A 121,896-nucleotide genomic window follows, 5' to 3' on the forward strand; every position below is an offset into this window, starting at 1 on the left:
GGCGATTATGGGCAGGCTTTTTATTATATTTAAAGAGACAGGGACGATGTTTTTAATAAGTGAGCGAAAAGTCAAGACGGTTTGTGTTTTTGCATTATAACGTAGGTTATGCAGTATAACTGTATATTAATTGCGCCAGCGGTTCTCACGGGTGTCTTGGGTTTCGAATAAAACGCTATAGATATGAACATATATAAGCGATGGGTTTGAACAGAGACTCCGTGCAAACATGGCGCCTACAGTAATAGAGAGGATGAGATACAGTCATCTGTGGCTGAAGAAAGAAATAGACCATGACCAAGATATAAAACCACATTACGAGAAAAACGGTGACACGCACATCGAGTATGTGTTTAAATGTAGATATTTTCTAAACCCATTCAAAGCGAATCACTCGCTGAAGTCGTGTTGCAGTGCAGATACATCAGGGCGATATTTAGCGATGTTACTATATATATCGCCAATTTGTATTCGCCTGTTCGCAGAGAGAGCACTGCAGATGTTTATCCCGTTTAGCGTATAAGTTCATTTTGAAGCAAATGAATGTAATGCATCAAATCAAACAAGACTTTATACATCGTTTTCTCACTTATGTGTAAAGTACAAAGTTTTGATTCACGGCAGCGCATGCAGAGGAAAATACAATAAAAACTGATTTGCATTTTTAAACGACACAGGTGTTTATAGACCAAGGTGACTCATTACATGTTTGATGCTGATGTTTATATATATATATATATGAAATGACATTTTTACAAACTATTTACTATAATAATTTAATAAAAACTGAAAACAAAATGTTAATTATTCAGTTGGGTAAGGCTGATATTAAAACTAAGTGTGCATGGTTATATGATGGTTATAACGTCCAAATATAAAAATCAATTTTGACAAGTTGTTTTAAATGTTGATTAATTGGCCTGACCTACATTTGCATGTCAGTAAAGCACTATATGGCCCTTATACCATGAATATAAAGAATCAGAATCACCTGTATTGCCAAGAACTGTGGGTATACATGTACAAGAAATTTGTCTTGGTGTACTGTACAAATGTAATAAATAATAATAATAACAATAAGTTAAATATTTTAAGGTAAGAGTAAATAGAGTAAAGTAAAGAGAGTTATTTATGAAGTTATGAAATGAGCAGAAATGTGTGTGTGTATACATATATACAGGTGCATCTCAAAACATTTGAATATCATGGTAAAGGTCTTTATTTTATACACACACACACACACACACATATATGCATGCATAGAGATACACACACATATATTAGTGCTGTCAAACAATTAATCGTGATTAATCACATCCAGAATGAAAGTTTCTGTTTACATAATATATGTATGTGTACTGTTTGTTTATTATGTATATATGTGACCCTAGACCACAAAACCAGTCTTAAGTGTCAATTTTTCAAATTTGAAAGCTGGATAAATACGTTTTCCATTGATGTATGGATTGTTAGGATCGGACTAAATTTGGCCGAGATACAACTATTTGAAAATCTGGAATCTGAGGGTGTATAAAATCAAAATACTGAGAAAATCACCTTTAAACTGGATGCAAATTAAGTTCTTACCAATGCATATTACTAATCAAAAATGTTTTGATGCATTTATGGTAAGAAATTTACAAAATATCTTCATGGAACATGATCTTTACTTAATATCCAAATGATTTTTGGCATAAAAGAAAAATTGATAATTTTGACCCATACAATGTATTTTTGGCTATTGCTACAAATATACCCAGCGACTTAAGACTGGTTTTGTGGTCCAGGGTCACATATTAATACACACACCTTCAGTATATGTATTTGAAATGTTTAAGATGTATATACATTTATATATTTGTATTAATATATTTTCTATTATATATAAATATATTTAATATATAAACATAGCATATTTTCCTTAAATATATACATGTATGTGTTTGTATTTATATATACATAATAAATGTACACAGTACACACTGTATATTATGTGAACAAAAACTTTTATTTTGGATGCGATTAATCGTTTGACAAACAATAATATATATATATATATATATATATACATATACACACACACACACACACACACACACACACACATATATATATATATATATAATTTATGAAAAAGAGATATATATATATATATATATATATATATAAGTGTGTGTGTGTATATATATATATATATATATATATATAAAAGTTTTGTAAGATTAATATTATAAGATTTTATATATGCATTCAGAAAGTATTCAGACCCCTTCACTTTTTAAATTTTCTAATGTTGCAGCCTGATACTACACTTGTTTAAATTCTTTTTTTTTTTCTCATTAATCTACACTCCGTACCTCAAGACAAAGTGAAAACATATATATTATATATATATATAGGCTATGTATTTATATATTCATTTTTCTGGTAAAGAGTTGCAGCTGTTTTGCAGTTTTTCACATAAACCTTTGTCTTTTTTGCGACTGTCAGTTTAGTGGAGCTGAAGATCAGCTTTATAGAATGCCCAAGCGTTGTCCACAGCAACAGTAACTATGATGACATCCCCATCGGTGTCCATGGAGGATTACCAAGAGGCTGAGCAGGTTTGTGTTGCCAACGATCTCTTCGTACAGCCAATAGAGTACTGTTTTTGTTTTGCGTGAGTGTGTTTAATTGCCCTTTTAAATAAAGCGATAATCATCTTAATATTGCAATAAAAATTGAATAAACGCTTTATAAACATGCAAGTATGACATCTCACAATCTGAGATTGATGTCTTGTGAATTCTGGGAAGTTTGATCTCTGCGGCATCGGATGGAGAGATAGAGAGACTCGAGACTAACCCGAGATTTTCCAGCAGTCGTGAAATATTTTTAACATTTCCCCCTTTTCAATCAACACTATTGTTGCGCTCCATCACATGCACTCAATCATGTGGGCCTGTCCCAGCTATAAAGTACAAAGAAAAAAACTGCATGATTGAGAAAAGAAGCCAAAAGAACTGTGGGTACTTAGCTTACTGTATATATTCTGATGTCCAAATAGATTATTATTACACAAGATATCTGCATATCTTGCATGTTGCGTCACTCAATGTGCTGGTATTTCTGTATTTACACTGTTTTTCTGCTAAATAGTCTGAAACTAATGTGAAAAACCACTGTTAAATGTGTGAAAGCTTTCTAAATCTGACAGAAAAAGATAGAGTAGTCTGAGGACTGAGAGAGAAGCCCCTTTGTAAGAAATGAGGTTTTGTTACATGCTTTGAAACCCCATGTCAGCCCTTAGGGTCTGTGACAGAGAGGCTGTGTTTCTCAGAGCGGCCCACACACGGACGTTACCGCCCGCAGACATGCCGGCTGACACTGCTAACTTCTACATACCTCATACATCTTCATTCTCTGCCCCTCTGTCCTGTGCAGATGCAAGTGGGAGAGCAGACGGCGGGACAAGTGGAGGAGAGGTTGGAGGAAGAGGAGGAGAGAGAGGAAGAGGAGAGCAGCTCAGCACCGTCTGAGCCACAAACTCCTATGGAGGTCTACAAGACGGCCATTTACAGGTAACTTCTTGTGGCGTGTTTTTGAAGAAGCGTAGTTGACTGTGCGTTTGTGGTTTGATGTGTAATTGATGTGTTTGTTGACTGTCAGACACCCCTTGTTCCCCCTGCTGGCGCTGCTCTTTGAGAAATGTGAGCAATCCACTCAGAGCTCGGAGTGCGTGACCTCGGCCAGCTTCGATGTGGATATCGAGAACTTTGTGCGAAACCAGGAGAAAGAAGGCAAGGCTTTCTTCAGTGAGGACCCTGATTTGGACAATCTGGTAAGAATCGCCCATTAACCTGAAGTTTTTGGTGTTTGCACTACTGTTAAAAAAAAAAAAGAATCTTTATGAAAGAATGCTGACCAAGGCTGAATTTTTGATCGAATAACACATTTCCAGCATCAATACTCCAGTCTTCAGTGTCACAGGATCCTTCAGAAATCATTCTGATATGCTGATTTGCTGCTTAAGAAACATTTATTATTATCATCAATGTTCAAAACTGTTGCTGCTTAATATTTTTGTATGCACGAGACATTTTTTCAGAATTCTTTGATGAATAGAATTACAGGATCTATTTAAAAACAGAAATACTTTTAACAAAAAAAGTCTGGTCAGTTTAATGTATTCTTTCTGAAATGATTCATTTATTTCAGAAATAAAATAATTTTACTGACCCCAAACTTTTGTATAGTAGTGTATATTAAACACAAAGAAGATTTGTTAAATATAAAAACTTCAAAATAATGCATCCTTGCTGAATATAACTGTTAATTAAAAAAATAAAAAATAATTAAAAATACTGACCCCAAACTTCTGATCAGTAGTGTACATTCAGTAATTCGTGATATATAACAGTCATGATATATATGTAAGGGATAATCAATGGCTAGCTGTGCATTAAATGGTTTGAATGCACGACGTGGAGGCGAAGAACCACCCGATGCGCAGCGGATGACGGTTATTTTCGTCTGTATTACTATTCAACTCTAACTGTATGTTACTATGGTTACCAATGTTTATAGGAAGCGCATTAATATAGAACGTGATTAAACTGACCTGGAACTACCTGTGCGGTTCAACGAATTTAATCAACACCTGCCAGCCAATCAGAATCGAGTATTCAGACAGACCATGGCATAACAGTCAATATTAAAGATTTAATCAGCATTAGTTGATATGGATATTTAATTGTGCATGCTAATTTAAAAAAATTTAATTTAATTTGCAATAGGTGATTGTCTTCAGAAACATTTTTGTTATGCGGTCCAAGCGTTTTAATTGGCTTTCCTACCTGCCTGTCAACGTATGTATTTGCATACCTCTGTGCACCCTGTTCCAGTCGTTGCGCCCCCCGCTCTGCATATTTTGCATGTCTCGCTTAGTTAACACACTCGGTTCAGATAACCAGCTCGCTAGAAGTTGAACACCAATAATTTAATAACACTGGTAACACTTTACAATAAGGTGTCATTTGTTAACATTAGTTAATGTATTAACTAACATGAACAAACAATGAACAATGCATTCATTGCACTATTTATTATTCTTTGTTAATGTTAGTTAATGAAAATACAGTTGTTCATTGTTTATTCATGTTAGTTCACAGTGCATTAGCTAATGTTAACAAACACAACTTATGATTTTAATAATGCATTAGTTAATACTGAAATTAACATTAACTAAGATTATTAAATGTTGTGGAAGTATTGTTCATTCTTAGTTCATGTTTACTAATGTTGTTAACTAATGAATCTTATTGTAGTATTACCATTACACTTTAATGTAATCTTTCTATTTTTATGCTTTACATTATAGCAGTGTGATGTTTAAATTCACTTTATAGCATCTAAAACAACTGGTTTTAGTTTTTAGTGTTTATTACCCTTATTGTATTGGCCATAACTTCAGTATTTGAATGGCGAAGCAGTGTTAGGTTGCTGCCTAATTAGCTACCCAACATGAGGCTCTAAAGCATTATAATATTAAATATTTGTATTTTAACACATGCATTTGAGCGTCCATCTCAGTCTGCATGATTGATGAGGAAGTGAAAACAGAGTGAGCAATGTCAGGTTTGGTTTTAGGGTCTCATACAGTGGGCTGGATTCAGGGTTCATTTTAATGCCCATGCAGACCTCTTCCAGTTCATTAAGTTCGGTTTATTTTCTGATGACTGTACTGTGCTTTCTCATCGAGCTCAGATGGTGAAGGCCATCCAGGTGTTACGGATTCACCTGCTGGAGCTGGAGAAGGTAAATGACCTGTGTAAAGATTTCTGTAGCCGCTACATCGCCTGCCTCAAGACCAAGATGAACAGCGAGACGCTGCTCAGTGGAGAGCCAGGAAGCCCCTACTCCCCAACACAGACACAGGTACACTCAAAAACACTAGAAATCTGTCTCCATCTCCGCTCAGGAAATAACCGCTCTGCACATGTTCTCCTCACAGCCGCTGAGCTCGTTCTCTGGAGCCATGAGTCCCCAAGGTATTGTAGTGCCAGCGTCGGCTTTACAACAAGGCAATGTTACTGTCACAGCTGTAAACCCCACACAGGTGGTAACAGGTGTGTTGATTGTTTTACTTCTGCTTTCTGATTCGGTTTTCTTCCTCGTTCTCTCATTTCGCCGTATATTGACCGTGTGAGTGTGTTTGTTTTAACCCAGGTGGTACACTGTATCAGCCTGTTACAGTTGTTACTCCACAGGGGCAGGTGGTCACACAGACTCTGTCACCTGGAACAATACGCATCCAGAACTCACAGGTGAGACGCCGTCAACAAACACGCTCATTTCATGCAGCATTCAGAGTTTCTTTGATGTGCTGATTCAACTATTCATCATAATCTATTACAATACGAATGGCATTAGCACTCGCGCACACACTCCTGACAGCCGCGTCTGTATTTCCCACAGCTTCAGCTGCAGTTGAACCAGGATCTAAACTTTTTCAGTCAGGAGGACAGTTCGTCTAAGGCCAAGAGAGGCATCTTGCCCAAACACGCCACCAATGTCATGCGTTCTTGGCTCTTCCAGCATATCGGTGTAAGTTTTTTTTACAGTGTCAGTTTTATAGTGTTCAGTGATCGATCACAAGCGATTTTTCACTATTCACACCAAGTCTCAGAGCGCTCTGTTTCTTAAATCTTTTTAAAAAATGGGTTACAAACAGCATTTCATGTTCACTTCAGTGAAAAATACAGTACAGCCAATATCTCAAATGTAGTGGATAAGTTGACAATCGCCTGGATTGGGGTAGTAAAAGTAATGTATAATAGGAATATTTTGTGGTAAATTCATAATATGATTGGTCTGCTCTTATCAGTAATAATAAAAAAAAATATTATATTTTATTATTAAGAATTATAATAGAAATTATAATAAAAATGTTCCTAAGCAGGTATAATGGATGTAGATTTTTTAATGTTTTTGAAAGAAGACTCTTATGCGCACTAAAGTGGTATTTATTTAATAGAAAATACAATAAAAACCGTAAAATTGTGAAATGTTATTACAAATGAAAACTGTTTTCTATTTGAATATATTTTAAAAGTTAATTTATTCATGTGATGCAAAGCTGAATTTTCACCATCAATACTTCAGTCTTCAGTGTCACATGATCTTTTAGAAATCATTCTAATATGCTGAAGAAACATTTCAATATTGTCGAAAACCGTTGTGGAAACATTTTTTCAGGATTCTTTGAAGAATAAAGTAAAAAAAAATCACATCAAAGCATTTATTTAAAAAAGGCTTAATTGTCACTTTTGGTCATTAAGTATTAATATTTTTCAGAAGAAAAAAAATGACTGACCCCAAACTTTTAACCGGCAGTCCATATTAAACAAAACTTTCCTACGATGCAAAAAAGAGCAAGATTTTTTTCAATGTAAAAACTTTTGTTCTTTGTAAATAATTTAATTATTTAAATTTAATAATCATTATTTAATATCTTAATTTAATTGAAAAACTATTTTAGTTGTAGCGCTGTTAATTGAATCTGCTGAAATATAATGAAAACTTCTTATCAGACCACAGAGCTACTCTGAGAAAAACGTTCTGACAGCTTGAATTGATGTATAGATGAATTAAGAAATGAAAATAGAAAAGTATAGATGAATTAAGTGAGCTGGTAGGTGTTGATGACTGGCTCGCGGAGCAGACACACATGTACATTTACACTCTCACAAATACCAGCTGCTCATGTGACTAAGCATCTGGAGACAGCGCTGATCGCTGAAGAGCCCGGCAGGGAGGTTTTCTGTCAGGCGTCTGTTTAGACGGGCGGCCCACAGAGACGCATTGTTCTAATGAAGCAGAGAAAGACAAAGTTGACGTAGAGAGAGTTCAAAGATAGAGAGACACTAACCAATAGAGAGAATTCTTTCTGTCCCCCCCAGCACCCTTACCCTACAGAAGATGAGAAGAAACAGATCGCCCTGCAGACCAACCTCACCCTGCTGCAGGTTAACAACTGGTGAGTTATCAGACGTTGATACATACAGTATGCAGGTCAGTGTAGTCGTCTGGATCGCCTCTGACTGACTCAATGTCGTCAGGTTTATTAACGCACGCCGACGGATCCTTCAGCCCATGCTGGACGCCAGCTCCTCGGACACACCCAAGAGCAAAAAGAAGACGCCCCAAACGCGCCCCCTACAACGCTTCTGGCCCAACTCCCTCGCCTCCTCTGTGTCCCAGCAACAGGTCACCATGGAAGACGGTACGGCCCATGAGACATCATAGATTAAGCAACACAGAATATGAGTTTAGTTTGAGGGCAGTGGTACATTTTAAGATGTAAAAGGGGCGTGCAAAACTCCTACTGTTGATAGGATGGTTGCCAAGGCATTGCTGTGTGGTTTCTGTGGTGTTCTGAGTGGTTTATAGCACATTGTTGTATGGTTGCTCTGAAAATCTACCGCTTACCAAAGCAAACTTGACTGGTTTACATGGGTCACTTTTCTATTCAATTATTCAAAAACACATTAAAAAGCAATTCAGACATAGAATGACTTGAATACACCTCTTTTATGATTAGTATATTTTTAATTTAAGTCAAATTAATTTTGATCTTGTTGGAGGGTATTGAATAAAACATGTCATGTCAGTTGTTCTAACATCATAATTAAGAAAAAAGACTTGTTAAACAACTGAAATTCTTGAATATTTCTGTATTTGGTTATTATTAATTATAACCAAAATAACATTAGTAGTAGTTAAATAATATTTTAACAAAACTGCTTCACTTAAACAATTTGTCTGCCAAAAGTCACGTGGTGTGACCACCATGTAGAAATATGCAGGAAAAATAAAAATATTAAAAGAAATGTAATGGTATTTATGGAAGAATAATTCATGATATTTATAATCTTTGAATTTAATAATAATTAAATTTTTATTTATTTAATTTCTTAACTCAACTGAAAAATAATTGGATTTGTAATGCTGCTTTAGTTAAAAACGTTTTAATTGAATATAATATACATACATAAATATTTAATGATACAGTTTGTGTGGATTAATAATTCATAAATTTAGTCATTATCTTCAGTTAATAATCTTTTTTTGTTGTTTAATTTAATTTGAAAAAAATATATATTTTTTAATTGTAATGCTGCTAACAAGTTAATTTAATTGACAACATCCAAATCTGTAGAGACTGAATCTAGCGAAATATAAGAAAAATGTCACATTATCAAGCTAAGAAAAAAAGGTTCTGACAGGCTGAATTAATGTTGTTTTTGTTTGTTAAAACTGATTAATAATAAATGATTAATCGCGATTAATCGAGTCCAAAATAAAAGTTTTTGTTTACATAATATGTGACCCTGGACCACAAAACCAGTCTTAAGTCGCTGGGGTATATTTGTAGCAATAGCCAAAAATACATTGTATGAGTCAAAATTATCAATTTTTCTTTTATGCCAAAAATCATTAGGATATTAAGTAAAGATCATGTTCTATGAAGATATTTTGTAAATTTACTACTGTAAATATATCAAAACTTCATTTTTGATTAGTAATATGAATTGCTAAGAACTTCATTTGGACAACTTTAATGGCGATTTTCTCAGTATTTAGATTTTTTTTGCACCCTCGGATTCCAGATTTTCAAATAGTTGTATCTCGGCCAAATATTGTATACAAACCATACATCAATGGAAAGCTTATTTATTCAGCTTTCAGGTGATGTATAAATCTCAATTTCGAAAAATTTACACTTAAGACTGGTTTTATATATATATATATATATATATATATAAACATTCATACAGTATATATTTTGAAAATGTACGCATATTTACATGTATATATTTATATTAATTTAAAAGATATTTTATATGAATGTATTTAAACATAACATATTTCTCTTAAATATATATACATGGTTGTGTGTTTTTATATATAACAAATATACACAGTACACACACATATATTACGTAAACAGAAACTTATTTTGGATGCGATTAATCGCGATTAATCGTTTGACAGCACTATTAATAACTCATAGGGCTGGGCGATATATCGAACGTGATATTCATTTAATACACAGAGCCGTAGATCACTGACAAGCTACGCAATATCGCGTTCATTATCGAAGGCGATTCATCTGCGATAATGAACGCGATATTGCGTAGCTTGTCAGTGATCTACGGCTCTGTGCATTAAATGCCGCACTATTTGAAAACAGGTGATGGGGATTTAGCGCTAATCACGGAACCGGCTTTACTGACGAGATGCGCATGAATATCATCACGTTCGATATATCGCCCAGCCCTAATAACTCATGAGACTTTAATCGTTTTTGTAAAATAATTTTTAAAATAATGATTAAGTGCTACAATTTAATTGCCAGTATTTAGCAGTTTTGTGGAGATTAGAAGCGTTTTGTTTGTCATTCTCAGGTACTACGGTAACAGTCGGTGTGGGTGAGGACGGCCTCCAGACGCTCTCATCAGACGGAGCTACGCTGGCCATGCAGCAGGTCATGATGGGAGGTCACAGCGAGGAGGATGATGATGATGATGAAGAGGACGATGAGGACGAGGACAATGATCCTTCCCACTCCGACATGACCAGGCTGGGCCTGGAGACCAGCGACTCACTGTAGTAGGACTGAACTACTCACAGGCACACACACACACACACACACACACACACAGTTAGTATAGAGAGAGACATTTAAGGCTCATCAGAGCACTAAGAAGAAAGAGACGTTCACACAAACACCTCGGCTGATGTGTTGAAGGTCACAGAACATCCTCGAGCTGTCAAACAGCGCGTTTGAAGTACAGAGAAAGGGCTTAAAGCCACACACACACCGAAACAACCCACACACACAGGTCAAAATGAAGACACAAGCACAAGTCTCTCTCACGGCGGAGCGCACGCACCATTTCCGACGCAGTTTGCCGAGTGCACTTTTTGTATGATACTGTAAACTTAAAGAAAGTGTTCAAAGCACATTTCGAAAGAGCTAAAAGGAAGGAAATTAAAAAAGATATTGATGCTGGATGATTTGGTTGTACTTATCCTCTTGGTCTGGGATGCTACGACAATGAGATTTCGTCTCTTGCATGCCTGTGTTTGCTTTAATCAGGCACCAGGAAAAAGAAGGAACTATTTTTATAGCACACTGTCACAAGTGATCGGTGCCAATTTGTTTGTTTTCTCAATTTGTTTGTTTTGCTCTGGTTTGCTATGTTTTGTAAGGAGTATTTATGTATGAAAAAGACAAAAAAACACTTTTAACTTGCTCACCCTGTTTTGGAGGGATTGTGGTAACTACTTAGTACAAAGTACAAAGAATGACTATCCGCTGAAGGCATAGACTCTGAAGCCTTATGTTTTTACATTTCTAATGCCACAATGTGAGATGCTCTCATATTTATGGAAGCTTATTTAAGCCACAAAATTGGAAAAGGTCATTAATTTGCGATTTTTTTTTTATCTTACAATTTCTACAATTCTGATTCTGATTATTTTTCTCAGAATTGTGAGTTTATATCCTGTAATTCAGATTTTCTTTCTCACAATTCTCAGTTTATATTTCACAATTCTGTGTTTATATCTTGCAATTCAGTTTTTTCTCACAATTCTGTGTTTATATCTCGCAATTCAGATTTTTTTTCTTGCGATTCTGAGTTAACATCTTGAAATTACGATTTTTTTCCTCAGAATTGACAATTTATATCTTGCATTTCTGAGTTTATATCTTGCAAATCTTTTTTTTTTCTGGCAATTCAGATTTTTTCCTCAGAATTGACAATTTATATCTTGCATTTCTGAGTTTATATCTTGCAAATCTTTTTTTTTTCTGGCAATTCAGATTTTTTTTCTGGCAATTCTGTATTTTTTTTCTTGCAATTCTGAGTTTATACCTAGCGATTCTGAGTTATTGTCTCTCAGATCTGAGTTTATATCTCAATTCTGATTTTTTTTGTCAGAATTGTGAGCTTGTCACAATTATATCTCACATTTTTTCTCACAATTCTGAGTTTGTGTGACTCAATTCTGATTTGTTCTTGCAATTCTGAGTTTATATCTCGCAATTCAGATTTTTTCTAGAACTCTGACTTTATATCTTTTAATTCATCAATTAGTATATATATCACAATTCAGAACTGTGAGGGAAAAAAAGTCTTAATTAAAGTCTGAATTGTGAGAGAAAAGTTGTAAAGCATTATAAGGCTAAAAAGGTCACAATTTCCTTTTTTAATTCCATGGTGGAATAAAAAAATAAAAAATAAGCTTCCATACATATCTGATGTCACTTCCTGTGCAATCGGCATGGATACCGTGTCCACTAATAATATGTTTGCAAGGTTGTGATAATGTTTATGAAATTCAATGCCTGTAATTGTTGTATGACAAGAAAATGTGCTTTTTAATGAGTATATTGCAAAAACTCTTAAGTGAAACAGAGAAGGACGTCAACAAGACTTTGTATTTATGTATATTTTTTTGGCAAAGGGACTCATCGTCGATGTTAAACCCCTTCAGCTCAAACATTTATGACAGATTTTTTTTTATCTTGCATTATTATGGACAGTTCATAGAGTTTTTGCAGGAAAACGTTATTTTTTGTTTTTTTAAAGTGGACAAAACAAATGTTTTCAATATTTAACAATTGATTGCATGTGTTTTCATTCATTATTGTAAAGAAACATTCAATATTATTTTTTGAAACATAACGTATGCTCACAATAGAAATACAAACCTATCAGTGTAAACCCAATGAGACTGGTACAGTCGAGCTGTTAGTAAACTCTTGATGGTATATTTCAATAACAAATAAGCCAATATAATATATATTTTGATGAGATGTTTTGTCCCGTTTTACGAGCTGAAATTCTTCCATTTACAGCTTGAGCTCATATATCCTGTTTTCTGGTTGTTTAATGTGTTCAGTATGTGCTGTAGGCTGTCTGTACTGAGCGGCTTTTCATTTGCAGCAGTAGTCTTGTGATGCCATCGGTCAGATGACGAACCCGAAAGGAGAAACTCCGTTAGCTTAGCATGGAGAGGTTTAAATGCTGCACTTTGGGCTTTGAGCATTTTTCTCTTTGCTTCTATAATCGCTTCTCTCTCACACACACACACACACACACAAACACAGATTTGCCTTTCAGACTCTTGGTTTTGTAATAAAGAGCACTGTACCTGAAGGACACTTTGTTGCGTGTGACTGTATTTGTGCATCCTGTAGCAAGACATCAGAGGTCAGGGCCAAGAGAGTATTTTTAGTGTGACCTTCACTCAGTCTGGTGTGTAAACAAATAAATAATTTGACTCGGGGTAAAATTGCAATGTAGAAAAAAATCGGCTATTATGTTTGGTTTGTTTTCTCTGGATTTGTTTGGTTTAGCATTTATTCATTTCTGGAACACTTTTTGTATATTAAATACCAAACACAAAGGAAGTGAGGCAAGAATACAGACATTCGGAGGAGCAAAACACTTAAGAAGGTCATTTTAATATGTTAAATATCTTATTAACATTAATTTAATGAAGATAATAAATGCATCACGTTGAGTGTGTATTCATTTGGCCTTACATACAAAAATATATGCACTAAAATGTTTTGACATGCTTGGATGAATGATAAATAAATCAGCACAAATAAACAAGTGAATAATGTACAATAAATAGATACAATTTACAAATAAACTGTAAATAGTATTTTTACTGAATTGCATTCTGGTCAATTTAAATATATGGGTCATTCTATAATTTAGTGTACATTTCATTTCCATTGATGATAATTCTACTTTTTTTCTAACAATTTTCTTAAGAAACATCATATGCATAGTATAATCTCAAACATATATTTTGTATACCCTGTTTTTCAATTTGCTCTTGCCACATTACATAAAGCTTAATTTTGCATTCATGTCCCTTAAATTGCAATTTTTTAATAAAAAAATGTTAAAAGACTGTTTATATTAAATATCTATAAAAACAAAACATTTCTACAATCCAATACCTAAGAAAAATAAACATTTTTAAAACATTATGGTAAATGTCCTCTTAATTTTTTTTCTATTTTTCATCTATATTGGATTCGGAATTTGTATCCAAAATTATAGAGTGAAAATTATAGAATGAATCATATATTATATATATTCTCCTTCATAAGTCATGTTGGATGTTATGTATTGAAATAGAAGCTCATTCACTGTGAGATCCTCAGCGCCGCTGATCCTCTTCTTTCTGATTAAAAACAAACAAAAAAAAACTATTTGTATTTTCAGAAGGAAACATTTTCACAAACATTATTAGCAGCTGATGGACACAGGCAGGTATCCAAAATCCATTATCAGTCGATTTATCAGTTTGAATGCTGAATGTTATATTAATGTGAATAAATACAGGATTGTGAATGTCTTAATGAAATTTAAACCAAATATAAAGCTTGTGCTAGTATCAAATTCTGTGTTGGGTCTGCAGTTCAATTAACTGCAGAACAGTTTTACAACACAATCGCCGCTAGATGACTCCAGTGTCCCAAAAACCTTTTCAAAGGTCACAGAGACTCTGAGGAGCAGGAAGTGTGTCAGTTATTCATCAGCACAAACACAGTTAATGAAATATAAATCAGAGTGTTAACTAGCCAATGAGAATCAAGTTCGCTTGTCATCCTGTAACTGAATATCACCCCGCCAAAGCTCCTTTACTTAATCAGAGGCCTAGTTAACTTTAAATTAACATTTTATTTTTTTTATATACTTAGTTTTGTTTGCAGTTTTAAACATTTGTGTAGGATCTAACATGCATGAAAAAAAAGGAAATTAATAATAATATTAAGAATCTTAATAACTGGATTTTGTTAATACTTGCATTTTTAAAATATAAAAAAGTTGGAAGTACATCCGAGGTCAAAGTTCAAAGGAAGTTCAAATGTTCACATGGTGAGTGTCCCACCAGATTGAAAACGTTACTACCTTTAATTTACCTTTAAGTAATTCAGCTGATTTAGACACTTCATTTGTGTTACATTGAAATAAATGAATGGTAGGCCTATAATGTATTGAATATATTATCTAATCGATGTTTGTTTTGAGATGCTGTTGACACCATTGTGGAAATTCATCTTTAATGAGAATGTGTTAAAACCCTTGCATTACAAAACAAAACAAAATTATATAAAAGTAAACAAAATTAGATTTAAGAAAGAACAAAAGTTAAGTCATTCTGACTTTTTCATTATTAATAATGTCAAAATGTTAATAAATACTTTGAGATTTTGAGAATGACAGCTTAACAGAACTGATTTTCCCACCAAGTGTATTTTTATTCATTCATATATATATATATATATATATATATATATATACACACTGTATATATATACCTCCATTTGTTGCTGAATCCATGTGAGAGCTTCACTAATGCTGGTGTAAATTCCTGGTTTGTTTTCTTGTCCACAGCTCTCAGCCCAGCTGGCTGCCCCCACCAATGTCCACCCGGACCCCTGACAGGCCAGCGGTCCTCCGCTGTCCCCCTACAGACAGAAGACTAGGGGTTCAACTAAGGTGCAGATACATTTAAGAGTGCTTGCTTTAATAACAGCTATTGTAGTTTATTGTGATGTTACTCAGATGCAGTACCTGACATGTTCCAGCACCACCCTCTGAGAATCCCACACAGATGTTCCAGGAGGTCAGACCCAGTCTGTGGCAGGCTCTGCTGGACAGTAATGGGACCTGAGCGGTATGTAGGGACACACTGGCCTCTCCTGCACGACACACACATGTGCATTGACTTAAAAAAATACACTCAGTTGAATGCAATATACTTCAACATGTCTTCAAAAGCTGTGAAACTTGTTTACTACAAGCATTTACACAATAAATACCAGCCATTCAACTTTTTCTCTATTAAGTGCCCTTAAAAGTGTGCTAACACTCACCACCATCCACTGTGGCTCCCCAGCCTGAGATCAAACACATCTGTCCATCCTCAAAGCTCTCGCCATAACTGGGCAAACAGATGGGTACTATTTGGTCTGGGAAGGGAGAAAAAGGAGATGTATTGTAGTAAAACCATTATTATATTCCCATTTAAAAGTCTGTTTATAAAAATATTTCAGCCCATTGCAAGAAGCAAATTCTTACTATTGAAAGACAGAGGTAGTTTAAGCTTCATCAGAGCTATGTTGTAGCTGAGTCCTCCTGGCCTGTAGTTGGCGTGGTATATGATTTTCTCCACAGAGAGGGCTCCAGTTCCACTCAATGGCTGGTCTATTATCCCAGCATACACGCCCCATAACACTGGCTGAGCAAAGCTTTGAACAAAAAGAATCATAAATTTGTATGTACTGGACCATCATAAACTAATCTGGACGAGCCCAGAGCTGGTATAAACTCAGCTGGATCAATATCAGGTCAACTTAAACTAGTCTGGACCAGCACAGAACCAGTATAATTTCTTACTGCTAAATTCAGAAAATTATTGGACCAAAAACTTTTGCATGTAATAACCTAGATAACTGTCTAATACTTGATGGCTGCTCTGTAAATTCTTCATCATCAGTTAGGAACCTAGGCGTACTTTTTGATAGCAATCTTTCCTTCGAAAGACATGTTTCTAGCATTTGTAAAACTGCATTTTTCCATCTTAAAATATATATCTAAATTGCGACTTATGCTCTCAATGTCAAATGCAGAAACATTAATTAATGCGTTCATGACCTCGAGGCTAGATTATTGTAATGCTTTATTGGGTGGTTGCTCTGCACGTTTAATAAACAAACTCCAGCTGGTTCAAAATGCAGCAGCTAGAGTTTTAGGATCTTGCTAATTACCTATAAGGCCCTGAATGGTTTGGCACCTCAGTATTTGAGTGAGCTCTTGACGCATTATAGTCCTTCACGTCTGCTGCAATCTCAAAACTCTGGCCATTTGATAATGCCTAGAATATCAAAATCAACTGCGGGCGGCAGAACCTTTTAGTGCCAAAACTCTGGAACAACCTACCTAACACTGTTCGGGAGGCAGACACACTCTGTCAGTTTAAATCTAGATTAAAGACCCATCTCTTTAACCTCGCTTAAACATAATACACTACCGCATTTCAATAATTCAGATCCGTTAAAGGATTGTTAGGCTGCATTAATTAGGTCAACCGGAACCGGGAACACTTCCCAAAACACCCGATGTACTTGTTACATCATAAGAAGAATGGCTTCTATGCTAATATTAGTCTGTTTCTTTCTTATTCCGAGGTCAGATGGTGGATCAGCACCTAGAGATGACCTCTACAGCCCTGAACGTCAGCGGAGATCAGGACACCTAGATGAGCCCCAGAGACTGATCCCCAGTGAGGACCTCGTCACCTAGACAGCCATCGGGACAAGACCACAGGAACCAGATGAGTCCCCTGCACAATCTGACTCTGCTTTAGCCTAGATTTAAACTGCTGATTTTGTCTGGCCAGAGGAGAATGACACTATTTCGACAAACTATTTCCCCGTCTAAATACTGTAAAGCTGATATAAAGCCACCCAGCTTATATCAAGCTGATGTAAAGCTGCTTTGACACAATTTGCATTGTTAAAAGCACTATACAAATAATAATGACTTGACTTATAAACCAGTTTGGACTGGTACCAGATCAGGATAAATGAGTCTGGACCACTAAAGAACCAGCATGAGTCTAAACCAGTATAGAATACGTGTAAACCAGTCTGGACCAGCATAAACCTGACTGAGCGGACACAAAATCAGTATAAACCAGCCCTGATCACCCTCAGTCCTAGTGCAGAACCAGTATAAACCAGTCTGGACCAGCACCAAATCAACATAAAACAGTCTGGGCCAGCACAGAACCAATATAAACCAGCCTGGACCAGCATCTAAATAGCATAAAACAATCTGGACCAGTGTCAGAACATTATAAACCAGGCTGAACCAGCACAAAACCAGTATAAACCAGTCTGGGCCAGGACCAGACCATCACAAACCAGTCTGGACCAGCACAGAACCTGTATAAACCAGTCTGAAGTAGCATCCAATTAGCATAAAACAATCTGGACCAATACCAGGCCATTATAAACCAGTCTGGTCTAGCATCCAACTAGCATAACACAGTCTGGACCAGTACCAGACCATTATATACCAGTCTGGACCAGCTCAGAACAAGTATAAACCAGTCTGAAGTAGCATCCAACTAGCATAAAACAATCTGGACCACCACAGAAATACCATAAACCAGTCTGGACTATCATCTGACTAGCATAACACAGTCTGGACCAGCACTAGACCATTATAAACCAGTCTGGACTAGCATCTAGCTAGCATAAAACAGTCTAGACCAGCACCAGACCATTATAAACCCATCTGGACCAGCACAGAACCACCATAAACCAGTCTGGATGAGCATCCATCTAGCATAAAACAGTCTGGACCAGTACCAGACCATTATGAACCAGTCTGAACCAGCACCAGACCAATATAAACCCATCTGGACCAGCACAAAACCAGCTCGGACCTGTTTTTTGCACTAAGGATGACATGATACTCACCCGTACACACAGTGCGCAGCAGTGAGAATCCAGCGCTCACTGATGACTGATCCTCCACACAGAAGCTGGTTCTGGTAATGCAGGCTGACCTGCCACGGGACCAGCCCAGACCTCGACACGTTCCCTCCCACAATACGACTGCTGACGGCTGGCCTGGAGCCACACTCTACACCGCAACACACAAACTGGATCTGAGTGGAAAACTCACAGACACCATGCAAAATCACCAAACTTTAGTTTTGCATCACAGGAAAATAGTTATTATAAAATTGCAATAGTATTCATTTGTTTTCACTGCATTTTTGATCAAATAAATGCAGCCTTGGAGAAGAGAGAGAGAAAAAAGAAAGAAAAAACAATATCATCAACCACTCACCTATACACTTGACAGCAGTCACTACACCAGAAGTGCATTGAGCTTTTCTGGAATAATAGAAAATACACTTGTAATGCCATCAGTATCTTTCTGTTTGAACTACACTGTAAAAAAAAAAAAAGTTGAGCCAACTTAAAATTTTAAGGCAACCAGCTTCAGCAGATTTTTGAGTTTTCTCAACTTCTCAAAGTTTATACAACAAAAATTTGAGAATCTCCCACAAAAATAAGTTGAGCAAACTCAAAAATCTGCTGAAGCTGGTAAAAATAATTTTAAGTTCGCTCAACTTTTTTTTTTTTTTTTACAGTGTACACAGGTTTTCAGGTTTCATTTCTATGCTTCCATTTACCTTTGTATTAAAAAGCAAATCAACTCTCTCATTTCATTTCAGTGTGGAGTCAAGATGGCTTTATTTAAGACAGAATCTGCTTAAAATCTCCTCTCAGCTGCCAAAAAAAGGCCATTCAGGTGTTCATACATGAGATCTCACAGCTTTGAGACTCAGAGACAGTCCTGACTGCTTTATCAGGAACTGAACACACTTCTAAACATCAATATATCTCCAGAAGCACTTCAGATTGTTTGGAGTCAGTATTGAACAATCTGCCATGCAATGCGTCAGTCACTGGACTGATCTTATTTGACAGTCTTTGGCCTGAATAACACTTCCTCAGGCATGAATCAATTAGATTTAGATCTGAGAAAAAGAGTGATTGTAATGCTCATTTTTAAGCTAAGGCACAAGTGCTGTCAATATTAGTTGATTACTTTTTTTTAAATGACATTCATGTTAATTAAAACATGTTAATTTTGAATTGGACATGAAAAGAAGCTGACTCAGTTCAATAAGGGAGTCATTTGTGACCTTAGTAATGATTCTGACACTGGCTGGATGATTCTGATTCAAATCACTTAAAGGAATAGTTCATCAAAAATAATAAATTTGGTGAAAATTTGCTCACCCTCAGGCTATTCAAGATGTAGAAGAGTTTGTTTCTTCATCGGAACAGGTTTAGAGAAATTTACATCATTATTATTACAAGTTTTACATCACCTGCTAATCAATGAATCCTCTGCAGTGAATGGGTGCCGTCAGAATTAGAGTCCAAACAGCTACTAAAAACATCACAATAATCCACAAATAATGACTCCAGTCTATTAATTCATGGCTGGTCAAGCAAAAACCTGTTTGTAAGAAACAAGTGCATTTTAAGGCATTTTAACTTTATGACCAAAATACCTTCATAATCCATAATAACACTTCCAGTGTATAGGTCCATCCCCTGTTGTCCTCTCACATTACAATCCACAGACATATTTGTTTAGAACTATTTTGGACTGTTTTCACTTGTGTGCATATTTCTCTTCTGATTCAGACAAGATGACTTTTTTCACTGGAGAAAGCAATATTATGGGTAAAGGTCAATATGTGACCCTGGACCACAAAACCAGTCTTAAGTCACAGGGGTATATTTGTAGCAATAGCCAAAGTACCCATTGTATGGGTCAAAATTATAAATTTTTCTTTTATGCCAAAAATCATTAGGATATTAAGTAAAGATCATGTTCCATGAAGATATTTCGTAAATTTCTTACCGTAAATATATCAAAACATAATTTTTGATTAGTAATATGCATTGCTAAGAACTTAATTTGGACAACTTTAAAGGAGATTTTCTCAATATTTAGATTTTTATGCACCCTCAGATTTCAGATTTTCAAACAGTTGTATCTCAGCCAAATATTGTCTGATCCTAACAAACCATACGCCAATGGAAAGCTTATTTATTCAGCTTTCAGATGATGTATATATCTCAATTTCGAAAAATTGACACTTAAGACAGGTTTTGTGGTCCAGGGTCACATATTTTGGTTGGAAGGATTTAAGTTTAAAAAAACTTCATGGATTTGTTTATTACAAACACATAGCTTTTCACTTCACAAGACTTTGATGGACTGGAGTCATGTAGATCACTTGTGGATTATTGTGATGTTATCAGCTGTTTGGACTCTCATTCTGACGGCACCCATTCACTATAGAGGATCCATTGGTGAGCAAGTGATGTGATGATAAATTTCTCCAAATCTATTCTGATGAAGAAACAAACTCATCCACATCTTGAATAGCCTGAAGGTGAGCAAATTTTCAGCATTTTTTTTTTTTTTTTTTTGTGAACTGTTCCTTTAAGTGATTTGAACCAGAATCATCCAGTCAGTGAATCATTCAGAGTCATTACTATTGTCAGAAATGACTCCCTTACTGAATTGTGAATCATTATTTATTTTATGTCTAATTCAAAAGTAACATTTGTATTTTATTCTCATATTCTCGTAAACTAATTATTTTGGCACTTTGTGACCATTTAGTTCAGTCTGGAGCCCTGAAAACTACACCAGTATAAAAGAAGGTTTACCTGAGGTGTGAAGAGTTTTGGATCTTGAAGTTGTCTTGAAGGCCTGTTTGGTTGATATTAAGAGCCACTAGATTATTCTGAAAGACTGCTTCAATGGAGGAGATGGGAACATCAGTAGAGCTCACATAGCTACAATCAGACAGGGGACAACAAAAGAGCAATCATTAGTCAAATGATACAATCGGAAAAAGGTTTGAATCAAAACAATTACATTAAAGCAAGAGCACTGAGTTCTTTCACATTGATATCATTTTATAGTTATTAAATGTTAAAATACACAAAACTATATGCCCAACATAAGTGCTTTTTCTCTGTCCCTCTCAATTTCACCCTTATTTATTTTCAATCAGAAGTTGTTACTCGTGAAAAGATGAAAGCAATGGACTTTAGACGTGCTGATTGGTTCTCTTATTAAGGAGACGTAGCATGAGGGACTGTAATCAGTCATTATTTTTGATCAAAACAACTACTAAATTCAAGTGCCAAGATGCCAAACATTAAGAACAGACCTCTGAAATGAATAGACAGACAGAAGAATGCAGATGTTAAATGTAACATCTTGACCTAGTTGAAGTGAAACAGCGTTTGCTGTGATAATTTTTCTTTCTTTCATTTAATGGCAGACTGATTTTAATTGGATTAACTATGCAGGTAATGAGGCCACCGGGAACAGAGGCTCGGTATAATTCGCAGACACCCACACAGTGCAAGAAAACACACTCATACAAGCACACACACACAAGAAAAGTATCACCATATTTCTGCATTTAAAAAGGAGAAATCCCTGCTTTGCTCTGGGAAATGAATTTTCCTTAAATAGCAGGCATGGGAGGTGATAATATCGTCAGTGGAGATCTGAAGTTACTGAGATTATAGTCTGGATCTTTCACACCTGTCCCGCTGAGCAGGACACTGACGGCTGATACTGTAAATAGCAGAACCCTATGAAAATTACACCAAATTTGTGCTAATTTGTACACCAAAAATGCCATGCAAATTTTTAAAAATATTTCTAGTTATTATTTTCCAAGCTCTGAAATATTTTATTGGGTAGAAATTTTGAGTAAAAATATTTTTAAAATATTTTTCATTTTCCTTCATCTTTATCCAGTAATTCACAAATTCGGCTCTTGAAACCAGAATTTAAAAAATGTACAAAACTGTATTATTTTTAAATTAAATAATTTTTACAGTTGATTTAGTTTATTTTAATCTATTGGAGTTTGAAAACAAGCAGCTTTATCAGTACATCAGATGTACACAGAGCCGATCCTCTCTATACGCAAAATACGCAAGCTGCGTAGGGCCCCCGAAACACCAGGGGGCCCCCTTGCTCTCAAAGATTATTTAATTTTAGTTTCGTATTTGAATTTGGCCAGCGGTTATCAAAACGTGAATGATAATTTCTTTTAATGCGATGTACTGTCGCCCTTTCTACTTAAAAATCATTCAAATCATGTAACGTGAATGTCGTACAGTCTTGCTTGAGACTAAAAAAACGAGTTGAAAGCGTAATCGGGACGGAGCGAAACACGGAAAAATGTGTTTCATTCATTCGTTCATAACCACTCATACCCCACCAACCCCAACAACCCCCCAGCGTAGGGCCCTCAGAAGTCTAGGATCGGCACTGGATGTACCAGACGAAAAAAGACAAAAATTGCAAACATCCAGCAGGCAAAAAGCTCAATGAGGGTGCTCAATCACGAAAGTCTGAAAAAGTCAGCAAACCAGAGCTCCAAAAGTAGAAAAATAATTGAATGCATGTGATATTTCAAGCCATATGGTCTGATGAAGAGCTGTTCACTGTCAGTGTTGCTGTACATGTATTCAATCCTTTTTTTTTTTTCTAATTTTGAATTTCTGGGGTGCCAAAATTTTCTTATGACCACATATTCCAGAGGAATATAATTGTCTGATAGTACATTGTAATTCTTTGTACCTGTTATATCCCAGTTGTCTGCAGGCTACAGAGCCCAGGTGAGAGTCCCAGCCTTCAGAGCACACAGTCCTCCATGAGCCCCTACTGAACACCTGCAGCACAGAGCTCCTGCCGCTCACACGCACTGAGAGAGAGACAGAGAGGTTAGGGTCAGGTTTGAGGATTGTGAAAGATTTGCTCATGGGGACAAAATTGGTGTCAAAGTTGATTGTATATCATTTTTTCTTTGGAATCATTTAGAGTATGGATAAACAGAAACATGCACTGAAACAATAAATAGAGTCGATTCTGATTATATGTTGACTTTAAGGTCAAGAAGAGACGGATAGGATCAACCCACCACAGTTGAGCTCGTCTTCTCCATTTCCACAGTCCTCAACTCCATCACACACAGCATTTCTGCTGATACACTGAACCGACGACAAACAGCGAAACTTTCCTGAGCAACTCTTCAGACCCACTGGAGAAAAAGAGATCCAGTGCATGATGGTGACAAACACACACACACACTCCTGTCTAAAGGAAGTTTACACAATTATCTGTTAGCAGTGAGCTGTCGTCATAGAGCAGGGTGGAGCTCATTAAACATTTACAGTTCCCACTGCTCAGGATGAGTTTCATTTAATAAGGAGGATACTTACTTACCTTCACACACACATATATTTTCTTGCCATGGTGGGAATTGCTTTTGACTTCTCTTGTCTGTTACTAAGCTAATAATATATTTTTTCCCCGTAAGCCTATACCCTAACACATTTTTTTATTATTTCCATTTAGACATTATTTAGTTTGTCAGGTTTAAGTTTGTAAGGTTTAGGCAAATCTGCCCAAACACAGGTTAATATATTTGTATGGATTTGGAATCAAGTTTTTTTTTTTTTAAGTAAAAAATGTAATATTGTGAAATATTATTAAATAACTGTTTTTTTATTTTAATATGTTTTAAAATGTAATTTATTTCTGTGATGGCAAAGCTGAATTTTCATCATTACTCCGGTCTTCAATGTCAAAAATTATTATAATATGATGATATGCTGCTCAAGAAACAATATAGTATTGTTTTATATTATTATTGGAAAATGTAATGCAATTTTTCTACAGGATTCTTTGATAAATAGAAAGTTCAAAACAGCATTTATTTGAAATAGAAATCTACTGTAACATTATAAATGTCTTTATTGTCCCTTTTAATTTAATTTAACGCATCCTTGCTGAATAAAAGTATTAATTTAGTACTTACCCAAAACGTTCAAATTTTACCACAGTTTCCACAAAACTATTAAGCAGCACAACTGTTGTCAGTATTGATAATAAAAAGAAATGTTTCTTGAGCAGCAAATCAGCATATTACAACCCCAATTCCAGAGAAGTTGGGACATTTTATAAAATGCAATAAAATCAAGAATCTGTGATTTGTTAATTCTCTTTCATTTTTATTTAATTGACAAAAGTACAAAGAAAAGATTTCCAAAGTTTTCACTGACCAACGTAAATGGATTTTGTAAATATGAACAAATTTGGTTTTTGACGGCTGCAACACATTCCAAAAAAGTTGGGACAGAGGCAAAATAAAAGTGAAAAGGTTATAGAATATCCATGTTAAAATGTTTTGAAACCGTTCACAGTAAGCAGGTGAATTGGTAATAGGTGAAGGTATCATGTTTGGGTATAAAAGGAGCATTTCAGTCTTTGCAAGCAAAGCTGTATCATGGCTCATCACTTTGTGCCAAATTTCACGAGAGAAGTGTCAAGCAAATCAAAAATCACAAATCAAAGAATTTAGGTCTTTCACCAACTACCATATGTAATATTGTGAAAAGATTCAGGGAATCCAGAGAAATCACATTACATATAGGGCAAGGCAGGAAACCTCAGCTGAATGTGCTTGACCTTTGAGCCCTCAGATGGCATTGCATAAGAAACCGTCATGCTGCGGTGTTAAATATAGCCACATGGGCTCAGGAGTACTTCAGAAAACCACTGTCATTTATCACAGTCTGCTGCTGCATCAAGAAATGCAACTTGAAAATCTGTGACTCTAGGAGAAAACTATACACCAATTCTCTGCAGCGATGCTGCCAGGTTCTCTGGGCCAGAGCTCATCTCAGATAGTCAAAAAGACAGTGAAAATGTGTGCTGTACTCAGATGAGTCCACATTTCAACTTGTGTCTTGGAAAAATGGATTTTGAGTTCTCGTCCCAAAGATCAAAGTGACCATCCAGACTTTCATTAGGACAGAAGCAAAAGCAAACGTCTGTCATGGTATGGGGGTTCAGCAGAGCAAACAGCATGAGTGACTGGCATATGTGCGAAGGTACTATTGACATGGAGGCATATATTGGGATTGTACAGAGATACTGCCATCAAGATGATGTCTTTCATGGGAAGTCCATGGTTATTAGATCAAGACAATGCCAGCTCTCAGTCTGCATGTGCTACAACAGCGTGGTTTCGTAGTGAATGTGCTAGACTGGCCAACAGATCTGTCTCCTATTGAAAATGTATGACCAGTCATGAAAAGGAGAATCAGACAACAATGATCACAGACTGCTGAGCATCTGAAGTCTTGTATCAAGCCATATTGGACAACAATTTTACTTGCAGAACTTTAACAATTAGTATCCTCAATTCCTAAACAATTAAACATTGTAATTAAAAGGACCGTTCATGTGACACAGTGTTAAACGTGCCTCTGTCCCAACATTTTGGAGTGTGTTGCAGCCGTCAAAATCAAAATTTGTTCATATTTACAAAATACATTTACATTGGTCAGTGAAAACTTTGGAAATCTTTTCTTTGTACTTTTGTCAAATAAAAATTAAAGAGAATGAACAAATCACAGATTCTTGATTTTATTGCATTTTACACAATTTTGCTCCCAAATTACAAAAAAGAAAGAAAAAAAAACACAGACTCACCTCCCAAACCTATTCCTAGAACCAGAATCAAGACAATTAGCAATCCCAAGATGATGAGAAGAGCCAGAAATCTGCGAGACACATATGGCCAACACAAAGACTTCAAGTCTGACAGTCTTTCTCCTGAGAGAGAGAGAGAGAGAGACAGCTGAATAAAATCAGTCTGCTAAAGGCCAGTGCTGCCAGCGGAGTAAGACTGATTAGATCACTGTTAGCACCTCAAGTGTCTGTCCTCTAACCCCTGTGTAACTGGCCGTGTCAAGCACACGCTGAAGCCATATTAGATTGTACTTACACAACGTGAGACACACCAAGAAAGCAAGAAGCCTGCTTACCGTCCAAGAAGGGCTGGACCTTTATGACGGGCACACCTGGGCTGGTGGGATCAGAATGTTATGGTCTTTATACACAGGCAGTGGAGCCGACGTCACAGCGGGCAGCCCAACGGGGACGTGAGGGTCCTGCGCGTCTGGGTCGTAGAAGTGACTGGAATGGCTGTTTTGACTGCTGAAGGAACTCACATTGAACGTGGTGGGCGTCTCGACAACAGGAAGGTCCTCTTCTGTGACAGAGACTAACTCAAGAGCACCAGATTCAGTGCTGTCCTCTACCGCATCCTGAGAACAATGACAAATAAGAGACACTCTTAAATTATAGCAAGGAATGCACTAACAGTAAACCTTTGGAAGTAATTACGTTTTTTTAATGATTTTGAAAGAAGTCATCAAGGGTGCATTTATTTGATTAAAAATACAGTGAAACAGTAATATTATTAGAATTTAAAATAAGTTTTTCATTTGAATATGTTTTAAATTTTAATTTATTCATGTGATGTCAAAGCTGAATTTTCAGCATCATCACTCCAGTCTTCAGTGTCACGTGATCCTTCAGAAATCATTCTTATATGCTGATTTACTGCTCAGCAAACATTTCTTATTCATTGTATTATCATCATATGAAAATGGCTCTATTTATTATTTGATTAATACAGAATTCAAAAGAACAGTGTTTATTTGAAATAGAAATCTTTTGTAACATTATAAATTTCTTCACTGCAATGCATCCTTTCTGAATAAAAGTAGCCTATTTTTTTATACCCCAAATTTTTGAATAGTAGTGTATCAGTGATTTCTATAAAAATATTAAGCAGCACAACAGTTTCCAATCATGTGATCATGTGACACTGAAGACTGAAGTAATGGCTGCTTAAAATTAATCTTTGCCATCACATGAATAAATTGCATTTAAAAAAATATTTATTTAACAATAGAAAACAGCTTTTTTAAATTGTAACAACATTTCACAATATTACAGTTTTTTTTTTCCTCTGTATTTTCGATCAAATAAATGCAATAAGAGACTCCTTTCAAAACATTACAAAATCTAAATTATTCCAAACTTTCGACCAGTAGTGTATATATATGGGGGAAAATAATGATGTCTTAAAGTAAAAAATAAATAAATAAAAAATTCAATTAAAAGAAAATGTTTTGTTAAAAGACTTAATTTCTTGAAAAACAAAATGCTGCCATTAGTTGTTTGGCATAATCTATTATTGTTTAGCATATAAAAAAATAAGCAGTGAGGCTATTTGGTTTTGAAATATAAGTAATAAATGTCCACCAAATCAAAACCATTTTGTAGTGTAAGTCACATGCAGGAAGCCATTTTGCTGTGACAAGGAATCCAGACAGGCAGAAACACCTTTAGACCCTTAATTAGTTAAACAAACAAACAAACAAACAAACAAACAAACAAATACTTTGAACTTTGATATTTACATGAAAAGGCATGCTTCATTAAAAAATAAAAAGTGGAAAATATATGTTTGAAAGCTTAATGACCAAGTTGTTCATGCAAGTGTATTCATTGTTTAATGATGGAAAGCGTGACAGCAGAGGATACGTGGAAGCTGCTGTGATAGACCCACCTTGTCAGCCTTGATATAATTTAAAAGTGTCTGAGACACAAGGACACCCGCAAACACTGTGACATGAAATACTGCTGGTCATGCTCCCTTACCCTCTCCTGTCGGCTTCCTCCCTGTGAAACGGGCCGCTCCGTCTCTCCTGCTGTCTGGGAAGAAGCCATGACTCTGCTCTCGTCCTCTCATCTTCACTCCATCTTGGATGACAGTGACACCGATCCACTTAGGAAGTGAAAAAGTGATACTGGGAATCCAAGGCCCTCAGTCAGTTTAATCCTTGTCAGAAAGAATGAAGAATGAATTATTTTCCAGCGAGTCCAAATCCAAGTAACCGCCTGTGAAATTAGCTTTTGAGAAATTGAGAAATGAAGGGGATCATTTGAAGGTGACTAACTAGAGCGCTACAGATCTGTCCTTCTGAGTGACTTCATATCTTATTCTTGTTCCTCTCTCTCTCTCTGCCACACCTGCTCTTGAGCTCAAAGTGACACCTGAGCAGGTGTGCAGTAGTGTTTTGTCTTATCACTACAGCTGTGGATCAGGTAATGCTGGACAGTCTCAGCTTCTGAGGTCCGGTTACACTGAAAGGTCAGGCAGGAGCGCCAAGCACGAAAAGGTCATCAGTCCTTAGGCTGTTCCCTAACTGAACCTCCAGGACCCGTAATTATATCCATCAAGGACCTTGTGGTTAGATATGTGTGTTTTTTTTTTTTAATAGATTCAAATACAATTTAAAAAACAACTTTTATTATGAACATAAAGTATTTTTTTAGTTTCTGAAAATTAGTTTTGATATTTTTATAGGCTGTAAAGTAAAAAAAAAAAAAACATGGGTGTTCAGAGACTGTAATAAAGAAAAAAGTAAAAGACTGAAATTCTTAAAAAAAATAAATAAATAAAAAAGATGTCGAAAAATACCCAAATTTATATTCATTAAGGACACTGGAGTTGATAGATATATATAAAAAAAAAATCATTAAAAACATTAAAAATATGATAAACATATTTTTGAAAATTTGTTTTTATTTATTTATTTATATATTTAGTGTGTGCTTAAGGTAAAATATATCTAAGTGATCAGAGAATGGTGAAAACCCCACAATTTAATTCATATCGAAGAGTTTCTCAATGTAATTTCTATTCTATTAAAACAAACAAAAAAAAAACATTAAAACACAATTCAAAAGCAAAGTAAAAACATCTATATGTTCAGATATACAGAAGTATTTTTTTGAAATATCTTAAAAGCAATACTATTGGACATTTTCTATACAGATACAAAAACAAAAATAAATAAATAAATGGAGTAAGTAAAAGTAAAAAAAAAAATGTCTACATGCTTGTAGATTGTAACAAAAGAAAAAAAAATCTTGTTAGATTTTTTTGACAGTCTATTACTCTTTAGCATAATAAAAATAAGCAGTAAGGCTCTATTAGTAATAAATATCCACCTAATCAAAACCAATGTTTTGTAGTGTAAAGCAGGAAGCCATTTTATTGTGACAAGAAACCTACAGGCAGGCAGAAAACTCTTTATCTTTTTGTACTTTTAACTTCGTGGTCATTAAATCAACAAATGATTGGATTTGTTCAGGTTGTTTATTAAGTCAAGTCAAGTCACCTATATTTATACAGCGCTTTTAACAATACAGATTGTGTCAAAGCACTTAACAGTATCAAATTGAAAGATAGAGTGTCAGTAATGTATACTGGTAAGATTAAACACTCAATTTTAAGTTAAAGGCATTTCATTATTGAATTCAGAGATGTCATTGTCTAGCTCAGTTTAGTTTACATAGTATCTGTGCAATCAAATCGACGATAATCGCTAGAAATTAAGTGTCCCCAACTGAGCAAACCAGAGGCGACATTAAGACACACGCAACGTGTCAGAGAGAGTGTCATTACATCAGTCTAATACTGAGAACCCTTGTTAGTTTTCCATCATGCTCTGAGAGCTGTATCTGGTGTCCTGAGGCGCATTACATCTTCCGTGTGATTCTGAGACGGATCCAGGCACCGTCGCGGTCTCACCAGCAGATGTCCCTAAAGCATCTGGCGCTGCTTGACGCATCGTTGCTCGGGCTGTTTAGGCAGCTGTTCATGAGTCAGCGGTCTTCTCGATTGTTACGGGTGAAGTGGGCTCTGTTGCAGTGATGATTCACATGTTTGTGTGATAAAGGAACCGATTTTTGCGCGGTTATAATCCGGTCCTCCCTCTCTCGCGCGCAGTCACGACTACTGGATAATCTGAGATGCGTTTGACTCAGCAGCCATAGACAGAAACACCGTGACCAATGAAACACTGCAGAGACCAAATATATAGTGGCATTTATAGTTTCAAAACTTTACTAACTGTTGCCTCCAGTGGAAGCACAACTAAATCCAGATCATTCATTTTCAGCCATGAACAACACATTGTGACCAGTGGTCTGTTAATTGTGTCGTATTAATAAAATATCGGCTAAATTACCCATCACTCATGAAAAAGGTAACATGACATGATGCCTATATTATGATTCGTTATATATAAAGAATAAATGTAACCCTGACAAATTCAGAAACAGTTCATTCAGCCTTGAAATGTTTCTGATCACTTATTAAAATATTATTTTAAAAATACATATTATGTGGGAGTGTAGCTACACTTGTGCAAAATGTGCACAAAAATATCCCCAGACAAAATAAGGACAATTACTCAAAAGGAAAAGTGGCTGGTAAATAAAGGAAAATAGTGTTGAAAATATTACTTTTAGGGGTGAGATTACAGCTAGTTTGCTTTATTTTATAAATATGTTCCCATTTAGATAGCTCTTAAAATGATTCATATTCCATCATTCTTTGTAGCACATTAGAAAAGGGGCAGAGAAGCGTTCTCTCAGTATCTCACCTTTCACTGAGGCCAGACGAACTGCTCTGACCTCGTACGTGTAGATTCATAGTCAGGTAGGCAGCATGCCAAAGATAAAAAAGATGAACTAAAGCCTGAAGCTGCCAGCCCACCTGTCCAAAAATAGTCCAGCCCTGACCTGAGGCTTTGCATATGAGTCAGAATATTTTAGCTTCAGTGGACAATAAAGTACGGGCATTTATGATAGTGGTTTTATACCATAAATATTAAATAGAATACGTATTAACCCTGTAAGCCTGATATATGAAATAATAGTCAGAAAGATCTAATTGATTTGAAATGGAAGAGTTTATTGAACCTTTAGACAAAAAATAAAAATGTATTTTTGTTGTCTTTTATGGCTCAAGTATAGTATGATATGATAATATGCATCTCATATTTAAGGAGGAAAAACACCAGTTTTATTCAGAGGCCCAAACTGAGCAAAAATATGCAATTTATTGCAGATGTTGTTATTTATATGGCCAAATGAAATTCTGATAGCTTGTAATGTAAACGGAGATCTTTATGCATATGAGTTGTCACTATATATCTCCCATATGCTTAGTATTATGATCAAAGCGCTGTAGTTTTTATTGTCAGGGGAAAAACATAACACAACACATAACTGAGAAATACAAATGAACGTTACACAAAAATCTGATTTTGACACATTTTAACGTTTTTTTTTTTTCTAAAATAAATAAATAAATAAATAATCAAGTAGCCTAAACCTAAGTTGTCATCTTGAAATATTAATAACAATATAAAAGTTATTATTTACTTTATAAAAATCATTGAAAAATTTCACAGCAAGACACGTACACCACGACCTGAAGGTGGACATTTTTACAATTATAGGCAACTAAAAGGCTTTTTACTTTCAAAAAAGTATAAATTGTCTTTCAGATAACACTTAGCCTATCAAATATGATACAGCAGGCTTTAGGGTTAAGTATGTAAATCAGCACAATTAGAATATAGTTGGTCATTTAGGGGACGCATTAAGTCAATTACTGAGACATTTATTTATTTATTGTTTTTGTTTGTTCAAGGGACACTTAAAATTTTATTTAAAACAATTTATTAGAGAAAAAAAGAATAAAGCAACAGAATAAATTTTTCCATGGACAGACAATTAAAATTCAGAAAGAGGCGGATAGACATTACAGGTTGCCGACAGCGGTGACCCATTCACGGCTTGACGTCACCGCCGACAGCGCTGGTGATTGGCTGATTCTGGAGCGCGTCTTTGTGCAGAAGGACCCCACTTCCGCGATACTACATCCATCCATCGCTGTATAACATGCCATTTCTTAAGGAGTGCACGTACTGCGTCGTTTCTCAAAAATAAGCGAAAGACAATAAATGCATACATTTATCTTCAATATAAATCCAGCATCTCCTAATACTCAATCCCCAATGCAGTCTGGATTTATTGAGGGTTCTCCTTGGTTTATGTGACGGATTCACGTTGATTTCCTCAGCCCATTCTTCTCTATCTGAATGCATGATAAATATAGCCCACGGCTCTACTAATAGCGGACACGAGCGTCGTCGTGATGTCAGTGGATTTTAGGTGCCCCCTCAGGATGCCTGAGTAGTTGCGCTCGCCGCCAATGAGCGTCTCCAGTGTGAATGTCCTTCATTTCTCTGTCTGCCTAGAGAACTTGCCATCACGGATCCTAATCTGGATTTAAATAGGAAAGAAAAGCACCTCTCCGGTTCGCCGCTGCCCCTCAATCGCCTGACATTCTGGAGCGTCTAAAACAACTTTAACTGAGCGCGACATGGAGTGCCGAGTGCTGTCGATTCAGAGTCATGTCGTGAGAGGATATGTGGGAAATAAATCCGCATCCTTCCCGTTACAGGTGAGCATCGTTCATCCGAGGCGCGCGACGGCTGGAGCGGCACGATACACTCGTGATTATTGTTGTGTTGTGGTGCATGACAGCGTGCTGGTGCTGGAGAAAGGAAAGGTCACATGGTCAATATTGCCTTGCATGCTGCTCTTGTGCAATTTGAGATATTTATGTAGTAAACTTCCCTTTTACAAAATCTAGATTATTGCATTCCCAGAACTTGGCCTCTTGATGCTGATTGCAGTGATATACGAGGTTGAATTTAAAATATGCTCCTATTAATAGTAACTTGGTTAATTGATTGTCACAAGAACTTAAAGCTCTGGTTAAGAGGCTCGTGCTGTCAAAACACCGGCACGGTAAATTGCAACACGGCGGCAGTCGCCAATGCCAGGAGTGAGTGACACTGCCGTTAATCATCACCAGAAATGATTGGGATATCATTGAATCTCGGTTTCTGAAAGATCATTTGGCATGAGGGATCGCGCCGCGTCCAAACCATTAAATCGGGCTCATTAGGTTTTGAATGTCTCCAGCTGTCATCATGCCTTCAGAAAGCGGCTGTCGTCTTGTGGCTCGAGCACTTCTTCTGCTCGCTCGCGCTGCTGGCGTACGTTTCCCGGACTGACGTCACAGCCGGGACACTCAATTCTAGCGAAATCGTGACTTTATTTTTTTCCAAGGATCTTCCAGCCTTCGTCTGCGTTTTAATGTTTCTTCTTTAAACTTTTGAGTCATGGTGTTTCAGTGACAGAGAGTGATACATTAACCCTCATGTTTTGGAAATGTCTTTATATGTTTGGCTTCCCAAAAACACAAATCTGTACATGATGTGAGATATTAATAGTGCCACTACTAACAGTAAGTGAAGTTAACCTTTCATTTTCCTTCAGAAATGTTTCAATATGTTCCTGTTAAAGCTTTAACTTTTCTGACTAATATATATACATTGCTGAGATACAACTATTTGAAAATCTGCAATCTGAGGGTGCAAAAAAAAAAAAAAAAAAAAAATCTAAATATTGAGAAAATTGTCTTTAAAGTTGTCCAAATGAAGTTCTTAGCAATGCATATTACTAAGCAAAAATTAAGTTTTGATATATTTACAGTAGGAAATTTACAAAAGGTCTTCATGGAACATGATCTTTACATGATATTCTAATGATTTTTGGCATAAAAGAAAAATCGATAATTCTGTCCCATACAATGTATTGTTGGTTATTGCTATAAATATACCCATGCTACTTATGACTGGTTTTGTGGTCCGGGGTCATATATACAGATGCATCCCAAAAAATTAGAATATTGTGAAAAATATTTTTTTTATTTATTGTAACTTATTTCAAAAAGTGAAACTTTCATATATTCTAGATTCATTACATGTAAATTAAAGCATTTCAAAAGTTTTTTTTGTTTTAAATTTGATGATCATGAAAGTAAAAAATCCAGTATCTCAAAATATTAGAATATTTACATTTGAGTTTGAATAAATGACCGTCCCTACAGTATAAATTCTGTGTATCTCTTGTTCTTTGAAACCACAATAAAGGAGAAGACTGCTGACTTGGCAATGATCCAGAAGACGATCATTGACACCCTCCACAAAGAGGGTAAGTCACAGAGGGTCATTACTGAAAGGTGTGGCTGTTTACAGAGTGCTGTATCAAAGCATATTAAATGCAAAGTTGACTGGAAGGAATAATTTGGGTAGGAAAAGGTGCACAAGCAACATGGATGACTGCAAGCTTGAGAATACTGTCAAGCAAAGCTGATTCAAACACTTGGGAGATCTTCACAAGGAGTGAACTGAAGCTGGAGTCAGTGCATCAAGAGTCACCACGCTCAGACGTCTTCAGGAAAAGGGCTACCAAGCCACTTCTGAACCAGAGACAACGTCAGAAGCGTCTTACCTGGGCTGTGGAGAAAAAGAACTGACTGTTGCTCAGTGGTCCAAAGTCCTCTTTTCAGATGAAAGTAAATTTGGAGTCTGGAGGAAGACTGGAGAGGCACAGAATCCAAGCTGCTTAAAGTCCAGTGTGAAGTTTACGAAGTCAGTGATGATTTGGGGTGCTGTGACATCTGCTGGTGTTGATCCATTGTGTTTTATCAAGTCCAAAGTCAATGCAGCCGTCTACCTTTTGGAGATTTTGGAGAACTTTATGCTTCCATCTGCAGACAAGGTTTATGGAGATGCTGACTTCCTTTTCCAGCAGGACTTTAGCACCTGATCACAGTGACGAAGCCACTTCCAAGTGGTTTGCTGTCCTTGATATTACTGTGCTTGATTGGCCAGCCAACATGCCTGACCTGAACCCCATAGAGAATCTATGGGATATTTTCAAGAGAAATATGAGAAACAGTCGATCCAACAATACAGACGAGCTGAAGGCTCAATAGTGCCTCAGCAGTGCCTCAGGCTGATCTCTTCCATGCCACACCTCACCGATGCTGGAGTTTGTGCTAAAGGAGCCCCGACCAAGTATTGAGTGCATAAACGAACATACTTTAAAGAACTTGAACTTTTCTGTTTTGCAAATCTTTTTTTTTTTTTTTTTTATTGATGATGTTAAGAAATATTATATTATTTTGAGATACTAGATTTTTGACTTTCATGAGCTGTAAGCTCTAATCATCAAAATTAAAACAAAAAAATCATCTTTTGAGCTCTGGAACTTGAAACCAACTATACTTGTGTTATTAGTGTGAGCATTTAGAAAGCTATTTATTTAAAAGCATACATTAGATACTCAAACTTTATTCATTGTATTGCATTTATACTATGGATTGAACCTAGCAGATAGAAAAGCTGTTAGTTACCCATAATAAACAGATGAATGTTGATCATAACTGAGTTCTATGTCCCACAGACCATAAATGCTACTAATAGTGCTGCTGCAAATCGTATATGAAATTACCCTTTATTTTCCCATCAAATATGTTTCCCTTGACATAATCGAACCCCAGTAGGCCAATATTATGACTATGACTATAAAATACTATGACTAATTTTTGATATGTAGCACCTTTTGAGCTCTCTGCCTTAAAAACAACAAATGCGCATGTGTTATCATTTAGGATGTTAAAAGCATACGCTAGAATTTCAGAAACATGCAGTGGCCAAGCTGAGACACTTACACGTTATATAGCTTGACTGTTTACACAATGGATGGAGCCTAGCAGAATAGAAACTGTTCAAGTTCAATGATGCAAATACAATGGTTAACCATCTGAATGTGTGGCTCTCCAGGACCGATGTTCGCCACCCCTAGTATATGGTTCTGTGTAAGTATATTATGTGTTCTTATTCTGACTATCACAGGCCCGTGTGATAATTGCTTTGAGTTTTTTAATGTAATTGTGTTACTTTCTGAATGAGCTTATTTTCATGTTTGAAATGTGTGTGTTTCAGGTCTTGGGGTTTGAGGTGGACTCGATCAACTCTGTTCAGTTCTCCAACCACACAGGTAAGCTGACACATACATTCTGTTGATTTTTAGATAACAGCTTGTCAATTTGAAACAATGTCATTTGAAAGCATTTTAGATAAAAGTAGCTACGTGGTTCACTTTAGATAAAGTGTCTCGAAGTCTGCTTCTATTGTCCTCATTTGTAAAATCTGCTGAATTAAGTGTAAAGGTAAGTATTTCAAATGTTGTGGAAGCATAGTTGTTATTTTGATGTCACACATGCGCTGAGTAGAATTTGTTTCTGTATGTCATAATTTTTTGAAAAATTGTTAAAAAGAAGTGTAGGAGTTTATTTCTTATTATTAGATTTTTTGTTAGATTAGGAAGTTATATGTCATAATGGCAATAAAACGTATGCATAAACAGGCACTGACATGTAAGATAATGTGTTCTTCGAGTTATTATATTCATTTAACTTGACAGGCAGCCCCAAGAAACAGCTGTCCGGACTGATCAGGTTGCAGACACGTGATTAAAAATATACTTGATATAATGACTTTGATTAATGATGCTTACCAGATGAACAAATTGTGAACATTGGATGAAATGTTCAACGGTTTCTGAACATTTCAGCCAGTCGCAGTATTTGCATATAAGGGTTTGAGGCATTTTTATTCAGATGCTTTCTGATTTAAGATCACAAGTTTTGATCAGTTATCGGATATCACTTGTGCCGACCACCCAAATGCATTTTTATATTCATGCTGTGTATCTCATTTGCAAATGCACTGTAGTGCCCCTTGACCTCTTTCGTCAAGTATGTTGACCTGTCTTACTGTCAAGAGGACAGAAACGGGTGCTTCATTGAAGTGCTTAATGCATATTGCATTCACGTGGTGTGGCAGTTCATTTTGAGCTGTGTGCGAGTAGAAAAGTGCAGTTAGTGAGCTGTCCAAACAGACCAAGCACTGATCCTTGTACTTCAAGAGAGTAGGAGTATTGTGATATGTTTTCTCATCTTTGGATAGTGCACTTCAAATCTGATCCTTTAAAACATATCTATTATGTTCTGATTGAGACCTTTTTGCTCGAGCAGAATGCTGCTGATTTCTTTTCTTTTTTTACTGCCTCTCATGCTCTCCAACATGACGCAAAAGGTTTTTTATTGTTAGTGGGGGGAAAAAACACAAAAAATATGTCTACGTGACTTGTTTTATATTTCAAGTCTTTTGAAGCAGTACATTCATAAGAATATTTTCTGGTTCATGAATTGCACTTTTAAGTTGAACCTTTTAAATTAATCAGTTTGTTGAATTCACAAAATTGGTCTGAATGACCTGAATAAATCGGACTAATCAGGTTCTTAAGTAGGGTTGCAAAAGAGGTGGACAATTTCTGGTAAATTTCCAGAATTGTTTGGAAACTTTCTGGAATTTTTCACTTTAAAGGTGCCATAGAATGCATTGATATAATATTTTAAATTGTTCTCTTATATCTACATAGAAGGTATGTGGCTTAGGTAAGGGCAAAAAGTCTCCAGAAACGGTTTTACATGTGCATTTAGAATCCTAGGATTTCTCCCAAGTGAAATAATAACAGAAGGTAATAACAGAAATGGTCTGTTATTACCTTATTTGTAAGGGTCATGAATAATAATGTTGAGCTATGCTCTGATTGGCTGTTTCACTGTGCGGCTCATTTCAGTTGCTCACACAGCATGAAGGAAACACAGGGAGGAAAATATATATTTCAATACTTTCTCTCGCAGTTATATCGTTGGGTAATTATACTGTAAATAAAATGCGGGCATCGGGGAGTCGCTATTAATATGCAGGGAATTGAAACTGCTTTCGAATACACGATCGCTTTTTTAGTTTCACTTTCACGTTCGAGATTCGCGATCGCACGTACTCCATTTATACTATGGAGCGGCAGTACTTACCACACATTTTACAAGATCAGATGCTTGTCAGTGGTGCTCAGGATTTGTAAATCATTCGCCATCATCCTCAGTCATCTCTCCTTACTCTGTTTATGTGGTAAGTGAAATCTTATGTACTGTAATGTAACAGGCTACCACTAGCAAGCTGTTAACCATGTCCCTTTAGTGGCTCGCGTTATTTTATTAGAACGTGTTATTTGCTTTCCGTGCCTTTCTGAATACAGACACCAACCCATCCCTGCACTTCACATCCCCTGCACAGCCTGGAACATAACATTTATTTCCATGATCTGCCATTTTCTCTGTTGCCCTCGCTTGTTTCTTCACAATACCTGCAGAACTTCTGATGATTCGACTGGCGGCTGGCATAGAACATGGGCGGGTTTATGCAAATGTGGGGGGCGTAACTATTAGTGATCCCGACTGTGTTGTCACAGTCGGTGTTATGTTCTGATTTGCCTATTTTTCAGTGGTCTTTTTTTATTGACGAGATTTGCGTAAGAAGGAGGAAACAATGGTGTTTGAGGCTCACGGTATGTCATTTCCATATATAGAACTGTTATTATTCAACTATGCCAAAGTAAATACAGTTTTCCATTCTATGGCACCTTTAACTTTCATAATTTTTTGGAAAGTTTCTGGAAATTTACTGGACATTTTCCACCCCTTTGCAACCCTGTTTTTAAATGCAACTCACTGGAAGATCAGTAATGACTTACATTTTCTTAAAGGTGCCATAGAATGGAAAACTGTATTTACCTTATCATAGTTGAATAATAAGAGTTCTGTACATGGAAATGACATACCGTGAGCCTCAAACACCATTGTTTCCTCCTCCTTATGTAAATCTTGTGAATGCAAAAGACCACTAAAAAACAGGAGAATCGGAACATAACACCGACTGTGACCTTACAGTCGGGATCACTAATATGTACGCCCCCAACATTTGCATATACACGCCCACGTTCTAGGCCAGCTGGCCCTGCACAGCCAAATCATCAGAAGTTCTGCAGGTGAAGAAACAAGCGAGGACAACAGCGAAAATGGCAGATCATGGAAATAAATGTTATGTTCCAGGCTGTGCAGGGGATGTGAAGTGCAGGGATGGGTTGGTGTCTGTATTCAGAAAGGCACGGAAAGCAAATAACGCGTTCTAATAAAATAACGCGAGCCACTAAAGGGACATGTTTAGCTCCTTGCTAGCCTGTAACATTACAATACATAAGATTTCACTTACCACATAAACAGAGTAAGGAGAGATGACTGAGGATGATGGCGAATGATTTACAGATCCTGAGCACCACTGACAAACATCTGATCTTGTAAAATGTGTGGTAAGTTCTGCTGCTCCATAGTATAAATAGAGTACGTGCGATCGCGAATCTCGAAAGTGAAAGTGAAACTAAAAAGCGACCGTGCATTCGAAAGCAGTTTCAATGCCCAGCATATTAATAGCGGCTCTCTGATGCCCGCATTTTATTTACAGTATAATTACCCAACGATATAACTGCGAGAGAAAGTATTGAAATATATATTTTCCTCCCTGTGTTTCCTTCCTGCTGTGTGAGCTACTGAAATGAGCCGCACAGTGAAACAGCCAATCAGAGCAGAGCTCAGCATTATTATTCATGACCCTTCCAAATAAGGTAATAACAGACCATATCATTCTATCTAGGGAGAAATCCTAGGGTTGTAAATGGACATTTACCGTTTCTGGATAATTTTTGCCCTTACCTAAGCCACATACCTTCTATGTAGTTATCAGAGAACAATTTAAAATATTGTATCAATGCATTCTATGGCACCTTTAAATCATATGTCACACAAAGCTATTTGCATGGGTAAATCCAGTCATTTCAATAGGAATCCACACAATTGGGAATTTTGCATAAGGGTTAATGATTTTTCCATGCAGATTTTGCAACAAATTCAAGTTGGTCACATGAATTTGCCACTATGACCAACAGAAAGCTGCTTGGCTTGAAAGTGACTTCTGTGTGAGCTGTGCTTCATACATCACTGCACTATTGACAATTGACCCTTTTTTGCCCACAAAATTTAAATGTGACCATACCTTGACTTCAGAAGACTTGGAACATAGTGCATGATTCATACAGGCTACTTGTTTTATAATGGTGATTTGCATCTGCTCTTCCTGTTCATTTTTTGTTAACAATTTGTTATGAATGAAAATTGCATCCTTTTCATTTTTTCTGAACTGTCCCTTAAAGAAGTCTGTGTGAGAGAGAAAAATGATATAGTACTAGAAAAGTTATCTCTGGTGACCCAGAACTGTTATACACAGGTGTCACATGTTTATCCATCACTGCTAAACTTCCCAAATACAATTTCTGGACCAGCTTCTTATAATGCATTCCGTTTCAAAGCACGTAAGTAGAATAACCCTAACTGGCCTCGGATCAGTGATCTAAACAACACGTGGCACAACCTGCTGTAGGCTGTTGCCCTGTGACTGGCCTCCCTCTTTGCTTGGATGCTTTCTTCTCCTCAGGGCTGCAATGTTGCCTTTAGCCACTTGAGTTGTTGTTTTTTTTTTTTTTTAAAAGCATTTAAGCCTATAGATGGAGGGACACAGACTCGTGCTGGCGTACTTACAGTAGTTTTCCCAAACCAGCACCTAACTGAGTATCAGGAGTCTGAGTGCTACACTGTGGAGAGATTCTCATCGGAATTTTGTTGTAGTCGTGTAGGTGTGGTTTAGGCCTGTGGCCACATTAGGCCTGAATTTGTATGTATAATGAGTCTTTAGCAGTCCCAGCAGCACTGTGGTTTCAGCACATAGCTAATTGAAATCATGGGTAACTGGTTTAGAGTGTCATGACCTTGATTAACTTATTTCTTGGGTAATACTAGTTACTTCTGGACTTTAGAAGGTACACTAGACTTATCTGTCTTGCTGCTTTTCCAGATGATTCAGTCTTGTCTCAGTGTCCATGATGTTAATTTTAAACTGAAGAGAAAAATGGTCTTATTGTAATTCAGCATTTGAGTCGTCTTAGGCCAGAAGCAGTATTGTGATTCCATTTATAAATCAAAAATGTTTAATTTACCTTTTATAAAATTTTGGTAGGAATGCAATATATTGGCACAGTATTGGTTATTTAATGTTGGCAGTTTGATCATTATTTGCTGATATTGGATATTTCCCTGCTCTATTATTATGAGCCCTTTTTCTCATTTAAACACTTTTTTTTTTTTTTCTGTATGGAATATTTGTCCTTTTTCTGCTGCTCATTATAATGTTGTGATAGCAGAATTCGCTTGTAGTATACAAACTATTTACATTTTTTAGTGGTGCAATTTATTTATTTATTTTTTAATAAAAAAGGTTTATAGATTTATTACATCAGTAATTTATTGGTTATTGGCCATAAAATACAGTTCAAAAGTTTGCAGTCTGTAAGATTTTTGCTGTGTCTCTTATGCTTACCAAGTCTGCATTTATGCAATTAAAAATACAAAAGTGAAATATTATTATAATACAAAATAACTGCTTTTTATTTGAATATATTTTAAGATGTAATTTATTCCAAATATTTTTTTGGAAACCATAGTTAAAAAAATAAGTCAGGATTTGAAATTTAAAAAGATTTATTTGAAATAAATTTTTATATCTTTTGCAACGACGTAAAACTCTTGATCAATTTAATGCTCCCTTTGTTGGAAAAGTAACATTTTCTTAAAAACAAAATAAAATAAATGGATAAAAATAAAAACTTATTGACCCTAACTTTTGACTGCGAGTAATTATTGGTGTATCATTGATGCTTCCTTACTTTTTGTTTTTCAAATTAGTTTACTCGTTGGTTTATCGAGGTGACGGTGTCCTTTGACCTGTCAATGTACAAACATTTTTCTGAAACATCAGACTGAGCACTTATTTTTCTTCCAGCCACGTTTAGAATAAATTTCTTACTCAAGACACAGCACGTGTTAGTCATCACAAGTAATAGTCATTATTCTGTTGACATTTTTTGGTAATCAGCATCTAAAAGTACTTTCTGCCTGTTGATGTGACCGTAAGGTGATCTCCAGTCTCTAGGACTTCATAGTTTGACCTTGGGAACATATTTACAGATTGTGACGTTCAGACCTTCATCTCTGTTCACAACATCAGTGGGCGCTGCAAAGCCTTATGGGTAGAAACAGCATGTACCTGATCACACGGCAGATTCTGATGGTGATTTGCTGTGAAATAGAGTAATCTGTATTATACGTGTGGGTGAAGTGCCTGGGATTAGAGGTTTGTGGTTGCAGAGTTGCGGCAGCAGAAAATGATGACGACAGACACCCGTCTTATCACCGATTCCCCTTTGCAGTCATCTTCTCCCCAAAACACACACACACACACACACACACACACATGCACATCAAGGCTACAATGATGCGTCTTTTTCATTCGGCCCCTCAGGCTTTCCTCTGTCCTGTTTCTTAGCAACAAGAAACATACCATGTGACCCGCTCGGTGACTCACCTGAATTGTGACATCACAGATCCCGCAGCAACAGCAGTGGTGTCTGACGAAACTGTGGCGCTTCTGTCCGTAGCCCATAGACATGTGAGAACAGGTGCAGGAAGTGTCATGTGACCAAATGAGATCTTCGTGCTTGTAGCGTCTCGAACGTCAGCGGACGCTCTGCATCAACACTGGATTCTGAATCTGATTTCTGTGTATTTGATGTGTGATCTGTCTTTATTCAGGGTACTCTCACTGGAAGGGACAGGTCTTGACTGCAGATGAGCTTCATGTCCTGTATGAAGGGATCAAACTCAACAACGTCAACCACTACGACTATGTACTTACAGGTCAGTTCATGCCAGTGCAACTCTGCACAGTGCTGTGGACATTGTTTGTATGCTTAGTAATTTTTGGAGCTGAGGGATGAAAAAAATGGAATGATGCCATAGAGCAATGTACATGGGCCCTGTGTGGGACCCTAGAGGCCCCCGGGACAACCCTCGGGAATTTGGTCTCTTGAGATTTCTAGAAAATAAGCTAGTGAGAGTTTGAACGGTTTACATTTCAGTTTATTTAATTTCATTGCTGTTATTTTACATACATCAAACGTACACATTTTGCATAATATTTGCACAATATTTTCACGTTTTTCTAAAAATGTATTTTTACATTTTCATTAAAAAAAAAAAATTGTTCAGTATGTGTACAGTATTTCACATGTTTTGCATAATTTGACAAAATTGCAACTTGATTTTAAAAGGTTTGCAATAATAAAGTTTTATTCACTTTTATTATTATTTTTTTGCACATATAATGTCTCAAATTTCATCTCAAGCATTGTAACCAGGTACACCGGATTTTGATATATCTTTATTAGTGGCAAAATTGTTGGCTGTGGATGACACCGCAGCTTTTTTTGTAAAATATTTATATACACTATCATTCAAAAGTTTGGGGTTTTTGAAAGAAGTTACTTATATGCACCAAGGCTACATTTATTTGATCAAAAATACTGTTAAACTATAATGATATTGTGAAATATCATTACAATTTTAAATAACTCTGTTTTATTTTAAGATATTATGAAATGCAATTAAATCCTGTGATGGCAAATCTGAATTTTCAGCATCGTTACTCCAGTCTTCAGTGTCACATGATTCTTCTAATATGTTGATTTGCTGCTCAAGAAATATTTCTTATTATTATCATTGTTGAAACAGCTGTGCTGCTTAATATGTTTGTGGAAACTTAATGTGTTTTATGATAGATTTTACATAGCTTAGATTCAAAGTCTGAACCAAAAGAGTAAAACAATAAAATCTATAAATAAAGGTATAAAATAAATACAGACATTGCAAAACATTTGCAGTTTTAAAATGTTCAAATTAGTTTTATTTCAAATCTACCTGGTGTATAAAAAGTGCCAGTCACCGAAGGACCTTCCACAGGAGTCAAATTGCATTGGCAAGTGCCCCTTTTCTTCAGAAAATGTAATAATCTAGTTGATTTGTTTGTCTTGTGCATCCAGTAGGTTTGTGTTGTGGAAGTGAACACATCTCTCTCCCTCTCTAACACCGCTGCTAATCAGCACTGGGGGACCGCAGAGGACACATGGTCATAGAGCTGCAGGTCTCACATGAGCACCGCAGACTGAGATGTTGTGCTCTATTGAGTGTGTTAGCGAGCGAGAAGTCTCTGGTGCATGGGCTCTCCTTTACCATCACCTTGAGAGGAGAAGCCAGGGAGGAAAGCACAGAACGTGTAAAGAGGAAAAGGAGAAAGGAGAACATAGGAATAGAGAGCCATGTGAAGTATTTCTACATGGAGTCCAGCAGAGATATAGTTTACATTGTGTCTGTACGCACCCTATCACACACTTTCAAACAGTACAAAAAAATGTGCTTAGCTCCATCTAAACATAAATAGGATATAACAATGGGTCTGATAAATGCGTATGTGTGGGATCATTTTATTTTGCTTAAATGTAAATAGCTTTATTTTTAAATAGCTGTAGTTTTGTGGCTTATTGAATGTACGCTACCATTCAAAATACTTGGGTCAGTAAGATTTTATTTTTTTAAGAAATTAATGCTTTTATTCAGGAAGAATGCATTAAATTGATCAAAAGTGACAGTTTATAATGTTACAAAAGATTTCTATTCTAAATGGAAATCTTGAAAACATTTGAATGATGATAAGAAATGAGCAGTAAATCCGCATATTAGAGTGATTTCTGAAGGATCATGTGACATTGAAGACTGGAGAAAAATTCAGCTTTGCATCACAGGAATAAATAACATTAAAATGGAAAACAATTATTTCAAATGGTAATAATATTTCACGATATTATTGTTTTTACTGTATTTTTGATCAAATATATGCAGCCTTGGTGAGCATAAGAGACCCCAAACGTTTGAGCAGTAGTCTATTTACTTATAACATCAAAACCAGACTATTTCAAAATCTTATGAAAAGTGTTTTTTCTTGTATTGATGGCTTTACATAAGTTGAATTTGGTGGTTATCAGTGCTTTTGTTTTCTGAGCACTCATTCTGTATCCCAACTGTATATTGACCATGTCCTAGTGTCTAGGCTCTATTTCTAGCGCACTATTGTAAAGTCAGTCTTTGAACTGCTGCTGGACCCTCCTGCATGCCTCTCTTACGAGTGGCTTGTGTTGTCGCAGTGCGATTCAGTGTGTGACACACCATGACATCATGAAAGCAGTGAAGGTCAGATGAGTCACATATACAGTAGGAGTTATTTACCTGACAGGAGAGACAGAGCCGCCACATGACCAGTAGCTGGAGAGTGGCCCTGGAAGTTTCAGAGCTGTCCCAGCCCAAATAAATTTGGATATTTATGTCACTTCCTTTGATACAGTGCATGCTTTGTGTTTGAGTTCCAAGCCTATCTGTTTAATACACACACAACAAGGTGTATTTTGTGGTGTTCTGATTCATTTCAGACTGAAATAAAATAATTTCTGCAGGTATTTCTGTGAAAGACCCTTTCACTTGCAGACTCACTGTATTGTGGTGATAACCTGTATTGGTAAAAAATTGCATCCACCTTAACAGTTTAAAAATTCTTAGGCATAAAGCATGAGATTGACCTGTGACTCTTTGTGCCTCGTGCTTGTGCTGAGTGGTCAGTATGTTTCAGTATATAGTAGTTGGTAAGAAAAAGTATTGATCAAAGCTCTGCTCTTTCCATTTCTGCAGGTTACACTAGAGATACATCGTTTCTGGAGATGGTGGTTGACATTGTTCAAGAGCTGAAGAGGGCCAATCCTAACCTTGTATATGGTGAGTGTTTTTCAGTCTCTTTCATCCTATCTTAACATAAAAGCTGTATAGATTTTCTACATTATAAATTGTTTTTACAAGCATGTTTATACAATACCGTTAAAAGGTTTTTTTTTTTTTTTTTTTAATGAATACTTTTATTCAACCAGGATTCGTTATGTTGATCAAAAGTGACAGCGGAGACATAATGTTACAATTTCTATTTCAAATTAATGCTGTTATTTTGAACTTTACCGTTGATCAAAGAATCCAAATGCATCACGGTTTCCACAAAATAAAGCAGCGCAATTGTTTTCAACATTGATAATAGGAAGTGTTTCTTGAGCATCAAATCAGTATATAAGAGTGATTTCTGAAGGATCATGTGACACTGGAGTAATGATGCTGAAAATTCAGCTTTGACTTTACAAAAATAAATTACATTTTAAAAATATATTTGAATAGATATTTAAAATTGTCAAATTTTCTTGATATTGCTGTTTTTTGGATCAAATAAATGCAGCCTTGGTGAGCATAAGAGACTTTGTCTTCGTAAGCCCAAACTTTTGAACGCTAGTGTACATTAATCTTGTACATTAAAGTATAACTTGTTTTACTCTGTTTTTCTCAGTTTGTGACCCTGTCTTAGGTGACCATGGTTCAATGGTAAGTTGACTTGTGTTCTTGTTCCTCTCATTCCGATTTTCTTTATTTTTTATTTTTGTCTTCTGTCCCATTCTGTTCATTATACAGGAAACAGAATTTGGAAAATGTGACATTTATTTTTCATAGCACTCTTTGTTTTTGCAGTATGTTCCTCAGAATCTCCATCCCGTGTACAAGAATAAAGTGGTCCCTGTGGCCGATATCATCACGCCCAACCAGTTTGAGGCTGAGTGAGTCGAATACCTCCTCTTAACAGCTTTGTGTGTGTTATTTTGTGATTGGATGTTTCAGTGCTGCAAATGTCAAACCTCTAGGCCCTCACCTGCTTTAGTAGGATTACTGAGAGTAGAGTGATATTGTGGTTCCCTCTAGTGGTCCGCTGTGGATTTACCCATGAATCTTCAGTGCCTAACAGCTGTTCACTTCACTCTGGTGTGCCATCAACTCTTCTAATAAGTCCATGTTCTTTATTCCAGGTTACTGACAGGGAAGAATATCAGCACGGAGAAAGATGCTGTTGAGGTGAGTTTAAATACATACATGAGAAATAGCCCTCATAATAGCCTTTCAAAATGGGAAGCAGAAATAAATGTCTAAATATAAATTATATGCACTAGCTGCAAATTATAACCCCCATTTTTTTTATTTCAAATTATATTATTATTATTATTATTATTATTATTATTTAAAAAGTAATATTTGTATTAGTATTACCTTGTGTATTTTATTATATTATATATTTTATTTTAATATATATTATTTCTTACTAAATTATTATTAATAATGTTATTATTATCTAATATTAAATTAGTCATAAAATATTGCTAATAATAATTATCATTGATAGTGAATATTATTATCAATGAGAGTAATAAAATAAGCATTTATTATATGTATAATTATTATTATTATTATTAAGTAATGTTTTATTAGTATTGTCTTAAATTATTATTATTATTATTGTCTTAGGTTATATTATTTTATTATATATTATTTATTATGGTATTAATATCATTCTTCTTATTATCTAATATTTAATTAGAAATAATACAAACAATAATAAAAAGATAATAATAATAATAATAATAAATGTTATTACCAATGAGAGCAATAAGAATAAACATTATTATTATTATTATTATTGTTGTAATATAATAATAATAATAATAATAATATTGTGATAATTAGTCAATAATTTTTATCTTATTGTGTGTGTGTGTGTGTGTGTGTGTGTATATATATATATTCGCTTGACACTAGTGCTGTCAAGCGATTAATCGCGATTTTGTTTACATAACGTATGTGTGTACTGTGTATATTTATTATGTATATGTAAAGACACACACATACAGTATATATTTTGAAAATATTTACATGTGTGTATATACATTTATATATTTATATTCTTGTATTTTATATTATATATTATATATAAATATATTTAATATATAAACAACATATTTTTCTGAAACATACATGCATGTGTTTGTATTTATATATACATAATAAATATACACAGTTTTAACATGTAAACAACTCTTATTTTGGATGCGATTAATCGTTTGACAGCACAAATATATACACACCTTATATTATCTAATATATTATTATTATGATGTTTTATATATTTTATTATTATTGTAATGTAAGTAATAATGATTATAATTGTTATTGATGATAATAAGAAATATAAGAACAATAATAAAAATAATATTTTAAAGTTGTTCTTACCTTAATATTATCTAATAATATACTAAAAGATAAGTAATAAAGTATTGCTAATAATAATTATCATTGATAGTGAATATTATTATCAATGAGAGTAATAAAATAAGCATTTATTATATGTATAATTATTATTATTATTATTAAGTAATGTTTTATTAGTATTGTCTTAAATTATTATTATTATTATTGTCTTAGGTTATATTATTTTATTATATATTATTATTATGGTATTAATATCATTCTTCTTATTATCTAATATTTAATTAGAAATAATACAAACAATAATAAAAAGATAATAATAATAATAATAAATGTTATTACCAATGAGAGCAATAAGAATAAACATTATTATTATTATTATTATTATTGTTGTAATATAATAATAATAATAATAATATTGTGATAATTAGTCAATAATTTTTATCTTATTGTGTATGTGTGTGTGTGTGTGTGTGTGTGTATATATATATATTCGTTTGACACTAGTGCTGTCAAGCGATTAATCGCGATTTTGTTTACATAACGTATGTGTACTGTGTATATTTATTATGTATATGTAAAGACACACACATACAGTATATATTTTGAAAATATTTACATGTGTATATACATTTATATATTTATATTCTTGTATTTTATATTATATATTATATATAAATATATTTAATATATAAACAACATATTTTTCTGAAACATACATGCATGTGTTTGTATTTATATATACATAATAAATATACACAGTTTTAACATGTAAACAACTCTTATTTTGGATGCGATTAATCGTTTGACAGCACAAATATATACACACCTTATATTATCTAATATATTATTATTATGATGTTTTATATATTTTATTATTATTGTAATGTAAGTAATAATGATTATAATTGTTATTGATGATAATAAGAAATATAAGAACAATAATAAAAATAATATTTTAAAGTTGTTCTTACCTTAATATTATCTAATAATATACTAAAAGATAAGTAATAAAGTAGTTTAAAATTATTCTTATTATTTTATCTACTAATATTATTACTATAATATGAATTATTATTATTACACCGTTTTTTTGTGAACCCTTTGAAGAGAGATGTCTGTATTTTTGGAAACTGTTGAAAATTTAAACAAATCACATTGCTGTTTACATGTTACTGGCACCCAGTCGACATCTCTGACTGTGTGTGTGTTTGTGTGTGTGTTCAGGTGATGGACCTGCTGCATAAGATGGGTCCAGACACCGTGGTCATCACCAGCTCTGATCTGCCCCCTCGTCTCGGAGACAGATTCCTGGTGTCTTTTGGCAGTCGGCGCATTTGTAAGTGTGTGCGCTTCCTGTGCAACTCAAAACAGCTTTCTCATGAATTTAAAAACATGTCAAACTGCTGAACAGTGGAAGATAATATCACTGTGTGCAGATTTGACCAATGACAAAATTTGCAATTGTGAGAGCTTACTGGAATGCATATGAATTCAGATATTTTTATGTTAATTTTTTTGTATTTGTTTGAACCGCCTACATGGGATTGTGTAGCCTAGTGGTTAAAGATCAGGGCTGGTTCATGTATGACAAGTTCTTGTGAAGAGAATGAAGAATAAAATGAGCATGTTTGTGCAGTGATGCCTGACGGTACAAGGACGACCCAGCGGATCCGAATAGAGGTGCCGAAGGTGGATGCGGTGTTTGTGGGGACCGGTGATCTGTTTGCTGCTATGCTGCTGGCCTGGACTCACCATTACCCAACAGACCTGAAGGTACAGCATATATTAAATCAGTGTGTCAGAAACGCATCACAGTGATCATGCAGCGTGGTAAGAAAATGCTGATCAAGTCTCTTTCTCTCTGTTCTTCGCAGACGGCATGTGAAAAGACCTTCTCGGTTATGCACCATGTCATTCAGAGGACTATATCTTATGCGCATGGTAAAACAACAGCCAAAAGCTGTTTATTTTATATGCATGTTGTAGGGTTGTCAATACACTTTCAGCATCAGGCAATATCAACAGCAAAAACTAGTATAATACTAAACATTCTTTTATTTAAAAGATGAAACAATATAAACATTAACAAACTAAAAATGTGGCATGAGGCCTACAGTGAAATTCTGTCATTTACCTCAAGTTGATCTTTTTGAATTTCTTACTTCCGTTGAACATAAAAGATGATATTTTAAAGAATGTGGGTAACCAAACTGCTGGTCCCCATTGACTTCCATAGTATGAAAAAAATACTATGGAAGTCATTAGGGTCCATCAACTGTTTGGTTACCCACATTCTATCTTCTTTTATGAAGAAAGAAGGTGAGTAAATGCTGACAGAACATTCATTTTTGGGTGAACTATCCTTTTACGTAAACATTTTTTTCCAAATAGTATTTTGAGTAAAAAATAAAACGAAGAACAAAAATACAAATGAGTGCTTGAAGTTTTTCAGGTATCTTGCATCAGTATAAAGTAACGAAATCCATTAAACATTCAAAAATTGTGGAGAAATTACTACAATACACTTGTATATACTTATATGCAATTACAACCCCAAATCAGAAAAAGTTGGGATAGTATGGAAAATGCAAATAAAAAAAGAAAGTAGTGATTTCTAAATTTACTTTGACTTGTATTTCATTGCACACAATATGAACACAAAATATTTCATGTTTTGTCCGGTCAACTTAATGTCATTTGTAAATATACATCCTTTCCTGTCATTCAGACCTGCAACACATTCCAAAAAAAGTTGGGACAGTAAAGCATTTACCACTTTGTAATGTTGCCATTCCTTTTCACAACACTTAAAAGACGTTTAGGGACTGAAGACACCAAGTGATGAAGTGTTTCAGGTGTAATTTTGTCCCATTCTTCCTGCAAACAAGTCTTAAGGTGGGCAACAGTACGGGGTCTTCGTTGTCGCATTTTGCACTTCAAAATGCGCCACACATTCTCTATTGGAGACAGGTCGGGACTGCAGGCAGGCCAGTCAAGTACCCGTACCCTCTTCCTCCGCAGCCAGGACTTTGTAATGTGTGCAGAATGTGGTTTTGCATTGTCTTGTAGAAACATGCATGGACGTCCCTGGAAAAAATGTCTTCTTGAAGGCAACATATTGTGCTCCAAAATCTCTATGTACTTTTCAGCATTAATGGTGCCATCACAGAAATGCAAGTTACCTTTGCCAAGGGCACTGACACAACCCCATACCATGACAGACCCTGGCTTTTGGACTTGTTGCTGGTAACAGTCTGGATGATCCTATTCTTCTTTGGTCCGGAGCACACGGCGTCCATTCCTCCCAAAAAATACCTGAAATACTGATTTATCTGACCACAGTACACGTTTCCACTGTGTGATGGTCCATCCCAGATGCCTCCGAGCCCAGAGAAGTCGACGGCGCTTCTGGACACTGTTAACATAAGGCTTCCTTTTGAAACAGTACAGTTTTAACTGGCATTTGTGGATGTAACTACGTATTGTGGTACTTGACAAAGGTTTGCCAAAGTAGTCCTGAACCCATGTGGTGATATCGCTTCTAGATGAATGACGATTCTTGATGCAGTGCCGCCTGAGGGATCGGAGATCACGGTTGTTCAGCTTAGGCTTGCGCCCTTGTCCTTTACGCACTGAAATTCTTCCAGATTCCTTGAATCTTTTAATTATGTTATGCACTGTTGAAGGTGAAATATCCAAATCTCTTCCTAGAAATGTCTTTCTTTGAGGAACATTGTTTTTAAACATTTAAATCATTTCTCACGTATTTGTTGGCAAACTGGCGATCCTCGGCCCATCTTTGCTCCTAAAGGACTAGACCTTTCTTGGATGCTGCTTTTGTACCAAATCATAATAACAATCACCTGTTGACATCACCTGTTTCAAATCGCATCATTATTTAACCATAACTACTAGCCATAAATTGCTCCTGTCCCAACTTTTTTTGGAATGTGTTGCAGGTCTGAATGACAGGAAAGGATGTATATTTACAAATGACATGAAGTTGACCAGACAAAACATGAAATATTTTGTGTTCATATTGTCTGCAATGAAATACAAGTCAAAGTAAATTTTTTCTTTTTTTTATTTGCGTTTTCCATACTGTCCCAACTTTTTCTGATTTGGGGTTGTATATTCAATATTTTTAACTAATTAAAATGTTCAAATCCCGATCATAGGGTATTTACTTATTCACTTACATCGGTGTACAGTTATGGCCATTGAAAAGACTAAGCATGTAATTCATATATCACTATCACTGTTTATGTATAAACACTACCATTCAAAAATTTGGGGTCAGTAAGATGTTTTAGTTAATCTTTTGTAAAGAAATTAATACTTTTATTAAGCAAGGATGCATTAAATTGATCAAAAGTGAGAGTAAAGACATTTATAATATTACAAAAAATTTCTAGTTCAAATAAATGCTGTTATTTTAAACTTTGTATTCATTAAAGGTCTTGGGGGGTATATATATATATATATATATATGTATATGTTATATATGTTTTTTTTTTTAAAATATATATATATTAGTTTCCACAAAAATATTAAGCACTATTTTCAACATTGCGCACACACAAGTTTCTTAAGCAGTAAATAATCATATTAGAATGATTTCTGAAGGATCGTGTGAAAATTCAGCTTTGCCATAACAGGAATAAATTACATTTTTAAAAATAAAGTAGAAGTCAGTTATTTTAAATTAGTCAGTTATTTTAAATATTTCACAATGTTACTGTATTTTTGATCAAATAAATGCCGATTTTGGTGAGAATAATAGACTTCTTTCAAAAACATTAAAAGATCTTACTGACCCTAAACTGTAAGCAGTAGTGTAAATGAATGATCTCTCGTGTATTTTCAGAGATGGCAGGTCCTGGTAGAAGACCCAGCCCGGCCCAGCTGGAGTTACGGATGGTCCAGAGTAAAGCTGACATAGAGGATCCAGCCATAGTCATGGAGGCCACTGTTCTATAGAGCCGCCACACGCCACATCTCATCCACACATCTCACCCTCCGCTCACAACTGCACAATGTATAGATGTTGTACATTTTGATATGTAATGTGACATTGCCTTAGAATCTCAGCCAGAGCACAACAGTTCCATTTCCAGAGATTCAGCAGGGTACAGCCAAACAAGCGAGAGGAGAGAGAGCCATCGTGCTCCGAGAGAGTGTAACGCAGAGAAGAGGAGAGGAGAGTGGGAGAGATGATCAGCCTCTCTCATTCACACTATTTTGTGCATCTTCACCATCTCTGTCTCTCTCTCTTTCTCTCGAAGCTCCTCAAGAACTCCGGTTCGTCCTGCACATAAAGCCCAGTCACTGACATTTCCAGACCAGGTCAGTTATGTAACTAAACTGCCATTGATCTAGTGAGGACCAAAATTTTAAAAAATGACATTATTATAGGTGTGGCGCTTTCTACGCTCTATGATTTGGAGTCAGAGCAGTTCAGCAACAAACACAGAAAACAAAACCTAGATGGCTGAGTCTCACAAAAACTGTCAAGAAATGCTTGATTTCGGCCCAGATTCAAAAGATCAAAATAAGATTTTTATTGCATAAAGGAAAAAGGATATTATTAGGACCATTAAGGTTTTGGCGTTATGCTTTTTTTTATTGTATTATTTTCCCCAGTTCTCTGTTGCTCACTGCAATGTTAAAAATTATCATCCTTGTATCTTATTTTTTTAATTAGATATACTTTAGTATATCTTAGTAATTTAAATTGTATATTAGGGCTGTCAAATCGATTATTTCGCAATTTAATTGCATCCAAAATAAACGTTTGTGTGTACATAATATATATGTGTGTGTGTGTGTAATGTGTATATATAAGTACACAAAAATACACATACATACACACACACACACATGTTCGTTTTTGTGAAAAGTGGGGACATTCCATAGGCGTAATGGTTTTTATAGTGTACTTACTGTATGTGCTATTGCCCTACACCAATCCTACACCTAAACCTACCCTTTACAGGAGACTGTGCATGTCAACTTTCCCCAAAAAAAACTCATTCTGAGTGATTTATAAGAATTTTGAAAAGTGGGGACATGGGTCAATGTCCTGAGATGTCACCTTCACCTTGTAATACCTATGTCATACCTTTGTCATTATACAAATCTATGTCCTGACTTTTCACAAAAACGCGCACACACACACACACACACACACATATATATATATATATATATATATATATATATATAGTGAGGAAAATAAGTATTTGAACACCCTGCTGTTTTGCAAGTTCTCCAACTTAGAAATCATGGAGGGGTCTGAAATTGTCATCGTAGGTGCATGTCCACTGTGAGAGACATCACAATGTATGATTTTTTTAACTATTTATTTGTATGATACAGCTGCAAATAAGTATTTGAACACCTGTCTATCAGCTAGAATTCTGACCCTCAAAGACCTGTTAGTCTGCCTTTAAAATGTCCACCTCCACTCCATTTATTATCCTAAATTAGATGCACCTGTTTGAGGTCGTTAGCTGCATAAAGACACCTGTCCACCCCATACAATCAGTAAGTGGGAGAACTTGCAAAATAGCAGGGTGTTCAAATACTTATTTTCCTCACTGTATATACACACACGCACGCACGTAAATATTTCTTAAATATATTTATATTTCATTTATATATGATTTACATTATAAATATGAATATATATATATTGCATATATTTCTTATATATACACATTACACACACACACATTATGTAAACACAAACTTTTATTTTGGATGTGATTCATTGTGATTAATCGATTTGACTGGCCTGTTATATACGTATATTGTTTTCTATTTATTATTATTATTATTATTATTATTTTCTATATAGATTTTTTTTTTTAATCATTCTCACCAGACAGGATTAGTTTAATTACTGTATTATATTTAATAAGATTTTTTTTTTCATTGATTAAAATGTGATTATTTGTCACAATGCAAACAAGGTTGATCCTAAACATAATTTTCTTTATTCTAAATATTTTCCTTTATGAAAAATATATTCATTTGATTTGGGAGTTTAGTACGGCTTTGACTTTTGTGAGATTTACCCAGAAAGCTTTGCTCTCTGCGGTTCTTGATAAGATACCTGTATCTGAAAAAGATATGTTATAGCCAACCTCAAAAATGAACAAGTAAGTTGTTAAATGTGTATTACAGACCCAAAGCACTACTTTGTGTGAGAGTCCAACTTGTGTCTAAAATGTGTATTTTATTGTTTATTTTTTGTGACTATATTCTTCCAAAAAGGGAGATTTTACTGAAGAGATGCGCTGCTGTATTTTGTGACTTGTTGATGTTTTTGGTGAGATGTACTGTAATAATTTTTGGCCTTGCTCACGTGTATATGATTTAATTCTCGTTCCATTGATTTCATTTTACATCGAGCATTTATAAATGTGGAAGTTCAAGCATTTCACTTCATGTTTGTTTGTCAATGTAACTAACATTATCATCTCATTTGCTTTGAACTGATTGTATTTGCATTGATAATCTACTTGTTTGTACAAGCAGAAGAAACTTTAAAAGTAGTTTTAACTTTTTATTTGATAGTATTTTCATATCTTAAAAGGAAAAGACTTGTATGAAGTCTGAAGTACTGGGGGAACTTCTTAAAATGCCTTGATTAACAGTAGTTGTGTATGTGTGCTAGTCTGGGGACCTGCGCCTGCTTCTCTCTCACTGTGTCAGAGAACACGGTGCCTTCTGGTTACAATGCTGTGAAAGATAATAAAAGGCAGATGAGTTATATATTTCACCAGACTTGTTCTCCTTTGTTCAGTTCATAAGGAGATTGATTCAGGCAACATCTTCCTTTGTGTCGTATGTCTGTTTATATCTCTGTTTGATCCATTCTCCATGACACTCTGCAGTTATTATGTGGATTTCTCAAGTATTATTTTTGACTTCTGTTTTACACCTAACTAATGCTCTTCCAAAACTAGTCACATTTTTTTTTTAGCCATCGTTTCATCCTCTGATCATTTCTGAGTTGCATTTGTATATTAAACACTCAAAATTCCCTCTAAGAGTGAATCTCACGAAAACATATCCATGTCACATTTAACTCCAAAATTAAAAGAAAAAAGGAGAGGGAACATGAAAGACAGAAATACAGAAAAATTGGTCGAAGAAACAAAGCCTATTTTAGGACCAGTATCTTTTTTTTTTTTTTTTTCAGATTTGTTACATTTGTTTTTTATGCAATGTTATTTTTATCCAATTGTTTAATTATTTTTGTCCAACTCCACACGTTTTGTTGTAATACAATAATTGTTTACATTTAAATTAGCCTTTATTGGTTCAGCAAAAAAGCACAATAAAAGCAAGCATGATGTGTAAGTATTTTAGAAGTGTAATGATTATAATTATTAATAATAATTTAAATACTTTTTGCATTGCTGTAATGATATATTTAACTGTCGTATTTTTCATTATTTAAAAAAATAATAATCGTTAAACAAATAGCTAACTTTAGACAGCATTTCAGGCCAACAAGTGATCAAAAATAAACAAATAAATAAAATTCCAGTTATTCTTCACGTTAGCTGTGACTTTCATAGCTCTTTTTTAAATTAAAGTTGTAATTGTAAAAATCTGCCTTTTTTTATTTTTTATTAAAATTTCATATTTCTTTTTATTTTGGGGTAAAATATGATTGAGGCATGTTCTTTCATAAGGTTCATCCCTCATCTCAACCACTAGCTTTTCATCTTATTTTCCTTAAAAAAAAATTTAAAAAAGATGGCCATGTGCAGGACCAATCAGGGGTCAGCATTGCTCTGAGGGGCATGTGCTTCAGCTTTTCATTAGTTACCGAGCTGTTATCTAACTTCTTATGTGTACTTGTACATTGTGTATGTGTGAATGACTAATGGATGGTCTACTGTGAGTGTGCGAGTATTTGTGTTCTCTGAAGGAATATGAGGGTGTGAAGTAAAATAAGAAAAGCCAAGTCTAGCCTTTATGAATAAAGACAGTGAGCTGGTATACAGATGATCATGACATTACTGTCTACGAATGAACTGTACTGGTACCATTTGCTAATGGCGCTTGCTGAAGTGCCCCTAAACAGGTTTAGTTTAGTGCAAAATGGCCATTTCTTCTTGGAGATGCCTTGGCGAACAGTTAATCTTATGGCCTGCAGCAAAATGTGCATGTTAACTGTATTTAAAGCAACAGTATGTAAGTATATGTTTCAAAATAGGCCAATTTGGATTGTAAATTGACTTTTACTAAGGCGAATGACTTTTGTTTCTTTTGCATGCTCCCTCTCAAACGTCCGTTCTGGGAGTATGTAAATTTGATGAGCGGGTACGAATTCCCGCGAAAAGGGCGGCAGCAAATGCACGTGTACAGTGATATATTTACTTCCACTAACTTAACTGTAGGGGGCTCCAAAGTTGCAAAATACACAAAACTTCATACAGTTGCTTTAAATATATCAACAACATGCTAACAATGAAAACACACTTATGTTTACTGTTAATTAAACAACAAGTGTGTCCTGATATAAGGAACCCTGTCAGAAAAAAAAGGAAAGGAAGATGCATCTCACTGTGTTAGGGGGCAGCCAAATATTCTTTATCGCAGTGATGTCTAGTGCATTCCCTGAGGGAAGTGTGGTCAAGAACTATTGGGATGAACTACATTTTTGTTTGTTCTGTATACATGATGTTTGTAAATTGTATATCGGTCTGTGGAAATTATGTGCTGTCTATTGTAAGATTGTGGATCAAAGATGACCAAATGACGCCGAGCTCCTTCTAGTGGACGGAGCTTCTATCGTCTGAGAAAAACTATTCCACTACCATTGTTTAGGCCATAAACAAAGCGATCTTTAGTATACTAGGTCCCTTAATGCTGTTCTTTTTTGACTCCATATGATATGGTTTAATCACTTGGACCTATTTGTCATCAATGTATGTCGTCATCTGTAGTTTACAGAGTTTTGTATAATTAGCTGCCTTCCATTACAAGGCATTGAACGCCTTACAACATGTACAAAAGCATTTCAGGCCTACTAGTGCTCAAAAAATCTAGCTATTCTTCACGTTAGTTGCGTAACTTCCATAACTCTGACTCTTGAAGTAAGTGTAGGTTTTATTATTTCATTTTTGTTACATTTCATTTTCACATAGTAGACAGAGGTGCAAGACAGGATAGTTTCCGAGGGTGAAACATCTTTAGAAAATGATGGAATCTGACAGAAATGAGTCATTGTGTCTTGGTCTCTCAGTGTGAATTGTTATTTCATCTGTAAAATGTGTTTAAAACCACTGTGCTTGCTGTAATGTACTCTTGTCCACAACAGTACTGTTTAATAGAAGATTCTACGGCAAGAGTACATGAGAATACACTTAAAAATGTGTCCTTCTCACAGAACGCCAAATATGAATTTCAATGACATCATAATGGGCAGGATGACGCGTTGCCAGGGCAACAATCGGAGGCATCATTCTACTTCTCTGTAAATATGTCTCTCTCTTAACAGTTCTAATAGTGACATGTCAGTGCTTCACGATTCATTTTGATTCCCTCATGGTTGGTATCAGAAATAATTTTTGTTTGTTTTTTGTTCTTTCTTTGGTTTTCCGTTCTGAATGGGGTCAGAAAAGACAATAAAAAATAAATGTTTGGTAAAGTTTTTAGTGCTTTGTTTTCATATTCTGAATATTTTATAATATGTAACAATAAAGATTGTAGTGTACAAATCCACATTTATAATGTATGTATGTTATAATGCAATAAAGAAAAACAAAGGATTATATTAAATGTTGTATGTATGTTTTTTAGGGTGTTAAGAAAAACAAATGCTTTTTACCATTTCTGTGTCAGTTTGAGGCTGCTTGCTGAAAATTCTGCGTAACGACAATGCAGCAAAAAAGCCATACTAAAATATTGCAGCTCTGACCCTACTTTGGTAGAGCAGCTTCAAACTTTAAAGGTGTCTTTGCATAGTCAAGTTAAGGCTGCTCTGTGCCAGCTCAGAATTCGTTATAAACACATAATACAGCTTAAAAGCCAGAAATTATGCCTGCTCTGAGCCACCTCAGCCCCTAGTATAGATGTAATTGCTGTGTAAATGCATTTATGCCACCTCTGAGCAGCATTACACAGTCTACGTAAATGCCACTTCAGAAGCGCTTCAGTGCCACCACTGCAGTGTAAATTTGGCATAAATGAAATGAAGCAGCATCAAGGCAGCCTCAGACTTTGTTATTATCATAGCAGCGTATATATTTCATACATTTTAAAGTGCATATATTCACAATATAAGAATTAAAAATGAATAATTTTACAGCTATGATGCTGCTTTTGGTTCTGTCAAAATGAAATGCAGCATCAATGCAGCCTTAAAGGAGCAGTAAGTGATTTCTGAGAAATGCTGTTGAAAGTGGATTCAACTGAGCACCAAAACACACTTTTAGCCAATCACCAGTAAGGGGCGTGTCCACACGTGATGGAGGAGTTACCAGTGTTGCATAGCCTATTAGTTCATTTGGGGACGGAGCTATCAAGATAGGAGTCATTTTAGATAGGGAGTGTTTGTTGTGGGGTAGTCCTGGCCTAATGGTTAGGGAGTCGGGTTTGTAACCTGAAAGTTGCTGGTTTGATTCTCGCGCCGAATTGAAGGTGGGTGAATGAACAGCACTCTCTCCACCTTTGATACCATGACTAAGGTGCCCTTGAGCAAGGCACCGAGCCCCTAATTGCTCCCCGGGCGCTGGAGCAATAGCTGCCCACTGCTCCGGGTGTGTGTTCACTGTGTGTGTGTGTGTGTGTGTGCATTTGTTCACTACTCACTGCTGTGTGTGTGCACTTGGATGGGTTAAATGTGGTCACTAATTTTGAGTATGGGTCACCATACTTGACAATACATCACTAACTTAACTTGTGGTGATTTCAGGTATCAATATGGTTTCTCAGAAACCACTTACTTCTCATGGCAGTGCACATATTTAATGAATTAATCCATGTCAACATTTACAATTTCACAGTTAGCTATTGATATTTTTTATAATATGATCTCTGTGCAAATGCATATGCAGCCTCTGTGCAGTAAATCAAGTAACCTACCTTTTGTCCAAGGTATAAATGCAACTTCTGCACCATCTTTGATGTAAAGTTCATTTTAAAGAAGACTAACTGAAAGTCTAAAACACTTACAAATGTGTTTAATTCTCCAGATTGACTTTATTGACGAGGTCAGCGTTTTACAGCAGCCTGAAAGCGGTGGAACTACAAAACGCCATTGTTTCCAGTCGAAGAGGGGAGCTAATCGGACAGGAAGTACTACGACTAGATGCAATGTGTGTGTGTTGTGCGTGGATGGATAACGACACATCTGAGCAGCAGCCCAGAGGCTCAGATACCAGTTTCCGACAGCATTATCATATTGCGTCGTATTAAGCGGAAAAGCACGAATCCTCCACGCAGATCCACTGATGACATTTAAGCAGGTAACGCTAATGCACGCGCATGCGACGTACCGCCGCGCGCTCTAGATGATGACTGTACTCTTAACCCGATTAATAATGCTCTTATTAACGTTGACAGGCGGTTACATGCGTCCATTGCATAACCCTGTGTTTTCTCCGTTTATTTTATTATTTTGCATTTGTATTGAATGTGTTTTTGGTGTTGTGCAAGCGCTCGAGGTTCTCCCTGTAACGTTACTGCAGTGGCCGGTTTATAGGCACAGAGTGTTTAGGGCACTTCACAAAGCTCACTGCTTAGTAACCAATGCTAGGCAGTTTGACAGCGCACGCAGCACCCGTTTAAGATCCTCCATTTGCATGAGCTGATATCTATCGTGTTCATTCAGCAGTCGTTTGCATACGGATGGCTTTCGGGTCGCTGAAGATGAGTGGTGTTTATGACTCGGTTGCCGTGTGTTATTCCCGACCTGCGTGCACGCCATTGTCGCGCGATTCTCGGGGTTACTAGAGTTCAGATGCAGCGCTGGGCTGTTGCCTGCAGTTTAGGTGATGAGTGGGTTTTTCTTATGCACTGTAATTGGCATTAGTCATGTTTTTATATAATTCCAGCGCATATGTGTAACTGCATTTGGGTCTTTATTTAATATGTTAACTTGTTCCTATTATTAGTGATTATTTACATTTTCTGACACTTTTGAAAGGCCTTTATTATTATTATTATTATTATTATTATTTTAATTCAGAACCGGTTTCATCAACAATACCTGGAATTCTGTGACATTCAGTTACGTTAATGGTTGAATTATGGTACTGATTATTATACTAAAATATTCTTCCAAATTCAGCCACTGTCATATAGCATACAACCATTATTAATCTATATTATTTTTGCCATAGGCCACTTCAGGAATATTAAGAGTAGTATGCTATTCCATCCATATTCAGCTAGTGTTTCCTGCTCTACTTGAATTTACAGCAAAACCAGAGTTGTCTCTCCAGGGTTCTATCTCATTTCTTTTTAGTCGATCAAAGAGCACGACCAGCGTAATCTGATTCATTCCAAACAAATAAAGGTGTGGCCACACTTCTGCTAAATTTCACAAAAGGGTCCATTGTCTATTACCAATTATGTAGCAATATTTGGAGCACAGTTCATACTTTGAAACCAGAGGTTGGTCCACATGGCAAATTAGTTTGACCAACTTTAACGTGTTGCATGGATTCCTATTCAAATTACTGGATTTCACCAATGAGAAATCACTGAAGAGCGGTTAATGTGACTGTACCTTGAGTCGTATGCTGCCCATACTACACAACTTTCAAAGTCGTTGGGTAGCTCTTCTTTTCACACTACAAAGCTTTCTGTCATTTCCGGTCAAAACACATTTCACACTACAGGACTTGGATCACAGACAGTTAACAAGCTGAATATCTTTCGAGCTTCAGCGATGCATCAACACTTATCCCAGATCATGAGCGCTGATTTACTTCTGATTTCAGGCTTTTGTCAGTGATCTTCATTAACTGTTAGTGAACAGGAAATCAGGGCTATAATCATGTAGTGTGTGGGTAGCATTATGAACTGGCTTGGTTTTAGTGTATCAAAAGCACATACGAGTTCACTGAATTGCATATCAAGACATTCATTAGGTCTGATTCAAACTCACTTAATGAATTTGTATCTGCATTAATGAATGAATAAAATTGTACCTCTTTTTTTTTTTATATTTTAATTTCCATGTTGTTAGGGCCAGTGAATTAATGGGTTGCAAAAGCAAAATTTTGGTAATGGAACTATGTTTCACTGCTTTGAACTTTGTTTTACTAAGTGCAATTCATTTATACTTTGGTCTTAATCCAAATCTGTCATTCTTTGCAAGCCATATGGCACATGCACAATATTTTGTAATCGTCTTTCATTAGAGCAATAATGAATTGGCTCAGAATAAAAGATGTTATTGAATCAGTTATGCATTGATGCTCATTTTGACCAGGTTCAATTAGAAAGTATATGTAAACAAGGTTGTTTATAATAAATTTATAGTTGTTTTTAAATTTTAGTACTTTTTGTTGTGCCAGAACAATGTATAATTGCATGCCATGAGGAGGATTTTTAAATAAGAGAGATATTCTTTATTCGTTATGTCACAGTATATCCATGACACTGCTCTGTTAGTGCGTTAGATGCAATCGTTCTAACCTTACCTTTAATCTGATACAGCTTCTTAATTAAACCTAACGCTGTTACTTTGCACCTGAGGTAGATAACAGCAACCCCATCTTGATTGGGGCCATGTAGTCACATTGTTGTTGGGTAACTTCGTTTTTCACTATTAGAATATGGGTCAGAGGTTTTTAGTAGTGACGCCTTGACATTTATCCTCTTAACAATTCCCTGCTTCCTTTGGACAGCAAACAGAGCACTTATCTTCTGTTTTGTAAAAAGGGCTTGACTGACATATACACCATAATGACTGATTTTGTTTGTTTCAGCCACAGGAGGTTGTTTTTGTTTTAATGGCCGCTCGTCTTTTTCAGGCTGTTTAGTTCTGGGTGGTTTGAGATATGAGGAAAGTAGTGTCTAAATGCCATTTTTTACCTCATTTTTAAGATTATTTGCAATATTATGTCTATATCAGGAAAAGTAACAGACTTGGAAATCTCCTCACCACAGCAACCCAATTGAACAGATCTGGGGTTTCATCCAAATGTTGTTGAGTTGCTGCTGCATTGACCACAATGTTGGAAAGGCAAGAGCTGAGGTCGTTAAAGTGCGGTAGGGAAGGAAAACCAGTAATGTTGTGCAGTACTGTAAAAATTGGATTGTACAGTACTATTCAGTTTTGTGTCTGCACTGTACTTCTAGTAACTGTGAGCAAGAGATGTCATATCTATTTCTTGAGATCGGTGATTCGTGTTAGCGTCCTGGTTCTTCAGTGTCACCCGAAACTTGTATGAATAAAAGATTATACATGGATGCCCAAATTGGCCACCGTTGTAATTTCATCACATTAATTTATTGGTAAAGCCTTTGTAATTGAATGAATGAATTCTGTTGGTTATCTCTGATAAATAGAGCATAAAAGTAGTTTTTTTGCATTTCATTGTCTTATTAGAATGGTTTTTAGCCATTTAAAGTATAAAGATGGCTTCAAGACTGTCGAATGTATGCTTTTGTAGAAGGTTCAAGTCCATCCATGTGATTTTCAACTTTTTTTTTTTTGTTAAATCTAGTTTTATCATACTGACTATTATCGTTCACCGTGCATTATGGGATTTGTAATTCATTAATTAATATTTAGATGTTAAGTGCACAGGTTTTTTTTTCTACTTTTTAAGCCAATCAATGGATGACTTTCCAAAGAATGCAGACATTGTAGTTTGATCCAGAAATTAAATATGCCACCTTCTAACATGGCTTTGGAATTCATTGAAAGCCCTTTTTGCAGCATTTAGTTCAGTAGTTAGACACTGTAGCTAGAAAATTGGTTGCCAAAGTGAGCATATGCATGGTCAGGTAACAGGTTTGTTTGTCTGTTTATAAATGCCAATGTGTAGGTGCTATTTGGCATGTTTTTGTACTTGTACAAGGTTTATGTGTGAGACCCCTGGTGTACTAGGACTGAAAACACACTGTGCACTGGCCCACTGAGAATTATTGACCACTGAGGCCCTTGTAATGATGATGAAGTTCAGTCTGGCAAAGCTAGAGACGTAACCAAAGCACAAGCCCTGTCTGCTGTTAATGTTCATCTTTTGTATGCATTTTTGATGAGTCTTGAAGTCTGTAGAATTTGCTGAGACACGGTAGCAAAGATAACTGACGAGGGGAGCTCTTGCAAAGAAATTAAGTGCAGTTCAAAGGATATAAATGCAGAAGAATATTTATCTTAAAGTTTGGGGAAATGCAAAGAGTTAGAAACATTTTTGGTGGATGAAATTTGTAATGATAATGTCTTAGTTTGTTTAAACGATTGTTTAAAGAATTCTTAGAAGTGTTTGTTTGTTTGTATGTGTAAGTTACTGATTAGATTATAGATTTATATATCTTGACCTCAGTTGCAGTCCAGTAAGCTGCTTTGGTCTCATATGGCTCATAATGTATAGGTTTTATGCTACACACTTTATCGGGAGAGGGCTTTACAAGGTGTTGAAGAAGGCACTGTACACAGATGTACATTCACATTGCACATTCAAGAATACATGGACTCTCTGCAAGGATTTTCCCATTGATACAGTACAGCATCAAAAGATCAACTCACATCACACAAACTTATGACAAACCATAATTACCCCTAGTTTCACATATTGATTCATTGCTGAGCAAAAAAAAGTCAAGACCTTCATTTATCTTCCTTACTTTTTAGCATTTAATATAAGATGCAAGTTATTATACGGCTCTTTTGCTCCTTTCTGTCCTCATATTTCCCAGGTGGTCATCACATCAGAAAGGTGATTATTCTTTGTCCTCTTTTCCCCAAGTACGGATTGAGGAGCACCGAGGTATTTACCGAGACCAAGCCAGGGTCTTTCTTTTGCGAAACTGCCATCATTGCGCACAATTTCCTGGAAGCAGTTATGCTGACCTTTCTGAAATTGGATGAATTGAGGAATCTGAGTTTAATGCAGGTATACAGGGCTCACTGGTATAGTATAATCAAAGACAGGCACTGAGATAAAAGAAGACAGAAGAAATAATGAGATGAAGTGAGCAACAGAAGCAGAATGAATAAAAAAGGAAGCGCTGTTGTGTGACATGTAGGCCTGTGGCACATTGTGTGCTCTGTTTATGCCAGTAATGCAGTTGTGCATTCATGGCTTTCGGCCACAACCTGCCTGATCTTCTCTGTCAACACTTCATCTAAACTGGACTTAGGGCCTTGTCGACCTTGGATACCAAGAACAAGTTCACAGATCTACAGCAAGGCCATGTCGAAGCTTGTCCAGCATGCTACAGCACCCACAAGACTCCAGAATCACTACCGAAACATATCATGCCTCCTTGTACAAGATCTTTTAAATGCCAGAGAGTGGGCTTGACCCTAGATGCTGCTCCTGGTGGCTAAAGGAAGTCACCACTGTCCTGTCCCACTTAGCTCAATCGCTTGAAGGTGATGTAAATGCGATGTGACTTATCCAGGGTGCTGCTCCAGAGTGCTAATCATTGGTAATCTAATCCAGAGGAGATTAGAGAAGAGGAGGGAACACAGGATGCTGAGAACGGCTCTCTCTGGCTTAACGGAAGGTTGCCACTACGTCCATGTTGTGTTGTAGGACTGCTGCATCTTGCTAAGGATTTGCTAACTCGAACTGTGCTTGGAATTTGGGATAGCAGTTGGTAACAGCATCCAGTTGGAGTTCAGCATTGGAAGACTGTCCTTTTTTACGTCCACTGATGTGTGGTTTTGAGTGCCGCCGCCTTTATGGGATCTAGTTATGTTTCTGCTTGCATCATCATAAAAGTGCTCTCCTTCCGTGGGATTAGCATTAGCATGTGGCTGTAGCCAAAGCGAGACCCAGGGCCTCGTTTAACTTTTTAAAAGGATTTCTTTGCCAAATATTTTCAGGAGCATTTTTTGGACTTTCATTTCATCGGTCTCCAAGCTTGTCAAGAACAGAACCGCCTGTCCATTTTTGAACGAAACCAAAGGATTTCCTATTTGTTCTGCTTTGAAGGCCCATCACCAGAAGCGGAGATGCTGAACCAGGGGGCTGTGATGATCTTCACAGGGATCTGTGGGGCGTTAGTGGTCATGGCAGTGGCCTACTACGCCTACTGGTGAGTCCGGCTAAAGTGCAACGGTGGATTGATTAGGCCTCCTACTGCTTATGTAAAGGTTATTGGATTCGACACAGGCAAAGGGCAAATGAGAGACTCCTTGACTAAGACTTTAATTTGTTCTTTTGTAGTTTTTTGCATGCCTGACATGTTTGTGGGTGTTGAGGGCACTATGGTGACCACCTGTTGAACAGTTGTCTCTATAACGACTGAAAGGTCATGCAGTGTCTGTGTCTGTATATTCTTCGCTTTAAAGCTTCACAGAGAGTCAAACAAGCTGATACCATATTGTTAGCTGAAGTCTATCTGAAAATTGATCTGCTGTGGAAGTGGTACCATCTGAAGCACAATTTAACATCCTCCTTTGTGTATTTTTTTGAGATATTGTTACATGGCGGTTTCTCAGTTTCTTTTGCATCCTGTAAGCTGTTTAAAATTTTTAGAGGTACATTTTGTCCATCTTGGAAAAAGATGGCCCCAGGCTGTCTGATGATGCAGGCCAAACAGCTGTTAACTCCTAAGCTGGTTGATCCCTCCATCTCTAATCCCCCCACCCTATCGGTGTAGTTGTCATGCTACTAAAAAGTGAATGAGGAACAGCGTCAAACAGATATAAACTTACATGTATCTAGGGTGTTTTTGGCATATTGCATCAATCATCTTAAGTGATACACATTTTCAGAGCCTTGTGACACCATTTGATACCTCTGTATGAGAACCTGGACATTAACATACTTTCAAACATAATGCTCAATGAATAAGATATAGAGGCCGACTAGATATAGTGCATCATCTCTTGAAATCAAGGATTCAAAGTTTGTCAGTCGTGCAGACTGTAATGCACACTCGTTTTTATGCAGGCTACAGATGAACACAAGATCTCACAGCTGAATTTGACAAAGTTTGCAAGATTTGTGAAATATTGATTAGCCTAAGTATTCAGAGACTTGAATGATATAAATGTAAATTTGCTGATGGTAGATGAAAAATTAGTGAAGCATTTGCCTTTCTGCTACTAAATATAGACTCAAATTTTTTGTACACTCTAGGGATGTAACTTCACTCAACTCATGATGCATAGGGGTGGGTAATATTTTACAATGTCACAGTATGAGTAATTTTATTTCACGGTAACGATATATATCACAATATAGTTATTTTTGGTTTAAATATGGTTTTTGTGATATCAAAATTTCTGATACTATAGAAATTTCACAATTCTTGTCACCAGTGTCAATATCGCAAAAAACTAAGGCTGGGCGATATATCGAACACGTTTTCAAATAGAGCGCCATTTAATACATTAGCGGTAAATCTCCATCACCTGTTTTCAAATCACTGACAAGTAGATCACTGACAAGCTACGCAGTATCGCGTTCATTATCGCAGATGAATTTGATAATGAACGTGATATTGCGTAGCTTGTCAGTGATCTACTTGTCAGTGATTTGAAAACAGGTGATGGAGATTTACCGCTAATCACGGAACTGGCTTTACTGACGAGATGCGCATGAATTTCGTGTTCGATATATCGCCCAGCCCTACAAAAAACTAATACTAGAAGTCTCACTGAAGACAAGTAAACAATCAGCGATTAAATAAGAATAAGAAGCTAGTTACAAGCAATAGGACAAAAAACTACAGTAGAACAAATAAAAGAGAAATGCTACATACATTGCATAAAGTAATCAATTGTATTAAAACACTGTATATTATCCACTGTGTAAATTAAATATATATTTCTTATATGAGTCACAAATGTGATTTAGTCAAGAGCAGTGAGAGATTTTCTCTTTTGTTTAATTAATGAAAGACAGCAGGAATATAAGACTGCTGTAACTTTAAGAGCTGCCCAGATACAATGTACTGTTACACGTTTTCTTTCTCGGCTGTTTGCTTTCACTTAAGCAAACCTAAGTTACTGTGTTGATGAGGATACTTGCAAATACCAGAATTTTGACATACAAGTGTGTGCATTTAATCGTTTAAGGCCCATCAAGCAGCAAAAATAACTCCGTTCAGTACTCCTGCGCTCTATGAGCACCGTCTTCACTGAGATACGGGTCTCCATGTGTTCACACTGTCTGGCGGCCATTTTGAAAGCTGTCTAAAAACTTTCACCAAAAGAGGAGCCCCTTAAATGTGCGTTTGTTTTGGAAGTATAAGCCTTTATTTTGGGTAAGTTTCACTACTTGTTGTAAAATTAAGAGATTAATGTTCAGACTTTTGCATATTATAACCTGGAACTTGGATGTGGGAAATAATTACATTAGATCCAAAAGAGAGTTTTAGCAACATAGCGCAGATGCTACAGAACACAGTTAGCTGACTAGCTGTATAAGATTGTGTGCTACGCTAACATATTACTTCACAGGCATTACTGACTTGTACTTTTACATCCATAATGTTATAAATTGACAGTTTATTGCTGGTCTGTTGTTTTACAGTGCTGTAATTTTTAAAGATTTCATATTATTTTAAGGTGAGCTTAAAGGGTACACTACTATGAAAATCACACAGCTTCAGTGTGACATCAGTAAGAAAAAGTGTAATTTCATAGATATTGTTAATAATAGTTGTTCATATTAAAATGTGTGAACTGAATACATGACCTAGACTATTTATTTAGCACAAATCCTGTCATTTTAATAAATATTACATGAAATTTATAAAAAAATTGTTGCTGCTCCAATTAAGCTCAGTGTGCTGTCTTTAAGCTCTTCCACATTGAACATCTATATAAATGCGTCATAAACAGACTTTAAATATTAACTGATGGTTGTCACTTTAAGTTAATCGATTTTCTATGGATTCTGTCGACTCAAATCTGCAGACTGGCTCTGATCTTTGGCAACTAGCATCAACTTCTCCAGACTGTAAATCTGTGGAAAATCGGGGCAAAAATTTGTGCTCTGTATTTAACCAATCCAAGTACACACACACACACACACACACACACCCACACACACACACCCAGAGCAGTGGGCAGCCATTTATGCTGCGGCGCCGGGGAGCAGTTGGGGGTTCGGTGCCTTGCTCAAGGGCACCTCAGTCGTGGTATTGAGAGTGGAGAGAGCACTGTACATTCACTCCCCCCACCTACAATTCTTGCCGGACCTGAGACTCAAACCCACGACCTTTGGGTTACAAGTCTGACAAAAACAGCAGATGAGCTGAATGAGAACACAAATTCACTCTCTGACAGCAGGTAGCGCTTATTGAACAGCGGCATTATAGTAGGGCTGCAACAACGAATCGATTAAATCGATAAAAATCGATTACTAAAAGCGTTGGCAACGAATTTCATAATCGATTCGTTGTGTCGCGCGACGCGGAGACGTTTGATTATTAAAAAAAAAAACTTTAGTTGAGCGGAGCGGAGTGAGTGAGTGAGTGGTCTCTCTCGCGCACGGATGCTAGCAGAGTTTGGCGCCTCATAAATAAAAAAAAGGAAAAAAAAAAAAACCGAGCGGAGGTAGAGGAAAGATACATGGCGGAGGCAGAGAAATCCGTGCGACCCAAGTCATCCAAGGTGTGGGAGCAGGGGCGGCGTTTGCGTATGGCAGTTGCCATACCCTAGCCCAGTCAGGTGCTGTGAAAAATTATCCAAACTTGAGTCGCTTATAATTCGTTTTATTATTTTAAATCAGAGAGTTTTAAAATAGTAAACCAATGATAAGCATTAAAATAACTTGTCAGTAAAACTTCGTAACGCCATTGGATCATCGAGCTCTCAGCGAGACCTCGTAACTTCACCCCGCCTCCGTTCAGATTGACGCACAGCCTGGAGAAGATGAGATCTCTGCTTTTTCGCAATGCAAGGGTGAATAAATAATTGGTGTTTGAATAGTACAGCGTTTTCTTTACTCAAACACTATGTCAGTAAAGGATAATGTTTTTGTGTGTTTGAAGAGTGGAGAAGAATTAGTTATTTGCTGTCTATATACGTTTTAAATATCCTGTGCATTATGTGCATAAGCGCTTAATTTGAGATTTTGGCCAAGTGTATTAAACAACAAGAAAAAACTAAGCGCCCATATAGCTACAATCTATTATATAACCTGTAAAAGTTGATGAAAGCATAATGCACTTAATGCACTTATGCACTGCATAACAGTTACAGCCGTTCTAACGACAGACAAAACACTCCATCTCCGTCATTCTCTGGTCAAAAACATTATTAACTCCATTTGAGCTTGATTTTCATATAATGTTAAGTGCAGGTGTCTGATACAATACCAACGCTAACGACGCAGTGTTGTTAAATTATTTAATTTTTGCACCCCAGATGTAAAGCATACATGTTTTTGTGTTAGTCCATTTTTATTTTATTTTATTATTATTATAACAGCTCAGGGATGTTCAAGGAGCAACATGTTTGTGCACTTTCTAAAGATTTTAGTTCTGTTTTTGAATAAAGGGTTGGAAATGAATGTTTTTTTTTTTTTAATCCGATTCATCGATTAATCGATTATTAAAATAATCGTTAGTTGCAGCCCTACATTATAGCGTTTCCTTGGTTGACGCTTTAAACAAAGCAGCACTGCAGTTATGAACACTACTTTAATATGCATTATACAGAGGAAAGGTGAAAAGAAAATTCCATCTAAACTCTTCTAAAGACAGTCAGTTCCCCTCAAAGATACATTCATGTACGCTCCTACCCCCATCTCAACCGATTCGAATCATCACATTTTCACCAGTTTTCAACCGGCTCGGGGTGCATCGTTACATCCCTATTACACTGTTTACTTTCCCTGTTTATCAGTTCTGTATAATAATTTATTAATTTAAACAGAGGCAATAAACTAATAAAGACAGAGAATGGGAGTTTTGTGTACTCGGGCGCTGACATTCTCAGCGCTGTCACAATAAAAGTCCCACTCCCACAAACACATCGGGCAAACGGGGAAAACTTATCTGCAGAAGCCAATCATTTAAAAAGAGCTGAAATATCAACATTGGCTTATATGTTGGTGGACCATTAGGTGTCTGTAGTGCATATGGTTTGGTGGAGAAAGCGAGATGTGTGAAGTGTATTTTAGTGGATAAGTCTACTTTTGCTCATATTTCTTATTGGCTGAGAAAATACTCTGCTCCAACAAGTTGATTAGGTGATTCCTCAGAATGTGCATACACACTCCCCCTCACACACCTAGTGTGACACACCAACTTTCATAGGGGTTTTGGTGTTCAGAGCACTCTGCCATTCCCTTGATCTCAAACACACACACACACACACACACACACACTTTGGTAAGGTTCCAAAGTTTACTTCAGTTTGTACAGTGGTGTATAGGAGGACAGAGTTCAACTCTTTCCTTTCCCACCCTCTCTCATTTTTCTTCCTTCGGTTGGTCTCTGTCCACTCTAAAGTCACAGTTAACCTACAAGACTTTATCTAAGGTTAGTACTGTGTGTTCTGTTTGTCTTGGCTGATATGTTGTATAGAGGAACCGAGGCTAACTGCCCCATGTTGTGTTTATTTGAAAAGGCAGCACATTTGGCAGCTTAGAAGTATTACAGTAGTTAGAATAGCTGGATTATTACATTTTCTGAAGAAATTGTGAGTGTTGCTTGCGAAATTGGTTGACGTGATACTGAGGTCAATCTGGGTGAATTTTGTGTGGTCAGTTTCATTTTTCTGTAGGTGAGAAAACAATGTGAAAGCATTGCAGTTAATTTGGTTGACATGCATCGTGGAGTATGTGCATCAAGGCGGAGGTAGGTTATAAATAAATAACCACTTTTCCAGTGTTTTACTTGCTAATACAAAATGTTTTTGCTTCTGTCATCTGATGCTTGTTTTTACATCTTCAGATTGAGTTCAAAATCATTGTTTATAAAGCGTCATTCAAATTAGATCATAAGACTCTCCTAATCCACCATAAACTTTTGCTTGCTCCCCTCTCACAATAGTGATTTTACTTTTATAATGATTTTTCATTATCTGTCTGATAATGTTGGCCGAAAGTATGTTTAAATGATATGTAGTAGGATGGTTGACTGAACTGTACTTTATCAGAGCCGACACATAATAACTGAGAAAATGATAGTATTGATGGGGTCGGACGGGCCTCCTGCAGGTTACCAGACGGCCAGTTAGAGCAGTTTGGCAACTTCATCCTGAGTATCAGATAAACCTGCAAGGAAGCACTGAGCTTCAGTCCTCTCTTTGCATTTGGTTTAGCAGTGCTTTAAAAGATTATTTGGCAAATAAATTTGCTGAAGCACTCATTTTGTTAGAGTATTAATCCAGTCTTTCACTTGCAGTTGTTGTCTTGTTATCAGATTAAGCGGTGCTGGGAGATTAAAGCTTGATAAGCTTTCAAAATCGATTTGAAACGAGAGACCTTCAGATCCAATGAGAGTGTTTGTGTGATACATTTAGAGTAGGATTTTTGTGCATGACAAGTCATGTTGAGGTGCTGCCATATAATAATGGAGAGAGAGATACAGTTGGGGGAAAGGGGTTGCGAAAATGAGGCAGTCAATGCATGCAAGAGAGAGCGGGAAATAGGAGGTGTTTGGAGTTCCTCCAACTGGGTGAGAGGGTGTGTGTAGTGCAGCTGTATGTGTGTGCAGTGCTGGTGCATGTGGAATTTTTGATGCCTAAGGGTCTGTGGTCATGAACTCTTGCCTACTTTACAGTGGGTTTTTGTATCTTGGAACAAGATGTGGAAGTAAAAATAAACGGGACTAAATGTGTTGCTGGAGATGGTTGCGTTCATGGCTCGGGCCATCATGAACTCTCTAAATTTCAGTCTCTTTTTCTCTCAGGTCGGTGGTACTAAGTGAAGGGCCGTGTAAAAGAGGGTTGTAGAGACGAACCCGCTGTGGTGAGTTAAACTTTCATGATATTAAGTTTGATAACTGAAATGATTGATGATATGTAACATATTAAATTATGAGCATAAGAGGACAGCTGGTCCATAACTGTGAATTCAAGCTTGATATTGCGTTTATGTGAATATATTTAGCATAACTGACACAATGACCAGCTGTGTTGCTTATTTTTGCTTTGTCAGCTAAATAATTTGGTTGCAAAGTTTTTCTTTGAAAGTCTATAATAGCGCAAACAGACAATTGGACTAACAAAACAGAAATATTTTTGTCAGTGTCCTAAATTAGCAGTTAGCAACTTCCAAATATGACTAAAAAATTACTTTTGTGTAAATAACACTAATCTGTTAACGGTTGGCTTATTTTTAATAAAATAGTTTAATAGTTGTGCACATATATATGAGTATACGGATGGATGGATGGATGGATGGATAGCATTTCAGGTTTCATACTGTAGCTCGTAAGAGAGGTTTATTCTTTTGGTGATATTTTTCAGTTTTTTTAACACTAGTTTTAATGCCGTTATATGCTAAATCTTCTTGTCCAATCAAATTAGAGCACCAGCATTGTATATTCATTTTTAATAGTTGTCTGATCAGTCCATGTAATTTCTGTGGGGGGAAAAGGCAATTGCAAAAATGTAAAAAATCTTTGCTTTGTACAGAATTATTTGAATGGCTTTGCCATACATGCACTTTAACAAAGTTGTCAGTACATTAATATCGTACTCACTCCCACTCAGTTTTATACAGTATGTAACAGGAAGTCTTTCTATCCCCATGGGTTCTTCGGCCTTAAAAAGTTTGAAGACCCCTAGTTTAATGTAAATAAACCATAATAATATCATATGCATGAGTCAGCCTGTGGGCTGCTGTTTAATTATCTGAGTGCGTTTTAATTTGCTGTCTCCTCTGTCTCTCTTGTCTTCCAGCAGTGTGTGTGGGAGCGTGTGTGTGTGGGTGAGTGAGTGTGTGTGTGTGTGTGTGGAAGGGGCTCTCAGTCATGGGTGTGGTGGCGTGGCTGAAGAGCCTGTTTGTCCTGCAGCTCTTGATTGGCTTTGTGTTCGTGGTGAGCGGCCTCATTATCAACTTCATCCAGCTATGTTCCTGTGTGCTGTGGCCTATAAACAAACAGCTGTACCGCAAGATCAACACCAGACTCTCCTACTCGCTATGGAGCCGTGAGTCGTTTGGTTGTCCTCAGCTCACTATTAAGTTTGTGAATATGCTTTTAGAGACCTGTATAGCAAGTACTTTTTGTTTACCTTGTTAATGAGAAAGTTTACTTTTAAGTGAATTTATTCCAAAGCTAGGTAACTATTATTGTAATGTGTGTGTATATATACAGTCATGGCCAAAAATATCAGCACCCTTGGTAAATATGATCAAAGAAGTCTGTGAAAATTAATCTGCATTGTTAATCCGTTTGATCTTTTATTTTAAAAATTCACAAAAATCTAACCTTTCATTGGATAATAAGAATTTAAAATGGGGGGAAATATCATTATGAAATAATTGTTTTTCTCAAATACACGTTGGAAACAATTATTGGCACCACTAGAAATTCTTGAAAGTATATTCCCATTCATATTCACAAGTTTGAGCACTCCAGGGTGATTATGAACATGAAATTATCCAGCCATGGCTTCCTGTTTCACAGAAATATAAATAGGAGGGAAAACAAAGTCCAAATTCCCTTAATCATCCATCACAATGAGAAAAACCAAAGAATATATTTCTGATGTGCAGCAAAAGATAATTGAGCTTCACAAATTAGTGAAGTGGCTTTAACAAAAGAGCTAGAGCAGTGAAAATTCCCATTTCCACCATCAGGGCAATAATTAAGAATTTCCAATCAACATAAAATGTTATGAAACTGCCTGGAAGAGGACATGTCTATATCGTCCTAATGCACGGTGAGAAGGAGAGTTTGAGTGGCTAAAGACTCTCCGAGGACCACAGCTGGAGAATTGCAGAAAATAGTTGAGTCTCTGGGTCATAAAACCTTAAAAAAAAAATTGTCAAACAGCCCCTACATCACCACGTGTTGTTTGGGAGGGTTTCAAGAAAAATTCTCCTCGCTCATCCAAAAACAAACTCCAGCATATTCAGTTATCAGACACGACTGGAACTTCAAATGGGACTGGCTTCTATGATCAAATGAAGCTAAAAATTTGCATTTTAGCAGCAAACACTCAAGAAGAGTTTGGTGAACACAGGGATAAAAAGTACCCCATGTGTACAATGAAATATACTGCTGTATTTTTGATGTTGTGGGCCTATATTTCTGCTGGAGGTCCTGGACATCTTGTTTAAACACATGGCATCATGGATTCTATCAAATATCAACAGATAAAAAAATCAATAAGTGACTGACTCTGTTAGAAATCTTATAATGGGCCATGTTTGGATCTTCCAACCGCATAATAATCCAAACACAAACCTCAAAACAACACAAAAATGGGTCACTGAGCACAAAACCAAGCTTCTGCTGGCCATTCCAGTCCTCTGACCTGAACCCTGTAGAAAATGAGTGGTGAACTGAAGAGAAGAAGCACCAACATGGAGCTGGGAATCTAAAGGGTCTGGAGTGATTCTGGATGAAGGAATGGTCTCTGATCTCTTGTCAGGTGTTCTCTAACCTCATCAGGCATTATAGGAGAAAATTTAGAGCTGTTAAACTGGCAAATGGAGGTTTCAAAAAGTATTGAATAAAAGGGTGACGTTAATTGTGGCCAATGTGTATTAGAGAAAAACATTTATTTCATAATGATATTTCCCCCCATTTTAAATTCTTATTATCCAATGAAAGGTTAGATTTTTGTGAATTTTTTTTAAATAAAAGATCAAAAGGATTAACAATGCAGATTAATTTTCACAGCCCCCTTTGATCATATTTACCAAGGGTGCTGATATTGTTGGCCATGACTGTATAAAGCATTTGTGAATGTATATCATTAAATGTTTTTAAAAATATTTTTAAATATTTGTTATATCACTTAAGTATTATGTAAAAAATCTTCATGTTGCATTTATTTATTTGCCTTCATGAGTTGTGCATTGCAGGTTACTGACAGGAAGCCATAATTGTTATAATGCAAAATTTATGAGACATTTATGGTGTTTGAACTAAATGTCACATGCACAGACTTTTGTACATTAGCAGCATGTTACATATGCATAATGCATACAAATTTCATGCTTTTTGGTGGCAGAACAAGTGATGCACTATTATCTAACATAAATTTTACATAGTCTTTTTAAACTTTCCTCTTTTTCTATAATGTGATTTCTATTCCTGTTCATTTATTTTTGTTTAATAGGAAAATTGTATAAAAAGATTATTGATAGAAAATAAAACAAATTAGTGTGTTGAACTTTTCTTTAGGCGTCCCATGTTTTCTAGAATTGCCAAAAAAATTGCCAGCCCGTATTAAATAATTTGACACATATTTAATATGACATGCTGAGGATGACAATCAACTTTTTCTGTATTAAGCATCTGAATTATTTTCTGGTTAAGCCTGTCCTTTGACCAGTTTACAGCATCCAATTCAAATGAATTTGCATTTAGATTTACGTTTATTCTTTTAGCAAATGTGTTTATCCGGAGCAGTTTACAAATGAGAATTAAATGAGCACAAGCAATTGATTCAACAATTTGCATGGCGCTTGTCACGATTTAGATCATCCTAACGCATCTGGCGTCGTAATACCTGCTTGACACACTTTTCTACTGCTTTCTTAACAGAGCTGGTGATGCTGTTAGAGTGGTGGTCTGGCACGGAGTGCACGCTGTACACTGAAAAGGCCACGGTGGATAAGTTCGGTAAAGAGCACGTCATCATCATCCTCAACCATAACTATGAGATCGATTTCCTGTGTGGCTGGACCATGTGTGAGAGATACGGCGTACTGGGGGTAAGTCCTGACAAGCAGTGAAGTCACCGTAGTAAAGTGAGAAGTTGTGAAGGATGGTGCTTTGAGGTGTGACACTTGTCTCAACCTTGTGAGCTCAATCACTCTCGACTTGAGCACATTAAAGGGATACTCCACCCCAAAATGAAAATTTTGTCATTAATCACTTACCCCCATGTCGTTCCAAACCTGTAAAAGCTTCGTTCGTCTTCAGAACACAATTTAAGATATTTTATCATCTGAGGCGTGCTTTCGTCGTGCTCTTCTAGTGAACTCATGAACGCGCTTGCAAGAAGTGTCATGGAGGAGCAGAAAAAGTTTAATAAAGTCGATATTTTGGGGTTTTTTTGCGCACAAAAAGTGTTCTTGTTGCATCATAAAATTCAGATTGCACGTCTGATGGCAGATGGACTGCTTTGACGACATTTTTCATACTTTTATGGACCTTGACAGTGCAATTTACTGTGCAGTCAATGGGACAGTCACAAGCCTCCCGGTTTTCATCTAAAATATCTTAAATTGTGTTCCGAAGACGCACGAAGCTTTTACGGGTTTGGAACGACATGGTGATTAATGACAAAATTTTCATTTTGGGGTGGAGTATCCCTTTAAAAGCATCCAAACTAAAACGGAAGCTGATAAATGTGACGAGTTTCTTCATCAGAAAATTGTGCACATGATGCAAAAAGCATTCTGTGCACAACGCTTTGATTTGGATATTAGAAAGTGGCTAAGATACTCTTCTGAAGAACAAAAATCATGTCGCACATGGAGACTAGGTACTTTTCACTAAATAATACTTAAAAAAAAAAATACTTGCATGCACATAAGTGAAACTAGTATTGGGTATCGCAGTGCATCACAGTGATTTATAATTAAATTTTGGCTGAAAATCCATTTAAGGAGAGCATAATTCTGTTATATACAATATCAGGCATTTCTTGTGTAGGCACCTGAATTGGCCAGATTATGCGTTGTTCAGTGTTATTTATTTTAATTATTTATATTTTTAATGTCTATTTATTAAAATTATGAATTGGCTTTTATTTTTATTTCTTTTTGTATTTCTTTTTGTCATTTTATTAATTTTTTTAAATAATATTACTATTTAGCTTTTATTTCAGGTTTAATAATAATAATTTTAGCAATTCAACGTATTTTATTTTTCAAATAAATAATTTATATTCAAATAAATAACTAATTTTTCCACTTAGTTGTCAAGGTAACATTTCTACTTTTTGTTTATATTTTATTTAAATTAACTAATATTAATTTCAATAGTTTTAGCTAACAAAAACTGCTTTGTCATCTTCCATTTTTGTTTTGTATTTTTAATAATCTTAGTAACCCGAGGATCAATCCCAAGAGATTAACTTGTCTTTTCTCTCTTGGATAAGCTCTGGTGTTGAATGTATTTGTTTTGATTGAGTGGGTGATTTGAATTCTTCTCTATCCTCTCTCCCTTCCTCTCTGAATCCTTTTTTGCATTTTCTACCCTCCCTTTATTTTGATTTTTCTCATCCAGAGTTCTAAGGTTCTGGCTAAACACGAACTGCTGAAAGTTCCACTGATCGGCTGGACGTGGTACTTCCTGGAAATTGTTTTCTGCAAGCGGAAGTGGGAGGAGGACAGAGAAACTGTCTTCAGTGGGCTGAACCGTCTCCGAGATTACCCAGAGTACATGTGGGTGAGTACACACTGAGTGATTAGGATGATCTAATGACCTGATAATCAAGCGGAGCTTTAGGAATGACTTAAGCCTTTTCTGTTTACCATTTGATGAATTGTTGCTGTCAAATGTAGGGCTAACCACAACCTCAAATCGACCTCGTAAATCTAAACCCATGCAAATGTTCTGTAATGGTTCAGAACTATTCAATTCGTAATAGGCAGATTTTGATTAACCAGTAGTTCAGTCTTTTTCCTTTTCGTGTGGATTGGATTAATGTTTTCTATTATAGTTTTTGGTGGATTATCCTTTTTACAGTTTGAAAGTATGTAATATTGCAGTTCCTAATAAAACTACTCAATTTGCATTTGGAGCTTGGTGTTACTTTTGTATTGTTCTTGAGCAACATATACACACAAACGGCAAACCAAGCTAAGTAAAGGTGCTTTGACACATTTGAGCAAGACACAAAAAAGACTGGGAAAAAAAAAAAATATATATATAATATATGAAGTCACAAAGAAGTGTGAATGCAAAGTAAATTTTTCCTCATACTCAATTCACAAGAAAAAAATGGTCTCTTAATGATTGTATAAACATTCTGAATTAATCATTTGTGACCTTGTACCGCTATAACCTCTAGTAACGTATATTTACTGAGGCACGTGACAATCAACGTCATGTCTTAATTCATTTATATTATTATTATTTGCTAATCATTTTAATGTATTGAAGCTGTAGATAAACAAGTAAACAATCAAGTTTCACCTGGTGTTAATGTAGTAAAGTGTTTTGGTCATTCTTGTTTAGTTTAGTGAGTTTATTTATTCTATCATTGTTATTTGGATGTGGGTCAGTGTTACTAGACAGGCACGTAGCTCCAGCGGTGAGGTCACTTATGATGAGCTCCGATTGGAAGTTTCCGTTGGCAACAAGAGGCAGAGATTAGTGAAGTGATAGGATTACTGTGTTTAACACTGACCCGGGAGTTACAATCCTCTGGTGTGTGTGTGTGTGTGTGTTTGGCAGTTCCTGCTGTACTGTGAAGGAACGAGATTTACTGAAAAGAAACATCAGATAAGCATGCAGGTGGCTGAGAGTAAGGGCCTCCCAAAACTGAAGTACCACCTGCTGCCCCGCACCAAAGGATTCACCACTACACTGCAATGCCTCAAGGGAACAGGTCAGATAAACGTTTCCACACACACTATCACCGTCACAGAGCTGCTGTGTGTGTTACCCTGTTAAAAGAGGCAAACGTTGCTTCCTGGGTGATGGACAGGAGTCAAGAAAATACGAGTGGTCCCAGCAGAACATGTCCAAACCCTTAAGCTGGCCTTATTCATGATGTTTTTTGGGGGATTTCCACCAGCCTGGTGTCTAATAATAGTGTCCAAGTGACCCTTGACAGAGTGCAGTTATCCAGAACATGATGCTGCTTGCAGTTATGGTGATAACTAATGTTCTTCCCAGAATTCACACGTTCCCAGAATACTCTTGACACGTTGCCATAAGAAAACCCCAACACATTTACCACCTCAGTGGTCGAGAGACTCTTCCGTCTGTCACCTGCTGTCTAAATATAGGCTGAGAGTTTAGACTATAATTTAGGTATAAACTACCATTCAGAAGTTTGGGGTCGGTAAGATTTTTTTAAATAAGTCTCTTATGATTACCAAGACTGCATTTATTTCATCAAAATTACAATAAAACAGTAATATAGTGAAAAAAAAACATTACAATTTAATGTAGTATATTATAATTAATATATTTTCAAATGTGATTTATTGTTGAGATGGCAATACTGAATTTTCAGCATATTTACTCTAGTCTTCAGTGTCACATGATCCTTTGCTGCTTAAGAAACATTTCTTAATATCAGTTTTAAAGCCGCTTATGTTGCTATGTTTCTGTGATACTTTTTCAAGTTCAAATGAACTGCATATTTAAATAGATTCTTTGTACCAATCTAGATCTTTACTATCACGTTTGATCAATTAGATGCTGAAAAATAATATAAGAATATAATTTGACTTACCCCCAGGCTTTTAAACGTCGTGTAAATAAAACAAGCCATTGTGGTCCGATATTATTTTGGCATGCATGTCTCTCTTTTTAGGTACGAAACAATATGATATTATCACTATGCATGTCACAATATGATGCTTGTTACAATTGTCTGTGTAATGCATGTCTAGTGTTGTGATTGTGTTCTGTGGTGCATTATAATTCAACAGTAATTAGTTTTATAGGACATCACTTGCAGATTGCTTGTTTCAGGATTGTTCTTTCCTCTAATGAGGTGACTGAAACGGACTCGTGAACTTGATTTGACTGCAGATGGGCCATCATGAATGTGTGCAGCCATGCTGCACTGCTTTCCATCATCCTGATTTTCATGCCAATTATGCTCAATTCATACTCTATTGAGCTTCTTCCCCTCTTATCCTGGCATGAATGATATCTGGTGCTCTGAATCTTTAGCTTACATTAGAAACATTATTTATTTTAGGAGTTCGCCCCAAAAACAAATTGTCATTATTTGCTTGCTATAATGTCGTTCCAAACTTTTTTGGACTGACTTAATTTCTTCTTTGGAACACATGGTAAGACGCATTTGTCCATTCAATTATAGTGAATAGGGACTGAAGTTTTTAAGCTTCAGAATGGGACTCATTCACTTTATTTACAGTATTTTGAATTTATATGATGGCTTTGTTTGAGGAAAAGACTGAAAACGAAAAAAAGGATGGTTCACCCAAAAATGAAAGTTCTGCCATCATTTTCTCACCCTCTTGATGTTAAACCTGTATGCCTTTTTCTTCTTTGGAACATAAATACAGATATTCTGAAGAATCTTGGTATCTTGAGAAATTGACATCCATTGCATGAACAAAAGCACAAGGATGAATGACATCAGTATGAGTAAACGAAGACAGAAGTTTCATTTTTGGGTGAACTATCCATCAAAGTTCTATACACTTCTGTAACATCAAAATGTTTGTTTTTGTTCTGTTTCAACAGTGAAAGCTGTGTACGATGTAACGCTGAACTTCAAAGACAAGCAGAACCCGACCCTGCTGGGCATCGTTAATGGGAAGAAATACAAAGCAGACATGAGCATCAGGTGAGTCACGGTGCTGAAGTATACTATATTTTCATTCGCTTAATAGATTAGCTGCTTTACTTCCAAAATCTGACACGAGATTTGAATTGAAGGATACATTATGATAAATGTCCAAGTTCTCATTCACAAGCTTTTAAGCGTTTTGTGTCTTATTGCTGACCTGAGATCTCCTTAAATATTTGGATTAAGGTTGTTACTAAGGGGATCTGTACCTACCTCAGCACCTCTTCTGCTGTGTGCTGCATGCGGCTACAGCGCCCTCTATTGGAATGTCATGTGCTGCTCTGATCTCTCACTGTTGTGTCCGCAGGCGCTTCGCTGTGGAGGAGATTCCTGATGATGAGAAGGAGTGTGCTAACTGGTTACACAAGCTCTACCAAGAGAAGGTATGAAGCTCAGGCTTTATTTGAGCTGTTTTTTTTTTTTTTGTTTAATTGTTAAAACATGTTTGCTTCTGATTCATTGTATTGATGTGTGCTGCAATTCATCCCACATCTCTGTCTTTCAAGGATGCGTTACAAGAACACTATGAGAAGGAAGGCTGTTTCCCTGGCCCCACCATCAAACCCAAACGCCGCATTTGGACACTGCTGAACTTTCTGTTTTGGGCTACTCTTCTGCTTTCTCCGCTTATTAACTTTGCCTGGGATGTCTTTGTCAGCGGCTCTCCCCTCCTCATCATTGGCTTTATGATCTTCCTCATTGTCGGTCAGTCGTTGTTTTATTCTTGTGCTCTCATAGCGGTTTGAAGTTTTTGTCGCTTATTCATAAAGACCCAATGAATTGTAGATTACAAGGGCTATTTATCCAAATATGTTAGCGTAGAGATCTGTGTGGTTGTGTACATTTTAAAATGACAAAATGAGCTTTTATCCCAAATACACATTTAAAGTTTACAGTCTTTTCTTTTCTAAATGAGCTGAAAACGAAAAATAAAGTTTGGGTAATTAAATTTGGGTAATGGAACACTGTCTGCTGTTCGGAGTGTTGTATTCTCCGATGATAAAGTAAACCAAGTTGTATATTTTATATATATATGTATGTATGTATTTCAGACAAACAAATTTTACATATTGCTTTAGCATAACTTTTGTTCATGGTAAAGTGCATCCACAAAGCTGATATGTTTACCTGTTGTAGCTTATCCATGTTGTATGCATGAAACAGATGCTGACACAGTCAAATCATGCCATTGGAGAAGCGTTAAGTGATGCTTTTAGGCAATCATTTTAGCCCCCTGGAAACTGCTGGCTGAAACCATGATTTTTTTTGTTGTTGTTGTTGCTGCCAAAATTAACTTGCATCACTAGTTTGAAGTAATACATAAAATAACAACAATAATAAAATATCTAAATGTTCCCTTTCCTCTAAATTATAAATAATGTTTGCTTTTGTCTAGCAATAATTGAGATTCATCTGTGTGTCCTTAGTTGTTTTGATGATTGTACGATTATTATTGTTTATTTTATTTACCTTCTCTCCCAACCATTCATTGATTTGGATGGTTTTGCCATGTTTGACTATGGCACAAACTAAAAGCTATTTACTATTTAAAGAAATACCTTTAACTAGTAAATAGCTTTACTATTTAATATGTGCCAAAACATGAAAGTTAACTGCATGAGGTGAATATGGCCTACTCAAAAGAAAATACGATTAAAACCATAAATTCTCAGATTAGATCAATTCTGCACAAATGTTTATATGTCATGGCATCAGTTAATGAGTTGTGTATCATTATCCCGCAACTGATGCGACTGTTTCTCTCTCTGCAGCTTCTGTAGCAGTTCGTCGGCTCATCGGTGTAACCGAAGTGAATAAGACAGGATCCAGCTACGGCAACACAGAGGCCAAGAAGGAGAACTAAACATTTTCACCCTGTCAACACCTTGTGGCCACTGTATCGCTCACCCTGCAGTCCAGCCTCAGGCACAGAGCTGCCCTGTGTGCAGTTATCCTTCTTTTTAAAAAAAAAAAAAAAAAAAAAAGTAATTAAAAAAATGAATGAAATATTAAAATCTCAGCATTGGGAGGTATGTAGGGATATAACTGTAGATTTAACTTAATACGCTAGTCTATAAACATTACGATCATTTTTATGAACCAACTAAATGGTAAATAGAGGAGAAGAAATACTCGTCAGCTGCGGATCGATGATGAAACACTCGTCTTCTCCGGCGGAGAAAGATGAGATGAACTAGAGAGACCAACCTCTGATATTAATCACCCTATCAGTGACTTGTCCCTCCTGTTTAGCCCCGCCCTTTAATACGATAAGACCCGCCCCTTTCCCAAATAAGCCCACTTCTTGTCATAGTTCTCCATTAATATGCATCATCTCCGGAAGTGCTTTGTAACACTTCCTTCACTACATCTACAATATCAGCCGTTGTTTCTTCATAACGTTCCTCTTTGGATCTTCACCCAAAACCACACGGAGTCACTCGGACTGATTTTCTACAGTCAGAATTTCACGTCACGGGCCGGCAGAGCGTGCTGCGGTTGAGGAACACAAACAGCCCAGTCGATCAGCAATGATGGTCACAACACCCCTACCCAACAAATGAACCGTTGTAGATCTTTGGTCTATTGCAGCTATAGTGACTTTGGTGAAAACTGTTCAATGTGACCAACTTGATGGTAATAGATATGGACTGAGCAAGGAAAAGCATGTCTTCTGTAACTTCTGTACTCCCATTTTTGAGACATTTTCACAATGGTGTCTTAACCCACTGCGTCACCATTGTATTACTGGCTATGCTGAATAAGCGATAAATGTTTTATACCATGTACTCCAATTCACCTAGAGCATCTCTTTAGTTAGTGAGCAGTTTGTCCAAAAATTTAAGGACCATGATTCAGTTGCCCAGTCTCTCTAGGCATGTGTAACTTATGAAATACAGGGGATGGAGTGTGAGAGTAGAAGAAAATGAGTTCCATCAATAAAGAGAGAGTGTGAAACCTGTTTAGTGTAAACTAATGACACTAGTGGTTTGTAAATAAACTCTAGAAGTTTCTTCTTGACTCAAATCCACCTGAATTTGCAGTACCTTTATGGTTTTGCACTTCATTTAAATTTGTCTCTCTCTGTTCGTCACCCAATGTTTTCAATGTGTAACTTAGTACTTTTTCATGGCAAAACAGGAAACTAATCTTGCAAGCCTTAATGGAACAGAACAGTGCAGCTTTGTTTGGTGTGCGCTTGGACAGTCCAGCGTGGTTATGATTCTCACATAATGTGCAGGTTTGCTGACCCTCAAATCACGTGTAGATCACAAATAGTGTTTGTCTGAAAGAGCTTCAGATGCAGTGACGTGGGTTCGGGAGATCTGCTGAAGGTCTGCATGACACAAGTGTAGCAGGTGTGAGGTTTATAATTTGGGTCAAAGACCAAAGTTCATTAAACTAAAATATTACTGTACAAGTTTTACTTTTGCCATAGCCTGGTTTGGAGGAATATTGAGTTCATGTATTTTTATTTTCACAAGTTATTTCTGAGAGACTGAATTTATTAATTTCACAAAAAGCAGTGATTCCCACTGCAAAGCTTTTATTTTTATGAGATGATACTGTTAGTATCCGTGTAATATATGAGTGACGTTTCAGAGTACGCTTGCTGATCTGGGATCTGTGATTGTAGATAAGACTACTACAGAAAGGGTAGGACTCTGAGCCAAGGTCAGTTCTAGTACTCTAATGCTGTTATGAGTGATACCTGATCTAAGACCAGAATTCCCACTGCTTGTAATAAATGTTTCTACTGTATACTGAAGTGTAGGACTGACAAGATTGAGTTATTAGAACACAGACTAAGTTGTGGGCTTTGGAACAGATGCTAAATATTATTGAGAGTGTTTCTGACTTGCTTTCAAATCCCTCCTCAAAAAAGCGCTATGTGAACGGAGGTTGAGTAGAACTAAAAATTTAGTCTGTTAAAATCACAACTTTTTTTGTATCTTCTTTCAGATCAATTAAAGCATTCAGTGTATGATTGAAACTGGAGTTGTTTCATTTCATTCGATGAATAACCAGGTAGTCTATAGGAATGGGCCTTTTATGTATGAATATAATGAAAGATGCATTAACTGATAACACCTTGTAATGAATAGAACTGAAAAAAATGGTCCACTCATTAATAACTGAAATAGGTTGTTAGATAAGTATAAACTAACAACCAACGGTCAAATGTTTTGTGTTTACTTCTTAAGAAACTTGATCTGTGAGCTTGTGCTTAAATGCCCAAAGTGTTGTAGAAAAACTAACTTTTTGATAACGTCTGAAATGTGGATAGTAGCAGGGTTTAAATTGGGCCATAGACTCCAGGGCTCGACATTAACGCCAGACAAGTAACATGATTAAAACATCACTAACCAAAAATAACTATGTAAACACCAAAACGCAAGTATTATTCTGATTTTATTACATTTAGAGTGAGTGGCGAATAGTGGATATAGCTGTATAATGCATCTATAAGGTCGCGCTGCTGAGGCGAGGTTCACGCAGCTCTCGAGGAGAAATCAAAACGAGCAACACTAAGAAACTCAACATACTGAGGTAAAAATTCAAAATGGAAAGTTTTTATATTTAAAATACAGTTATGTTAGGCAACACCACTCAACGTTTTCACCATAACGACTGTTTAATAGTTCTATAAACAGTTCAATGAGCAAATACAATAATGTTAGGTCACTTATATTTTTTGGCGGAACCACTGCGCATCTCTAAGCAACCATCCGATTCATTGCTGAATGATTCAGTGTTTTGAACGAATCGGTTGAGTCAAAGTATCATTAGCCCATGCATAAATATCTGATGAATCTGCCGTTTGAATGAATGACTCAATGACTCACTCATTAAACGCTCACTACTGGCGTTTTAATTTCGTTGAACAGTATCATATTTTTTTTTTTTTTTTTAAAGAATCTCATAGTTTAATGTAGTTGTATTTTTCAGTGTAAATTAATTAATTTGATAACGTATAGATAATAACAATATTATTATAATTGAATTTATAGATCAAATGTAAGAATTTGAAATGAAAGTTCATGAGATTAGTGGGAAAATGCCCTCTATAAAGGTAAAAAGAATTTTTAAAAAGCCCTTGGATAAATTATAAAAAAAAAACATGCAGATTTATAGCCTATGTCACAGCTGATCGAAAACCGATGAGAATATTGCATTAGAATAAATCATATTTGAAAAAAAACAAAACACACACACACACACATAATGCATATACAGGTGCTGGTCATATAATTAGAATATCATCAAAAAGTTGATTTATTTCACTAATTAATGAAAGGCACAGAATCCATGTTGCTTGAAGTCCAGTGTGAAGTTTCCACAGTCAGTGATGATTTAGGCTGCCATGTCATCTGCTGGTGTTGGTCCACTGTGTTTTCTGAAGTCCACAGTCAACGCAGCCATCTACCAGAAAATCTTAGAGCACTTCATGCTTCTTTCTGCTGACAAGCTTTATGGAGATGCTGATTTCATTTTCCAGCAGGACTTGGCACCTGCTCACACTGCCAAAGGTACCAAAAGCTGGTTCAATGACCATAGTGTTACTGTGCTTGATTGGCCAGCAAACTCGCTTGACCTGAACCCCATAGAGAATCTATGGGGTATTGTCAAGAGGAAGATGAGAGACACCAGACCCAACAATGCAGATGAGCTGAAGGCCACTATCAGAGCAACCTGGGCTCTCATAACACCTGAGCAGTGCCACAGACTGATCGACTCCATGCCACGCCGCATTGCTGCAGTAATTCAGGCAAAAGGAGCCCCAACTAAGTATTGAGTGCTGTACATGCTCATACTTTTCATTTTCATACTTTTCAGTTGGCCAAGATTTCTAAAAATCCTTTCTTTGTACAGTATCATATTTTTTTTTTTTTTTAAAGAATCTCATAGTTTAATGTAGTTGTATTTTTCAGTGTAAATTAATTAATTTGATAACGTATAGATAATAACAATATTATTATAATTGAATTTATAGATCAAATGTAAGAATTTGAAATGAAAGTTAATGAGATTAGTGGGAAAATGCCCTCTATAAAGGTAAAAGAATTTTTAAAAGCCCTTGGATAAATTATAAAAAAAACATGCAGATTTATAGCCTATGTCACAGCTGATCGAAAACCGATGAGAATATTGCATTAGAATAAATCATATTTGAAAAAAAACAAAACACACACACACACACATAATGCATATACAGGTGCTGGTCATATAATTAGAATATCATCAAAAAGTTGATTTATTTCACTAATTAATGAAAGGCACAGAATTCATGTTGCTTGAAGTCCAGTGTGAAGTTTCCACAGTCAGTGATGATTTAGGCTGCCATGTCATCTGCTGGTGTTGGTCCACTGTGTTTTCTGAAGTCCACAGTCAACGCAGCCATCTACCAGAAAATCTTAGAGCACTTCATGCTTCTTTCTGCTGACAAGCTTTATGGAGATGCTGATTTCATTTTCCAGCAGGACTTGGCACCTGCTCACACTGCCAAAGGTACCAAAAGCTGGTTCAATGACCATAGTGTTACTGTGCTTGATTGGCCAGCAAACTCGCCTGACCTGAACCCCATAGAGAATCTATGGGGTATTGTCAAGAGGAAGATGAGAGACACCAGACCCAACAATGCAGATGAGCTGAAGGCCACTATCAGAGCAACCTGGGCTCTCATAACACCTGAGCAGTGCCACAGACTGATCGACTCCATGCCACGCCGCATTGCTGCAGTAATTCAGGCAAAAGGAGCCCCAACTAAGTATTGAGTGCTGTACATGCTCATACTTTTCATTTTCATACTTTTCAGTTGGCCAAGATTTCTAAAAATCCTTTCTTTGTATTGGTCTTAAGTAATATTCTAATATTTTGAGATACTGATTTTTAAAAACTCACTTTCATGAGCTGTAAGCTCTAATCATCAAAATTAAAAGAAATAAACATTTGAAATATATCAGTCTGTGTGTAATGAATGAATATAATATACAAGTTTCACTTTTTGAATGGAATTAGTGAAATAAATCAACTTTTTGATGATATTCTAATTATATGACCAGCACCTGTATATTTCCATTGTCCTCATTTGTAAGTCGTTTTGGATAAAAGTGTCTGCTAAATTGTTAAATTACTAATATATATATATATATGCTCGATACCATAGAGCCCCCCCACACAACAAATCCCAATTTATCCCCTGGATAGTAGTAATAAAGAGTGTGTGTGTCTGTGTGTGTGTGTGTGTGTGTGTGTGTGTGTGTGTGTGTGTCTGTGTGTGTGTCTGTCTGTGTCTGTCTGTGTGTGTGTGTGTGTGTGTCTGTCTGTGTGTGTCTGTGTGTGTGTGTGTGTGTGTGTGTGTGTGTGTGTCTGTGTGTGTGTGTGGTGTCCTGGTAAACCCTATGTTATGGGGACAAAATGTCCCCACAAAGATGGCAATATCTAAAATCCAAACATGTTAAATTTTTTGGTCCCCATTAGGAAACAAGCTTATAAATCATACAGAATGAAGTTTTTTGAAAATCTAATAGTGCACAAAGTTTCCTGTAAGGAGTAGGTTTAGGTGTATAAGGCGATATGCCTATAGAATGTCCCCATAAAACATGGAAACCCAGCTTGTGTGTATGTGTGAGAACTTTTGACACTTTCCATCAAAGAAATGCTGTTGGGTTCTTTCATTTCTGTTAAAATCTCAGATTGGAGTATTTGTGTTGCGAAATGCCAGCACTGCCTGATAAAACAGTTTCAACTATGACCTCTTCTCGGGAATCATGCAACCAATGTGACAATGTGACCAAAGTCATCTGTTTTTGTTCTTTTTTCCCATTGTTCTGTTATTTTGTTTTTGCAGAATAGCAAAAAAACAAAAAAAAAAACAAAGTAATAGTATCAAGAGCCATGACAGCATTAATACATTCACCAAATGTGCTGTTGGGAAGAAAAAAACTACACTCAAACCAACCTGATTTGGCTGGGATAGGGTAAATGATCAATTAAGGGTTTAAAATGCTAACTGTTTCTGGTTTTTGTGTTTATTCACAACAAAATGTTTTAATACCTCAGGTGGTGTGAAACACAGTCCCCTCCTTCAGTTTGCCGCTTTTTCTGAGCATCTCGATAGAGGGCAGGACTATCAGGTCACATTTGCATGTGTAAGCAAGCGTTCATCCACTCCAAACACAAACAATGAGGAAGTCGTTGGAGAAACAGTATGCCACAGCAAAAACATTTAAAACCGGTCGTTTGTCACGCTGTCGACCAGAGCCCCGCATCTCTCTCTCTCTCTCTCGACAGTGACTCTGCTCTAGGCTGCCGAGCAGGTGGTAGAGACATGGGGCTCTGCTCTTTAACTCATCAAATCGACGCCTTAAACATCCTAAATGACCTGCGAGCTCATGCGACGACCAGCAATAGAGATGTCGAGGGTCAGCGTCCGGGTGATTTGATGAAGGAGCCCCGCAGACTGAAGACTATCGCGGAGAGAGCGAGAGAGAGCTGCCTCGCGCGCCTGCTAGAGATACTCACGCGACTCATATCTATAGAGGAAGGTTTTATTAAAGACGTCTCGTACGGAAGGAGTTTGCTCAAGCATAAGGTAAGATGATTTTGATAAGAGTCTAGACTGTAAAGTTTGTGCTGTAACGACTCAAATTGTCACGACAGTTACCCTAATACCAAATTATGTTGGGTTTGTATTTTATAAAATAGCATTTTTAGTATAACAATTAAAGCTATGTAAACTATCGAATAACGCAGATAGGAATCAAATACTGTGAAATGAAAAATGTTTTCTATTTTAGCTTCAAAGTAGCCAGTCTTTTGTCTAGATTCCTGCTGTGCAGGTGCATCATGGGATGCTTTGTAAACAAGAGTTCCCATATGTGCTGTCTGCTTACTAACCAGTTTAATTCAGCCATTTATATCTATAGCAATATATCCCTGCCTGGACCACAAAACCACGAATAAGCTTTCCACTGATGCATGGTTGTTAGGATCGGACAATATTTGGCTGAGATACAACTATTTGAAAATCTGGAATCTGAGGGTGCAAAAACATCAAAATATTGAGAAAATCCCCTTTAAAGTTGTCCAAATTAAGTTCTTAGCAATGCATATTACCAATCAAAAATTAAGTTTTGATATAGGCCTATTTATGGTAGGAAATTTACAAAATATCCTCATGGAACATGATCTTTACTTAATATCCTAATGACTTGGCATAAAAGAAAAATCGATAATTATGACCCATGCAATGTATTATTGGCTATTGCTACAAATATACCCGTGCATGGTTTTGTGGTCCAGGGTCACATATTAAAATGATAAATATTCAGTCAACATTTGACCAGTGCTGCACGCTAAACTCACCTGCCCTTGTTTGCTTGCGATTTATATTTATAAGCTGTTTTTAATTATTTGTATTTGTGTCTTTCAGGACAGTGTTGACTTGAAGAACATATGCTTGAGAATGGCTGTTGCAGAAGGCGGTTCTCGCTCGGACAGAGACTTGAGGGAACTTCGGGACTGTCTTCGACTTATTGTGGGTAACCTACTCTCATATGTGCGAGAGGAAAACAACCTCTCATCCACCGAGACCACTCACAGACTGAGGGAGCTTTCTAACTCCTTCCCAGAATTCTGAAGATCAGTATCACTTTCTGTATTCTAAGGAACTACCTCAGGAGCAGATATGAATTTAGACACTACCTCTTTTCCCAGGAAATAAACTAGCCGTGAGCTATCTGTAATCTTTGATAAGTATGATGATGCTTCAGATTCTGATTGACAGTGTTGATCTTCACAAGAAGTGTTTTGCCATGAAATCTGCCTATAGAGTTGGCTTCATATTTATTGTTTTGCCTGAGTCAGTACTCAAGCCTAAGAATAACATTCTCTCGACACATACCAGTATCATGCATCTGTGCTCAGCTGACTGTACGGGTAAAACAAGTCTAACAGCTGATGGTTCTGAATCCACTCTCAGCTCAGCGGGTGAGATGGCCGTCACACCTCAGGATGGGCTGGTGTGGCCGCCTTTGTCACCTGCTAAAAAAAGAAAGAGTTAAGGAGTGAATTGGGTGGGGGAGGGTGTGTGAAAATATGCATTTGTTTATGTGTATTCCAACGTTATGACATCACAGTGTAACTATGTTCCAAATGGAATCATTTTCAGTGTTACAACAAACACAATCATCCCTGAATAACTGATTATCAATTTAAGGTATGACTCTTTAATTGTTGGTCTGAGCATTCTGAAATGAATATACACTTTTGCTGTGTTTGCTAATGATACTATAGCATTTGTAGAATCCTCTCTTGTCACTAGATGGTGCACAAAACCAGCGTTTTGCTAGCAGAAACGTCTTGTGCTCCACTCTCTGAAGAAAATTCAAGTGTTTTTTGGGGTCTAATGTGAATGAACAGTGATGCTCTGGCCCAGAAACTACTGGAGAATTTTCTCACATGTATAAATGTATGTATGTGAACACATTAAAATAACAAAATATCATGTTAAGTGGTGTTTATTTACAGAAAGCTGTTAGGTTTTAAATGATTAAATATTTGGACGCTTTGTGGTCTAGAACAGTTTACAACAACTCAAATTCTAAGCAAACAATTATGAGCAATCTTGTATTACTTGGAATAGAAGTACTATTTTAAGTAATGTACATTTAGATCGGACAAGCAGGACAGGATGACTTATTTTAAGTATGCGAAGTACTTTAAAGCATTTAAATTAATTAGTAATATATTAAAAAATCACATAGAATCAAGATGTAGCCTGAGATTATATTTCCGTGGTAACTATTGTTTTATCGAAGAAGATACAGTTCTTGAATAGTGGTTTATTTTAATATATCAATAATCCCAATTTTGTCATAACAGATAGCATAAAGTTTTATCAATGAGCAGAAATACAAGAGATATATTATATTGTATTAGACAAAGGGAGGAATTCATTCAAAAAGTGTAAGAAACTCGTTTAGGATGAATAAAGACTTTCTGAGACTGCCATGTCAAGTCTGATCAGTAGAGGACGCCATGCACACATTTTATATGTTTAGTGACTTCACAGAATACAACTGCCACAAAACCACTGGAGTTGGGGAATCCATTAGATGTCATCACGTGTCATCTGATTCATATATTAAATTGAATGATTATGTGTGAAGCTGCGAAGATCCCTTAACTTCAGTAATAACACAAGTAAATGTTTTCCAGATTTAAGATTTACCATCCAACAGAGGAAGTGTTGATGACCACTTAAAACTGAATTAAAAACAGCTGAGTCAGTTAAAACTTCAAACTTCTCATTTTACCTCGTAATATCCATAAATGTTGGAAACCTCCGTAGGGTTTTTCTACTAGTTTTAAAAATAAATTCTCAAGTGGCTAACCATTTGAACTGCAGGGCAGTGTTTGAAAATAAGCAGCTTTTACCAAATAAAAGATACTACTGCAAACTAGTTACTTTAATTTCTTTTAACAGTATTTCCCCCCCTGGAATTATTTTGTAAGTGCACCTTCATTCTTTCTTGAGGCCCTTCACAAACTTCCTGAGGAGTGTGTTTGACATTTTGTGTCCTAAGGGCTGGTCTTTTATGACGTTGTTGTTTGCTGTTGTTTAGCACCAACTTCCACAAGACCGCCTGAACTCAGCAACCCCAGGCTCGTGGAGGTCTGGGTTGAACCACCGTGGGCTCTTGACAGGCCAATGAGAAGCTAGTGCTGCGGCTGCAGACAGTGTCTAGCAGGATGGATGGCTGGGGTATTATGTCACTTCCTGGGACATGGCGAGAGCAGGCCCAGACAGATGAGTAAAAGGATGAGTGTTGTGTGAGAAGAAGACCAGAGGAAAAGGCCAGGCATTGTTGGGGGTCCGTATCTGCCTGTCTTTGTCTCTCTTTCACCCGCACTGTTTTTTTTTAAACGTTGTCAACATTTAATTCTTATGTCTTAAATTTCTCTCTCCTAACTTGTGCTTGATTGTCTTACTTCTTGACTTTTCCACAACATCCGAAGACTGCATGCACGTTTTTCACCCATTTGCCTCTTTTATGTTTTTTTTTCCTTTCTTTCAAAACTGCCTGATTAGGAGTTTACATGTTTTTCTTAAAAAAAAAAAATATATATATATATATATATATATATATAGGTGAAACTAGGTCTAGTTGTCACACTTTTTAATCGTGTGAATATTTATATTTATATTTATATCAGAGTGGGTTTATTAAAAAAAATATATATATTTTTTTCTGTATAGGCATGTATATTAAAGTCTTGGCTAAATCTATCTTAACAACCTATTGAACATTTCTACCATTATTGCCCACGAAAAAAAAAAGAAGAAGATACAGCAGGGCAATTTGTCTCAATGGAAAATTTTTGTTTTCCAAAAAAAAAACTTTTGGACATACTGTTCATCAGTAGTCCTGGCTACTTGGCTAAAAAAAAAAAAAAAAAATCTATTGAACATTTCACTACACAAGTTTTCTATTTCAAATCAACGCTGTTGTTTTAAACTTTCTGTTCCTCAAAAATTTATTATTGTTTCCAAAAAAAGTATTAAGTAGCACAACTGTTTTCAACATGATAATAATAAATGTTACTTGAGCATCAAATCATGAAGGATCATGTGACACTGAAGACTGGAGTAATAATGCTGAAAAATGTTTTACTGTAGTTTTGATCAGATAAATGCAGCCTTGGTGAGCATAATGTCTTTCCTAAACATTTACACATCTTACAGGCCCCAAACATTTGGAAGGTAGTTTATAAACAGTATATGGCTTTTCAAAACAGTGTCTTTTCTATTTATGAATCATCAACAATGAAAAAATGTCTTACAAAATATTGCATTATTACTGAAATTACTACACTGTTAATTTTTCAAATTTACAAATTTTAACTTTAGTTTAAAATCTACTTCATTATATGTTTATATTCACTAGCAGCTACACTACACTTTTCTCAGGTAAAAAAGGTATACCTTTGTTCCTTATTTATCAATATGGGGTGTATATTAGTAACTAAATGTTCCAATTTTGTACTTTTTGTACCTGCCCCAGCAGCTTTTGTAACTTTTTGTTTTTGTTTTTTGAGAGTGTATAACAGATACATGATAGTGGAATTTTAGTTAACAAATTTTTCATTATTTATAAATGATCCAAATTTAGGACGTAGGCGTTTAAAACTAGCATACAAAACCATTGGAATGGAATTCATGGTTTTATCTGTGATTTAAATCCTAACAGTTAGCAGCCATTGTGACATTTCCATTTGTGAAACTTGCCCCGCTCTAATGTATCATCTTAAATTCTTTATCTACATCCACTTTCCCCTCCGTTTTCTCATGGACTGTCATACAGCAGACATGATGTGTATATTCCTGTTTGGTCATGTCATTATCTCATCTTTTTCTTTCTATTCATCTCTCCGCTCTTTATTTTTTCCTCTGATGCAGAGCCAGATGGGCCGCTGGGGTGGTTGTGAGAGTGGGGGGACTGACTGGAAGTGTGTGTGTGTGTGTGTGTGTGAGTGAGTGAAACCTCACCCTGCGAGTGGGTGGTGGATGATGACCCCCTACTCTCCAGCACTGTGTGTGCGTGTGTGTGTGGTGGCCCTGGCCCTGGCCCCTAGACGTCTATCTCTGGGGCTCAATCTCACGCTGAATAGAACCTCCACTGTGTTTCACTGCGGGGCTTTCCCGCACGCTTCACTCTCAATGTATGATTCATTATCCAATCAGAGGGAGGGTGACGCATCCGTGAGTGATCTTATTGAACCCGGGTGCCCACGTTCAGCCTTCCAGATGCTCCCTCTACTAAAGAAACAGAATTATTAGAGTTATTTTTAGTTCTGAGAATCTTAAAATAGGCTGTGAAGGGTGTGGTGGGACCTCACGATCACGGCCTGCAGCTGAAATGAAATGTGTTTGAATGAAGTCACGAGAATCTTCGTGACTGGTGTGTTTCGTGGTTTTGAGATGTGTGATGTTTTTGCAGTGTATTTGATTTTTGATTTTTTTGAGAAAGAAATGTCTCTTTTGTATTGAGTAACTTTGATTCTTCAGTCTTATAGATATTTATTGTACTTAATTACTCCTCGGGTGTTGTAAATACATACTTTAATTTTAGATTCCTCCTGTTGATATTAATACTTTATCATTTGTTAATAATTGTACAGTGTCTTTTAATTAAAACAGACCCTGCTTGATGTTTTCATAGAAGCTGAATAGGAGAGCCTAATGTTCAATTTTGGGGGTTTTGCATTCCTGTTCAGCAAAACAGCACAACACAGGTACAGTTGATTCCTTTTACCTTTCCAAACAAATTTTTTAGCTGTGTGTCAAAGTAAGTGTCACATAAAATCATGTTTACGAAACAGATGCCATAAGTTTGATCCCCTCAAGCAATTCCATTGACATAATTACCATCAGTCTCTATTGCACTATTAAGAATAATGGTTCTTCTGTGGTTCTTTGTAGTCGTGTCAGTAAAGAACCTTCTTTCCATCAACAACCATTTTTCTGTAAAGTACGCTTCGGCCTCCAATTTGACATCCAATCCAATTCCATATTTTTTCCCCCATGTCTATTACATGTTATGTTAAGTCTAATAGATCATATGTGACCCTGGACCACAAAACCAGTCTTAAGTCGCTGGGGTATATTTGTAGCAATAGCCAAAAATACATTGTATGGGTCAAAATTATAAATTTTTATTTTATGCCAAAAATCATTATTATATTAAGTAAAGATCATGTTCCATGAAGATATTTAGTATATTTCTTACCGTAAATGTATAAAAACTTCATTTTTTCAATATTTTGATTTTTTTGCACCCTCAGATTCCAGATTTTCAAATAGTTGTATCTCGGCCAAATTCTGTCCAATCCTAACAAACCATACTTCAATGGAAAGCTTATTTATTTCTTCAGCTTTCAGATGATGTGTAAATCTCAATTTCGAAAAATTGACACTTAAGACTGGTTTTGTGGTCCATATGTCATCACAGTAAAATATATATATGTACCCAAGTACCCAAGAAAAAAATAATGAAACAAATATTTTCCTCCAATTTCTGGAAAGTTTATCAATTGGAAAGTTTATAAATTTACTCCATTTTCTGGAAAGTTTACCAATTTCTGGAAAGTAACCTCAAAGAAATTTTGGAACCAAACTAGCTAGTCCTTACTGAGTGATTTAGACTAAATTTAAAACCTATCCTGGCTTGAGTTGACTACATGGTCCTTAAATATATTTTTGTTTCTGGGTTCTTTAAAGCACCATAGATGGTGAGAACTATATAAAAGGTCTTTGTGTAATTCAAAAAGTTTCTGTTTTGATGTCAGACTTTTTTTTTTTTTTTTTTTGAAAGAATATAATACTTGCATTGTGGATTTAAGTCTTACCTTCAATCCACATTTGTTTATTTTTTCTCTGAAAATTGTGTGATAGTAACGTTCCCATTGCTACGGCTCATTTCCCATCAGAATGGCCTCTGACTCTTTTGTGAGTAAGTCAGTCATTATGAGAAAACAGGAAACTGATGGCCACTATTGTGCTTGTACTCACAGAGGATCATCACAACACTTCTTTAAATGTTTTAATGAGGGATTTGTGGCTACAGTACTTTGTTGTTTTAAGGAACAACTAAAAATGAGTTTTCAACTGTTATAAAATATAGAGAACTTTAATTCTTGTGACATTGGCTGAGAGTCTGAATGGGAGGTAAAGGTTTAAAATTCCTGGTTTTGAATACGAGCCAGAAATTTTGAAATTGAAACTGAATTTAATTTTGGGGTTAATAGCTTTTTGAACGGATATTCTGAACTCGGATCTCTTTTTTCAATTGGGATTAGGATGAAATCGGGTCTAAACTGCTTTCAGAGTTATTTGCCCCTGACTTGACTCCATCTGTGCAGGGTCACACATTAACAACAGTTTTTCTTGTGCGTATGTGTGTGTGTGACTGGTTTCATATTTGCATTATAAAAGCAGTGCAAATGCAAAAAGAGTGACACATAGTCAAAGTCTCACAATTGAGATTCATTATCAGCATGAGTCAAGCGTAGGGAAGAACCCCTTTCTCTGCTTGACAATATGATGTAATGCAGTGCTGAGGTCATTCTGTGGTTGCCATGGCATCACCTTGGGAATGTGAATTTGAGGTATCAAATCAAGCTTTCAATCAGTATCTCATAAGTCAATTAACCTTCACCGAATCTCTTTATTTCTTATTGTTCATGTGTCTTGCATTAAATTGAGCCTTCAGAACTGGTTTCATTGTCAATAAACCTCATTCTGGTTACAAGATGTATCACTGTCTGACTAATCTGAACCACAATCCAGAGGCCGTGACTATAAACTATTGTTTTGAACCACAGACTAAATTTGAGCTCAGCACCTGTGAAGGGTTTGAAAAGTTTCCAGGGATCTAATTCAAGAAGAAGAAGAAAAAAAAAAGGTTCAGATGGTTTTGTTTGCAGAATGGCTTTCACTCAGAATAGAAGAACCATTTTTGGTTCCCCAAAGAACCTTTCAGAGATCAGTTCTTAAAAGAACCTTTCTATAGTCTGAAGAACATTTTCAAAATTAACAGAACCTTTTTCCACTATAATGAACCTTTTGTGGAATGGAAAGTTTCCGTGAATGTTAAAGGTTTTTAAGCAACATTAGATGCCATTACACTCTCAGAAAAAAAGATACAAAAGCTGTCATTGGCACCCCTTGAAAGTACATATTAGTACCTAAATTGTACAATATAGTACCTTTTGAAAAGGTACTATATTGTACCGGCCCAGTGACAACTTTTGTACTGAGAGAGTAAGGAGCGATCTTCGTTATGCAAGGTGTGTTGGAATACCAATCTTATAAATGTAAAGTTTATCATTCAAAGTTCTGCTTTTACAACCATGACTTATTTTTCCACCTCTCTCAACCATTGCTGTGTAAAGAAAGCAAATCAGGTTACAGCAATCCTCTTTTTGGATTATTTTCTTAGGGTTTGGGCGTTATAACTCAAATCACTCCCTGCCTCTCTCACACACACACACACACACACACACCACACACCCGCAGGCTCAACAAATGTTCGAAGATAATTTATCTCACAGTTTATATTGCGGACACCAGCATTCAGGTGACTGCTCTGAAATGAAGCCTTCATGTCAGAAATCGTCCCAGATCGGATTCTAACACACTCCATGTATATGTGCAGTGCTGTGTTCACTTAAGCTCATGCAAGAGCATTTAACTGAAGGCTTATGAACACTCAACATTGCCCCTTGCCCCTCTTTCTGACACAATTGGACCAGCTGAAGGTGTCTCCTGGGAGACATTAGTCAGTGAAAAAGCAAATACTCCATTTTGAATCCATGTTTTCAATTTGGAGGCACATGGTTTGAATTAGGCTCATGCTTACTGAGGTGGGTGAGTGGGAGGGTTAGCCTCAGGACAGAGGTGAGTGAGAGCTTCCTTTACACCCACAAAAAACACACCCACATTTACACTTTAACAGTCAGCTTTGTGTCAATTTTTAGGGACTTTTGAATTCAAGACAGTTATGGTTATTCATTGGTTTGTCATTTAAGCAGTAGTAATTGTGCAGCTAACACATTCAAGGAGTGGGCCTATCCTTCATCCAAAAATGAAAAATCAGTCAGTTCCAAACCTGCATGATTGTTTTTTTTTTCTTCTTCTTCTTTAGAACACAAAGAAAGTTACTTTAAAGAATGTTTTGTCCACAAAGTCAAAGCAACAACACTGAACCCCATGAAGTTTGGCGAAAGGGCGAAAGAATGATGACCGAATTTTCACTTTGGGGTGAATAATTACTTAAAAAGTTGTATAAAACTATTTAAAAATAAAAGAAATGTGTAAACTATTTTATATTTAAAATGTTTGTACTGTAAGACATTATATAGACTATAGCCTAGCAAGGATTTGAAATGTGGATGTATGAATATTTGAAAATTGTTTATATCAGAAATTAAAATTTAGGATTATTGTCCTTGTAAATTTCACTTAAATAAATTTGACTTGTTGCTCCAAAATCATAGTTATTTGTTATCAATTTATAAAGCACAATAATATATAATGCATTACATGCAATAAATATATTATTATAGAATATATAGCTACAAGGGTGTGAAATGGTATGCCAGTTGAAGAGAACGATTGTAATGACAGACTGAAAGAACAAATGGAATCATAGCGGTATTAACTTTATAACTATAGGTAATACATTTTATGTAGGCCTACACCATGCTTCCAAAAGTTCGAAATTACACTTTGCATTCAATAGAATAAAAATTATAAACAACAATTTCCAGTGCGTAATGCTATATTACTCAAAAGTTATATAATGCTATAATGGTTGCTAGGCTCCAGGTTGTAGCCCAGTTTATAATAGCATAAACCTATTCTGTGGTTTCCATTAAGATTTTCATTGCTTTCTCTCATTGGCAAAGCAACCGCTTTTGGCATCTAAATTAAATTTTCAGTTCTAATTGAGGGATTAGGGATTTTTTTTTTCACCCTAGTGCTACTCGTTTGGAAAAGTTTTCCGATTCTGAAAATAGTCACGAGGGCTAGTCTGGAATTCTCGGATTACATCATCCTTTATGATGTCATCAGCACTGGGTGACTTTGGCACGTTACTGATCGGGTGAAGTCAGGCTGAATGGTTGCTCTCGCTGCCCAGTGCAGATCATTTCAGACGGAGCCTCAGGGTCACTGTATCCGTACGGACAACCGTTAACCCCCCATCCACTCTCCTTTCCTTTCATTACTTGTCTCTTCAAGGGGACAGTCGAGAGAAGGTGACGTCTTCGTTTAAAAAATGGCACACAAAAAATAAAGGGAATGGTGATTTGATTTACTGGCGGTCATTTGATCAACAGCGTACGCTCCACTCCCTAAACACACACTCCTCCTACAGAAACTATCAGCGGCAGACGCGCGCAAGAAGGTGCATGCTGCCGGACATCTCGGGGCTGGAATCACATTTATTCTCATTAGACTGCGATAGTGTCAGCTGGAGGCAGGGGAGGCACGAGCCAGGGTCATAAAACTACCTCACTACCTTTACCCGCCATTACCTCATACAGATCACATCACACCCAGTCAGCGCCGAAGCTGCACGCTGCCGTATGTTTTTAATGTGCATCGCTTTTTTTGCCGGTCAATTTTACCGGCTACTTATCAAACTACTCTCGCAAACAGGGAGTCAACCTTCAAACATAAACCAGTTGTCAACAGGTTTGTGAGTAATTTGCATATGTCAAGTCGATATGCAAGTCTTTACTTGCCTTAAGCAACCAAAGTACACCTTTTGTATTTGTAATTGATGGCTAATTCGTGTGAATTTGTCCGCTCTTATTTGTACATTTTCTTACAATATGATTAGGTGCCATTGATGGTTAGACTTAATGATTGGGTAGGAGGGGACTTTTATGCTTACTTTTTTCTAAAAATCATGTTTCGGCACGAATCAGATTATATGAAATCGCTACGTAAAATAGTTACTTTTCTTTTGAAATTGGGTTTAAAATGGTATAAGGGGGAGGGGCTTTCACATTCTAATCTAGAGCATTTGATTGGACAAATATGAGTGTAGTGCAGGATGAGTCATCAATATTTTTGGTCAGTTTTCCCTGTTTTAAATGCTAAGAGTGAATTTTGTTACGTTTAATGAATACACTAAATTAGATGGCCTAAACTAAAACATGGACTGAAAGACAAAAAAATCATATAGTCCTCAATATGCTATAGGTATGTATTTTTTTTTTTAAATATGGCATTAAAAAAATGGTGACACATGGGGTTGAGACCCCAAGGTTGAGAACCTCTGTTCTATCATCTTTTTTTGCCACCTCTTATTTCTCAATTATACATCAGTTTCAATACATAGATGTCCAGAAAAACTTCTATTTCAATTTTGTCAACCCCACTTAATGGTAGTTAACTGTGCATAGGCTTTCCTTTGGCCAGCCAAAAACAACCCCCCCCCTCGCTCATTTGTCATTCACAGTAAATATTTTGTCAGGATGCTTTTTACAGATGGCTGTTTGTTTTACAGCGACAGCGGAGGTCAATAGAGATGGCTCCACGAGATGAACTGGCTCGCTCCCCTGAGACGTGCGTTCTCAGCGAGGCCCAGTGATAGATGAAGTGTGTGAGGGATCGGTTCGGGCCCGTGTTCAATCAAACTTCATGGCTTACGTTACAGTGGATGAGGCATGGGCATTTCATGGGACCTGTTTTATGTTCTGTAGGCCCTGGAGCGTGGCATTGTTTGCACTGGTGAGTGTTTAGTGGCTATTAAAATGAAGATTATTTTTCATTTTGCATGTCGTAAATCCAGTGTAAGTTTAGATGGAAATGAATGACAGATCTGTTGTTTTTCCACAAAACCCTCCCATATCCATTTAGACTAGTTTATGTTTATACACAAGTTAAGAGCTGGCATAAGTATTTCAACTAAACAGAACTTTAAAGGAACAGTTCAACAAAAAGGAAAATTTGCTGAAGATTTATTCGCTCTTAGGCTATCCAAGATGTAAATACGTTTGTTTTTTCATCAGAACAGATTTGGGGAAATTTATCATCACATCACTTGCTCACCATTGGATCCTCTGTAGTGAATGGGTGCCGTCAGAATGAGAGTCCAAACAGCTGATAAAAAAATCCACATGACTCCAGTCCATAAATTAACGTCTTGTGCCGTCTCATCTGAATCAGGAGAGAAATATGCACAAAAGCGACAGTTGCTAGTAAATTTCACAATTAATTACAAGAAACACATTGAATTAAATGTGAATTTTTGAAATGTAAGACTAAAGTAATATTTTCTTTTAAAACACACTCCAAAATCTTCAAGAAACTTCAAAAACATTGGGTTTTTTTTAAACAAAGTCATAAAGGTTCAGAAAAACATGAGGGTAAGTAAGTGATAAAATACTTTTCATTTTTTGGTGAGCTATTCATTTAATCTTTCTATCATAATAGTTTTCAAGGAAATTTGGACTTGTAGACAACAAGCTTAAATCAACAGTAGTGAAAAGACAACAAACACTCCCAGTATAAATGGCATAAATCAAATGAAGCAGTGAAGGTAATAAATTAAAAATGTATCTTTTCATCAGAACATTGTTTTGCTTACTGATTTGATTTATCGTCTAGTTATCTTTCTTTCAGTCTTGCGCTCTTTTTTTTTTTTGCACATACACACACACACACACACACACACAAATACATGAAAGCCAAACACACAAAACCATTGAGGTGTTTCTTGGGCTCAAGCCACATGCAGTGATGTCACTGTGCTTATTCTGAGTCTTTTGCTCTAATGTATGCTGACTTAAGCAGCCAAGAACACCCTCACACACACAACCACATACACACAACACGTAACTTTAACCTTAAATACATACTGTATCTTATAGATCATAGCATTATGGATTGCAGTTTAGTGGAAAGGATGCATTCTGAAATAATTTTTGAGAAGATTAGTATTTTCAAGCTGTATGTCATTGCATTTTGCTTTTATGTAAGGACAGTAATGATAATTGCAACACATTTAGACTTTTCCTCAAACATTTGGGCCTGAGAAAAATAAATGTATTACTTAATCAAGTCAGATATAATTATAATAGAAGTAAACAAAGGCAGATGCTGATTTCATTACACTATATTTTAACAGTAACTGAAATAGCTCTGTAATGTAAATTTATATATTTAATTTCCACTTAGAGGAGACTTACATTTATACATGACCTTTACAGATTTGTTTTTGTAATTGAAAATTGTAAAAATAAAATTGTCCATGAAACTAAAAGTCGCATAAGACATTTTTACTTGACTTACTCAAATAATTGTAAAATAATCCATATTACTGCAACTTTCAGTAATTCTGAAAGAAGGAATTATGCATGGATATACCAATATGTTTTTAGTGAGTTTGTTCTGCTTTAAAATTTTACTCAAAATTTCTTGAGTGTTACAATTATACTGCTCACCCCTACAATTCAATTTTGATATATAGTATAAGTCTTAGACAAGGGCATTAACGTGGATCGTCCTTCCTGGGGGTTTGAACCTACAATCTTTCAGTTACCACCCCAGATCTATTACACCACCCCCACAGTATTACTTTCTTCAGTCTTGCATATTTAATGCACATTTATTCTCTTACCAAATCAAGTGGCATTTGTTTCATAGGTGCATGTATTGTGCTTGCTTCCCAGACACTGAAGTTAATTCCTGGTTTAGACTAACCAAAGTGTTTAAAGCACATTAGTGGTGGAGAATTTTAGACCAGACAATCACGTAATGGCCAAAGTAGAAAATTATTCCTGGGAGGGTTTCTGTGTTTACCATTTCTTTACTTAGACAAAACACATACTGTTTCATTTAAAGGGATAGTTCATCCAAGAAATAAAAATTATGTTATCATTGACCCTTTTGTTGTTTCAAATGTATTTGACTTTCTTTCTTGTGTGTAACACAAAATGAGATGTTTACCAGAATGTATAAGCTGCACATTTTCACACAATGCAATAATAATTACTTGAATCATTTAAAAGTGACAAACACGGAAACACAAACACAGATTTTCATGATTTAAGTGCTATAATCAGGTCCCCGGTGCATCTATCAACCCAAAAAAACGTTAAAAAGAACAACATAGTAAATTTTTTTGGTAAGAAAAAACGAGCCACCCAGATTGTGCTCCCCCCGTGACGTAGAAAGGGGATCTTATTATAATATTATTGCCCATTAGTCTGCAAGTTTCCACCCATGGTGCCGCCATTGTGTTTTCGCAAGCGACAACGGTGTACCAGTTCTAACGCCATGGCAAAGGTTCAAGAAAAACATGCTAATAGTCTTTGGCTGCTGCCACACAGATCTAAAATAAACATGCGATTTCTTTCCTATCTGTTTACAGACATAACCAACTGTTTTTGTAACTTGTGTGTTTTTAACATAAACTTGTGTGTATTTGACAGTTTAAGCGCAATAAGACATGAAAGAGTTTTGTACTCACATGCTGTGTGCCAGTTGCTTTCTGTGCGCGAGCTTCATATGTGTGCACTCAGAAAACCGTATGTAAGAAGTTTACACTAATATGGTTTAAATCACATGATTTCAGCAAGATAGACATGATAATCAAAACCAAACAGATGTTTTTTAGCAGAGTATCTGAGGTATGAGCTGTAAAGGCACAGCCCTATTCTGGAAAAGGGGGCGGGAAGCAGCAGCTCATTTGCATTTAAAGAGACAGCGCGTTTCTGCTTCCATTCAAAATAGGCATTTTCATAATGATATAATAAATTATCTGTGGGGTATTTTGCGCTGAAACTTCACAGACACATTCTGGGGACATCTGAGACTTATATTACATCTTGCAAAAAGGGGCATAATTAAAATTGTGTTGTATAATTTCGTAAAAGTGGAAATATATTTTACATATTACATAAGTAAAGCTGGTAAATGTGTTTCAATGGAAAGTATTTCTCTGAAATATCAGGTGGATATGCTAATATTTCAGTTTCTTTCTGTCACTCTCATTTTTTTTTGTTTTCCTAGCAATATCTGAAAAAAAAAATCCATGTTACTCTGTTATTCTGAAAGGAGGAATTACGCATGCGTATACCAGATATGGTTGCGGTGAGTGCGTTGTGCCTTAAATTATTACTCAACATTTATTAAGCATTAAAATGATCCTGCTTTCCCCTGCATTTCCGTTTTTTTATGTATTGCGTTTCAAATGAAGGCTGGTAAATGTGCTTCATTTGAAATGTAGTTTGTTTATAATATAATTTGGATATGCTAATATTTCAAGTTCTCTCCGTTGCTGTCCTTCTTTTTTTGTTTTTCCCAGCAACACTTGAGAGTCTCTGGATTCTAAACAGATTCCGAGTCCCCGCAACTACTCCTGTGGGATTTGGACACACTGTATGTTTAGTCTACAGTATGACCAAAAAAGACAACGAGACAACAAGCATGCAAACACTCACATACGCATGAAATGCACAAACAGAAATTGGATTAGTACGTTTCTGTGTAACAGTCCATTGACGGTGTGCAGGGTATTGTTTGTGCATGTGTGGCTGTGCTTTGTATTCAGAGGTGTGTAGTGATGATGACATCATCCTCCTCTGGTCGGCAATGTGGGGGTTATTTTGACAGTCTCCTGTGCTATTGTTTTGTCCCGCATCTGCCCACAGATTAGGGCATGTCAATTATGGGCATGAACGTTGGTCACAAACACACAGTTTGCATATCTAATACAGACACACATAATGGACTCGTTGGTATTGCGAGTCTGATGAAATCATGAAGTTTTTATACCAGCCAGCCAGTCGGGGTCCTTTCCTCCTTTGTGAGATCATGTTTGGCAGGGGTGGGCAGAGGTTCCCTGTCTTACACTTGTCTGCTGTGGGGTGGCCACAGATGTGTCAGTCCCACATATGAATCATAGTGATTTAGATGTGTCTTTTCAATCCCCCTGAGTGGCTCATTCAGTGAATTAAGAGCAAGGCGTTGAGACAATCAATTTTATCACAATGGGGCCCGTTCCAGGGTGACGTCATCGCCTGCTCACGGGCGCGAGTCGGAAGAGATGAACAAAAAGAAAACGAAAATGTACTATGGTAGCCATAGTGTCAGCCAAAGTGCCATCGTTCATACCAAAGCAAGCATACTTGGGTTGGGGATTTGAAACAAACCCTTAACCCTAAGTATTAATATTTGGTGCGTAATTCGTCCCACACCTTTTGTGCCACAGACTCAAATGATACCTCCAGTTATTCGGCTTGTTATAGAGAGGTGTACTGTTATTGTTTTGCATGATCAGATTTACACATTTTTCCTTCCGGGTGACAAAATCAGCTAAAAAAAAATAATATCATAAAGACGGCGATGGCCTATGTTGACTCTGAGTTCACACTCAGTTGACTCTGTCTGTAATCTTTTTTGTGTTCCATATGAGCAATGGCAGTGATTTGAAAATACATATACATAAATACATATACATAAATACATACATACTTTTTTTTTTCAATACATTACCGGTTATTTTTCAGATACGCTGCCAGAAAGACGTCACTTAGGCTCACCTTGGCTGCATTTATTTGGAAAAAAAAGAAAAAGAAAAACAGTAATATGGTACAATGTTTTTGTAATTTAGAAGAACTACATTTTATTGTAATATATTTTAAAAAGAAATGTTTCTTGAGCAGTAAATCAGCATATTAGAATGATTTCTGAAGGATCGTGTGACACTGAAGACTGGAGTAATGATACTGAAAATTCAGATTTGCATCACATTAATAAATTATATTAAAACAGAAAACTGTAATAATAATAATAATAATAATAATGATAATAATTATTCAGTAATAATATTACTGTTTTTACTGTATATTTGATCAAATAAATGGAGTTCTGGTGAGCATTACAGCTTTATTTTAAAAACCTAAATAAAATAAAAAATGTACCCCAACTTTTCATTTGTATATATATATATATATATATATATATATATATATAATATTTATTTATTTAATATTATATATTTAAATATATTTATATGTTTATATTTTGTGAGAGAGAGTGAGAGGAAGGAAATAGGAGAAGCCATATAGTGACATCTCTTATTGGTGTGTCTAGTCATCGTCTCATTCATACTGCTTTATTTATCACGGTCTGGAAAACATTAATGTCAGTGAAACATCCCTCGCACAAGTTCTCAGAGTGTGTTATGACATCACTCCACCCCTGCAAAGGTGAGGTGGGAACCTCTGTGTAGGACTAACGGGAAGAATGTCTTGAGTGCTAGTCTGGAAATACTTGGGATAGTTTCGGTGGCGCGGTTTCACAAGAGGATGATGCCTGCCCGGTTGCATTGTTTGGGATGACCTCAGTGGAATGTTATTAAGGAAATTATGTTTTATGTCGTGTAGGAAATGGGAGATACGAGAGTTTGTAAGGTGTGTGTGTGTGGTTCCTGTGTGGAGTATTTAGACGATTAGTCATAAACGCCGACCAAGACCTCACAGAGAGAGACATAACAGTAGCATATTGAGCCGTTTCATGTCTGCATATCTGAGTGATAAACTACTTTCATCACGTTTGAATCAGAGACTGGAGTCTGTAAGGTAACGGGACCCTGCTAGACATCCAGTGCTCTGGCAGACAAGGGCAGAGTCCTGTTCCTCAGCCCACGGAGAAAGCTCTTAGTCAAGCCTGGAAAAGCAAGGGGGACTCCCCGCTTTTGGGAAACCACAACTGCAATTCCATTATCCCTGACCGCTGGTTTCTAAACTCTGTTAAGACAGCAGAATCCTTCCAGCCAGCAGGCCAGTGTAAGGTCCAGATGTGGCCCTTCTTATCATATGGAGGAGAGCTCGGGTTGTGCTGATGCAGATGTGTTCAGTTATGTTGTAGGATAGAGTCTGCTTTCTCTTCAGTGGTAAGCTATATTTAAAGTGACGGTAGATGTTAAAACAAAAACACTAATACTTTTCAATAGACAGTTGAATTGTAAAGTCGGCAGTGTTGAGCTAGTTACTCAAAGAATGTAATATATTACTCATTACTAGTTACTCCTTAAAGTAATATTGTTACTTTACTTATTACTTTCTGGCAACAGTAATTAGTTACACTACTAGTTACATTACGATTTTCTTCACGCCCCACAGAAGTTGTAACTGTGTATCTTCCAGATAAAATTATTCTAGAATGTTACTAACAACATATTTCTGCCTCATCATTTGACCAAAATCCACATTGGATCGCAGTCAGAAGTTATTACAAACACTCAATAGTGTAACTGATAGTGACATTCAAGTAGAAGTGTTGTATTCATCTCATTAATTGTCATGTGTAGCTTGAAGCTAATTGTAATTTCTCCGTTACCCATATATGATTATATTTCATTATATATTTGATCAAATCACATAAGTTTGTAAGAAACTGATTAATTTTCCAAAAAGATGTTTAATTATAGTAATATAATGTACCACATGCTGATCAGAGGGATGTGGGTGGGATGCCAGAGTAAAGCAATACAAAACAGTGTTCAGATCATCTTTTTTCCTGACAAAATCAATATAATGCAATATTTCTATCTGCTGAATGTAAGCTTTTCCATATTCCAAGCTTGTCTGCTGCACTTATGAAAGTAAATCTAGGAATTATTTGATTGTTAGATTTTAAATCAGCAGGGTTGAGGCATCAAAAGTAACTGAGCTGTTTTATGGATGGTAACTGTAATATTATTACTAACATCTTATTAGTAATTAGTTACACTACTAGTTACTGCAAAAAGTAATATTATTACAGTAACTAAGTAACTAGTAACTAATTACTGCCCAACACTTTTGGGGTGGAGTATCCCTTTAACAACTTGCCTTACTATTAATAAGCAGCAAATTAGGAGTTTGTTGAGGCAAAATTCATAGTTAATGGTTTGTTAATGGCGAGAATTGGACCTTAAAATATTTGACAATATTACTGTTTTTCCATATTTTTTATCAAATAAATGCAGTCTTGGTGAGCATAAGAGACATTTTAAAAATTTTAAACTTAAAAAAAAAAAAAAAAAATTAACTGGTGTATTTGAAACATAAGAAAAGGGGTGGGTTTAGGTGTAGGGTTGGTGTAGGGCGATGGAAAATACAGTTTGTACAGTATAAAAACCATTACGCCTACGGAGAGTCCCTGTAAACCACTAATACCAACATGTGTGTGTTTCAAAGAAGAAAGAAAATCACACAGGTTTGATGACTTAATTAATTAATTAATTAATGTACTTACTATCTATCTATCTTTTTAAGGATATGGATTTGAACAAACCCCTAACCTTCAGTATTAAACTTTAGCATGTAACTGAAAAAGGCTAGAATACATTACACAAATACACTGAACAGCATAATACACTTACTGACTTTGTTAATAATCAATCACAGAGGAAAACTGGCCATCACACACTACATGACTGAGTGAGGATCACACACTACCAGACTTTTGTTGTTCCGATCACAACAAACTCACGTAGCAACGTGCGCCTTGTTGCTAGGAGACCTGTGACAAATGAAAACAATGTGTGTTCTAAAATCAGCTGAAAATATCAAACATGTTATCCGGTCTGAGTCTGTGACCGTCATACACTACGTGATTTTCTATTAAATCTGTCAACTCAAATCTGCAGACTGGCTCTGATTTTTGGCAACTAGCGTCAACTTCTTCAGACTGTTAATCAGGGGAAAATTGGAGCAAAAGTCATACAGTGCATTACATTTTTTTTTTATAAAACAGAAAAAAGAAAGTCCAATAGACATTGAATGAGGAATCTGAGCTATATCTAGGGACCAAAATATCATAGAGACTTGGGGGTGGATTTTTTTTGTTAACTTGGGCCAGTAAGCAACCACTTAGTAACCACATAGCAACGGGCAAAAAAAATCACTCAGATCACCTTAGCAACCACATTGCAATGCCCTAGCAACCACCCACATCATCATTACACAGGCAAGCACCATACAGTTTTGTTCAGTAAAATGCAAAAATTCCTTGACATTGTTTAGTGCTTAAGAGATCATTAATGTACATGAATAGACATGTCATGAAACTTTCATTCATATATATTTCTATATGTATAACTACTGATATATTACTTTTTCATTGAACTTATAATAAAGTGTTTTAAATCCCAGTTTTATCACTTTCTGTAACCTTAATCATGTTATACTTAGCTCAGTTATTTCCATACGCATTGTCTCTGTATTTGACATATAAGCCAAGAAAAGGCCAAGAAAATGTATATGCTCATGCAGGTTAATTGTTCCCTTTTTTTACACAAATTACGATCAAAAACAAAATTTTTTGCACATCTGGACTTTAAGACGTAAAAGACTGTTAACACACCATTTTCAGAGTTGGATAAAAGAAACAAACAACACTCTTGAAATGATTTGCGTTGATAGCTCTGTTTAATGACAGCATCAGAGTCTCTCTGCTCTCTAATTTTTGCCGTGCGTGGTCCTCTCTGCGTCTCCCGTGGGGCATTTGGGTCTGTTTGCTAGCACTCATAATTGCAGTGGTGAAAGAGAGAGAAAGAGAAAAAAAACCAGTAACAGTAGACAAGAGAGATGTAGAAAAACAGTAATTAGAGTCAGAGATGGTAGGAAGCCAGTTAAGACTTCAAGTCATCATGGACAACATCTTTATGTCACAAGACGTAGAGGCGTGTGTGTACATGGATCTAATTCTCAAATAATGATGGAAGACAATTTGTAGGGCCCTACAAAATCCGTTTAATTTTTTCCCAAATTAATTTTTTATTATTAATTTTTTTAATTCAGATTTATCCGTTTACATTTTTTTTAAATTCTGTTTTTGTTTTTGTTTTTTTCATTAGAATTTTTGTGTAATTAATTGAAATCATGAAAATTACAATATTACACAGCAGTTTATTAAACGTTTAACACAAATTAAAGTTATAGTTTTATATATTTTTTACTGTTTCCATAAATTTTTCAGAATTTCATTTTAATGGTTTCATTAAATATTAATTATCAAAGCATGTATAATTAATTGATTTTATAAAAATAAAAAAAATAAATCTTACTATTTTATTTATTTCTTTTTCCAAATTACAGATTGTGTATTTACATTTTTCTGTTTGATAAATTCTAGTAAATAATTTTCCTCTTAAGTATTTCTTTAAAAATAATGTTTTAATAATTATTTTATTATTATTAGTAGTAGTAGTATCGTTAAATTAAGTAATATTTCTTCCACGGTTTCTGTAAAAACCCTATGAAATGTCGGTAACACTTTAGAATAGGGAACACTTATTAACTATTAACTATGACATTTCCCTCAATAAATTCCTAATTTGCTGGTTATTAATAGTTAGTAAGGTAGTTGTTAAGTTTAGGTATTGGGTAGGATTAGGGATGTAGAATAAGGTTATGTCGAATAAGGCATTAATATGTGCTTAATTACTACTAATAAATGGCTAATATTCTATTAATATGCATGCTAATTAGCAACTAGTTAAGTGACCTTAAAATAAAGTGTTACCGAAATGTCTAACAGTGTACTTTTGATGTATCTTTCCAACATTTGGCAAATTCTGTGACATTCCACGTTATACAGTAAATTCCATTTTATGACTGGATTCCGTGATTCCATCCTTGTTTTCTGCATTGTGGAAATCATAGGGCCCTTATTTTAATATAATATGAAGCAGCACAACAGTTTCAACACTCATAATAAATCAGTATATAATAAATCAGTATATTAGAATGATTTCTGAAGGATCATGTGACACAGAAGACTGGAGTAATGATGCTGAAAATTCAGCTTTGATCACTGAAATAAATTATATTTTAAAGTATATTAAAATAGAAAACTGTTATTTTAAATTGCAATAATATTTCAGAAAATAACTGTTTTTTTCTGTATTTTTGATCAAAGAGATACAACCTTGATGAGCAGAAGAAACTTCTTCAAAAAACATTAAAAATCTTACTGATCGCAAACTTTTGACCGGCAGTGACTTGACATCACAGTTCGTACTGCATCCCACATTGTATAATCAAGCCTTTTATTTATTTATTTATTTATTTGAATGAAATACTGGTCTAGACTTGATTAAGTTGATTGGAGTATTGTCTATGATTAACTTTGCGTTCAGTAGATGATGTGAGAATTGGATGGAGTGATATTGTAGGCTCGGACTGCTTTTGACTGTTGTTGTTCTTTGTTTCGTTTACACACATCAGATGGAAATTGCTACCTGCTGCATCCGTCCAGAAGAGCAGCCAACTGTGAAGTCTGTGAAGACGTGACTCATCTCCAATCTGCAGTCCAAGGCAAGTCAGAAGTGAATGCTATAATGTCAAATCTCAAAGACTCTAACATGTGCCAAGTCAGATTCACAATATCTCTGCTTAACATCCTCTCTAGAGAAAATATTTTCATTTAATAACATATGCTACCATTCATACTTTGGGTAAGCAAGGATGCGTTACATTGAGCAAAGCTGAGAGTAAACAAAGATTTCAATTTCAAATAAATAGTTTTTTGAACTTTACTACTGATCAAAGAATCAAAATGTGTCACAGTTTCCACAAACCATATTAAGCACCACAATTGTTTTCAAGATTGATAATAATAAGAAATGTTTTTGTACAGTAAATCAGCATATTAGAATGATTTCTGAAGCATTATGCGACGCTGAAACTGAGTAATGAGCAATTATGCTGAAAATTCAGCTTTGCATCACAGGAAGAAATTACATTTTAAAATACATGAAAAAGCAGTTATGGTTTCACTTTATTTTGATGGTCCCTTTAACAAATTCTATTGACTATAAGTAATGTTGCACCTACATTTCTACTGACTCTCATTAGAGTGTTAGTAGTGTATTAGTTGACTGGTAGGGTTAGGGTTTGATTAAGTTGACACATTCTTGCAAAGTTACTTATAGTAAGTAGAATATCTGTTGGGAGACCAACACAATAAGGAGTGACTAGATATGAAGCAGACGGTCTACTAATACTCTTATGAGAGTTTGTTGACATGTAGTTGCAACATTACTTAGTGTCAACAGAATGTTCAAAAGGGACCATCAAAATAAAGTGTTACCGCAGTTATTTTAAATTGTAATAATATTTCGCAATACTGTTTTTAATTTAAGAGACTTCCTTCAAAAAATAAAAAATCTTAATTAATCCAGACTTGTGAACTATAGTGTATGATATCAGTCAAATTTAAATGTATAAAAATGCATAAGCTGATACATTGTATAGCAATTATAAAATACATAAAATAAAAATCACTTTTATATGACACCTCTGACAAGCCTTAACCTATATGTTTTTATTAACCAGAAAAGCCTCAAAACCGATGATATGAGAAAGATAGCATTTTATATATTCAAAATAGTTTCATTAGGAGTCACGCAGTAAATGACTGATGTGGCAGCTGATGAAGAAAAATCAGAAAGAACTTCTGTAAGAACAAAACATAACTGAAACAAAGTTGATTCATCATTCAGTCATCCTGGCCTGATCTTAATCAAACAAAAAGACTGACTCCAGATCAGTCATTCTCATTACGATCACAGCTTGATGTGTTCACTATGACTCTTTCAGATACTTTTAGATGGCCACAAACTTTTAGAAAGGCCAGTGAACTGAAATGTTTAGGTAATGGCTTGGGTAGGCTGGTATTCTGCGAAGGTGTTGTGGAGTAGTGGTTTTAGATCTGGGCTGGTTGTAGGTTTGAACTCTGCAAGGGGCAATCTGTGAGCTGTTATCATTGTGCCCATGAGTGGGGCAGTAAACCCCAGGTTGCTCCTTTAATAAGTGTACTGTGTGTAAAGTGTATGCGAAATGAATACTGACTAGACCACTTCACAGTTTATGTCCGTTATATACACTTTGTATTTAAGGCTTTACGCTGTAAGTGTCCACCTCAAATGGACATGAATTTATTGCTGTGACACCTGAAAAGCGACTAAGCCTTACTGGAAATGCGACGTGACGACTGTATTTTAAGAGCAGCTGTAATAGAGGTCAACCATGTGGTTCAGATTGGCTGAAATACCTCACAGATGATTAGTCTAAAATACTAGACATTCTTTGTCAAATTGTCCTGATGATTTCCTGGCTGCACAGTGTGAAGCGCGCCACAAACACGAGGCCACAGTGTTACAAATGCATTAGCACACCCCCTCGCCAAGGGCCCCAATCAGCATTCCTTCCTAAAAACACTCCATTCTTCCTGCCCATATTTGGGAGAGAGGGGTAGGGAATCCCTTGCCATGACTCATCGAGTTTCTCCGGCTGTAAGGGGAGTTCACTGGATGGAACGAACATGACTTGTTCATTTGTGGATTAAGGGATGTGCAGGGCAAACTCCCTGCTAAGTCATAAAGCAGGAGAATTTTTAAACGGTGACTGCTGCTTGCTACGGCAAAACTTGTTTCTGTTGCTTTGTTGGCAGAATACAGATGAGTCCAGTAAATGTCAAGTATGTCTAGTAGGGATCCTATATGTAAATAAAAACTTTATAGCAATATAACTGTTTAAGGACTATAACTGTACAGTATAAAATCCATACTCTGTCACACGCAGTATATAATTAAAACTTGTATCTATACAGTACATAATACTCTGTCTGTTATATAAATAAAAATGGTCTATATGATGTATGATGCTGAGTATAAATAAAAACTGTAAAAAATAGTATATAAATAAAAATGAAATCTTTTTATGTATTTTATCATTTATAATTTTATATAGTGTTATAAACTATAATTGTATAGTATAGAATCTCTTATAGAAATAAAAACTACACATATATATCTCTACTATGTACAATATACTGTACAAAAGTTGGTAAGGTTTTTTAATGTTTTTGAAAGTCTCTTATGCTCATCAAGCCTGCATTTATTTGATCAAAAATACAGCAAAAACTGTAATATTTTGAAGTGCTATTAAAATGTAAAATATTTTTTAATATATTTTAAAATGTAATTTATTCCTGTGATGCAACGCTGAATTTTCAGCTTCATTACTTCAGTCTTTAGTGTCACATGATCTTTTAGAAATCATTCTAATATGCTGATTTGGTCCTCAATAAACATTTATTATTATTATCAATGTTGAAAACAGTTGTATTGCTTAATATTTTTATGGAAATTCTTGAAATCATGAAAAATCTTATGTAACATTATACAATTCTTTAACCTTTTATTGTCTTTACTGAATATAAAAATTGAATTCTTACAGACCTCAAACTTTTGACTCTCAGACTTTATATTGTGTTGTACTTTAGTAATAACTTATTTTTTTCACAGTTAATTAATTGTACATTCTTAATGAATTAAGTGTATTAACTAAAGTTTTTTCATCCATAAATTCACTTTACAGTTTAATTTACAGTTTTCTGTGTTAGTGCACAGTATTCAATTGAGGAACAAATATCTCTAAATGTGTTTTTGTTTGTGAACATGACATATGAATAACAGTCACTGGAGTCCCTTCCAGTCATAACAAACAAACTCTATGACTGCGACAGTAGGTAAGAACAATCCTGAATACACTTTTTTCCCTCTCTCTTCCTCTCTCTCTCTCTCATTTTCCACACTTCACTTCTTCCACTGTTAACCATAGTGGATTCAAACACAAACAAACAAGCAACGCTAACGATTGCAATCACCACTAATTTGGAGGCCCAGCTCTCCACCCCCACTCTCTTCCCCTGGACGCGCTCCATCCCAGAAACCCTTGGGGCTCCAGATGGGTGTACTGGCTGTCGTGAAGGGGAGAAAAGGACAGAGGAGGTGGTTGGTGTTTTTGGAGAAAGTGCAGATCTTTTTCGCTCTTTTCTTTGAAGTGAATTTTCATAATACAGCTCTCGTCTTTAAAAAAAAAAAAGTAAGGTTTTATAACAAAGGCTGGTTTTAAATTAGAGATCATGTTTAAGATCGGCCTTAGGACTGGATCAATATTCAACCACAACAAAGCATGTCTCACAAAACAAGTCTTTTACTGCTTAGCTAGATCTTTGCATTTGCATTGTGCCGTACTGCAACCACTGAACAACGCACAAATCCTGACCCGAGACCAGTGAAAAATTGCCCCAGCCGAAAGCATAAACAGAGGACGGAGGAGGGCAATGGAGGGAGTGGCAGAAGTTGTCGTAATTGGTGTAAGTTTGGGGGGGGTTGCAGCCACACCGCTGGGTTTTGAAAGAGTGTGCAAACGGAGCCCTGTCATTTACCAGACGCCCGTTGGGCTGGGCTGTGTGAACGCAACTCACAACTGTTCTCTAATTAACTCCTGCTCAGAGAGAGAGAGAGATTAAGCACTGCTCTGCCAGAGCTGACTAAATGCAGGAGAAAAGAAAAACACTCCATTTGGCTGCAGTTTGTTTGATTCAGCAAAGTTCATAGTCAGTCAGTGCATGCATTGTCAGGTTCAGATTGTTTTTAGTGGTTCCCGATTCGGAATCCAATTCTGATTCTAAATCTTGCAGCAGTGCTCGAAATCAAAACAAACAAAGATCACAGCATGATCTAGCATTTCCGGCACCAGAAAGCTGAAACAGTGGCCTAGAACAAGAAATATGAACGCTTAGTGGTATAAACAGTGCGAGTAGTGCATTCGCACTGAAAATTTCAAAAAGAAAAAGTGCATTTTAAATACCCGGATTATGCACTAGGCAGTAGAGTATGGAGTGCCTCAAGGATCTGTTTTAGGCCCTCTGCTATTTTTAATATACATGTTGCCCCTTGGTAATATTTTTTAGAAAGTTTAGTTTCCATTGTTAGGATTATTGTAATGCACTACTAGGTGGTTGTCCTGCATAAAGAAGCTACAGTTAGTACAAAATGCAGCTGCTAGAGTCCTTACCAGGTCAAGAAAATATTATCATATTGCCCCAATTTTACGATTTCTACACTGGCTACCTATTAAGTTCTGTATCAGTTAGAAAATATTGCTACTTACTTGTAAGTCCCTAAATGGTTTAGCTCGTGCATACTTAACCAGTCACACTACAATCCATCTTGCTCCTTAAAGGGGTCATCGGATGCGACATGCACTTTTACAAGTTGTTTGAACTGAAATGTGTGTTAGCAGTGTGTGTACACAACCACCCTACAATGATAAAGATCCACCCAATGTTTTTTTTTTTTTTTTTATCTTGTTAAATCATTTCCCCTTTCTCATATCAAGCCATTCTCAGATCAGACGTCACACAGACCCAGTCATAGGCGCTGATCCCGTGGGTGCTCGAGCCCCTGATCAAGCAGCCACAGAAAAACACGAGATAATCTCTGTTGATTTTAACCAATAAGAAATGGATTGCAGCTTGGAAGACTTTATTCTCATTTTCATCGTTCATTTGAGGCACTTTTTTGCCCTATTTTAATGGCAAATGTCGAGAGTGCATTATTGTAATACGAGAGGGCATCGGCATGAATCTCTCTGCTTGCAGCGGGCTTGCTCTCCCATATAGAGATCATGGCTCTGTGCTCCCTCAGATATTACGTGTGCGCCCTCAAACTTTGTCCTGCGTATGCGTGAATAAGTGCTTATTGTAAACAGGTATTTATTAAATGATTTTATTTTTGTGAAGTGCAGCCCTCATAGAAAGAATGTGTGTATTATTTGGTTACTAAATAATATATTTGCAGTCCTTGCATTTCACTTCGCAAGATAAATTTTGTGTAGTGAATTCATCTAACGCACCATCCAAAGAAGTATACTCTAGAAAAAAAACTAACACCCAGTATAGGCTAATTAAGTACTGATTAATGAGAATGAAACATTTGAAAACAAATATTAAATTTGTTGCGTATGTGTATGATAACTTATCCCAGTTATTATTTAGTCGTGGAAACAGCGGTGAAAATGTGTTTTATATATTAAAAAAAAAACGACAAGTTTTGGGGGTTGAACACCCACCGGCAGAAAAATAAATTGGCGTCTATGGACCCAGGCCCCTCTCAGTGTTGATCGACACTGGTGTTTTACCTTAGACCCACCCTGAGTGAGCATGTCATCAGTCCACCATTGTTTCGACACTGGAGCAGTAGACAAGAATGGCTCCTAAGCAATTGAGGTGTTTTGTTGTTGGATGTAATAATGAACATAGCAGTCGTCATTTACTCCCGACATCTGAGCCTTGAAGACGCAGTGGATTACCTTTGTTTTTGAAGGGAATGCATCCCCGATCTACCTAAATGTGTTTGTTTGTGCAAATAATTTGTGATCTAGCCTCACCTAAAGAGAGTGAGTATAAGTTTATTTTATGAATCTTTCCAAATTGCCTTTCCTAATAACGTTCTAGTTAGCAAGTTCTGCGGCTAAAGTAAACAGTCTCATGAGAAGGACTGGTCACCCTATGGAAGAGAGGGGCGGGATGAGCAGAGCTCATTAGCATTTAAAGGAACATACGCTAAAACGGGTTGCTGAAAACAGAGCTGATTTTGACAAGGTAAAAAGGATGTTGTTTTACACTACCATTGAGAAATTTTAACCAAAGTATGTTATAGACTTTTCATTAAGACCCTAAAGAATCATATCAACTTGTGGAAAATGGGCATCTGATGACCCCTTTAAGGTTACAAAACTCAGGACTTTTGGTAGTACCTAGGATAGCAAAGTCCACTTAAAGGAGGTAGAGCTTTTTCACATTTGGCTCCTAAACTCTGGAATAGCCTCCCTCATAACGTTTGGGGATCAGAAACACTCTCTCTGTTTAATCATTGTGTTCACCGTTAACCGTGTTCACCGTTTCTGTTTGATTACATGTAATCAACAAACTGGGTGATTTTTACTGTCCTAGAACTGTACATTTGTGCCATACAGACATCACTACTGATAAACTACTCCCTGTTTTGTAGAAACTTTCATTTTCTGTGAAGCTGCTTTTCAATGATGAGTATCGTGGAAAAGCACTATACAAATAAACCTGAATTGAATTGAGTTAAAGGGGTCATCGTAGGGCTGTGCAATTAATCGAAATTCAGTTTCGATTTCGGCCTCCAACGATTATGAAAATACAGTAATCGAGATAAAATACAGTTCCTCCATAAAAGCCCAATTTCACGTGCAAATCAGTAAAATCATGTAACGAGACTTTTGCAAAATGGGATGTGCTTGATTTAAGTTGATTAGATTTATTTATGTTTTAAAAGTGTGAAAGAGAACTTGTGCTTCCTCGGGAGGATAACCGTCTATGCACTCAGAGACGGAACACAACAAGATGATGTAAAGTCATCTTTTAGCGCCTAAACGGTCAAATACACGCACAAATTACTACTTTGTTGCTTACTAATTAGTACTTCGGGCTTCCAAAAGAGGACACAACTAGAAATCAGTTGTTAAGTTGTATTTGCAACACTGTTCCAGAACAGTTCAACCTAAATATTCGAGTGTGTGCAGTGCATTTTACAGAGGACTATTTCCTGAACCTGTGAGAGTAGCCTACAATGCCAGCTGTGCACAGGCTGTTTCTATGAAGTGGGGTCATTCCAACTTGGCAAGGACAGTCTGGTGTTTCTGACTCACAGCCTGTAAGTATGTTTTCTTATTTAAGGAATTTGCCATTGACGATTCAAACGCGAGTTTTGAGCAGTGTAGAGTAGTGCTTGTTGTTTGTTGTTTCTCCAATCACAAATGCAGACATGGTAATGTTTACGCGGCGCGATGCAATGCAACACGTAAAAAGACAGTATAAGTCATTATAATCAGTAATTATTTCCCCACTGGATGCAACAAATGCCTCGTTTGTAATGGGTTTTATTGTTTTTGTGTCGTCGCGCCGGGACACGGCATCACAATATGGTAAGGGGCGTAACATTTCCATCACACGCTTGAGGTATTCGGCCAGTCACAACGCACTGGATAGCTGGCCAATCAGACAACACCTCGCTTCTCAGAACGATGAGCTTTGTAAAAATCTATGCATTTTAGAGAGCGGGGCTTAGAGGAGCAACAATAATGTACAGTATGTGGAAAATAATGTGTTTTTTTAACCTTAAACCGCATAAACCCATTGCATTACACCAAATACACAAAATAATGTTATTTTTAGCAACGTCATATGACCCCTTTAAAAGGAAAGTTCACCCAAAAATCTAAATTCTGCCATCATTTACTCACCCGTATGTCATTCCAAACCACTGACTTCCATAGTATGGCAGAAAAATACTATAGAAAGTAAAAGTCAACTGTATGGTTACTCACATTCTTCAGAATAACTTCTTTCATGCTCAACAGAAGAAAGAAACTCATTCAGGCTTGGAACAACATGAGGGTGAGAAAATGATAACAGGATTTTCATTTTTGAGAGGACTGTCTCTTTAAGTTAATTAGCTAAAGGCCGTGAGTGAAGCTGAATCATATTTAGTCTGTTTTTCCCAGCCCTCTGGGATCTTGTAGGAATCAGTTTAAGTCTTTCCTTTCACACATGCACACTCTTCGGAGTGATGTCATTCCTGCTGGGCTTTTCAGCAACTCCCCTGGCCCATGTCAAGCTCGGGATCAAGCTGGCCAGTGTCAAGCTTTCGTCAAACGTACACGATATGCATTAACTGCATCAATGAGACTAAAAGCTGTTGAAGTCAAGCTCTGTTCAGCAGACAAATGAATCAATCCAGTTCATCTGACAGACACGGGCCTCCCTTTAAGAACTATTGTGGGACAGAGTGACAAGAAAACGCTTTGTGTTTTATTGACACAAGGTTCGCTGGCCTCACAGTGAATGGAAAGGTCAGAGGTCAAACTCAGGCCTCCAACTATAGCCACTTGCAAACGAGATGAGCTCCGTTGGGGAACACTGTCACCAAGATTTTAGCATAGCGAAGAATGACTGCCTTTGTTCAGGCACAGAGAGAAAATGCTGTATCTTTTTAGGGCATAAGAGGCCTGTGTGAGCGCCATCCCTGCTTCCATCTTTCTCACTTTCTTTCTTATCATTCCTTGTTAAGAAGTGCAAACATATTTTCATATTAGAGCTTTTGTGTGGATTAGCACTTTAGTTCACAAACAATCTAATTAAGAGATTTTTGTGACGTATGTAAAGTACATTTATTGTTTGACTGGAAAACTATGAAACTGTTTGTGTTTAATTTAGAATTGTATGTAATTAAATACAAGTA

General features: G+C 36.2%; 5 protein-coding genes and 1 long non-coding RNA gene across 13 annotated transcripts in view; 5 read left to right on the forward strand and 1 right to left on the reverse strand.

Annotated features, from left to right (window-relative positions):
* Nucleotides 1-13,212, forward strand: part of pknox1.2 (pbx/knotted 1 homeobox 1.2) — a 13,620-nt gene extending 408 nt beyond the window's left edge. The window contains exons 1-11 of one of the 2 annotated variants that reach the window (XM_058784244.1): nt 1-693; nt 2,491-2,603; nt 3,424-3,560; nt 3,649-3,820; nt 5,746-5,916; nt 5,993-6,107; nt 6,208-6,305; nt 6,457-6,585; nt 7,941-8,017; nt 8,100-8,263; nt 10,449-13,212. The exon at nt 1-693 is cut by the window's left edge and continues 236 nt beyond it. In XM_058784244.1, coding sequence (XP_058640227.1) covers nt 2,553-2,603; nt 3,424-3,560; nt 3,649-3,820; nt 5,746-5,916; nt 5,993-6,107; nt 6,208-6,305; nt 6,457-6,585; nt 7,941-8,017; nt 8,100-8,263; nt 10,449-10,654 — 1,320 coding nt within the window. In that variant the 5' untranslated portion in view covers nt 1-693; nt 2,491-2,552 and the 3' untranslated portion in view covers nt 10,655-13,212. The remainder of the gene's footprint in view (nt 694-2,490; nt 2,604-3,423; nt 3,561-3,648; nt 3,821-5,745; nt 5,917-5,992; nt 6,108-6,207; nt 6,306-6,456; nt 6,586-7,940; nt 8,018-8,099; nt 8,264-10,448) is intronic. The other variant, XM_058784235.1, reaches the window with a different exon arrangement.
* Nucleotides 13,213-14,173: 961 nt separating this feature from the next.
* On the reverse strand, nt 14,174-28,511 carry tmprss3b (transmembrane serine protease 3b). The gene is given in 14 exon segments (XM_058780366.1): nt 14,174-14,256; nt 15,398-15,547; nt 15,654-15,781; nt 15,956-16,051; nt 16,161-16,330; nt 18,569-18,734; nt 18,945-18,991; nt 21,359-21,487; nt 23,301-23,424; nt 23,641-23,760; nt 26,220-26,342; nt 26,555-26,596; nt 26,599-26,836; nt 28,242-28,511. Coding segments are annotated over 14 exon segments (1,626 nt in total). The 5' UTR covers nt 28,311-28,511; the 3' UTR covers nt 14,174-14,232.
* Nucleotides 28,512-30,939: 2,428 nt separating this feature from the next.
* pdxkb (pyridoxal (pyridoxine, vitamin B6) kinase b) lies at nt 30,940-58,881 on the forward strand. 2 transcript variants are annotated; one of them, XM_058768323.1, is made up of 12 exons: nt 30,940-32,907; nt 36,146-36,180; nt 36,308-36,362; nt 42,970-43,074; nt 45,952-46,035; nt 46,646-46,680; nt 46,825-46,910; nt 47,157-47,202; nt 49,615-49,726; nt 50,027-50,163; nt 50,265-50,331; nt 53,258-58,881. In XM_058768323.1, the coding sequence occupies exons 2-12, from the start codon at nt 36,151-36,153 to the stop codon at nt 53,368-53,370; spliced, it is 870 nt and encodes a 289-aa protein (XP_058624306.1). In that variant the 5' UTR covers nt 30,940-32,907; nt 36,146-36,150; the 3' UTR covers nt 53,371-58,881. The 2 variants fall into 2 exon arrangements, with proteins under 2 accessions (XP_058624306.1, XP_058624300.1); XM_058768317.1 differs by lacking the exon at nt 36,146-36,180 and having other exon boundaries at nt 30,962-32,907; nt 53,258-58,878.
* Nucleotides 58,882-60,734: 1,853 nt separating this feature from the next.
* agpat3 (1-acylglycerol-3-phosphate O-acyltransferase 3) lies at nt 60,735-86,192 on the forward strand. Of its 6 annotated transcripts, none has more exons than XM_058768293.1 (10): nt 60,735-60,881; nt 73,420-73,478; nt 74,414-74,662; nt 77,233-77,402; nt 78,925-79,086; nt 80,098-80,251; nt 82,093-82,195; nt 82,506-82,581; nt 82,705-82,903; nt 83,971-86,192. In XM_058768293.1, the coding sequence occupies exons 3-10, from the start codon at nt 74,485-74,487 to the stop codon at nt 84,060-84,062; spliced, it is 1,134 nt and encodes a 377-aa protein (XP_058624276.1). In that variant the 5' UTR covers nt 60,735-60,881; nt 73,420-73,478; nt 74,414-74,484; the 3' UTR covers nt 84,063-86,192. The 6 variants fall into 6 exon arrangements, with proteins under 6 accessions (XP_058624276.1, XP_058624286.1, XP_058624258.1 ...); XM_058768303.1 differs by having other exon boundaries at nt 74,417-74,662; XM_058768275.1 differs by lacking the exon at nt 60,735-60,881 and adding an exon at nt 71,955-72,045.
* A 4,114-nt stretch (nt 86,193-90,306) lies between these two features.
* On the forward strand, nt 90,307-92,708 carry dleu7 (deleted in lymphocytic leukemia 7). Its single transcript, XM_058779629.1, has 2 exons — nt 90,307-90,794; nt 91,635-92,708. Exons 1-2 carry the CDS (start codon nt 90,411-90,413, stop codon nt 91,839-91,841), a joined length of 591 nt encoding a protein of 196 aa, XP_058635612.1. The 5' UTR covers nt 90,307-90,410; the 3' UTR covers nt 91,842-92,708.
* Nucleotides 92,709-101,148: 8,440 nt separating this feature from the next.
* LOC131548309 (uncharacterized) lies at nt 101,149-103,503 on the forward strand. The gene is made up of 3 exons (XR_009273115.1): nt 101,149-101,462; nt 102,283-102,506; nt 102,788-103,503. It is a non-coding gene; the product is annotated as an uncharacterized LOC131548309 (long non-coding RNA).
* Nucleotides 103,504-121,896: the final 18,393 nt, after the last annotated feature.

The sequence above is a fragment of the Onychostoma macrolepis genome, chromosome 01 (genome assembly GCF_012432095.1).
Source record: "Onychostoma macrolepis isolate SWU-2019 chromosome 01, ASM1243209v1, whole genome shotgun sequence".
In the NCBI taxonomy this organism is placed as follows: domain Eukaryota; kingdom Metazoa; phylum Chordata; class Actinopteri; order Cypriniformes; family Cyprinidae; genus Onychostoma; species Onychostoma macrolepis.

Coding starts and splice junctions, on each gene's coding strand:
- pdxkb (XM_058768317.1), top strand. CDS start 32,827: ATGGAGTGCCGAGTGCTGTCGATTCAGAGTCATGTCGTGAGAGGATAT. Junction 32,908..36,307: donor CCGCATCCTTCCCGTTACAG/GTGAGCATCGTT, acceptor TGTGTGTTTCAG/GTCTTGGGGTTTGAGGTGGA. Junction 36,363..42,969: donor TCAGTTCTCCAACCACACAG/GTAAGCTGACAC, acceptor GTCTTTATTCAG/GGTACTCTCACTGGAAGGGA.
- dleu7 (XM_058779629.1), top strand. CDS start 90,411: ATGCCACAGCAAAAACATTTAAAACCGGTCGTTTGTCACGCTGTCGAC. Junction 90,795..91,634: donor GGAGTTTGCTCAAGCATAAG/GTAAGATGATTT, acceptor TGTGTCTTTCAG/GACAGTGTTGACTTGAAGAA.
- agpat3 (XM_058768293.1), top strand. CDS start 74,485: ATGGGTGTGGTGGCGTGGCTGAAGAGCCTGTTTGTCCTGCAGCTCTTG. Junction 74,663..77,232: donor CTCCTACTCGCTATGGAGCC/GTGAGTCGTTTG, acceptor CTTTCTTAACAG/AGCTGGTGATGCTGTTAGAG. Junction 82,196..82,505: donor AAAGCAGACATGAGCATCAG/GTGAGTCACGGT, acceptor TTGTGTCCGCAG/GCGCTTCGCTGTGGAGGAGA.